The 142264-nt window shown below is 52.3% G+C and overlaps 1 protein-coding gene across 1 annotated transcript; it reads left to right on the forward strand.

The window, feature by feature from the left end:
* The first annotated feature begins 34188 nt into the window (after positions 1-34188).
* Positions 34189-99156, forward strand: Mgat5b (alpha-1,6-mannosylglycoprotein 6-beta-N-acetylglucosaminyltransferase B). The gene is made up of 17 exons (XM_075990201.1): positions 34189-34324; positions 37646-37758; positions 46036-46183; positions 59432-59547; positions 60099-60172; positions 61080-61250; positions 61814-61978; positions 62676-62845; positions 76805-76936; positions 78164-78297; positions 82677-82807; positions 88492-88647; positions 89975-90121; positions 90256-90372; positions 96080-96154; positions 97126-97382; positions 97705-99156. The coding sequence occupies exons 1-17, from the start codon at positions 34257-34259 to the stop codon at positions 97901-97903; spliced, it is 2373 nt and encodes a 790-aa protein (XP_075846316.1). The 5' UTR covers positions 34189-34256; the 3' UTR covers positions 97904-99156.
* Positions 99157-142264: the final 43108 nt, after the last annotated feature.

Genomic DNA, 142264 nt, shown 5'->3' on the forward strand with positions numbered 1-142264 from the left:
GGGACCCTGATCCTACTGCTCCCAATGCCTTTCCATTCCCGGAAGCTCAGGGGCAGGCTGGAAGGGGGGTAGGTGAGGGGAGGCAGGTGATGGGTCCTCTGGAAAGGGTGCACCAAGATCTTGGCTGGCCTCAGCAGGTGGTGCTTGTTGCTAAGGAACGGGAGGGGAAGGCCTCAGAGGTGCTTTGCAGGTGGGTGGGATCCCTTGCCAGCTGTCTGGCTTTACAGTTTCTGTTCCCCTTGGAGCACACGGTGGGAAGTGCAAGTGAGAGGTGGGTACCCAGACTCACCTATCTCTGTAACACACTGAGCACCCGCTCCAGGCTGGCAAGTGAGGGGTGGGTACCCAGACTCACCTATCTCTATAACACACTGAACACCCACTCCAGGCTGGCAAGTAAGAGGTGGGTACCCAGACTCACCTATCTCCGTAACACACTGAGCACCCACTCCAGGCTGGCAAGTGAGGGGTGGGTACCCATACTCACCTGTCTCTGAAACACACTGAGCACCAGCTCCAGGCTGGCAAGGGTCAGCCTAGTTCTCCCAAAGTCTAAGATTCTTTCTCCCTGTGAGAGGCTCTGCCCAGCCTCTGTGTGTGGGCTGGGATTTGGGTTTGTGAAGTAGTAGGGTGCTGGGGGTTGAATCCAGGGCCTTGTGTAGGCTAAATGGGCACTCTGCCACTGAGCCACACTCCCCAGTCATCACCTTCTTCTCCCCCTTCTCCTTCCATTCTTCTTCGTTTGGTATTGTTGGGCGTGGTGGCACACGCCTTTAATTCCATCCAGCACTTGGAAGTCAGAGGATGGCAGATCTCTGAGTTCATGGTTGGTCTGGTATGAATAAGAAATTTCAAGTTAGCCAGAAATGCATAGTGAGACCCTTCCTCAAAAAAAAAAATTCTTTGAGAGTTTCATATGTGTATATAATGTATTATCTATGTATTCTGGTCACTCTCCTCCATTATACTCTCGTCTTTCTCCTGCTTGCTGAGCTGCCTCTTCCCAACAAAGCCCCTCTTCACTTCCTCCGTGTGCTTGCGTATTTCTCTGTGTGTGCATACGTGCACATGTGTGTGTGTGCATGTGTGAGTGTGTGGTATGTGTGTGTGTCTGTATGAGAGAGAGAGAGAGAGAGAGAGAGAGAGAGAGAGAGAGAGAGAGAGACCCGAGTTTAGAGTCGCCTGCGTGAGCATGAGTTATGAGTCATTTACTGGAGCCGGAGCAACTTTCCATTGAAGAAACGCGCTCCCCCTCCCTGACCCTTCCCATTCTCCACAACCATTAACTCCTGAGGAGGGTGGGGCCCTGTGAGCTTCTCCACCCATAATGGAACACTGACAACTAGCCATGCACAGGTCAGCAGAGCTGCCCCTGAGCTCATGAGTGCAGCCACATCCTGTCCAGTAGACAGCATCTCACAGCGCTCCTGCCCAGCCACCCGCTCTTAGGTCCTCTTCTGCAGAGCCATTAGGATCCAAACGGGAGGGAGATGATGCCCTGGGTCAGTGCTCTCTCACTTTCCGTCTGAAGCCCGTTCTAGAGCGGTTTGAAACCATTCGCTCTTCACCCTAAGGTGCTCTGAGCAGCCACTCACCACTCCTGGGTGTCGGCTGCCGTTGGGAGCTGAGGTCTTGGCCTCTTATCCAGAAGCAAAGGCGGCGGCACACACTCAGAACTACAGATACGATGATGCTCTTCCCGGTCCCTCTGGCAGGAGAAGGGACTTGAGGACGGACAAACTCAACTTCACGGTATAGCCTGCCACTCCTCAGCTGTCATCCTGCATGACAGTTCCCACTGTCCAGGGTCCTCGGTCCCTCATCCAGGGCGCTCAAATCACCTTTTCATGGGGCCCTGAAGAGCTGGGCAGAGAGGAAAACTGTCAGTGTACTCAGCGAGGGCTCATCTTCTCAGCTCCTGTGGGGAGGAGCATGTTGGCCAATACTCATCTCGATGGAAGTGCTGTCGGACTGTCTCTTCAGCAGTGGGTCCCAGGAGAGTGTTGGGAGAGGCCAGAGGTCAATACATGGAGGGGGTGTCAGCTGGTCAATGCAGGAATGGAGGGAGGGGTATCAGCTGGCCTATGGCATCTACTCCAAACCTCTGCATCAGCACGCCTGATCCTTCAAGCATTTCTGTAGGGCCCGACCAAGCAACAAGATGAAATTGTCTGCTTTATCTTTCCGCAGGAAAGTTCTGGGTACAAGCTCTTGCAGGGGCTATAGATGGCTCTCTGAGGTAGGGAGAGGAGGGTGGGACCACAGCCTTGCTTCCCTGGGGTGTGGGTCCACAGGTCAGAATGAGGCAAAGGCAGCGGAAGTGGGGGACTCAGGAAGCTCTCTGCAAGGCCTCCCTGGGACTGGAGCATTTCTGGTCTCATGATCTCAACCACCACTTTCCCCGGTGGCGTCCAGGGCAAAGAAAAGTGAATTTGCACAAAGTGTGTGGGGAGAGGGAAGAGGCTTCTCTGAGGGGACCCAGGACTGTTGTCAATTCCAGGTCCAAATCACTATGTTGTTGGCTTTGGTGGATTCTTACTGTTCATAGATACTACTTTTATAGATGTAAAGAAAGTACAGTCAGTTTTCAAAATTCACCTGCAACAAAACCCCATTATGCATGTGTAGCTGCCACTGAACGTGAGTGTCCTAGAGACTCTTGAGAGGGCGTGGTCAGCTCACCTGCTTCTTGTTCCTGCCTGACTCAGGCCCTCCCCATGCTCCCTGCCCCCTTGAGTGGCCAACACAGCCCCGCCCTGTCCTGGGCCCACCAGCCTCTGACTTCCCACAGCTTCAGATTCTTCTGCACATGCTTCTTTCTCTGCAGGGCGGGCCAGAAACCCCTCTTCTTACCATTTGGCATCAGGTATGGGTGGGGCCTGGCCTTTCAGGACTGAGCAAAGAACACAGGCACTGATGGACCACACACACACACACACATACACACACACGCACACCACGCACACACACACACACGCACACACACGTACACACACACACACGTACACACACACGTACACACACACACGTACACACACACACACACGCACACACAGGCACGCACTCTCTGGAGGGCAGACGTCCCACACAGGACATCCTTCAGATGGCTCCAGTAGAGTCAAGAGGCCCCTTGACTTATAGCTGCATCACTTGGGGCTCCGCTTGTGTCACGTGACCCTGTTGTCTCCCCCCCCCCCCCGTGTCCCTGCCCTTTCTCTAAGGTTCTTTGAGTTGGATTTAAGCTAACTGGAAGGGCCAGGCTGATTTGATAAGATGTGTAAAGATGGTTTATATGTGCAAAGAAATCTTTTCCCAAATGAGATCTCGTCCATTCACAGGTCCTGCAATGTGGGCGTGGTTTTGGGGGGTTGGGTGGGGAGAAGAGCAGGGCTGTACTAGGGTGCAGCTTGATTGTCTTTCTTAGTTGTGTCCACTTCTGGGGTCCTTTGTCCTTTGTGTGTCTGTCTTGTAAATGTATATGCGTCTCTCTGTAGGTGTGTGCGAGAGTGTGTGTATGTGTGTGTGTGGTACGTGCACGTGTACTCACGGGAATGTGCATGTGTTGGGGGGATGGAATGCAAGGCTTCATGAATACTAGGCAAGCAGTCTACCACTGAACTACACCTCATTTTTTAACTTAAAAATGACTTATTTTTAATGTGTGTGATGGGGTGGTGTGTCACAGTGCTCACATGGGAGGACGTGGTGGGGTGGTGTGCACAGTGCTCACGTGGGAGGACGTGGTGGGGTCATGTGCCCTAGTGCTCACATGGGAGGACATGGTGGGGTCATGTGCCCCAATGCACACATGGGAGGACGTGGGGGTCGTGTGCCCCAGTGCTCACGTGGGAGGACGTGGTGGGGTCATATGCCCTAGTGCTCACGTGGGAGGACGTGGTGGGGTCGTGTGCCTCAGTGCTCACATGGGAGGACGTGGTGGTGTGGTGTGCCCCAGTGCTCACGTGGGAGGACGTGGTGGGGTGGTGTGCACAGTGCTCACATGGGAGGACGTGGTGGGGTGGTGTGCACAGTGCTCACATGGGAGGACGTGGTGGGGTGGTGTGCCCCAGTGCTCACATGGGAGGACGTGGTGGGGTGGTGTGCCCCAGTGCTCACGTGGGAGGACGTGGTGGGGTGGTGTGCACAGTGCTCACATGGGAGGACGTGGTAGGGTGGTGTGCACAGTGCTCACGTGGGAGGACGTGGTGGGGTCGTGTGCCCCAGTGCTCACGTGGGAGGACGTGGTGGGGTGGTGTGCACAGTGCTCACGTGGGAGGACGTGGTGGGGTGGTGTGCACAGTGCTCACATGGGAGGACGTGGTGGGGTGGTGTGCACAGTGCTCACATGGGAGGACGTGGTGGGGTCGTGTGCCCTAGTGCTCACATGGGAGGACGTGGTGGGGTCATGTGCCCCAATGCACACATGGGAGGACGTGGTGGGGTCATGTGCCTCAGTGCTCACATGGGAGGACGTGGTGGGGTGGTGTGCACAGTGCTCACATGGGAGGACGTGATGGGATGGTGTGCCCCAGTGTTCACGTGGGAGGACGTGGTGGGGTGGTGTGCACAGTGCTCACATGGGAGGACGTGGTGGGGTGGTGTGCACAGTGCTCACGTGGGAGGACGTGGTGGGGTCGTGTGCCCCAGTGCTCATGTGGGAGGACGTGGTGGGGTGGTGTGCACAGTGCTCACGTGGGAGGACGTGGTGGGGTGGTGTACACAGTGCTCATGTGGGAGGACGTGGTGGGGTCGTGTGCCCCAGTGCTCACGTGGGAGGACGTGGTGGGGTGGTGTGCACAGTGCTCACGTGGGAGGACGTGGTGGGGTGGTGTGCACAGTGCTCACATGGGAGGACGTGGTGGGGTGGTGTGCACAGTGCTCACGTGGGAGGACGTGGTGGGGTCGTGTGCCCCAGTGCTCACGTGGGAGGACGTGGTGGGGTGGTGTGCACAGTGCTCACGTGGGAGGACGTGGTGGGGTGGTGTACACAGTGCTCACGTGGGAGGACGTGGTGGGGTGGTGTGCCCCAGTGCTCACGTGGGAGGACGTGGTGGGGTGGTGTGCACAGTGCTCACGTGGGAGGACGTGGTGGGGTCATGTGCCTCAGTGCTCACATGGGAGGACGTGGTGGGGTCGTGTGCCCCAGTGCTCACGTGGGAGGACGTGGTGGGGTGGTGTGCACAGTGCTCACATGGGAGGACGTGGTGGGGTGGTGTGCACAGTGCTCACGTGGGAGGACGTGGTGGGGTCGTGTGCCCCAGTGCTCACGTGGGAGGACGTGGTGGGGTGGTGTGCACAGTGCTCACATGGGAGGACGTGGTGAGGTGGTGTGCACAGTGCTCACGTGGGAGGACGTGGTGGGGTGGTGTGCACAGTGCTCACGTGGGAGGACGTGGTGGGGTCGTGTGCCCCAGTGCTCACGTGGGAGGACGTGGTGGGGTGGTGTGCACAGTGCTCATGTGGGAGGACGTGGTGGGGTGGTGTACACAGTGCTCACGTGGGAGGACGTGGTGGGGTGGTGTGCCCCAGTGCTCACGTGGGAGGACGTGGTGGCGTGGCCCAGAAGATAAAAGACAACTGTAGAGTTGGCTCTCTCCTCTCACCTTTAGGTGGGTTTGAGGGTCTAGACTCAGGTCACCAGGCTTGGAAACTGGCAAGCACCCTCAGTGCTATCTGCTAGACCCCTTGCCTGCTTTTAAATTTTGAGACGAGTTTTCACTAGTTGCCTAGGCTGGCATTGGACTCTGCATCCCCCTGTCTCAGCCTCCAGAGTAGGTGGTGATCTAGGCCTGTGCCACCAGGGGCATCTCTAAAGCATGTACTGACTGACTTTCTTTGACTTCAGCCCCCTCTCACATCTACATTCTCCGCCCACCCCCCAGGCCTTCCTCACTATGCAATTCCCTAAAACAGACTGAAAACTCTTCCCCAGGGCTCAGTCCTCCAACCCAGGCCCTTCCCCAGGCCTCAGTCCTCCCACCCCGTTAGTTCCTGGACTGCCTGATAGAGCAAGCCTGTCCCTTTATTCACCCCCCTGAGGCTCTCCCACCCACACTCTAGGCCACTGGAGACTGAGTATGTCTTCCTGAGGACAGCCTGGCCATTGGGTGCTGTGGAGCCTTACACTGGTCATCAGTAACTGTCCCCACTTCTGCCCCAGGACAGATGTCCGTCTGAGCACACAGGTACAGCTCCAGGGAGGTGTCTCTGACTGAGCCAGGTTCCCCTTCTCTGTGTCCTTTGCTGCACTTTGAGGGCATCCTATGAGCAGGGAGGATTCTGAGCACAGAGCCTCCCCTTGGGCTTATTTGAAGGGTGGAGGAGGCCATTTCTTCCTCCTTACCCCAGGCCTCAGGTACCTGCTTGTGTGGCTGTTTTTGTTTATTCGTTCTTAATTTTACTATGAATACAGGCCAGCATGTGTGTCTGGTGCCCACAAAAGCCAGAAGAGGGCATCAGATCCCCTGAATCTTGAGTTCCAGACAGTTGTGAGCCACCATGTGGGTGCTGGGAGTTGAACCTGTGGCCCTTTCAGGCATATGGTGAGCTGCGCCATCTTTTATCTGGCAGGCGATGGGGACATTCCTTCTCTCTGTGCCCTGCTCTGAGGAGGGGACGTTGAGCAGGGCCAGAGGTCTGAGCCTTTCTCAGCCCTGGTCTGGCTTGCTCAGCTCAGGCCTCATCTCTTTTAGGATTCTGGCCACTTCCTCTGAAATCTCTATTAGCAGGCAGTTCGCGCCGGGCCATGAGATACCAGTTAACGAGGTGCTCGTACCTGCTGAGGTCTGACTGGAGAGGCTGGACATCTCTGCCGCCGAAAATTCTATGTGGATTAATTAAAACCGCGGAGAGCGTTTTTCCTGAATTATTTACAGCTTCGAGGAGACCACGCAACTACCACGGAGTCTAGCTACAAATGCATGTACCTCTCCGTGGTGGGGGTGGGGGCGAGGCAGGCTCCCAGGCTAGGGCTGGGGAAGGGAGGGGAGCCTTCCTTCCAGGGTTTTGAATGGCTTCATTTCAGGAAGCCACAGGAGCCGGCGATGCCCGTCATGTGGAAAGCCAGCTGCAGAACACTTTAGAAAGTTCTACCCGCAGAGAAGCCAGAACCACATCTTTAATTTTTCTTCCCGATCCATGGCAGAGAAGGTCCCAGGAGAGACTTGTTTTCCATCCCAGCCTTGCTCCAGGCCGCGGCCTGTCTGGGCCCTGCTGTGGCAGAGCTGGGACGTAGGCTGGTCCCTGTGTGTCTCTGTGGTGTTTTTCTGCCGCAGATGAGGGAGCTGCTACTAAGACGGGATTTGACAAGCCCTTCTGGAGCCTCGTGCCCATCATGAATGCAATGAACAAGGATGCTGGTCCAAATTGTCAGGATAGCCTGCAGCCTCCCTACCGGTTCCCTAGACAAGGGGCTCTTCCTCCCACGTAGGGAGATCTATCCTGGGTCCATGCTTTTGTGCCACCTTGATTTGGACAAAGACCCCAAAGCCTGCTGTTCCCTATTTCTGGGCATAAAATCCAAAGCCACATGTGTCTGTATCACACCCTCTTTATTCCTCTTTTCAATGATAGGGCATCACTGTAGCCCAGGATACCCTTGAACTTGCTGCAAAGTCAAGGATGACCTTGAACTTCTGATGACTGGAATTACAGGCCTGCAACATCACACTCTTTTTACAGTGCTGGGGACACCCAGGGCTTTGTGTGTGCTAAGTAAACATTCTACTACTTCAGCCACGTCCGCGTGGATGCCCGTTTTTTTTCTTATCTATCTCAGGTCCAGACAACTTCCAAGTTGCCCCTGAGCTTCAGGCCCAGCCTAAGTGACAGTGTCACCAGCAGGCTCTCCCTATAGTGCCGGTGCCCTTCCCAAGGGCCATGGTCTGCCCGCCCTTCCCCCAGTCTTAGGACACAAATTAACCCCTTCTTTAAAAGCTAAGGATCTGTGAAATGGCAGTACTGAGCTGGGCTTGGGCTTGCCTTTACTGTCAGCACTCAGGAAGCAGAGGCAGGGGGATCTCTGCGAGTTCAAGGCCAGCCTTGTCTACAGGCAAGTCCCTTTAGCTGCCTGTGACAAGGGAGTGACGTTGCAGGTCCAGGGTTCACCAGCCCCTGTTTTTATGCAGGAAGCACAGTTGCCAGTAGCATATCTTTTCATCTAGGTTGGCCCAAGAAGGACTCAGTCTACTTAGTATGCTGGCTGACTTTCTTTATTTCCTGAATTTGCCGACATCCCAAACTTCTCGGTGCATTTAGTCAAGTTGCAAGGCCGAGTCAGAGATCATGCCTTCCTTTTTAAAAAGCGTTTTCAGGGTAATAAATATTCATTTGTTTCCTGCAGAGAGAAGACCAGCCAGCAGGTCTCACTCCGGGGAGGGGTTGGTTCTCAGGGCCAGCAGTAATCACTTCCCACCTGGGGAAGAGCAAATGTGACCAGGTTTCCCTGCTGACATTTGTGCCCTGAGACTGAGAAAGTAGGCACCGTGCTGGGTAATGTGGCTGGGAGTTGACTTTAATGTAACACCGTTCTGTGGCGTCCCTTCTGTGGATGGATTCTTTGCATGTGTTTAAGACATTCAAATTAAATGATTAATGCTATGTTTTGTTTATTTTTGACAGGGTCTCACTAAATAGCCCTGGCTGGCTTGGAACTCACAGAGATCCACCTGCCTCCACCTCTCAAGTGCTGGGATTAAAGGTGTGTGCCCCACACCCTGCTAAGGGGGCTTGGATGTAGCTCAGTCATGAGAGTGCCTGCCTAGCACGTATGAAGATTTACTCTGGTCCCCAGTCCCGAATAAATGAGGTGTGTTGATGCATATAATCCCAGCACTCCAAGGCAGGAGGATCAGAAATTTTGAGAACCTGTCTCAGAAAAACAAAAACTAAAAACCAAACCAATTTCTATGAGTTTGAGGCCAGCCGGATCTACAGAGCGAGTTCCAGGACAGATAGGGCTATACAGAGAAACCCTGTTTTGAAAAACAAAACATAACAGCAACAACAACAAAACAGACAAAAAAGAAAAGAAAAGAAAAACGAAAAAGAAAAGAAAGAAGACAAACCAAGATTCTTAAAAGCCTGACTGAGTAACGCAAGATTCAGGCATGGTGGCACATACCTGTAATCCCGGAACTTGGGCTCTAGAGGAAGGGAGAGTCCAAGGCCATGCTCAGCTATATAGTTCAAGCCAGCTTTTTGGGAATGAGCTGGTTGCCCAGCAGGATGGCTTAGTGGGTAAGGTGCCAAGACCTGTGCTGATGGTCTTATGTCAACTTAACACAAGCTAAAGTCATCTGCAAGGAGGAAACCTCAATTCAGAAGATGTCTCTGTAAGATCCGGCTGTAGGCATTTTCTTAGTGATTGACGGGAGAGGGCCCAGCCTATTGTGGGTGGTGCCATCCCCCTGCTGGTGGTTCTGGGTTCTGTGAGAAAGCAGGTTGAGCCATGGGAAGCAAACCAGTAAGCAGGGCCCCTCCACAGCCTCTGCATCAGCTCCTGCCCCCAGGTTCCTGCCCTGCTTGAGTTCCTGTCCTGACTTCCTTTGAGAATAGCAATGTGGAAGTGTAAGCCAAATTAGCTCTTTCCTCCCCAACTTGCTTTTCGGTCATGGTGGTTTCTACACAGCGATAGAAACCCTGACTAAGCCAAGACCCAAATCCGATTCCTGGGGACCCACATGACAGGAAGAATGAATGGACTCCCACAGGTTGTCCTCTGGCTTCCACACTCATGTGGTGGCGGAGATGTATGTGCACACTAAATAAATGTAAAAATAAAAATAAAGCCAACTGGGGCTGCATGCTGTCCAATTCAACCCAACCAGCACCTTAGGTAGAGACATTTGTGCCCCACAATAAGCAGAATGGAACCGTCCCCAGTTGTCACCTAATGTCTTCCAGACACGCTATTTTTATGGAAGAGAGGGTGTTTCATAGGAAAAAACTCAGTTTCCTGCTAGTACTTAGAGGCTGTGCCCACTCTCTCTTCAGTATGCCTCTTTATGGGCACCAGGCTGGCCCCAGCCTCCCAATTCCTGGAACTATGATATGAGCCAACAAGCCCAGCTTCCACACAGTTTTTAAGAAGCTTAATTCTGTGGGCAATAGCACTCCACTCCTGTAGTCTATGATCAGAAGCAAATCTCTAAGTCCAGCCTCACTAAGGGAGGGTGTGGACACCAGGAGGCCAGCGAGGCACTCTGGGTCATCTCAGAGGCTGCCGTCTTCTGTCTATGCAGGCACGTGTATGGGGTTTTGTGGGGGCTGTGAACGCATAGGTTTGTACATCAGGTGCGTTCTTTTGGCTATCTGGAAGGGAGAGCCCCCTTTAGTGGTCCATTAATTTTCATGACTTGTACGTTTTGCAAACGCTCGCTTCTGCGTCTGATGGAGCATCCTGTGGAAATCCACAAATTACAGGTTCCTTTAGCAGCAGGCGCGGCCTACAATGTGAAAACGCCAGCTATAAAATGCCAGCATGCGGAGACATTTTGCCAACGGTTGTGAGTTTGCATACGGGGACACTGCCTTCAAGGTGGCTGAGGCTGTCATCCCGGCAGCTGGGCCAGATGTGTACTAAGGAACGTGCACCTTCCTGCTCACCCTGCAGACACCCGTGTCCTTGGGTGGGAGGCACACCTCTGTTTGAGAATGACACGGCAGACTGATGTTCTGGCTAGAGCAACAACCCGGGGGGCAGAGCACAAGGGGAGGGTCAGCGGGGGTCAGGTCACTGTCCTTTCCTGAACAAGATCATACGTTGTATTGTGTAGGGTGCCTCACCTCTGCACCCCCACACTGGGGAAGCTGACGCAGGAAGGTTGCCGTGAGGTCAAGGCCAGTTTAGGCTACAGAGTAGGATCCTGTTTTGCTGTCATTTTTATTTTTTTAAGTGGGGTCAGGGTTGAGGATGTAGCCCAGGTGACAGAGTGCTGGACCCACACTCTTGAGGTCTGTGTTCTGCAGACCGTGATTGTGCAAACCTGCAATCCAGCACCAGGCGGAGCCTGGAGGGAAGAGACCAGAAGTTCAAGCTACATAGTGAGAATGGGGCTAGCCTGAGCTACATGAGGCCCTGTCTCAAACAAGTAAGAAACACATGAATAAAAGTGACACTTTGATCCCGGGGTTCTGAGCTCCAGGGTCTCCAGGGTCCCCAGGGCATGCTTTGGCCTGTTACTCCATCTGCCTGTGGACATCTTCACAATGATCACTTTTGGTCAGGTCTGTCGTCGGCCTGCTAGTACGTCTGTCTTTACCTCTTCCCCCCAGAAGTTTCTCCCTTGGGGAAAGCCCACTCGGCCTGGGAAAAGACCCCAGCCCTTCTGAGACTGTGATGTGGTCAAAAGAACACGGATGGTTGATTGCAGGTTAGGTATTCTTCCCCTCAGTTTCCCCCATCAACTGGGGATTGTGCTGCCTGCTCCTGAGGTTGTGTGAGGATGGCTAACTCCTGTGGAGCCTAGAATGGTAGCAGACAATGCATGGTATCTCCCTCTCTCCTTCCCGCCTCAGGCCTGAACCCAACTTTTCTTTCTTGTGAAGACAGTCTTTCCATGTGGGTCTTGCAGATGGGTGTTCTTGTCCAAGCGTGTGAAGAGGGAAGAGCATATGAGCCAAGGACTGAGATGCAGGCTCAGAGGAGAGCAGAAAGGCCTGCGGAAGTCACTCTGCTTGACTTCTCATTCTGGGAACAGCAACAACGGTGCTATGGATGGCCAGGGCATTCTGCTGCAGGGGAGCTGCCCATTGAGCCAACCCTTCCGCAGTGACAGCTCTGATCCATTCCCCTGCAGGGAGCTTCTCAGCCCAGCAGCTTCGTGTGTGTGTGTGTGTGTGTGTGTGTGTGTGTGTGTGTGTGTGTGTGTGTGATAGGGAAGGAGTCTTGGAGACCACCATAGACCATGTCCTTTTCAAATTCATATGTAGAAATCCAACCCCTGGGATGGTGGAGAGGGCTCAGTCTGTAAAAGGCATGCTGGGCAAACCTGAAGACCGGAGTTTACATCCCAGCAGCCAGGTACTAAGCCAAGCCTGGTGGTGTGCACCTGTAATCCCAATGCTGGGAGGCAGAGACAGACAGATTCCAGGACTCACTGACAGGTCTCGCCAGTTGGTGAGCTCCAGGTTAGAAGGACCCATGAAATGGCTCAGTGTGTAAAGGTATTTTCTGTCAAAGCTGATGACATGGGCTTCATTGCCAGGACCCACACGGTAGCTGGAGAGAAGCAACGTCTACTGGTTGTCTTCTGATCTTCACACATGCATTGTGGCATGCACACACACACACACACACACACTTACCAATATGATAGTGTCAGGAGAAAGGCACCTACACACATGCATTATGACATCCATGTGTGCACACACACACGTGCGCACACACACACACACACACACACACACACACACACACTGTCTCTGTCTCAGGAGACAGGCTCTTGGGATTAGAAGTCTTGAGGCTGGGCCACGTTCTGGGATTGGTGACTTTATTGCCACTCTTTCTACCACATGAGCAGCCAGGTGGCCATCTACAAACCAAGAGGCCTCACTATGAATCCGAATATTGGGCCTGCCAGCTTCCTGAACTGTGAGTCTGCTGTGTGAGCCCCAGGCTGTGGCATTTTGTGACAGCAGCTGGAGCCGACTCACTGGGACGCTTTCCCCGCTAAGGCTTCTGTCTTCTTGACAGCACCTGCTGCCCATCGTCTGTTGGAAGAACAGCCACCTCTCTCTGGCAGAAGAAGGGATGCTGCTGTCCTTGCCCCTGGTCCCTGCAGCTCTGGCAAGGCCTCCTGGAGAGCTGGGCCTCTGATTCCAATAGACCGCCTCCAAGTCTCCCTCTGTATCTCAAACTAGGGTCTGTGGCGCCCTTGTCCTTGCCAGCCAGGAGCCCTGTGGATCCACGGGCAAGGCACACGCGCAGGCTGCGCTCTGGGGTGTGTGGCCACAAGACTTTCTCTTTGTTGAATTTATTTTTCTCTTGTCTGTGTACAGAATTAGGCTCACTTACCTCTATTCCCTGTTGTAAAACAGGGGTGGAGAGGAGAGACGGGGTTGGGGGATGTTTTCATCTCATATCTATAAAGTGCACATTTTCTTTCTGAGCTTTGAAAGTGTGTCTTAAATGGCCCAATTGTCTGGTCTCAGCCCTGGCTTGGCGCCCTACATCTGGCTCTTCATGGATTTGAGTGGGGGCAGGGCACTGCCGGGAGAGCCTTCCCTAACTTGGGAGTTATTTTTGGCACATCATCGTTTGTTTTTCTGGGTCAAGTCTGCCTTCTATGGCCACTCAGATCTTGAGGCCTTTGTCTCTGGCTTTGGGGAGGAGTCCTGCCCTGGGCTGCTAAGTTACCACCAGGACCACCACAGCCTTCTGTCATACCCAGGGAGAGGGATCCGAGATGATGAGGGTTTGGGGGTGGCACCCACCCTAGTCTGTGGTATTCGCCACGCTGGTTTCATTCCGCTAGAGACCTATGATGAACACTGAGGCGAGCCTTTACGAGAGCGTTAAAGAGAAAGTGTGCTCCAGTCCAGTCCAGTGTTCTTACTGAGGCTGAGGAATTTAGATTGTTTGGAGTGTGGGGAATGCAACCCAGGGTTTCCCTGAGGTAAGTGTTAACGCTCTGAAGGGAAAGGCATCCTGGCATTCGGAAGCCAAGGATCCTTGCAGCTCAGGAGTGCCACAGCTCTGCCCTGGTGGGGGACAGTTTCCCCAGCACGCTGTTACCCTGTTACCATCCTTGCTCCAGGAAAGGTTTCCCTAATGCCAGTGTAATGACTCTGCTCCAGTTGGGGAGGGCTCCCTCAGCAAGGCTGTCACAGTCTGCTCAGTGTAAGGGCTCCACCTCAGCAAGGGAAAGTTTCTGCAGCCAGGGTGTTAGAGTTCTGCTCGGGTCCTGCTCTGCTCTGCTCCGGCGAAAGTTGTTACATCTCTGCTCCTTCCTTCCGCTCTGGCAAAAGACAGTCATTACAACAAACTTCCCTCAAGAGAGTTATTAGGAGGGCAGAACCAAGGAGAATGACTGCTTCTGCCAGCGTGGAAGGGGGCAGCCCCAAACTCAACAGGTGCAGGGCTTATATAGGGTTTCTTAAGGGTGGAGCTTTCTAAGGCGGAGATTTTCAGGGTAGGGATTGGTAAAATTTCGGTTCCTGAGCTTGGGACAAACTCATTTCTTGCTCTGGGACTGGTTGGGTCTTTTTGCTGGGATTGGCTGGTTTTTGTGCTCAGAGATTGGTTGGATTTCAATTCCTGAATTGGCTAGGGGCTCTGGTCTCAGGGCCAGGGTGTTCTCTCTTTCGCTGGCCCTTTTAATCCTACACCTGATGCTAGACAGGCGTTCTACCATTGAGCTGCATTCCCAGCTCTTGAAACACAATTTTGATTTTTGAGACAGGGTCTTGATGAGTTGACGATGGCCTTAAACTCCCCATCACTCTGGCTAGTCTTCCTAGTAGCTAGGACTACAGGTGTGCTGTCCCATGCCTGTCTCAGCAGAAGCATAGGTACAACAGGAGCTACGGGGGTGACTCAGTTGGTTGAACACTTGCCTAGCATCTAAGAAGCCCTGGGTTTGATCCCCAACACAACATAAACCAGGCATGGTGGTGCATGCTTATAATCCCAGAATTTGGGAGGAGTCAGGCGCTCCCAGACATTCATTTCAAGCTTGCTAAGTAGACCAGGTTGGCCCTGAACTCACAGACTTATTTTGGTGAGGTGTAGCAATATGCTCCTTTAATCCCAGCACTCAGGAGGCAGAGGCAGGAAGATCTCTGTGAGTTTCGGCAGCTCAGGGCTACAGAGTAAGCCCTTGTCTCAAACAACTCAAACAAGAAAACCTCCAAGATTTATTTTATTTTTAATTATGTGTGTTTGTCTGTGAGAGTAGATGCCCACAGAGGCCTGAGATCTCCCTGGAGCTGGAGTTACTCATAGTTCCAAGCTGCTGGATGTGTCTTCTGGGACCCAGAATCGGTTCCTCTGTAAGAGCGGTACTAGCTCTTAACTAGTACCCTAACTGAGCCATCCCACCAGCTTCTTGTTCACTGAGCTCCCCATGCAATGACCCCTCCAGTGCAGATTTCCAAGTTACCTAGACCGCTCCTGTGGGTTCCTCCCCATCTTTACATGGGGTCTCCTCCTCCCTCCTGCAGGGTGATTTTCTCCCACCCATCCCCAAGCCCACAGTGGTCGTCTCTCCTGATCCCGGTACAGGGGTCCTGTGCTCAAGCTAACCTCCAGCTCTGTTAGTGATGCTGATCTAAACCTCCCCATCCTCTTGCCTCCACCGCCTAAGAACTAAAATAGTGTTAAGTGTGCACACGGCACCTGGCTCTAGATTTTTCTTTAGGGGGGCCATGCAGTCTCCGAGATGGAGATCCCCCTCCCCATGTGGAAGATGAGCCCCTCCAGGACAGGGTCCTATCTTTCTCATTTGATTCTGTCTTTTGAGGCAGGGTCTTATTCAATAGCCCAGGATGACCTAGACCTCGCCATGGAGCACAGGCTGGCCCCAAACTCACGGCAATCCTACCTCAGCTTCCAGTATGCTGGGATCACAGGTGTGAGTTCCCACACCTGACTCTGCGCCCTGTCTTACACATCACCACTGTGTTCCCAGAGAATATCTGCTGGTGGCCCTGAGTCAAGTGCCTCCCCCATCCTCTCTCTCCGTTTTTTCTGTCCTTCTTCCAGTCCCTACCTTCCCACCCTACTGTTCTTCTGAGAAGGACATGACTCCTCCATCTTTGCCTCTACTCTCACGGCTCCCTTTTAATCTTCTGATTTTTATTTTGCAGAGGGTGAGGGAAGGGTAGAGGGAGGTGAAAGGCAGAATTCCTGAAGACAGAAGGTTGGCATCATGGCATGATGTGGCCACGTCCCCCAGCTGGCTGGCTGTTCCTGCTGTAGCCTGGCAGGGGCTCCTGCCCAGATCCCTTACCTGCCTGACCCACCCCCACCAGGAGTGCCCACAGGTCTATTCTTAGTCAACCACTGAGCACCTAGGCCAGAGTCCCCACTTCTGCTGCCCCGCCCCTCTACAGAGATCCTGGTAGTGTGAACCCAGACCTCCCTGAGGAGCGAGAAGCAGCGGGGTCCCTCTCTAATTGCCAGGCAGGGGAGCGGCTGCTCTTTTCAGTCCGACTGTAATTCCACTAATTATAGCTGAGGCCCGGAGCAGTGCTTCCCCATAATCAACTTAATTCAGACACTCCCCCAGTCCAGCCCCGCCCACCCTCCTGCTGCTGGGGGCGTGGGTTTCAGTGTGGGTACCTGCTTTGATTGATAGGCCCCTCTCATAGCGTTCATTGAAGCCTTACCTCCCAGGACCCGAGTGTGACCGTATTTGGAGACAAGGTCTTTAGAGAAGAGATTAAGTTAACCCCAGGTCTTTCAGGCAGGACCCCCCCCCCATGTAACTGTGACCTTAAAAGAAGGAGAGCAGCGAGGTGGTTGCAGGTGGCTGTCAACAAGCCCGATGACCTGAGTTCTATTCCCGGAACCCACAGGGTTCTCTGGCCTCCGCGTGTGTGCCGTGGCACGTACACACTCTCCTCCCCACAGACTACAAAATAAAAAGAAGGCTGGGCGTGGCGGTTCATGCTTTAAACCCCAGCACTCTGCAGGGTGAGAAAGGAGGACTGTAGTAAGTTAGAGGCCACTCTGGATCACAGAAGGAGACCTCATCTTAAAGAAAAGGGGAGGGGGAAGCAAAGAGGTTGCAAGAGGTCTTGGAAAGACAAGCTAATGTGGGTGTCCTCAGAGAAAATGCTTCTGCTTACAGCGTGACCTCAGACGCCCAGTCTTGGCAATCGTGATAAAAAAAAATTATTTCTGTCCTTCAAGACTCTTGGTATGCAGTCCTGTGATATGTCACTGCCATGAGCTGAGATGGCAACCTAGTCTTTGGGAGAAAAGCCTGCAACTCAGCAGGAGGCCTGCACCATGCACACCTGCTCCCAGAGGATTCTGCTCCAGCTCCAGCCAATGGGCGTTAGTTCTGTCCTGTGGCATGGTGCTGGAGCGAGTGGGAACCTTCTGGTATTCCATAGCTGGATCCCAGTACACGTTTTGGCAGGTGCTCATGAGCAGCTCAAGGTGTGTAGGAGAGTATGTTCACACATGTATCTGTGTGTCCCTGTGTGTTCAAACGGGAACTAGCTCAGACTTCCACTCCATGGAGCGCACAGTGTGCCCATTCCATAAGTGTGTCAGAAAACTGGCTGGAGTCAGCTTGTGTTCCTTGAATGTGACTGACCCACATGATCTGCTCTGTGGCCAGAGAAAGAGAAGTGGAACTTATACAGGACTTACGGTGATGCTCAGCCCCAGCCGGCCAGGCCTGAAGGACTCTGAATGACAGGGCTGCTACCTGCCTGTGCCACTCTCTGTGGAAGAACTTTTGAAGGACGCTGTCATAGGATGTAATCCTCTAAGCAAAACAGAGGCCACCACCATCAGGTCAGCTTGCCGTGGCCTGCTTGCCGTGGCCTGCTTGCCGTGGCCTGCTTGCCGTGGCCTGCTTGCACACTGGACCTGTTAACTGTTGCCTCAGAGAAGAAGCAGGTAGAGAGGGTCATTAGATTCCAGCCATTCCTCAGAGCCATTTCTATCCAATTCTGTACTAATTGCAGGTAGCCTTGGTTCTTAGGGCACGATATAGGCTAGGGATAGTTAACTAAGGGGAACACCACCATGAAGCTATGGGGACGTCATCATCCATGCTGAGTAAGATTTTCCCATTGCAGCAGCCACTTTGGGGTCGCCTGTGTCTGTACTGTCTGTGCTACTGTAGGAACCACCCATGATAAGCTAAATATGAACAGACCACTCAAAGGAAGTTCTTTACTTCCAACCATTATCACCAGCCAGCGTAGGACTCATCGATAAGTTTAATGGAGGCCTGCGTCTCAGTAGTTTACCCTGAAGCAATGCCTGGTTGCAGGAAGGACCATAAACTAAGATTATCTGGGCACCACCCAAGAACAGACCATCCAAAGGAAATGCCTAATGTTCTAACTGTTGTAGATAGGATTACCTTCCAGCACACATTCACCAGGACAACCCTAGACAAATGTCAGCCAATCAGGGGTTCTGAACCTCATAAAACCCCTCACCCCAACCTTTATTACTATAAAAACCCAACTCCAACTGAGCTCGGGGCTCTCCATTTATTCCAATATGTTGGACATGAGGAGAGGGCGAGTTTGCAGACTTGCATAAAATAAAGGCTCATTGTGTTTACATACGGGACTCAGTCTGCTTGTTGGTTTTTTGGGGACTTCGCAGATTTGGGCATAACACTACCATGCATACTACGGCACTACGCCTGCAGTGCGGCGCCTGCACTACAAGATGGTTCGTGAGCCTTGGGGACAGAGACACGGGTCATCCTTAAATTCGCCAAGAATGCCCCCTTTATTGAGTTCGGGGACAGCTTATCTAGTGCTCTGGCCACGCCCCAGCTCTCAGGATCTTTCAGCTGCAGGCCCACCAGAAACCACCCCCCTGTCATCAGGGTCTCGCACTCAGAGCAGCTGCAGGCTACTCAGAGCAGAGGAAAACAAGTTGTTTACGGGAAATTCAGGGTCTGGGGGTCTGCGGTACCCAACACGTGTCCTGTAAGCAACCCCTCACCCATGCACTAGATGTGAGCCCAATGAACCCATTCATCCCCAGGTTGAACTTCGGTGGAATTTTACTTTGGCTTGTTCCTGGGGCCTTAGGAGGGTGGGGTAGATGTTGTTTGTATCTTCCCAGGGGAGGGATTCTCCCAGTGGTCACTGTCAGATTGTGATGTTCTGAGTGCCCCTGGGTCCCAGCTGGAGACAGCCCATTGACAGTGCACGACAAAAGCCTGGCTCTTCAGAAGGGTGAGAGCCAGTGAGGTGGCCTGCAGACATCTCACTAGAAAGGCCTGGTGGGCAGGATGGGATCTGCGGCTTGGAAACAGGTCGGGTCACCAAGCCACAGGGGTCTGGAGAGGGACTTGGTTGGGTCCCACTCTCAGTCTAAGGGTGAAGTGCTGGGTGCCCCCCTCTGTGTCCCACACTTGCCTGCCTGCAGGTGGCATCACCAAGCCTGGCTCTCACTACCTGATGTGTTGAACAGATTGATGAAGATGTGGCCAGCAGTGCCCCTCTGGGCCACCTGTCACTGTCTCTGTGACCCTAGCAGTGCCCCTCTGGGCCTCCTGTCACTGTCTCTGTGACCCCAGCAGTGCCCCCCTGGGCCTCCTGTCACTGTCTCTGTGACCCCAGCAGTGCCCCCCTGGGCCTCCTGTCACTGTCTCTGTGACCCCAGCAGTGCCCCTCTGGGCCTCCTGTCACTGTCTCTGTGACCCCAGCAGTGCCCCCCTGGGCCTCCTGTCACTGTCTCTGTGACCCCAGCAGTGCCCCCCTGGGCCTCCTGTCACTGTCTCTGTGACCCCAGCAGTGCCCCCCTGGGCCTCCTGTCACTGTCTCTGTGACCCCAGCTGTGCCCCCCTGGGCCTCCTGTCACTGTCTCTTGGCAATTTTCCTGGGCTAGCACCTTCTAGTCTTTCAGGCTGTTCTTCTGGGCCCAGAGGTGCCCCAAGTTTTGGGACTGTTCCTACTCAAAGCGACTCCTACGTGAACGCGGCACCCATAGGTCTAAAGTCCCGCATCAGTGGTTACCTGGTCCCGTGTCAGTCGTTACCTGGTTGTTGTTTCCCTCACCTTTCCCCTGGTTTGGGAAGCTCTAGCATAGCCTGCACTTTTTTTGGTGGCTTGCTAATGTGGTCTGGATGAATTGATTGGTTCTGGCTGTCCCTTCCTTCTGTGAGTGGGGACAGTGTTCTTGGGCCACCAGAGATGGCATGCGGGACTGTGTGCAGTATGACTGCCCAGAACCACTCACCGGAGACTCGGTTTCCCAGGATCCCGCTGGAGATGTCATGGCAGCCATCTCCCCTGAGCAGCGGTCCAGGAGAACTCTCTCAGAGAAAAGCATTTTGGGTCGGGGATGCGCTGAGTTGGTGGCATGCTCATCTAACTGTGCACAAAGCCCTGGGTTTGATCCCCAGCACTGAAAACAGGTGGTGGGGGGTAGATGCATGACGAAGTCAGTGTTCAAAATCCCATAGAGCTGTGCATGTGAGCATGGCTGATTTCACCTCAGGAAGAGAGGAAACGAGAAGAGTGTCTGCCGGGGGTCAGCTCAGCAGAATGCACACAGGTACAGTGCGCTCCTCTAGAGGGACAGGGCTCTGCTTGTCCGGGCCACGCATGTGGACCTCTGCCTCCCTTCTACCCCACCAGCACCTAGGCTCCCAGGACTCCAGAGGGGGCCGTCAACAGCACACAGTGCCACTGTGCAGATTAAACGTGAGGGCACACACCTACCCGGCAATCATCCAAAACAGCTCTTGGGGCAAACTCCAGACAATGACTGACAAATAACTGTGTTCTCAGAACACAGCAGCGAGGTCTGCTGTTAACTCCTGGCGTTGGTGTCTCAAGGGTGTGAGGCTTTTCAGGTGGATGGTGTTGAGGGGAGAGCCAGGTCCCCCAGGGAGCCAGCGTCCAGCTTATCACTTTAGTTGTTTGTTTAGTGTGCAAGTATATGTGCGTGCTTGCATGTGCATGTGTGTGTGTGTGCGTGTGTGTATGCTCTCTTGGTCTTTGGTTTCGACCTCTGCTGCGGTGAGGAGCGCATACCGCTGAAGCCTGCAGGCCTTTGGTGGTCTGTCAGAGCGGCTGCAGCTGACCTACATTCTGAACAGTCTCTCACCCCCTTCAGACAGGCGTTCTGTGTGGTTTCCAGACACATGGGGAGTTGTCAGCGAGAGACAGACAGAAGCGAGAACAAAGTACAAGAGCAGCTTAGGGGATGGTAGCCCCCACGTGTCTGGGTAGCCCCCACGTGTCTGGGTAGCCCCCATGTGTCTGGGTAGCCCCTACCTACACAGACTTAACTCTCCCTTCAGGTCAGCAGCTGCCAAGACATAGTAAAAAAAACCAAGGTACCCATGGCCATTGCGGGCTGCCCATGGTGGAGTAGACGCACCTGAGAGTCAAGTGCCACCTGGGGGGCCCAAATGGAGGACTTCTTTTTTTTTAATATTTATTTATTATGTATACAATATTCTGTCTGTGTGTATGCCTGCAGGCCAGAAGAGGGCACCAGACCCCATTACAGATGGTTGTGAGCCACCATGTGGTTGCTGGGAATTGAACTCAGGACCTTTGGAAGAGCTGGCAATGCTCGTAACCGCTGAGCCATCTCTCCAGCCCCGGAGGACTTCTTAAAGTGACAAGTTATACAAAATCCCTTGTGCTCTGTGCATGAACAGTGGGCCAGGTCTAGGGGCTTTGCCCAGAGGAAGGAGAGACCAGATCCTGGAGGAAGCAGGAAGGAGTAGGTTGTTTGGGTGTGGGGGAGGGTTCTCAGTGGAGGTTGGAACAAAAGGAGGAAGATGGGCACCCTGGAGTTCTGTAAGTGAGGTCGGGGATATGTGTCCCACTGATACCCTTTCCTTAGGTCCCCAAAAGCACTATCTCGGGGTGTCATCTCACAAGGCTGACACTTTCTCTGCTATTCCAGAATAAGACCCAATTCATTATCAGCCTAAAAATTGATTTAGGAAGAAAAAAAAAAGGAAAGTCTGAGCTGAAAGAACCGTTGAGATTCCAGATGATGGATGGCTGCATTAGCATGCTTCAGTTTTTTACTTATCAAATTAAACCTGCAGCTGAGGGACACTTAATTAAGATTCGTTTTCATCAGCCAGAGGTGAGAAGAAAGGGAGAGAAAGGGCTCCTGCTTCACCTCCAGGGAGAAAGTGCTTAGTTCCTCAAAGGGCACCCCAGGGGCTCAGGCTGGTGTGAAGCTACTGCAGGGTGAGGGAGCCTGGGGCTTAGGCTGGTGTGAAGCCACTGCAGACTGAGGGAGCCTGGGGCTCAGGCTGGTGTGAAGCCACTGCAGACTGAGGGAGCCTGGGGCTCAGGCGGGTGTGAAGCCACTGCAGGATGAGGGAGCCTGGGGCTTAGGCTGGTGTGAAGCCACTGCAGGATGAGGGAGCCTGGGGCTCAGGCGGGTGTGAAGCCACTGCAGACTGAGGGAGCCTGGGGCTCAGGCGGGTGTGAAGCCACTGCAGACTGAGGGAGCCTGGGGCTCAGGCGGGTGTGAAGCCACTGCAGGTTGAGGGAGCCTGGTGTGGGGCAGGTGGCTGTTTCTCTCCTGTGAACTGTCAGAGATTTTATCCAATTTTAGTGCCTCAAGGATCCCTCTGCACATGTGTGCAAATACAAAAGAGCGGAGAAGCTCCTGGGACCCCAGGGTGCCTAGGGGCCAGGGGGTCTGGGAATATGGGGATCTGGGATCCTGGGGGCTGGGGAGCTGGGGGACCAACAGCCTGGGCTTGGGAGGTAATGTGACCTTTCTCTTTGTGCAACTGGGGACAAGTTACTATGTTTAAGGGGGTGGGAAAGAAAGAGGGAGCGCAAGCTGAGGCCCTGAGTTCCGTCCCCAGCACCACATAAACCAGATGTGGGGGTGCAGCCCTGGGAAGACAGAGGCTGGATGATCCACAGTTGAAGGTCAGGCTTGGCTCCTCACTGAGCTGGACGACAGCCTGAACTACGGGCTACATGAGAGCCCGTCTCTCAAAACAAAACAGAGAGATAGCACTCAGCCTTAGAGCCTATCATCTCTAGGATGCTCTCATTTTTAATTCATTTCTGATTATGTGCAGGGCACATCCCTTTCTAGTTTTAGAATGGTCTCAACAAACTAAAGAAACCCTAAGCTCTTTAGTTATCCCCTCCCCCAGCCCCTGGCAGCCATCCATCAGTCCACTTTCTGACTTTGGGCATGTGCCTTCTCTGGGCAGATCCTCCATCACCACACACACACACACACACACACACACACTCTTACCGCCCCCGCTGTGCTGGAGATGGCACTCAGGGCCTTGCCTCAGTGCTGGGTCATAGGCGTGTACGACACGCCCAGCAGAAATCCCTTCCTTTCTAAGGCATAGGCCACAGCAGAGCCTCCTGACATCCTGGGTGTCCACTCACTGGCTGTCCCTGTCCTGGTGGCCTGAGGTATCAGCTTCTCCAGCAGCTGTGGGAGACAAAGAACCTTTATCCTGGGGCCTGAGCTCCATGGGCATGCAGGACCATGCCTACCTATGTTTGAGCTCAGTGGTGGAGCAGATGGGCTCTGAGATCTGCGGGGCCCGAGTTTAGAGTTCTGCTTAACACTGCGCTCCTGGGAACCTCAGTCTCCTCGTCTGCGAGTGGGAATATGAGTCAACACAGGGTGCCTGGCAATGCTCACTCTCCCAGGATGCCGTGTGGACGCGGCTGTGGTTCTATAATGAAGACACTGAAGCTTGATGCTTGGGAGTGTGCGCTCTGACGGTCCAAAGGTTGCCAGGGGCTGCAGCAGGGAACCCCAGGACTGAGACCTTCATTAAGATTCCAGGAGCATCTGTCTTCTGTCCCCCAAATTTTCAAGAGTTCAGAGGTCACTTACTCTCCTGGGCTTTGGGTATCTCCATCAGCAAAGCCCACAATGGCTGATAGGGTCTTTCTCTGTTCCCTTTCCCTGCCTTTCATTCTTCTGCTTCCTCTTTCCATATGAGAACCCTTGAGGTTCCATCAGAACCCCAATAATCCACGATCATCTATGTGTTCATTTTTTGTTTTTGAGACGGGATCTTACTTTGTAGCCCTGATTTTCATAGAACTGACTGAATAGGCTCATCTGGGCGTTCAGTGGCCCCCTTGCCTTGCCTCCCAAATGCCGGATTATAATACCATGCCCTATTTTTATTTCCTTATTTTTATTCTTGGAGTTAGGATGGGGTTGGCATTGAACCCCTGATCCTTTTACTTTTACCTCTGTCTTTTACATTTATTTGTGTGTATTCATATGCTACATGTATGTATGTGTGTCACAATACGTGTGTGGAGGTCAGAAGACAACTTTCTGGAGTCAGATTTCTTCTTCCACTTGTGGGTTTAGGGATCAGATTCAGGTCATCAGGCTTCTTGGCGCGTTTATCTGCTGAGCCGTCTTCAGCATCGTCTGTATTAAAATTAAAAAAAACTTGTTTATGGGTGTTTGCTTGCATGTATGTCTGTGCACCACTTGTGTGCATGGTGCCTACAGAGGCCAGAAGAGGGTGTCAGATCCTCTGGAACTAGGGTTACAGATGGTTGTGAGCTGCCATGGAGGAGCTGGGAATTGAACCTGGGTCCTCTGGAAGAGCAGCTGATGGATGCTCTTAACTGCTGAACTATCTCTCCAGCCTCAAGGCCTCTGTATTTTAAGTAAAGTTGATTAGCAACTGATATCCCATGGGCAACCTTGCTCTGATCGTGTCATGTGTGGTAACATGCTCACGGGAGCTGGGGATTGCTGCCTAAACCTCCCACTGCTGACAGCACCCCACCCCTGCTCTGGTACTGTCCTATGAGGCAACTGGGGGTCTGCTCAGAAGTAAATGACTGCTTTTTTTTTCCTTTTCAAAGTTGTCGTGGTGATGTGTATGTAACTACCACAGCAAAAATAGAAGTCTGGTAACAATTTAGAGTCCCTGGTCATTTCCTGGCATGCAGCAGGTGGGAAAAAAACGCGACCTCAGATTACAGTAAATGAAGTGCTTGCCGTGTTTGCAGTGTCCACTTGGGGTTCAACTGGGAAAGGCTGTCTGTCTGGTTGGTCCCCTAGCTCCCTGGTTTCCCCTCATCCATCACACACACACACACACACACACACACACACACACACACACACACACAGCTGCTACCTTCTTCCCCTCCCTATCACACACACATACACACACACTCATTCATGGATGCATTCATGTAAGTACACACACACACACACACACACACACACACACACACACAGCTGCTACCTTCTCTCCCTAGCCTCCCCCTCTCTCTGTCACACACACACACACAGTTTCTACCTTCTCTCTCCAGCCTTCCCCCTCTCTCTTACACACATACACATGCACACACACTCATGTAAGCACATACACCCAGCTGCTACTTTCTCTCCCCTGTCCCCCCCCCACACTCATGTAAGCACACACACACAGCTGCTACCCTCTCTCCCCCATCCCCCCCTCTCACACACACACACACTCATGTAACCACACACACACAGCTGCTACCTTCTCTCCCCTTCCTCCCCCCTCTCTCACACACACACATACACACACACACTCATGTAACCACACACACACAGCTGCTACCCTCTCTCCCCCATCCCCCCTTTCTCTCTCTCTCTCTCTCCCTCCCTCCCCCCCCCTCTCTCACACACACACACTCATGTAAACACACACACACACACACACACACACACACACACACAGCTGCTACCTTTCCAACAGAACGACCGAGGTACAGCAGCTCTGTTCTCAGCTCCCACAAGCTGTGCAGCAGAATGGCTCTCTGGCATAAATAAAAATAAACCCCAGACGCTGCTTTTCAATCGGAGGATTAGCCTAAATGTTGTGAAACAGAAAGCATGAAATATGCATTGGAGAAGCGGCCCTCCCCGATTGGTGGCCTCCTGTGTAGCTCTGGGCTCAGGGTGTGGGGCTGGTTTTCCCGCCTGGCACGGCTGATGATTTGTGTGTGGTGTCGGTAAATGCTGTTATGACATTATTAATGTTCTGCACTCCAGCAAAGGACAATGGCCTATTGCCTCGTAATGTGCTGTCTGCTGCTGCATCGTGAGCACACGAAATGGGGATTTCAAACACGGTGAAGCGCTTGTTTCTTCCTGCCCCAGGTCTACGAGAGCAGAGGCTTCTTGAAGCCTGGGGCAGGCGGGAGAAGAGTCAAGGCTAATGGCCAGAGAGGCCCTGAAGGAGCCCTTGGGGGAGGGGGCAGAAAGCTCCAGGGAACAGTTTACCCTTCTGCTCCCAGATCAAAACCAGTGCTCCCCTTCCTTCCTGGGCAAGTCGGGGGTCCGCATTTCTGGGCTTGATCCCAGGAAGCTGGGCTTGCTGAGCGGGTGGGACACAGACCCCATTCTGCCCCTGGAGAAGACACAGAGAGCGGGCAGGCCATCAAGTGGATTTTACTGGCCTTGCATGGCATTCTAAAAATATTGAGCCTACATTTTTAAATTATGCAACTTCACAGTAGAAGCCCAGATTTTTGGCTTCATTTGAAGTCAGTAGCTGGGCCTGTGGCTGTGCAAAGTAGTGATTGCCTGTATAGTCCTCAGGACACGCAGGTCCTTGGCCACCTCTAGCCACTCTGTCCTGTTCGGTGAGGTCCCTGTGAAGGGCCAAACAGTGTCTGTTTGAGTAGCATGTACTTACAGAAAAACAAATCACAACCTGGTTTAGGAAGAGCGTCTCTGCAGATGTCCTCAGATAAATGATGTCATCCCGGATCAGAGCGGGTACCACACACTAGGACACACAAAGGGAACTTCGGTCATAGAAAGACATTATTCAGGCCTCACGAAGACAGAGGAGAGTGGTGTAAGGCAGCCGCGGGCCCAGACACAGCACACACCTTAGCAGCCACTAGCATCTGTGCAAGGGCTGGGACAGTGTCTCTATCAGAGCTCCCACAAGGACCCAGGCCCTCTGATACTTCCAGTTCAGACTTCAGGCTTCCAAAGTCCAGAGGGTATGTGGAAACTGTTCTTCCCATGGTGGTAGGCTATGGTAACCTAGGAAACAACTCAGTGGTTTTACTAAGTTTTACCCATTGAGTTCAAGACCCTGAGCAGGGGTGCCTCCCTCACGCCCTAACCTTTTCCAGGGCTCCTCCTTCCCCTTCTTCAGCCCAGGAGCTCGCAGCCACTCAGGCCAGCTGCAGGCTCTGGGTTTTCTCCGGCAGCTCCAGCAGAGGACACTAGAGAGAGGGAGGGGCTGCAGTAAGGCCAACACTCCCACAAACTCAGGCCTAGCGGGAATCCTCGGAATCCTCGCAGGCCTGACAGGCATCTAAGGATAGGCCCTCCAGCAGGCCTGCCTCAGTTTCTCATACATGCTCCAAAATGACTTATACTACCTAGTGACATTACTAAAAAGAAGGCAGCATGGTGGTGCAACCTTTAATCCCCAGCACTTGGGAGGCAGACACAGGCAGATCTCTGTGTGTTCGAGGTCAGCCTGGCCTACCTGGTGAGTTTCAGGACAGCTAAAACTATAGAGAGACCTGTCTCAAAAAAAAAATGATGGGTGTGGTATTTTAGGGCTGTAATCCCAGTACCCAGGGGAGATAGAGGCAGGAGGATCGGGAATTTAGAGTCAGCCCCAATTATATTACAAGTTTGAGGCTGGCCTGGGTGTGGTGGTTTATATGAGAATGACCTCCATGGGCTCACATGCTTAGTCTCCAGGTAGAGAACTGTTTGGAAAGGAGTAGGAAGTGTGGGCTCTTTGGAGGTGTGTCACTCACTGGGGGGTGAGCTCTGAGGATTCAAGAGTACTGGCCAGGTCCGGTGTCTCCCTCTCTCTGCCTGCTGCCTGCTTGTGGATCAGGAAGTAAAGCTCCTAGCTACTTCTCCAGCATCACGCCTGCCTGTGTGTCACCATGCTCCCCGCCGTGATGATAATGGGCTAAACCTCTGAAACTGTAAGCCAGCCCACAATTAAATCTTACAAGTTGCCTGGGTCATGGTTTCTCTTCATAGAAGCAGGACGGTAACAAACGTTGGGCTATATGAAAGCCTGCCTCATAACAAAACACAGTAATAAAAACCCCAAATGAGGCTGGGCGTTGGTGGCGCACACCTTCAATTCCAGCACTTGGGGGGGCAGAGACAAGCAGATCTCTGAGTTTGAGGCCAACCTGGTCTACAAGAGCAAATTCCAAGACAGCCAGGGCTGTTACATAGAGAAAGCCTGTCTCAAAAAACAAAAATAAAAACAAACAAACAAAACCCAAAACTTCAGATGAACCCCCAGTGTGACGTCAAGGACTTAATTAGAATAAGGTTTCTGTTTTGCTAAACCCCACAGTTGAGTCTGCTGTGGCCCAGGGGTGTTGACTCTGGTCCGCATGGCAAGGTTCTAGTTTAAACATTGAGAGACAGGGACCCAAGTGCAGTAGTTTATCCGGAGCTGACCCAAGAACACTGACTGGAGAGTGACAGATGACACAGGACAGAGAAGACAGCCATTCCCCAGGCACAGGGTACCACGGAACAATGTCCCCTCAGCGACCAGAGCAGTCTCATCAGGAGCTTGTGGGATATGTGGCTCAGAATCACACCTCCTGCTGCAGGGTGCTTCTGGGGGCAGGCAGTCTTTTCCCAGCACATCTTCCTGTCTCCACCATTAGACAGAGTAGCAGGGTGCATGGGTAGCCTGCATTTTAGTGTGTAGACAGGAACAACGGCATGCCATGCGTATCTACAGGCTCCATTCTCACAGCAACCTTGTGAGACCAGCACTATAAATGGCCTGATTCACAGTGGGGGAACTGAGGCACAGGGCTGCTGCATTTAAGTCTGAATAACACAAGATAGATAATTTCTCTCCTAACGTGTCCAGCAAAGGGGACATGCGCACTGAACTGGAATGGCTAGGCTGACCATAGGGAGCAAGCTTGCAAAGGAGCAGGCAGCCGGGCAGCCTGTCACATCAAATATCCCTTGCTCTTCTTCCTCTGCCTCTCCGCTGCCTCTGAGCCTGCTGCTCAACGGCAGAGGGGGAAATCCCTCTGCTACCTGTAGGGACAGATCCAACAGAGCCAGGTCCAGAGGAAGTGGGGAGCTACCTCTTTTTGAGAGGGTCTCATATAGCTTAGGCTGGACTCAAATTCACCATGTAGCCAAGGCTACATTTGAATTCCGGATCCTTCTGCATCGGGAATGCCAGATGTACATCGTCACACCTAGCTTGGCGTGTTCTTTTCCACCTTGTCAGTCCTGGTTGAGGGAAGGCCACCTCCCCAGATGGTACACTGCAGTCATTCCTACTAGGTAGGTATGAACAAGCAGTAAACAAACCCCTTGAGCTTGGTGGGAGGGAAGCAGGGTGCCCGGTCAGAAAAGACATTCTTTTTGTTTTTGTTATTATTACATTATTTATTTATTTGGTATTTTTCCAGAGTTTCCCTGTGTAACAGTCCTGGCTGTCCTGGAACTTTCTCTATAGTCTAGTGGAACTTATGGAGAGCCACCTGTTGTGAACTATTACTTTAACTAGGCCAAAATGTGTTACATTTGTTTCTGCTGCCTTTGTTAACGAAGTGAAGATGGGTGACACTTACCTTAATTAAAGAAAACTAACCTGGGCTCATCAGTTTCCCCCAGAGCCTGGGGGGGCCAGAATTCCTCCCCCCAGGCTATGGCGTTAGTGGCCAGGCCCCTAGTAGTGTAAAAGACAGCTTCTGTAAGGAAGGTAAAACAGCAAACGCCTAAGACCCTTAAGGAAACGCTCAACATCCTTAGTCATCAGAGAAATGCAAATCAAAACAACTCTGAGATTCCATCTTACACCTGTAAGAATGGCCAAGCTCTGAGCAGCTAGGCTGTCGATTCCAGCAAGTCTGTCCACTGTCTGGAGATCTTCAGTTGAGAGGAAAGGCAGTTTCGCTCAGTGGTCAGCGCTTGGCAATTGAAGCGAATTGCAGATGGATATTGTTCTGTGTCCATCTGTCTTCTTTGGAGGAAGGAGAGTGCTGTTGCTAGGAACCAACCTGTCTCTTGTTATGAAAAGTTTTTTTAATAATTAATCATTTAAATGCCACATTCCCCCAGATCTCTGAGCAGTTGAGGGCTGTTTATCAGGTGTAACTACAGTATAGAATCTGCCTGGAGAGCTGGGTCTGAGCTTGACTGTAGTGGCTCTCAACAGGTAAGATTTACACTCGTAAAGAGACAGAAAGAAGGAAAAAACTGCTTGCAATAGAAGGTTAACGGCAGAACTGACAATAGAGAACCTCTCAGGTCAAGGTAGGCTTGTCTTCCTACAGATTTCTTAGCCCACAGAATCTTCTGGAGCCTGGTAGGCCCTGTGCTAAAAAGCAAAAAGCAAATCGATCTTCAGCACCTATGGAGGACCCTGAGGAGTAGTTGGAGTGCCAACCAAGTAAGTTCTCTGTTGCTTTTTAATCAAAAACTCCTCAAGTAAAATTTTATCCTTCTCAAAGATCTCTGATGCAGTTTGACAACTGAGAGGTTTTGTCAGTTTAAAAGGACAACCTAACCAAACAAATTTCAACAAAATACAAATACAAATTATGAAGGTGTGTACCTACAAGTTATAAAGGTGTGAGGACAAATACGCACTATAAAATTTCTCATGCTGCTTTCCATAGTCTTAAAAATACTTTTAATTGTGCAAAAATATATCACAGTCATTCTGACATAAATATGCTACTGTTTATACAACAATGCATATGTCTAAAACTTATGTTTTCACAAACCCAAAGAACTCCTGTGAATTCCAGGGTAGTGAATGGAAGAATCCACCTTAAACAGGTCAGATACATGCTTCTCAATTTCCTGGTCCTAAAAATTTTTTTTCCCTAAACTTATCTTCATCCTCTGTTCTGTCAATACCTTAAACAGGCGTAAGAGACACCAGGCATTTCCATACCACAAACACCGGACAGGAGCAAAGAGACCAGCTACCCCAGGATGTGATCAGCACCCATCTTTCTCGGGTTCCCCCCCAAGGCAATGCCCACAATAAGTCTTGAGAGTCTGCTGTCCCAATTCCTTTAACCTGTTGTGCCTAACCTCCCACCTTTTTATAATAAAAAGATGTGAATGTAAAAACATGGCCAAGATCAAAAACACTGATGACAACCTTTGTTGGAGAGGAGGTGGGGTAAAGGGAACACTCCTGCATTGCTGGTGGGAATGCAAGCTGGTACAGCCCCTTTGAATGTCTGTGTGGCAATTTCTCAGAAAATTAGGAAACAACATACCTCAAGACCCAGTAATATCACTCTTGGGTATATATCCAAAGGATGCTCAATTGTGCCACAAGGACATGTGCTCAACTATGTTCATAGCAGCATTGTTTGTCATAGCCAGTACCTGGAAACAACCTAAATGCCCCTCAAATTAAGAACGGATAAGTAGGGCTGGAGAGATGGCTCAGTGGTTAAGAGCATTGCCTGCTCTTCCAAAGGTCCTGAGTTCAATTCCCGGCAACCACATGGTGGCTCACAACCATCTGTAATGAGGTCTGGTGCCCTCTTCTGGCATACATGGAGGCTGAACACTGTGTACATAAATAAATAAATAAATCAAAAAAAAAAAGAACGGATAAGTAAAATGTGGTACATTTACACAATGGAGTACTACTCAGCAGAAAAAATAATGACCTCTTGAATTTTGCAGGCAAATGGATGGAACTAGAAAACATCATTCTGAGTGAGGTAACCCAGACCCAGAAAGACAATTATCACATGTACTCACTCATAAGTGGTTTTTAAACATAAAGCAAAGAAAACCAGCCTACAAATCACAATCCCAGAGAACCTAGACAACAATGAGGACCCTAAAAGAGACTTACACAGATCTAATCTACATGGGTAGTAGAAAAAGATAAGATCTCCTGAGTAAACTGGGAGCATGGGGACCTTGGAAGAGGGTTAAAGGGGAAGGGAGAGGCAGGGAGGGGAGCAGAGAAAAATGTAGAGCTCAATAAAAATCAATAAAATAAAAAAAAAACAGTATCCTCCTGCCTCGGCCTCCCGAGTGCTGGGATTGAAGGCGTGCACCACCATGGCCCGGCACGTCTTGTTTGTGTATGCATGTGTACGGGCACAAGCATGCCATGATGCAGGAAGGTCAGAGTAGAACTTGAGAGCCAGTTCTTTCCTTCTACCCTGTGGGTTCCGAGGATGAAACTCAGGTCATCAGGCTCGGTGGCAGATGCCCTCACCTGCGGAGCCACCTCCCGCGACCCCATTCAGATTTCTTGACTTTGAAGAGCGAGTGGAGCCTGCATGGCTTCTAGAGTGGACTCAACCTGGATCGGCACTACCCAAGACCAGACCTCTACCGTGTGCAGACATGACACGCTTGGGCACTGAGTACAATGATGGTCTGTGAAGGGCACCTCCTCCCGAGCTCAGGAGAAAGCCCTGTGCCCTGGTTAGTTTTTTTTAATTTTATTTTTTATTTTTATTTATTTATTTTTTGAGACAAGCTAGAATTTTCTGGGTGAGGAAATGCCTATTGGCAAGCCTGTGGCATTTTCTTGATTAATAATATAGGTGGGCCCAATCCACTGTGATGGGGTCACCCCTGGGCAGGTCCTGGGTGGTATAGAAAGCAGACTGAGCAAGCCTTGGAGAGCAAGCCAGTGAGCAAGGCTCCCCCAAGGCCTCGGCTTCAGTTCCTGCCTCCAGGTTCCTGTTTTGAGGTTCTGCCCTGAATTCCTTTTGTGGGAGACTGTGATGTGAAAGTGTCAATCAAATAAAACCTTTACTCCCAACGTGGTATCTATCACAACGACAGGAACCTAGTTAGGGAACGCTTGCTCTCTTCCGTCTCAATTTGGTTCCATCCAACCGTGTGTCATCCCCAGCCCCGCTGCAGCCTGCCCTGCCCCTTTGGGAGCCTTTTCTCACCAGTGGTGACTCATGCTGCCCGCACCTGTCCCGAGTCCCATTATCTCATTGCCTCACTCCCCACCAATGTGAAAACGAGTGATAAATTGGTGTTGGTGGGTTGATGTGTTACCTCAGCTAGGTAACACATTTGCATCGAACAAGGGCAAGCTGACCGCATCTCGCATCTCGGTGAAAAAGAGGGATGGTGGGGGGAAGTTTGGGCATGTCAGCAAGCTGGCTAAGGAAATGTTTGAGGGCAGTGGGTCTCTGCTAGGCCTCTAAATCATGCCTTGTCTGGGTGCCTCCAGCTGCCACAAGCTTGGGTGTCATTCCTGGCTGTCAAGGCCAAAGCCACATCAACGCTAAGGAATAAAGTGACGGACCAGGAGGTTAGAGGGTAAATGGACCTGTCGTTAAGTCCGATAACCTGAGTTTGAGCCCTAGAATCCATCTCAGATAAATTCAGGGAGGGTGTACACAGGGCTCAACAATGCTAAAATCCAAGTCTGTGGGTTTGGGAGTTGAAAGGGCCTTGGTGAGCTTTTCGGTCACTAGTTGTACAGTTAGTAGAAAGCCCCGTTAATGCCAGCCCTTCACTACTCAGTTGATAAAGAGGGTCCGAGGCTAGACCCCAAGCACACAGCTGACGATCCGATCTGGCTCCCGACATGAATGCCCCAGACCCAGCTTATTATAGACCAGTGAGAAGTGGGAGGACTCGGGGAGTTTCCCAGGGTGGATGGGTGTTACTGAGAGAATCAGCGGTACAGAAGCTCTTGGGGGTGGCTCGTGTCCCGCAGGACCAACAATGGTCCCTTCTTCGCGTCCATCTCCCCTACGCTTTGCAGTTACCGGAGCTGCCTTGGCTCTCGGAGCTGCTGGATTCCCTAGGAAGTTGGATAGCCTCGGGAGAGGCGCAGGGCCACGCACCGCCGGCAGCTCCCCCCACTCATATCCCCCCCTCCTCCGCGCACAGCCCCGGGAGGGTGCGCGGTAGGACCGCGGCCACGAGGTGGCACCCACGCGCCGAGGAAGCACGAGGCCGCTCCCGGGCCGCCTCCTCATTGGGAACAATGCGGCGCCTCGGGCTGTAGCGCCGCGCGGGACCCCGGAGCCCGGAGCCCGGAGCGCCAGTGGCTGAGAGAGGGAACGAGCGGGCGAGCGGACGAGGGCAGACGTGAGCGCAGCCGTCCCTCCCCCGGAGCCATGGGCGCGGCGGGGCGCGCGGCTGCAGAGCGGCGCGGCCGGGAGGTGCGGGGGGCGGGGGCGCGGGCCTGGGGCAGCCTCTAGCCCGCTCCGAGGGCGCGGGCCCCGGGGATGAGGGCGCTCGCCGCGGGAAGCCCGTCTGCGCGCCGCGGCTCCGTCCCGCCCAGCCAGCGAGCCTGAGCAAGGCAGACGCGCGGCCGGCGATCTGGGGGCGCGCCGCTTCGCCGTCCCCAAAATGTGAAGCTAGGAGGGCGGAGACGCAGAGACCGCCCTACCGGGAGCCCTCGCCGAACCCCCCTGCCCTACGCGCCCAGGCCGCGCCGTCATCCCCCCCTCCCCCGACCCCGCCGCGGCTGCAGAGCCGCGAAGCCACCGCGCCCCGCGCGCCCTCGGCGCTGCGACCCCCTGGCTTCGGCCCGCAGCGGCTTAGCGTTTCCCGAGGCGGCCGGAACCGGGCCCAGGACGGTGCGTCTGGCCTCGCCCGCGGCTTCTCGCCCAGACAAGTTTGAACAATGATCACAGTCAACCCCGATGGGAAGATAATGGTCAGAAGATGCCTGGTCACCCTGAGACCCTTTCGGTAAAGTTCTCGACTGGTTGGTCAAGACCTCCCCAATGGGGTGGATGGTGGAGCTGGGCGAGGTCCGTCCCTGCTGGGGTTGCAAGTCCAGGTGGCCGAGGAGGTTCACGAGTCGATTCTCGATGAGGACCATGGGAATGGGGAAAGAGATGGAGATGGGGTTTGGGGTATGTGTGTGTGGGGGGGGGAGGGACGAAGGATGCAAGTCTGGACCTGTCTTGAGTTGATCAAGATTGGGGCGATATAGGCATGGAGAGGTCAAAATGGAGTCAGAAAACACAAAAATCAAGGAGGTCCTAGGTTCCAAAGTGGTCCTAGCCAGCAACTCTATTTCCTGCCCCAACATCGGTCCTACCTGAGCTGCGAAGTTAGTGTGGGGTGCCTCCTAGGCACCCCTGGTGTCCCGCCTGTCGCCTTCTAGGTCGACCCGCCCATCCTTTCTGCCTAGTCCATCCCCCTTTTCCCGCCCTTGTTGCTTTCCCATCCTTCTGGTTGGGTACGAGCCTGTGTCTGACAGGAGGATCCCCAAGATTGTGGCGAGGGCCTCTTCTGCTGGGGACTCCGCTCCCAAATTCGGACTCCAACAGGCTAGACAGGCGCGGCAGGAACATGGAGCAATGACCGAGTTAGATACGCCTCCCTTTCCCCTACCATGGACAGTCCTAGCCGGATACGGGAGCAGTTTGTGAGGGACTCACTAGGACCTGTTGGTCCTCTGAAGGGACCCTGCTTTCTTCTCCCAGACTCCAGCAGAGCTAGGCCCGCAGGCCAGGCTGGGCAGAGGGTGGTGTGTGTGTGTGTGTGTGTTGGGTGGGGGGAGAGTGCTGGAGGGAGAGGTGGACACAGTAGTGAGATGGGGTTAGGCCACAGGTGGAGTCTGGTCATAAACCTTGAGACATGCACAGGCTTTCTCCCCGGGCTCTGGACTGGTCCCCGGTGCCTCCACACAGCCTTCTGTGCCCAGCTGGATTGGAGGTGGGGAGACATGGCCCACCTGGCCGTTCTGTCAGCATGCTGGGCTGGCTTGGGGCTGAGATGGTAACCACTGGGGACAGTTGTCTATGTGTCTATGTAAATGCAAAGGCCTGTGGAATTAGAGAGCTGCCGAGGCTGGCTTTCAGAGGTTATTTGGAGAGTGTCTCAGAAATCCCTGGCCTAAGGTGCGCTGGGGGAACCAGGTCACTAAGCAGGCTTCTCTGGAAAGACTCTGTCTCCTCCAGGGAGATCTTGGACTCTGCCCTGCTGGGCATCTTGAGAGGGTTCTTGCCGGTCTCAAATCCCAAGTCAGCTTTGTAGCTGGCAGGAAGCCCAGCTTCTGAAGGTTCCTGGTGTGATTCTGGCGTGAAGGTGGCAGGCGGCGGTTTCCAGCACCACGGACAGCGCCCTCGCCCCCTAAGCTGGGTTTCCCTCCTCTATGTGCCCTTAACTGAAGGCAGGATTCCTGGTGCAGTCGCAACCCCCTTCCAGCCCTGCAACTTCACCTCCTGGTCTGCCTAGGATGGTAGGGACCCACAGCTAACCAGTCTCCTCCAGGTCTCCTGAGATCTTTAGATTGGAGACCAGGGGCAACCCGCTGATTAAATCACCCTAACTTGATTTATCCTTAAAGGATGTCTGGGGATGCTGTTAGTGCAGAGGTCTGGGGAAGGAATGCCCCTGAGATGTCACTTGGATGGACATATGAATGGATGAGACCATTGAGCACACTGTAAATGACCACCAACTACTTTTGGGGGACCCTGGGCCCCAGCTGTGGTAACTGGTACAGAAAGAAAGGCTAAGGCTGTAGATTGAGGCTCCAAAGCCCAGGCAGAAGGTGTAGACAGCTTTCTCATGGCAAGCATCCATATCTCCAGCCCTAAATACAATCCCATGATTGAGAGACTGGAGGTAGGAAAGCCCTGTTTGTTCTCAGGATGGGAAGAGAGTAGCGGGAACCCCACGAGATATTCCCGGGTGTGCTCTGAACACCATTCCGGCTTTAGAGGGACTCAGGGAGGTCCCCCTGAAGTAAGAGAAGTGCGCCCTGTGCCACCTCTCCTATTACAGCTCACCATGCTCTCCCCACAAAGTTAGGAACATGGCTGTCCCTGTGGAAGCTACTGGGACCTCCAAGTATTGGTCCTCCCCGCCTCACTGACGCCAACTCTAACTGCTTCCTTTAAATACGGGCTCAGAATTTGTTGTTTCTTCTTTTCTTTTACAATTATGTGTTTCCTTTAATGGGCCAAATTTTAATTAAAGACTCCACTGACAGTTTAAAATAATGGGGATTAAAATGTATAAAGTAAGCCTTACAGAGAGACACGCACAGACACCAGGGTCGGAGACAGAGTGGAGGTGGGGCAGGTGGAAGCATCTGGCATGACTTTTGGTCTTCTTGGTCATCCTGGCTCTGTATCAGCCGGGGACAGAGAGCCCCTCCCTCTGACCTGGGGGAAGGGAGGGTCTCCTTTCAGCTCTGCCAGCTCTTTGAGTCCTCCAATGAATTTGGGGTCTCAAGCCTCCTCTGCCTCTGCCATCCCCCAGCTCAGCCCTGTTTGTGCCCAGCCTGAGCTTGAGGCAAGGACTCTGAGCCTGGACTCCTGCTGTCTTTTGGGTTACTCCAGTGTCTGGCACCTCTTAGACAATGAGTATGGATTGAAGGAATGAATGATGTCATGCTTTGGCCTGCTCTCCCTCCCTGCATGCCTGGGTGAGAAGATGGCCTGACTCTCGGTGCTGCAGGTTGACAAGCCAGGTTGGGCATGACTGATAGAGAAGTATGTGTGGAGAGTGGGCACAGGGGGGCGGAGGGGACGTGCCTGCCGTGAGATATTACCACCCAAGAGTGATGGGGACGTGTGGCACCCTATGAGGACACAGATAAGTGAGCTCGTGACAGATGGCGGGGGCCGTGTACACAGTGCCGAGTGTGGCCCAGGTGATTGAGACTGGCCCCCTTTCAGATCCCTTCCTGTGTGCACATTCTTCTTGTTTATGGTTTTTTTTTCTTCTCCATGTGCTCAGTTTTTTTTGTCCCATTGAAGATGGAGCCTCCTGGGCCTGGGATCCCCACCCCCAGCTCTGGTTCTTCCTTGAGTGCCCCAGCTCCCTTTTCTCAGTTACTGCTTCTTTGTTGGCTTGAGAGCTCATTTAGCTGAAGGTGGACTGGAACTTGCCGAGTAGCTGAGGATGACCTTGAACTCCTGAGCCTATTGCAACTATTTCACCCAGCCCACCCACTCATGCTTCTGGCATTTCTATGCCTTTCCTAGTGGGAGTTGGGTACTGGATTGCTGGTGTGCTCTGCTGACCCACCTTGTTCCACTCTCCCTGCAGGCTCTTTGTCCTGGGCATCGGCTTCTTCACTCTCTGCTTCCTGATGACGTCTTTGGGGGGCCAGTTCTCTGCCCGGCGCCTGGGGGACTCACCCTTCACCATCCGCACAGAAGGTATCTGGAGGGCAAGGAGAACCAACAAGATGTCGGGGGAGATACCTCTGAGCTCAGCCCCTGTAGCAGGCTTTTTGGGACCTTGGTCTCTGAATATGTAAATGTGTAAGGGGAGGGACTGAGCCTGCAGTGTGACAGGCATGCGTCTTGGGCCCTGTCCCTGTCAGTGCTACCGGGATTCTCAGGCCTAGAAGGGGGGTCTCCCAGGTGTCAGAAGGGACCCTGTGTTGCTTCTTTTCTTGGAGTGTCCCGGATGGTGTCTTTGAATACACCTGTCTCTTTGAGAGTCATGTTAGTAGGTGTGGTTTTCTGGCCTGCTAGCCTACTCCCAAATAACCGCACAGAGACTTCTTAATTATAAATGCTACTAACTAGCTCTTACAACTTAAATTAACCCATATTTCTTTCTACGCTCTGCCACCTGGCAGTACATTTTTTCAGTGCGGCCTGATCATCTGCTTCCTCTGTATTTGGCTCAAGACTCCCCGTGACTCTGCCTTTCTTCTTACCCCACATTCACAAGTCCCGCCTAACCTTCATCTGTCTAACTATTGGCCGTTTATTCCCTTATTAAACCAATGAGAACAAATACTCATAGTATACCAAAAGGTCGGTCCACAGCGCATGTTCTGTGCCTTTGACCCTAGCAGAGCTGCGGTGGGGACAGGCCTGCAAAGGGCTCACATGGTTCCTGTCTGAGCACTTGTGATGTTGGTCTCACCTGGTCCTTCTCTGTCCCTGACCTGCATGATGCTGGCGAGGTGTGGAATGGAGATGCAGCGTGTGGGCTTCTGGGACCAGACAGCTGGAGTCTGCATCCCTAGTTACTAGCTGTGTGGTGTTGCTGAGGTCTTAAGTCACAGGGAAGAGGAGAGAGTGGTTGAGGGAGTAAAGACCCTCTCAGGTGCCGGATTGATCAGGCTGGTGAGCAGAAAGCCCCTGGCACTGTACTGCCTTCACACAGCTTGAAGGTGACTAGTCCTTGGCCCTGCCCCTCCTCCTTACACCACTCACAGGGCTGCTGGGAGCGAGATAAATGCTTGGGTTCTGCACAGAGCGCCACAGGGCCTCCTTGGGTCAGTAGTAGGAAGGAGGAGCATGGCGTGGTGGGGGGACGGAGGCAAGTAGGGCTCCTGGGGCTGTCGGTATTGTGAGGAGCTTTCCGCCTGTCTAGAGAGTCTCTTGGAAATCACCTCCTCAAGCTCCTGGTTCCCAGCGATGAGTACTGCAGGCATCCTGAGTGGCGCGTGTTGTCAGCTCAAGTGGGCTCTGAGTGGCGCTTATTGTGCCATCTGGTAGCCATCCTCCAGCTCATTCCTTGGCTTAGCACGAGTCTTTAAACTCGCAAACGCTCTCAGAAGGCCGCTCACACTTATCACTGTCAGCCGTTACAGTCAAGCGTGGCACCCTGTCTCCGGTTTCCAGAGACCCCTCAATATGTGAGCCTCGCCCCCCTTCTGGCAGGCAGGGTAGGTCACTGCCTCCCCATGGTGGCCATGAGCCTGTGTTATAAGATGCTTGGGGAGGAGATCCCGTGCAGTGATTGTGGGGTGATGTTTCCACGCACACATAGTGTTCATGCTGTGTATGGAAGGGGGTGCTCCAGGGGAGCAAGGGAACCAAGAAGGTGTGTGGGTCTCTACACAGGAGATGCTCAAGGGTTGAGGTTGGAGAAGGGGTGGCAGTGTGGAGGCTGGCTGGGAAGGAGATATAGAAGATAGATGGTTGGGGGCTCAGCCCTGAGAAGGAGGCTTTGGTTCCCTGGGGATGTCCTTAGAAGTTGGTATGTCTGTCTGGACTTCAAGAACCTAGACCTCCAGCAAATTCAGGAATCTGATAGGTGAGAATAAAGACATTTCAGGAATGGGCTTTGTGCCTGGGCTCTGGTTCTGCTGCACAGCCTGAAGGGCTGGAACCCAAGACAACACCACCATCTCATGGCCCCTGCCCTGCCCTGCCCTTTCCCAGCAGGGCTTTGAGAGGGGTCTGTCTCAAGCCCTAGATGTCGTACCAGGGAAGGGAGAGACCCTGCAGGTTACATATGAGGTTACATTTGTTTGCGCGTGTGCATGTGCACGTATGTGTGCACCTGCAGGTGCTTCACGTTTCTGAAGTCTCGTAGACACAGCACATCCACAGTTTGTGCAGTCGGACCCAGGAGCGGCACGTTCAGCTTCTGGAACACTTATCATTGCTCCTTCTAGTTTTTATAGTCCCTGGTGCGGCTGTGGGAGGCCCCTCCTCTGGGCCAGTTTACACTTCAGGACAATAAATTGATCTAGTTTGGGGGTGCAGTGTGACATGTCTCCTTTTGAGATTTGGACAAAAGTCGCTTGAATGGGGATCACTTGGAGAAGGTGGGACTTCTGGTTTGGGGAAGGAAGCACCTTTGGTGCCTCGCATGTAGCAAGGCCCAGCCTAGTTCCTCCTCTACCTCCTCCTAAGAGGGTCCTTGCTTTCTCCCCCTGGAGTCAGACCTGAGCAGGTTGCCTTGCAGATATGAGCATGAGCTTCTCTAGGGTACGTACAGGCTGGAAGTCCCGGCTCAGCTGCTTGTGTCAGACGATCCCTCGTGTCCTGGTTCTGCTGTACCACGCAGGTCCCAGGATAGAGTGAATGGAGGGTGCTCCACATTCTGGGGGTGCTTCTTGGAGACTGGCCATGGATTTGGGGAGGGAGGGGTGACAGGTGGAAGTAGAGCCCCATTCGGCCTCCTGGGGCCTGCCCTGGTCTCTGCATCCCAGAGCCTTACATACACCATGGCTGCAGCAGCTGTCCTATACAGGAACCAACATACGCTCATTTTCCCAGCTGTCCAGACACCTAGTGTCAGTGTCTGCAAGTACCAGGGAGGGCTCTATTCTCTGGCAGGTGGGGGCTCGATCCAGGTAAAAGAGAGGGATGATGACACTAGAGAATGGGAGAAACAGCCACAGAGAGGGTGTCTGGGGAAGAGATAGAGTGGCTGGCCTCAGGGGGTAATAAAAACACACGTCTCTCTGTGTGGGGTCTATTCATATCTGCAGTATCCCAGCCTTTCTTATTTATATGGAAATCAGAGGGGAGCGTGTATTAGCTCCCAGACTTACTGCTGGGGCCTCAGTAAGTTCATTTCGATTCAGTCAGTGCCAAGAGTGGGAACGGACTCGGGGGAAGATGTGTCAGCTTGCTTAGCTGATAGTCCTGGGGCCAGTGGTGGCATCTGAGAGTGTGTCACTTGGGGAGGGCCTGCTTCCTGGCCCGCTCCCCTCTTGGGCACCCATGTCTGGCTTTAGCCTTAGGTATCTCTTCAGCAAAAATATAAGCTTCTCAGGCAGGGTGAAGCCATACCTTAGGGCTTTTGCAAGAAGAGAGGGCAACTCCTGAGCCTTGGGAACAGGGGAGCAATCTTACTGTCTTGGTTTAAGAACAGGAGAATGCCACAAGAGCCATCCAAACTGGGTCTGTCTCCTCAGCCAAAGCCATCATGAAACCTGGGCAGTGGCCTCTTACGTGTCCCTTCATCCTCTGGTTTTGGGGTCACACCTGCTGACCCCTTATTAATTCCTGCAGTGAGGCATAGACTCTGACCCCCAAATGCCTTCAGGGATTCTTGTGTGGGGGTGACCTACATTTCCCTGTTCATCTCTTCCTCTGATTTCTTGCTTCAGCAAAGGAACCAGCTCACGTCTCCTCTCCTCACTCCTCCAGCTTTCTGATCCTGTCTTGCTGGGAAGGGCACCCCATTCCACCCCGTTCTTCTTAAGTCCCTTGTCCAAAAACCTGTGTGTGTGGCCAGTCCCATGGGGGCAAGGAGGGTGGGTGCCGTGGGACAGGGGCTTCAAACCACTGCCACTCACAGCAGACAGATTCAGACTCTTCCAATGGTGGCAGGGAGGCTCCCCTCCACCCCCCACCCCAGACACCAGACACTCACACACACACACACACACACCACACACACACACACACACACACACACACACACACACACACACACAAACACCATGATTTTCCCTGCCACGGGTTTTCCCTGTGTCCTTCTTCAGCCCTCGACCCTGTCTCTAGACCCCCTCTCTCCAGTCTTCCAGGCTGTTCCAGGAGACTGTCTTCCTGTGTGAGTGCAGAGTCATTTATCTCTGTCTGCTCAGAGTCCCTGCTGTGCCCAGGCCCACCTAGGGGCCAGGAGGAACAATGTGAAATACTCTTTGTGCGGTTCCAATGCCAGCTTTTATGGGATGCATTCCATCCCCCATTTCTGCTTTCATGAGACCCATCTCTCCCTTCCCTCTCTATTTCCTCTCTCTTCCTCCTCCCCGCTTCCTTTCCTGGGACCCTGATTTCTGTCAGTACCAAGGAGGAGACAAGAGGTTAGAACTATAAAACTCACCAACTTCAGATTCCCCCCTCTCATTTTACCCAAGAGGAAACTGAGGCCAAGAGAAAGAAGTGACCTGTTCCCGTTAGGCCAGAGTAGGGTTGGAGTCAAGGCTTTGATTCTTCCTGCACCCTGCCCCAGGCCCGCGTGTTACTCCCTGACTCTGTTAAAGTCTTGGTTTTTCCTCATGGTCTCCCGGTGGACCCTTGGCAGTTCTGCAGCCTGGATAGGAGAGCTGGAGCATAGAAGGGGCCTGTAATGGTGAAGGCAATGAGGAGGGGCAAGAAAGCCTGGGAAGGGCTAGGGGAGGGGCAGGGGGACTGGAGGGTCTCTCCAGGAAGTCAAGGCATGGACCTGTTCCTGCTGTACTGCTAACCAGGCTGTGGGGGCCCTTCAGGCTTGAGTGCTCTGTCCAGTACATGGCTAAGCAGTCCCCAATTCTAGGGTGATTAGCTGTAGTTGGTTTCTTCTTCTTCTTCTTCTTCTTCTTCTTCTTCTTCTTCTTCTTCTTCTTCTTCTTCTTCTTCTTCTTCTTCTTCTTCTTCTTCTCCTTCTCCTCCTCCTCCTCCTCCTCCTCCTCCTCGTCCTCCTCCTCCTCCTCCTCCTCCTCGTCCTCCTCCTCCTCGTCCTCCTCCTCCTTCCTCTCCTTTTTCTCCTCTTCCTTTTCTCTTTTATTTTTTTCTTTTTTGGTTTTTCGAGACAGGGCTTCTCTGTAGCTTTGGATCCTGTCTTGGAACTAGCTCTTGTGTACCAGGCTGACCTTGAACTCACAGAGATCCGCCTGCCTCTGCCTCCCGAGTGCTGGGCTTAAAGGCGTGCGCCACCAGCACTCGGCTTGTGCTCAGTCTCTTAACACTACAAGAAAAAAACCCAAAACAATGGTCACCTTCTTGGCACGGGAAGACCTTTTGCTTTTTCTCCTACTGAGGGGCAGGAGAAACCATATCCTCCCTCCCAACCCACTCCTTCTCTTCCTCCTTTTCTTTGCCCTGCCCCCATCCCACGTGACTCCTGGACCATCTCCATTTCCTTCCTCTTCCTCTCCTTTGTCCCTTCTCTTTCCACTGGTATCTCTTCAGACCCAGGGGCATGTCTCAAAAGGACACAGGTCCTCTGGCTCTGATGCTTCCTGAGTGACTGTCCTCTGAGCCACACAACTGTGGTCTTGTGGAGTTCAGCTGTGTCCCCTTGCAAAAGGATGGCCCCAGCTGGCCTTGTGGACTGTATTCTTCCTTATAGAGGGCTGGGGGGGGGAGTGGTCATGAGCATCCAGCTGCTCCCTGCCATCTGTTGTGTAGCTCTGCCTGGGGGACGCTAGGGTAGGTAGGGGGAGAAAAGGGGGGGCCTCTATGCAGCTCCTGGGAAGTCCTCACCCCTGTTGGGTAAAGGCTTTCCAGGGGTGGCCTACTGGGGAAGAACACCCACACGCTTGTAGGTAACCTCACCTGTGCTCTGTAAGGAAGCCCAATAAACTTCTTGGTTCCCCCAAACCAGAGTAAACTTTGGTAGAGCTGTGCCCCAGTTTGTGATTGGGGACCTCCAGAGAAAGGGTAGCTATTGTTGTAGTCTCCCTCTGGGAAGGGATTTGAGTCCAGAGATGCCTGGCTGCTAATTCCCAGGTGAGGCTGTGAGAGATGCCTCCTGACTCCCGTGCCTCTCTCTGACTGCAAGCAGGGGAGCCCAGTGTGGGGAATCAGGCAGTGCCTGAGCCTGGGAGAAAAAATGAGCAGGGGTGGGGGGATGAGTCCCGAATAGCCTGGACAGCCCTGAACAGTGGCAGAGGCGCTGCCGTGCCCCTCCTCCGCTGGCTCATCACCATCTGGCTGCCTCGCTTCCCCCTCCCTCCTCTGCCTCTAGTTCTCAGTGGCTCTTGTTGCCTGTGCACGATGCTGGGCTGCAGTGGGCCATAGCATCCTTCCCCTGAGTCAGGGATGTTGAGACCAAGAATGAAAGGTTGACTTCCCCTCAGCCCACAAAGAGGGCTGGTCAGACTCCATGTGTCTCTTCCACAGTACTGCTTGTCCCGCAGAGGCCACTGGGGCATTCTGGTACCTTCTTCCTGAGAGACAATTGCTGTTGGCTCCCCTACTCCTCAGCTCTTTGTATTCTCATACGTGGGGTCAAACTTGCAACTGTCAGCACCTGGGGCAGATGGAAAGTACCAGAATACGACCAGAACCCAGTAACTGACGGTGCATAGATGCCATAGCTCTGTTACCGAAGGTGGAATGATCCAGGACTGTTCCACGCCTCTCTCTGGCTTCCCCAGTAGGGGAAGCAGTAGGCTTAGCAGTGGGTTCTTTTCTGTCTTTTCTTCACTTCCATACTGGGCTCGCCTTCTCCTCTCAAATCAGTTACCCTAACCTTCACGTTAGCGTCTGCTTTTGGAGAGTCCAGCAGTTGGCACCCCTTGCCCAGGTAGCCTGGAAGCATGTGGTTAGCATCTTACTGGGTTCTGCTTGTTTGCTGAGAACTTGACCCTGGATCTTTGACGCCGAGCGCCTTGTGGCCTGTGTGGCTGTCTAGAACGTGTAGAGACGCAGATTGCAAAGGCATGTGTTAATCCCAAAGATGGGAAGAGAAAGACCACAGACCCAAACCATCATGGTCAAATTCATCAAAGCAAGTAATTAAATAATTAAGCTTATTTTTACTTGTGTACACGGACTGCCTCCCCGTAAGGTGGGGTTTGAGAGGGAGACAAGGCGTTTATATCCGAGGGGTAAGGGGTTTCTAAGTAGGGAATTTGATGGGCAAAACAGACAGGCTTACTGAAGCAGAAAGTAAGTTATAACCTCCTGAAACAGACATGGTTGCAAGGTGGGCATAACAGGGTAGTCATAACAACAGGTGTCATAACAGGGTAGTCATGACAACAGGGTAGTCATAGTTGGTCAAAGTATCATTTTGAAACAAAGGGTTGCCAGATGGTTATTATACTTTTTGAAACAAAGACACGGTTGCTCTTTCCTGGACCAGGCAGCACAGAACCATTTGTAGTTAAAGTTACAGATGGGGCATAGCCTGATCCCTGAGCAAGAGATTTAATCATAAACAGGGATGAGTCTAGTTCGTCTTTACTGTAAGGTGGCTGTTAAGCCTGAGGTGGAGACAGGAGGTTCGTCACTAGGCAGGGAGAGTCTCACACGGGGCAGGCACAGCTGATGGTGGAAGGATAAGAAAGGAGACATTGGGGAAATTGAGGAGTTGTGGGGATCTTAGTGGGTGTACCCCACTTTCTCTCAGTTGATTCTTCACAGGGTCTGCCTGGCAGGGGATGAAGGACTCACCCTGGAGGAGCCTGAGGCTCAGGATAAGAGCACTGCCATTTTCTAGACAGGTTCAGGAAAGGGAATGGGAAGGGGGAAGTAGGGCTTCAAAGCTGGGCATGGGTGGAACAAGGAATCTCACACTGGATCCCAAAGCACAGGATGACCCACTATCAGAATCATACAGGAAGCAAGCCCAGAGAAGGTTCCAGAACCTCAGGTGTAGGCGGAGGTTGACACCTAAGCCCAGAGCCTCAATCATTGGGCAATGCCATACTTACAGAAACCTGACCGGGGAGTCCTTGTTCATGCAAGGCATGAGGAGGGGTCCAGGCCTTCCCTCCTACTGGGGCCTTCCTGGCTCTCACAGACCCCTGGTCCCCAGAGCACCCCACAGGCCACACCTCGAGTTTCATTGAACAGTCACAAACCAGAAGCCAGAGAAATGGCAGAAGTCCCTCGGGTTACCCAGCGGGGAGGGGCAGGTTAGCCCGATAGATGGATCGTCTTCACGAGTAAGGTAAAGGGGTTCCTCCAGGGTGAATGGACAGGAGACACACTCTGCTGACCCCTCCTCTGAGGTGGCCCAGGAAGATGGAGCTAGAACTGGGAGTGTGACTACCCCTGACCGTGCCCACATTCTGCCCACAGTGCCAGGTGGCTCCGAATCCCGTGGCGCCCTCCGCAAGATGAGTGACCTGCTGGAGCTGATGGTGAAGCGGATGGACATGCTGGCCAGGCTGGAGAACAGCAGCGAGCTGCACCGTACTGCTAGTGTGGCACACTTAGCTGCAGACAGGTGAGGGGACGCGGCAGGACGCAGGGTGAGGGGACGGGGCAGGACGCAGGGTGAGGGGACGCGGCAGGACGCAGGATGAGGGGACGCGGCAGGACGCAGGGTGAGAGGACACGGCAGGACGCAGGGTGAGGGGACGGGGCAGGACGGGGCAGGACGCAGGGTGAGAGGACGGGGCAGGACGCAGGGTGAGAGGACGGGGCAGGACGCAGGGTGAGGGGACGGGGCAGGACGCAGGGTGAGGGGACGGGGCAGGACGCAGGGTGAGGGGACGCGGCAGGACGCAGGGTGAGAGGACACGGCAGGACGCAGGGTGAGGGGACGGGGCAGGACGGGGCAGGACGCAGGGTGAGGGGACGCGGCAGGACGCAGGGTGAGGGGACGCGGCAGGACGCAGGGTGAGGGGACAGGGCAGGACGCAGGGTGAGGGGACGGGGCAGGACGCAGGGTGAGGGGACGGGGCAGGACGCAGGGTGAGGGGACGGGGCAGGACGCAGGGTGAGGGGACGGGGCAGGACGGGGCAGGACGCAGGGTGAGGGGACGGGGCAGGACGGGGCAGGACGGGGCAGGACGCAGGGTGAGGGGACGCGGCAGGACGCAGGGTGAGGGGACGGGGCAGGACGCAGGGTGAGGGGACGGGGCAGGACGGGGCAGGACGCAGGGTGAGGGGACGGGGCAGGACGGGGCAGGACGGGGCAGGACGCAGGGTGAGGGGACGCGGCAGGACGCAGGGTGAGGGGACGGGGCAGGACGCAGGGCGAGGGGACGGGGCAGGACGCAGGGTGAGGGGACGGGGCAGGACGCAGGGTGAGGGGACGGGGCAGGACGCAGGGTGAGGGGACGGGGCAGGACGCAGGGTGAGGGGACGGGGCAGGACGCAGGGTGAGGGGACGGGGCAGGACGGGGCAGGACGGGGCAGGACGGGGCAGGACGCAGGGTGAGAGGACCAGGCAGGACGCAGGGTGAGGGGACGGGGCAGGACGCAGGGTGAGGGGACGGGGCAGGACGCAGGGTGAGGGGACGCCGCAGGATGCAGGGCGAGCGGTAGGTGCCCCTGGGCTCCTGCGGGTCCAGCATAGCCTCAAATGTATCTTTCGAGTTCAGGCTAGGTGTCCTTTCTAGTAAACTAGATAAACTTTAAGATTGCAAGACACAGGGCTGGGGAGATTGCTCTGTGTGTAAAAACGCTTGCTGCTCAAGCATGAGGGCTTGAGTTCAAATCCCAGCACCGACGTAAAACCTGGGCATAGGTGTGCACTATGGGAGGCCAGGAGGACCACTGGGATTCCAGCCTAGCTCCAGGTTCAGCGGGAGAGCCTGTCTCCTGGGAATAAGGTAGAGCATGGTAGGACAGGGTGCGGGGCTTCTGGCTCTGCCTATGACAGTATGCTGTCTAGCATACTGGCCTTTGAGTCCTCACCCTCTCCCGCCACCCCACAAAAATGTGAGAAAAAAACACATCCAGAACGCAGCCTCCTCCTCTTACACTCAACAACCATTAACATTTTGTCACATCTGAGGATCGTCTTTTGTCCTCGTTAAATAAAATACCGCAGGTGAAAACTGAAGGGCTCTATTGCTTCTCCCTGGAGACAAGCAGGTGACACTTAGCGTTAAGCTTTCCCCATTCTATCTTTTACACACACTTACCATGTTCATTAGGAATGCATAGTGCGTGTGTGTGTGTGTGTGTGTGTGTATTGATGAACTCTCTCTCTATCTGTGTGTGTGTGTGTATTGATGAACTCTATCTGTGTGTGTGTGTGAGAGAGAGAGAGAGAGATGAGCTCTCTGGCCCAGGGTGGCCTTGAACCTACAATCTTTATTCTTCAGCCTACTGAGGGCTGAGGCAAGGGAGTTGTTAGTGGATCACTCATGATTGACGTATGAGCAGAGGTTTTTCTGTCTTGCCCGGTCCCATGGCCACTTTTAAATAATCATTCAGAGGCTTACTATTAATTACAAAATATGCTTGGCCAAACAGCTCAGGCTTATTACTAACTAGCTCTTACATTCAGATTAGCCTATTTCTATTAATTTATATTCTGCCACATGGCTTTCTCTGTGCTCTAATCTTGTTCCTCTAGCGACTGGCTGGCATCTTCCTGACTCTGTCTTTCTCCTCTCTGTGTCTCCATTTGTTTTTCCCGCCTAGCTGTATTCTGCCTGGCTATAGGCCAATTCAGCTTTTATTATCAACCAACGAGAGCAACATATAGTCACAGTATACAGAGGGGTTATCCCACGACAGTGAAATGGGACAGTGTGCTTCTCTGGATTGGTGTGGCGTTCCCTGCCATTTCGCTTTCCTGTTCTAGATTGCTGGTCATGGGCCACGCCTCAACTGGCCTGGCCGGTTGAGTAAATGCCCTGGGCATCCAGGTGCATCGGGGTGCCCATGATAAGGGGACATTTAACTATGCAACATTGAACATATGGTATATGGTGTCCTTCTCATGGAATCACCTCTAGCACAATCACACCTCAACCCAACAAATACTGCACAGGGTGTGTTAGTCTCTGCAGGGGGGAAACGGGACACAAACATCCAGAAGCAGTCAAAGTGGTACAACTAGGAGGCACTAGGCCTGACCCCACGGCTCACCCTCAGAACCATGATGTTCACGTCTGCATTCACCCCTATGTGGTCCGCCACGTGTGACTCAGGTTTGGTCTGCTGGTGGCATTGGAGGTTCAACATTTTACTTATTTATTGCGCGAGTGTGCATGAATGCAGGCCATGGCACACATGTGGAGGTCACAGGGCAACTTGTCTGAGTTAGTCAGTTCCCTTCTACCGTGTGGGGCTTGGGATCCAACTCTGGTCATTAAATGTGTCAGCAGGTGGCTCTACCCGTTGAGCTGTCTTTCCCCCTTTGAGGGACTTTCCATATTTGTGGATTTACAAACTAGGAAAGAAAATCTTTTGTTAGTTTGTGCTCTGTTTTGAGAGAGTTCTCTCTCTCTTTTTCTCTCTTTCCCTCTCTCCCTCCTTCCTTATCCTTCCCTCCCTCCTTCCCTCTCCTCCTCTTCCCCCCTTCACGATCTCATGTAGCCCAGGCAAGCTTTAAACTCATTCTGTAGTTAAGGGTGACCCTGAACTTCTACGATCCTTCTGCCTCTGCCTCCCGAGTGCTGGGATTAGAGACCCGCACCCTGACACCTGGTTTATATGGAGCTGGGGGTGGAACCCAGGGCTGTGTGCGTGTACCAGCGGAGCCGCTCCCTGGCCCCTGTGCTCTGGCTCAGAAATGTCTATGCTAACATTACAGGGCTGGGACCAGGGCTTCAGGCAGGCATCCCGTGCAGTGCCTGTCGCGGAGCTGTGCTCCCAGAGGGAGCTCTTCCCTCCTCCCCCACTGCAGGGAGCTCTGCACCCTTGGTACTGGTTCCCCACTTAGAGCATCAAATGAAAAAAGGAGAGAGCTGGGTATTGGTACTACCAAGAGCCAAAGTAATGAGCGACATAAAGCCCTGTGTGGGGAGCTTGGCAATATCCCTTAAAGAGCACGCGAGATCATCTCAGACACTGGCACAGGCTCCAAAGGATCGGTGGGTGGGTGAGTCAGAGGGGTGCTCTTCACACAGGTGATGAGGGAGGAGAGGAGAGGTGCTGAGAGCAGGGGTGCAAAGGCCCTGGGGTTGGTGTATTGAAGGAGACAGGCCATATGGACGCTGATACGGTAGAGTGCTGAGCAGGGGAAGGGCTAAAGGGGAGGTCCTGTGGGGCCACGTCAGCCGCAGGACACTGTTCTCAGAGACACGTAGCTGCTCGGTTTATTTGCTTACTTACTTATGTATTTTGCTTTGGTTTTTGCTTGTATGTGTGGTATGCACACATGTGTACATGCGTGTACGGGTGCATGAGTGTGTGGCACATGTGGAGGCCTGAATGTGCCTCTGTGGTTGCTTTCTGCCTTATTCACGGAGGCAGGGTCTCTCACTGAACCTGGAGTTTACCAGTTCCTCTAGTCTACCTAGCCAGCTTGCCTCAGAGACCCCTTTCTACCTCCCCTGTGCTGGGATTGCAGGTGGTTGCCACCCCTGCCTTCTGGGGATACAGCCCTGGGACCCACGGCTGTGCAGCAGGTGTGTTAGTTTGGGTGTTTGAGAAAGGGTCTCGCATAGTCCAGTGTAGTCTTGAATTTGCCATGGAACTGAGGCTCCCCTTGAACTTCTGATCACCCTGTCTCTGCCTCCTGAGTCCCTGGACTATGGGGATGTACCACCACACCTGACTGGATTTACTCATTTTTCCTTTTTTAAATTTATTTTTATTTTTAATTTATTTGTGTGTGTGTGTGTGTATGTGTGTGCTGAGATGCAGGGTTGAATGGATATATTTAAAAATATATCTCTGGCTGCTGTGTAAAAAATGGATTATTCATTGGCAAGAGCAGAAGCAGAGAGGTTTCTGGGAAAGAGAAGATGAGGGGGCTAAGGTGTCCAACTTCACTTAGACCTCTGTGTGGACTGCCATCACCCTGTGTCCCCGCGGGCCTAATCCCTGTCCCTGCTTGGTGACTCAACTCCACTTTCCATCCAGGCCTAAGGCCACAGGTGTGTTTTTCAGGGAGCAGAGCATCCCTCCTCCCCATGGCCCCTGCTCAGTGAACTGCACTGTTAAGAGTCCAGGGACCCAGCCTGGTAGAAGACCGCAACTTCACTGACTCCCGCTTCTCCCACGGCTGGCCTGCCCCTCCCTCCACGCCTTGCCCTTCATGTGCTCCCGAAGAAGGAGGGAGCCCTGCGGGTGGGGGAGCACGCGCCACCTCCAGGCTCTATCTCGGGGAAATAGCAGCCATCCATCATGACCAGCGGAGCCCATCAAACTCCACAGGCAGAGCTATAAATTGCAGGGACACTGTGGCTCTGGGACACAGGAAGAGAGGTGGGGGTGTGCCAGGGCTCATGGGAGTCTGGGCGCACACTCAGACCAGCCCCATCCTGCCCCAGCCACCCTGGGGTTAACCGTGATTAACCAGCCAGAGTCACAGGAAGCCCTCCCACCTAGGCTATCCCCCCACTTCAGAATTATCTGGGGCTGTCCTCCTCCTGCCCTTCTGGAAGCTTCTGAGCTGCCTTGCTTTCCACTGTGGCTGGTGTGTCCTTGGGGGAAAGCAAATTTGCTATTTTAGCCTAGGAAAACATAATTAGGCAGACGGCTTTGAGGCAAACACCACTGTATTATACATCCTAGAGCCAAACAGCTATGATCTTTGAATTTCCCGTCAGGCTCCTTTGCAGCGGCAACAGCTCTGAAGCTGGCGGCCAGCCGTCCGCCGTCAAGTACATCTGTCTGTTGTTAGGGTCTGCAGAGTCTGGGCTGGGGGCTCCAGGTGGGGGAAGGGGACACGAGAAGCTGGGAGTCGGTACAGACAGACCATCTCAGCAGCCACACACTGCCTGGCCCGTGAGCATTGGGGGTGCGGTGCCTGAGCCGAAGCCAGCGGCTCACCTGAGATGATTTTGTGGGAAGGAGCTACTTGGTTGGTCTCGGAAAGGACGGTTTCGAGGGTTGTGGGTATGTGCCAGCATGTCCACCTCTAAATGCTGGGCTCTGAGTGTTAAGTGGGGAAGCAGGTTCTGAGTGTATAAATAGAGCCATAGCGTAAGTGTGGTGTGCACACTATAAAGGGCAGGGAGTAGGTACGTTGGCTTTTCTTTCTTTCTTTCTTTCCTTTTTTTTTTTTTTTTTGGAGGCGTGGTTTGTCTGTGTAATAGCCTTGGCTGTCCTAGATAAGATAAGGCCAGCCTTGTGGTCACAGATCTACCTGGGGTTAAAGGCAGGAGCCACCTTGCCTAGCTACATAAACATCACTTTTTTAAATTTGATTTAATTTTTTTTTTGAGACAGGGTTTCTCTGTGTAGCCCTGGCTAGCCTTGAACTCAAAGATCTGCCTGCCTCTCCCTCCTGAGTACTGGGATTAAAGGCGTGCGCCATCATCGCCTGCGTGGCTTACACCATCATTCTTGTTTGGAGAAAACGAAGCTTATTTTTACACCTCTGTGTTGGCTGCTGTGCTGGGGCTGTGGTTCAGGGGCCACAGCCACAGGGAGGTCAGCTTCCGGGGGTCTTTGGGTGATTGCAAGGTGGGGAATGATTCTCTCTGAGGATGACATCATTCTCAACTTTACAAAATGGGTTCCTTTTTTCTCAAGTCCCGTCCTGGGCCTAGCTCTGGGTTTGATGCAAGGCTGGCTGACAGGGAGACGTTTTTGGTAAATTGCCCAAAGTTGGTCTTCCTTAGGGCCTGGAGAGGGGCCAGGCTGTCAGGGAGGGATTACGGGAGAGCAGTGATGTCAGTAGCCAGCTTGATCGGGCCCTCAGTGGGTCAGGGAGAGGAGAGGGCAAGTTCCAAGATAGTCTGCAAGGAGCCAAAGTCAGGGGAGGCCCGGGTGTGAGAGCAGGGCTATAACCAAGGCCCTGGGGCCAGTGGGCAGCTGAGGAGGGGTTGGGGCAGGAGGCCCAGCCAGCCCTGGGTCCGTCCTGCTGTGTGCCTCGGGCCTCTCGGGAAGCGTGCAGAGCAGAATGGCCCTGACAGAGGTCAGCCATCATCTAGTAGATCAGTGTCTCATCTCTGTGACAGATCTCACCACAAAGGTCACTTCAGGAACGGAGGGCGTATTTTGGCCCACAGTTTGAGGAAACTGCATGGTCTCAGCAGGGTAAGGCCGCTGGTCACGTTGAGTCCACCATCGAGAGGGAGAGAGATGGATGCTGGCGCTTGGCTTGCGATCTCCCTTTTACTCAGTGAGGACCTCAGCCCGCGCAGCGGTGCCACCTGCGTAAGGGTGGGTCTTTCACCTCAGCTAACCCAGTCTAAAAACTCCCTCTGGGGCGCGCCTAGAAGTTCGTCTCCTAGGCGACTCTGGAGCCTGCCAAACTGATGAGCTGAGGCATCCGGGTGAACCGTCCTTTCTCTGCCCACTGAGGAAGGGGCAGGTCAACCTCATCCTGTCTGTTTACAACCTCCAGACCCCCTTCATCAAAGGATGAGGCTGGGGGGAGTGGAGACAGAAGAGGCCAGGAGGAAAGGTCACACTACACAGGTGTGTCCCATGTCCCGCTTAGCGTGTGAGATGCCGGGAGGCACAGCATACATCTGTCTCCGATGTGTTTGTATGTGTGTGTGTTTGCTGTATAGTTTTGCAGGCACCCAGATACGTGGGTTTCTGTGTTTTAAAAGCACGTTGTTTCGTGATACAACTGTTCCCAGTGAGCTTGCTGGCCAGCTGCAGGGAAATCAATGTTCCTCTTAATTGACTGTAACCCTCGTCAATCACAGAAGAACTCAGAATTTAGCCTCCTTCTCTAGGCAGCTTAGACAGCCACTGCTGGGGCAAGGGAGTTAGTAGCGGCCTTGTGGAACTGAGCCTTTGGGGACTTTCTTGGGGACAGGCCTGGAAGGAGCTGAGGTCTGGTAGGAAGCAGGTGTCAGAATTCCCTGCTGGGTCCTGTCCTGCCCCTAAGTCTGGAAGTTGTAGAGAATGGTACACCCTGGGCTGGGGTATCCCCAGAGCACCTCGAGGTAACGGGCTTTTGATGTTGCCTGCTTCTCTGTTGGGGTACCCAAGAACTGTTCACAGCATCAACTTTGGTGATCAGGGAGACTGGTATCTGAGGCCTACCTCCCTTTTTTCTACTTCCTGAACCAGGACTGTTTGGTGTGGGGACCAGCATGTAGGGTAGGAGCTGAGGAAAGTGTTGCAGGCCTTGATCTCCACTACATCTGACAGATGCAGAGGGGTGCAGCCAGCACATGCCCAGGGCGTCAATCCTCCTGACTCCCCCATCCCTAGCCTGCTGTGTGAACCCAGGAAAGTCCCTTTATCAGCTCTGGACCATTCCCCAGTTCAAACTATAAAATAAAGGGACAGTAGGGAGATTTGGGAGGTCCTTCCTAAGGTTTTGGACCCTGAGCAGTCTCTTGAGGTCCCTCTGCCCACAGAGGAACTCTGCAACAGGTTTGGGCACCCTTATCACTATGGGAATCTGTGGTCCTCTCTCTCCACAGCCTCTCAGAGCTGTTTTCTCAGGTCCACCACCAGGCACCATCACTAGAAGAGAAATCTGGGGGTGGCTGGCATTTTCCAGCCAGGACCACGTGCAAGGTGGCCCTGGGTCCTGGTAGCACGTTGTGGACTCAGTGGACTTTGGTTTAGAGCCAATAAAAGTGAGGGGTAATGATTATGTATGTGCCTGTGGGCAAGGTCACCCCTCCCAGAACCCGACAACAACGACGATGTCCAGGCTACAGATGAGGACCTGGGCTCATAAAGAGCAAGGACCACTCCTGATCACAGGGCTGAAGAGGCCCAGCGGCCGGCTTTGCCTGCACAGGAGAGCCAGTGAGGTCCTCTAACTGCCACATTTGTTGGGGATTCGGGTGAAGAAGGACCTATGATCCCACCAGGGTGACTTTGGAGGTCTCCGGCCCCTCCCTCTCATACCTGTCCAGGCTGGTGAGGGCTCACACTTTGATCTCTTCCCATGCAAACACCTAAAGAGGGAAAGAGAGAAGAAAATGAAATACACCACCATTAGGATCAAAGGACTCCCGGTCACTGATCCAGCTGGAGGAAGCCCTGCTGATGGCCCTGTGGGGACAGCATGGTTGTTGCCAAGGAAACCCTTCAGAACAGTTTTGGCTTTTGCTGCCTGCCTTGGGGGTGGTCGCATCTCAAGGGCTTCAGTCTGTACCAGCCTGACCTTTTCTTCAGTCTTGGCCTTAGCGAATGTGGTCCCTCCTGAGTGACAGGGGACACGCCTGCCTGTCTCAGATCTACTTTGTGGCACCTTCTCCTTGGAGGTGTGAGAACCCTCACTGTCTCTCTTTCTCTCTGTCTCATTTCTCCCAGGCCTTCAACTATCTGTATAGTTGAACTTCTGATCCTCCTGCCTCCACCTCCCAAGCGTTAGAGTTACAGGCTTGTCCCTGTGCCCAGTTTATGTGGTCCTGTGGGTCAAACCCTGGGCTTTGTGTATATGAGGTGAGCACTCCATTGATTATGCCTCAGCCCCCCCCCCCTTTTCTTTTCTACCTGGGCATTTCCCAAGTCCCGGGTCTGGGCTCTGAGGCCTGAGACTCTGCTTTTACTGCCGTTTGAGGAAAAGTGCCTCAGCGTGAGACGCCTAATCGCCTATTACTTGGAAACAGAAAGCGCTGTGTGAAGGGCAAGTCCGGTGTAATAATAGTGACGCCGATGGTTTTGTTTTGAACGGCTTGAACTTGTTAAGTCCAGCAGATGCCACGGCACTATTTAAAGCCCATGCTGGCGATCTGTTTTATGCAGAAACGACTTATTGTAGGAGAATTGCTGAATCCTTCGAAAAGTACAGCTTTTCTCAGCTGAGCCTTCGCTGTTTCCTCTTAGGGGTAGCGTTAAATAGGGGGGACAAGCGGGCCAGCAGAACTGGGGAGGTAGCACAGTGGTAGAGCACTCGCCTGGGATGTGCGAGGCCACAGGTTCAATCCTTGCTAAGTTCCTACTCCATGCCAGCTTGAATCCTTGAGGTAACTTTGCTTTGATACCCGAGTTCCGAGAGGCTGTGCAACCCTCCCAAGGTCACACCGCAGTGGGAAGCCAGCCTTTCTGTCTAGGTCCCCTGGCTCTCGGCTTCACTGCTCCAATGATCTAAATAATGTGTCTAGTCACTGGCTAGGCTGGGAGGTCAGCCGATGCCTCTGTCCCCCAGTGAGAGCCACCATAATGACACTTGAGATCAGTCAGAGAATCGGCCGGAAAAGAACTTCCTAACCGATGGAACCTGACAGGCTGAAGGAATGAAAACGACTTTCCTTGTCCAGTGAATGGTGGTTGGTTTGTGTCACGGGGTCACTAGATGAAGTGGCTCTAAGCCATATGGCAGGAAATAACCAACATTTCATTTACTTCCTCCCAGTTCTCGGGGCTGACATCTGAAGCTGGGGTGCACTCCCTGGGCTCTGGCTAGGTCCTAGCCAACCAGGAAAGTGCTGGCCTTGGCCTGCATCACTTTAGGCCCACCTGTCTCTTGGCTTTTGCTGGGAGACACACAGAAGCACCCATTTCACCCAGAGAGAGCACCCACAGACCAAATAAGTCCATCCAAGTCCAGCATATAAGAGAAACAAGGGTGACTCCGGCAGCTGTCACTGAAAAGGCCCATGTGAGCTGGGTGACAGCTCACAAAAACTATATCCCTGGAGTCCCCATCCAAGTCAACCTTCCCCTCCTCTACACTTTTGCACCCCTAAAGCCATGTCTGTTTGACGGGGTCAGGAGCAAGTGAATGGCTGGAGTCTCGGGTGAGGGTCTGATGATACCTCTCTTACAAGCAAATGTTAAAACGATGGCTGTGTGAGGGTCTTGTGCTGTTGGTCACATGACTCTCAAGATGGCAGAATTTCACTGGACCTTGTCCATGCTCTTGTGGTTCTCGCCCCCCCCCCCCACTTTCACATTACCTCTTTTTTTTTTTTTTTTTTGGTTTTTCAAGACAGGGTTTCTCTGTAGCTTTGGAGCCTGTCCTGGAACTAGCTCTTGTAGACCAGGCTGGTCTCAAACTCACAGAGATCTGCCTGCCTCTGCCTCCCGAGTGCTGGAATTAAAGGCGTTTGCCACTACCACCCGGCATGTCACATGACCTCTTGACAAGGACCCCAGTTGGATTTAGTGTTACCCCTAATCCAGCATGACCTCCTCTTCCCTAATCTCAAAGACCCCTCTCCTAAGTGGGGTACATTCCAAGTTTGTAGGAGGACATGAGTTTGGGGCGATGCTACTCAGCGTACAGTGGGGGTCCCTGGGCACGTGCCCATGCTGGCAGGATTAGGCTCTGTGTAGGAAAGCCATCCTGCTCTGGGGACTCAGGACTATGCTGGGGATCCCAGGCAGGCCCTGAAGCCTGGGAAATGATGGGGTTCTGTGGGGGGCGGAGGCAGGCAGATGGAGAGATGCCTACAGGAAGGTGGCTCTGTGGGGGTGAGGTGGGGCCAGTTTCACACCTGCCAGAATTCCTGGCTGGCTCCAGTGTGAGCTGTTTGGCCCTTTCCAATCTCCGTTAACTCCCATTCCTGACAGGAGTCAGAAGCATAGACTTAGCGGCCCTGTGGGTCAGCAACCTGACCTGGCAGCCATGGGGGCGCGGCAACCTTGTGTGCTGGGACACCTCTTCCGGTCACTTCAGTCCTGGGTTAAATCCCCCAGCATCCTATAAACCAGACATGGCGACCCATGCCTGCCATCCCAGCATTTGGGAGGGGAATGCAAGACAGCATCCATCTGGCAGAGGTACTGGCCTGTCCCTTGTCTGTGCAGAGGACAGGCCCGGTTTGCCTGTGGAACTTCCTTAGTGTTTGTCACTCTCAAAGGCAGGTGGTCGGACATGCAGTTTGCTACCTAGGTCCGCTATGGTTCCTTCTTCTCTGGTAGGCAGGTCACCCAGCCTGTGAGAGGTGAGGTTTGCATGCCCAGGTTGGAAAGACCCTTCAGACCAAGTACCTGAATAGGAATAAACAGAGCTTAAGGAGCAGCGTGTGTGTGTGTGTGTGTGTGTGTGTGTGTGTGTGTAGCCAGAAAGTGAAGTGAGAATCGAAGCAAGTGAATTGAAAGTATTGAGAGCAAGTGGCTTCCTGGAGAAGGCCCCGGGCCTGTGCTTGACAGGCAGATAAGGCCAGCAGAGTGGGATCTATCTCAATAGCAGCTTGTGCAATGAGATAAATGCTGCACAGAACAACTAATACAATTCCCGGAGCCCTGGCCAGCAATCAACGAGGAAATAAATCCTCCGAAAATCAAAGTGGCCCCATACTGATGGAGGAAAATAGAAGGCTTAACATCCGCGGCTAAAACTCTTTGAAGATTGGGGGAGGTGGGCTGGAGATGTGGCTCAGTGGGTAGAATGCCTGCCAAGCCACAGCTCCAACCCCAACATCACAAGGACCTGACTTGGTGGTGCATGTCTGTAATCCCAGCGTTTGGGAGGGGAAGGCAGGAGGATCAGAAGTACGAGGTCATCCTCTACAACTTAGTAAGTTTGAGTCTAACCTGGACTACATGAGACTGTCTCAGAAGAAGGGAAGGGAGCTGGGGGAAGGAGACTGAAGAGATGGCACCGTGGTAAAGATCACTCGCTGCTCCACCATGAGTTCTAGAGGTCTGACCTTTGCACTCCAGTTCCAGGGAGCTCATGCCTCTGGTCTCTGCAGGTACCTGCACACACTTGTGTGCATACACTCACACAGACATGTATACACATGGTCTCACTCTGTAGCCCTGGCTAACCTGGAATGCACTGTAGTAGACCAGGCTGGACTCTGCCTTCTGAGTGTTGCGATCAAAGGCATGTGCCACCACACCAACAAATAAAACAAACCTTAAAAAAATCAGTAAAGGGGGTGGGGCTAGAAGAATGGCCCAGCCGTGAAGAGCACTTGCTGTTCTTGCACCTATATGAAAAGCTCAATATAATGTCAAGTGCCTATTATACCAGCCCTGGGGATGCAGAGACAAGAGGATCCCTGGACCTTGCTTCCCAGTTCGTCTAGCCAATCAGGAAGCTGCAGATTCAATGAGCAACACTTCCTCAAATTATAAGCTGGAAAGAAGTAGAGGAAGGGGGCTGGAGAGATGGCTCAGAGGTTAAGAGTACTGGCTGCTCTTCCAGAGGTCCTGAGTTCAATTCCCAGCAACCACATGGTGGCTCACAACCATCTGTACTGAGATCTGGTGCCCTGCTCTGGCATACATGGAGGCAGAATGTTGTATACATAATAAATAAATAAATATTAAAAAAAAAAAGAAGTAGAGGAAGACACCAACCAACTATGCCCCGCCCCCTGCCACCTGCCGCCCCACCCCCTGCCCCCTGCCCCACCCCCCAGAATGTGTCCTTAGGAAGCGTTAGTTCACTGGCGGGTCCCCAGGTTGCTGGGAGTGGAATGTGTCTTGACGTGATGAACAGACTCGGGGGAGCTGGCTGTGCCTAGGAAGAGGCCTCTGTCACCTGGAGGGTCCTGGGCTCACCTGCTCATGGCAGGAAGACAGAAGCCTCTTTGTCTTCTTCAGTCCCAGGTGCAGTGTCTTACATACTCAGCACTCTGTAAACCCGCCGGGCCCCTGCAGAGGTGGGCTTCCCTGCTGTGTGCAAGGTGTGCAGTGATGTAGGCAAGCTCTGCTCCACCTCAGCTGATTTCCGCTGTGGCCTCTGCCGATTGTCCTAGGCCACTCATGAGCTCACCTCCGGCTCTCCCCTCCCCTCTAGGCTCACCCCTGGGGCTGGCCTCATTGAGAGGATCCAGGCCATTGCCCAGAATGTGTCTGACATTGCAGTGAAGGTGGACCAGATCCTGCGCCACAGCCTGATTCTGCACAGCAAGGGTGCGTCATGGCCGGGACACTGCCCTGTGTCCCCAGAGGCCGGTGCCCTGCTGGATAGGGCGAGCCTCCAGGAGGTCCCGTTCCTCTGGTAATGCTTGCCTGGTTCTTGGGGGCCCTACTTGAGGCTCTCATCAGGGGGACCTGGTCGAGCCCACCTTGGCCTGCCTGAGGGTGTGGAGGACCAAGTGGGTCCCTGCAGTTCCAAGAATAAGGGCCACCATTCCTTTGGGTTTGGGGAAAGCTGGAGGCTTCTGCTCAACCCCTGTCATTGGGAAAAGCAAAGGTTTATTTGGTGGGGAGCCTGGGGTGGGGCTGTCCAGGGAACTGCCCTGTAGCTGTTTGAGAGAACTCACCATACAGAGCCTGGAGGAGGCTGAGTATGTGGAGGATGGTAGCTCAGACCCCAGGATTGTGGGGTAGGAGACACCTCAGGTGGAGGGGGCAGGGGCAGCTACTACTCTGTCCCACCACAGACCACACCCTGCTCTGTCTGTGTGGCCGCTTTCAGGCCGCAGTGCCTTAGTAAGCTGCCCTCTTCTTTTTTTTTGCAGTATCTGAAGGTCGGAGGGACCAGTGTGAAGCACCCAGTGACCCCAAGTTTCCTGACTGCTCAGGGAAAGTGGAGGTGAGTCCTAGAGCTCCCCCGAAGCAGGGTGCAGACAGGTGGAGGCTCCTCCTCAGGGCTCTTCCCAGTCCAGCTCAGCTCTGGATTTCTACCCCAGCTGGGCCTTTTGTTGACAAGCTGGTGGCACCTGGACTCAGAAAAATTCTTTCTGCACTAAGCCTACAATCTGATCACCAACCTGAAGCCCTTTGGGGCCAGTCCCTCAGGGGCTTTGGCACTTTCTTACTGCCACCTAGAGCCTCATTCTGACATCCTTCGGTCACTCTTTCCTTCGTCCTCCTTGCCCGACTCGTGGCTGTTGTACCGAGGGCCACCTCCTCCCTCCTCCCTCCTCCCTCCTCCCTCCTCCCTCCTCCAGGGGCCACTTCTGACTGCACAATGTCCCTGTATACAGAGAGCCAATCCATAGCCTTAAAGCCAACGCCCCTCTAGCTCTGAACCTGTAGGGGGTGCTGTGGAGCAACAAACTCCATCCTTAGGGAGCTCGTGGGACCCCTGTGGAAAGAACTTCCCTGGCCCTGGTCTCCATGGAGGATGCTTTATGGTCCTGGTCTCTAAGGTGACAAAGACAAGGGGACGTGGGCTGTGGCTGCTGAACCTCCTGGATCTTTGCACTGGTGTTTGGCCCCTTGATGTCCAAGAGTTGGGTCTCAGGCCCTCTTCTGCAAGACCTTGGAGAAGGTGACCCACCTCTTTTTCTGGTCCTCAGTAGCAAAGGGCTGATCTCGGACCAGGTTCCCTGATCCAGTTGCAGGTTTCTACTCTGCTGCAGCATCTATAGGTTGGGGCACACCTCACAGCTCCTGCACAGCCTGGAAGATCTTGGGGTGCCTGCAGCTGTGGGAGTCTATGGGGTGATCTGTGGGTGAGTTGCTGGCTGCCTGCTCAGGCCTGACTCTCTTCACAGTGGATGCGTGCCCGCTGGACCTCGGACCCCTGCTATGCCTTCTTTGGAGTGGATGGCACCGAGTGCTCCTTCCTCATCTACCTCAGTGAGGTTGAGTGGTTCTGCCCCCCGCTGCCCTGGAGGAACCAGACAGCTTCCCGGAGAGCCCCCAAGGCCCTTCCCAAAGTCCAGGTAGGTCTTGGAAGTGGATGTCCTCAGGGACAGTGGGAGGGAACCTCAGTCTTGCCACCTCCTCCGTCCCCATGGAATGGGGTTCCCAGCTCCATCAGCTGAGAGTGCCCAGGCCACCTTCTATAGAATCCTCTCTGGGGAACTTACCGGAGTCCTGGAGTTGTCCCTTAATGGGTTAGAATAACAGTAATCCAAGCTGTCATGTACTGAGTGCTTCCTGCCTTAGGGCCACTTTATTTGGCCTTCTGTGGATCTGGTTAATGGGAGAAGACTCGCAGGCCTGGAGAGTTAACAGGTTCAAGGCATCACTGACTGGTACCATTGACAGGCAGCGCAGTCCCTGGTGACTCAGAGCTGACCAGCTCCCCAGAAGGACACAGGGAATGTGGTCGATGGGAGCTGGGCTGGGGTGTGAGCGCTGGAAGGAGAGCGCAGATCTGCCCTGATGCTGGAGCAGGCACCAACCTTATGGTCGGTACCAGTCTCCACTCTAGGAGAGCAAGGGACAGGATGGCGAAGGTATGTTTGGGGATTGAGAGGGCTGGCATGTGGCTCCATCCCAGGCAGTGTTCCGGAGCAATCTGTCACACCTCCTGGAGCTGATGGGCAGTGGGAAGGAGTCCCTCATCTTCATGAAGAAGCGAACCAGGCGGTTCACTGCCCAGTGGACCAAGGCTGCCAAGCACCTGGCGCAGAAGCTGGGGGACGCCCGGAGGGACCAGAAACAGGTATGTCATCCTCTCGGGGAGTGCTTGGATGAAGTGCTCACAACCCTGGGGTGCCAGGTGGCTATAGGCATGAGGTTCCAAGTAGATACAGAATTCTGAGTGGGAATGAGTGTGTGGCACAGGGTTCAAGGGGATCACAGGTCGACCAGGGTTCTGACTGGGCATGGTGGATGTTCTTAGACCAGTGCCATTAGATCCAGATAGAGGACTTGATTTAGACAGGGAGCCTCTGGCCCTTCTCCAGGCTGGGGAAGGATGATCAGTCCCTGGAGGTCCTGCATCCTTAGGACATTTTTATCAGGTCAGGCCGAAAGGTTATAGGAGTCTAGGAATAAGAGACTGAGGAGGGCTTGTTGGCCCATCTGTCCATCCGTCTGTCCATCTGCCCGCCCATCTATCTATGCATGTAGTAGGGAATTGCATGCTTGTCACCTCTGTCTCTGTTTCCTTCAGAGTTCTTGCCAATTCATAAAACTCTGTCTTGCCTGTTATACCACTGTCCACCTCTTCCATCTGCAGAGTGAGCTCTGAGGCAATTGCATAGCCGCCTCATTGACTACAGCCCCAGTGTTCTGTGTCTTAAAGCGGCCAACCAGGCCTGGCCTGGAGACCCTGTGTGCTGGGGTGTTCCTGGGGGTGGGGTGGGCAGACCTAAGAGCTGCTGCAGCTGCTGCTGACCTATGTCCTGCTCCCCTAGATCCTTGTCCACATCGGCTTCCTGACAGAGGAATCTGGGGACGTGTTCAGCCCACGGGTGCTGAAGGGCGGGCCTCTGGGGGAGATGGTGCAGTGGGCCGACATTCTGGCCGCTCTCTATGTGCTGGGCCACAGTCTGCGGATCACAGTGTCCCTGAAGGAGCTGCAGAGGTGAGTGCCCAGAGAGCCATTCACGTCCCGGTGGGGTGGGGGTGGGGAAAGAAGGAGAGCCCAGCCCACCAGCTGATGCTCCATCTGCAGGACTCACAGCCTGGCTGTGGCCTTCTGTGGGATGCTGACCTTCCCTGGTTTCCTCCTCCACCTGCTTGTCTACTTCCTACTCCCTGCACCCCGCAGACACCTGCGTGTATTTAGAATGCATAGAGGAAGTATGCTTGTTTAACACTGGTCCTTGGGCTCCTGACCTCTGCTGGGACTGATACTAGGGTCTGGTTTGTGCTCAGAGGCCAATGTGTAGTGTCTTGCTTTTGAGAGAGGAGCTTCACACGCACATGGGATCTCCTCCACCTGCCTTCCTTGTGGGTTGGGCATAGTCTTCAGGGCATCTTTTCTGGAGCTGGGCTCATTGGCGGGTCTATGAGGGTGCTATGATTGAGCGGTAATGCTGACTTTCCCAGTGCTGGGCTGGTCAGGGTCCTTCTAGCACAGTGACACATAGATGCACCCCACCCTGAGCTTGTTGGGGAAGAGGGTCTAAAAGATTGTTTGACTGTGAAAATTTGGGGGTTACAGGGAGTAGGGATATGTGAGATACCAAGGGATTGGAGAGAGAGAGAAAATCAGATAGACAGGCAGACAGGGATACTGGAGGGTAGGAGCTGATGTGTGTGTCTTTGTTGTTTGTGTGTGTCTTGTTTGATATCTTGTTGGGATCATTTTTTTTGCCACTCATATGTTGGATGCATATATATATACATATACATATATACATATATATGTATATGTATATATATACACACATACTTGCTTATGCTTTTTCTGGCTTTATTTTTTGTATTTCTGTGTGGCATTGGATACATACATAGGTACCTCTAAAATGTGTACTAACGAAGTTATGATACACAGGAATCAAATGACTCACAGTATTATGCCCATCTACACAGAGAATAATACCAAGGACTTATTCCAACTAGATCTCCCTCCGCCACCCTCTGCCTGTCCCACAGGAAACCTGTAGCTTGAATTCTGTCTCACATATGAATCAGTGGTGTGAGGAGGTGGGGACTTGACTGTACTGTTGAGAGGGGCGCTAAGATGAGCCAGTGGTTTGGGGGTGTTCATCCCCATAGCCTGAAAGTCATTCTTTTTGGCAATGCTCTTATCTCCAGTGGACACAGTAAACGTGAAAAAGTGTCTCCAGAGTGAGTGACAGGGACAAGGGAGAGATGACAAGTAGACCATGTGTAGGGTAGAAAGGTGTTGGGGACCAGGGTGGGGCCCGTATACGTATGGCAGTGCTAGGAAACACCAGTGTGTGGGCTGCAGCCAGCTGAGAAATAGCCCTTCTGCCTCCAATAGCCAAAGAGCCGCAGGAACTAAGAGGGCCCAGTGGGTAGCTGTCCCGGAGTCCTGGTGCTGAACTTACAGACAATTCCCGGCCGTGGGGTGTCAGCCCGCAGTCTTTGGTCATCTGTGGGCAGCTCTGTGCGTTCAGTAGCACAGCCGCCTCCGTTGCTGAGACATGCCTGCTCACCAGCACCTTCTGCCTGCACCACGCCCACTTTGCTCATCCAGGCAGAGCTCGTGGGCTGACAGGATGCCTCGATGACAGCTTTTGCAGATAATGAGGTGACTTTCTCTGGCTAGGAGGCTTCCAACAGAAAAGTCACATGGTTCATGGAAATAGGAAGAGGACCAGTGAGTGACCCAGGGCCAGAGTTTTAGGTGAAGTGGCATCAACAATCTGGTGGAAATTCACACACCCAGGATTGCAATGGAACAAATACCGAGGGTGCCCAGGGACTCTTATCCCAAGATCTGACCTTCAAAGACCCTTGGGAGCAGGGACAGCCTGTCAGGTTCACCCACACTTCACCCTGCTCAGATGGAACCACCCTTACCACACAGGGCACTTAGCCTGAGTCTTCTTTTCTGGGTCACCTGGATCTGTGCCAGACAAGTGAGCTGACCTAACCCTACTCCCTGAGGGATGGGAGCGCTTCTTCCACACACCCAGCACAGAACCAGTGTTCTGCTGGAGAGGAGCAGAGACCCCCGCAGGTCTTCCTGGGAGGCAGGGATTTAGTTCAGTGGCTCTGTTCCAGCCCATGCCAGGGCTCTCTTCCCCCAGCCCCACTCTGAGTCCTTCCCCACCCAGAGCACTGCCACCTCTCCTGTCCACTTCAGGAATGGGTGCTGAGCCTGAGGCTGCTGTCCATCGCCCATCCGTGGCCAGAGCAATGACTGTGGGGTTCCTGGACTTGGGAGGCACTGGTAAAAAGTAACATGGCTGAGCGATGCTCACCTGTAGCCATTCCTTTGCTACTTACACGTACTTGTCCGTAGACATACACACACAGCGCCCTTACATGAATATATATATATATATATATATATATATATATATATATATATATATATTACTCACATGCAGGCATATCATGAATGTATGCATGTAATCCCCACAGACACACACATGAATTTATGCATGTAACACACACTCATACATATGAACTTATGTAACACTTATATACATATATGTACATGAACAGGCATATAACACACATGCACACACATGAATCCATACATGTGAGTGTGTGAATGTGTAGCATCCACATTTATGCACATGTGTGAATATGTGTATGTAACATCCACATTTACACACATGAACTTATATAATACCCATATGCATAAACATGACCATTCCTGCACACACAGTTAACATTATTCACATGTGCTACCACTGCATGAAGACACGTGCATATCCATTTATAAGCGGATATATATGCTCACACCTACTCACACACGTGTGCACATATATAGCCTCTGCTCTCATATATACGTGTATGTTATATACCTATGTAAACATGCATGCTCACATGTGCACTTGTATGCTCTTGCATGTGCAACACACACATGTACCCTCCTAACACCTCACCAGAAACTCAGTCTTTTCCCCAGGCTTCACTTCCTGCCAGGCATCTGTGGCTCTCAACTGTAGCAGGGGCCTTAGCGGTCACCCCATCTCAGAATTGCTGCCCAGAAAATTGGTAGGCTTGGCTGTGCCTGAATGCCCTGGCCTTGGTCCCCTGAGGGATGTAAGTGTGAACGAGCATCTTGCTCTGACAGGGTAGCTGGGTGTAAACAGCCCATCCCTCCTGGGATATCCTCAGAAAGATGCTTTCAAAACCTGTTACCAGATACGATTGAAAAACAAAACTGCCTTCCCTGGGGGATTTCCACTACAAGGTTAGCAGCCATGCTGGGCTAGTGCTCAGGGCAGGGGCTCCAGCTTTGGCTGCAGCAGATGCCTGCTTGATTGAGCACATACCAGCACAAGGTCTCCACTCTTGGCATCCCGGTTCCGTGGCTCTTAGCCACACCCGTGAATGTCAAGGTAGAGACACTGCAAAGCTCAGAGCTGTGGCTTTTCCAAGTGGCCTTCCTCGGTGCAGTCTCAGGGCTGGGAGGCTAGGAAACTATAGAATGGGGCTGGCTTTGCCAGGTTTATGCCAAAGGGACAGGGCCAGAGGATGGCTTAGGGCCTGGGGTAGAGCTTAGCCTTGATGGATTTGTAGGAGTGTGAGGGTTCCTCATTAGGCCCACTTCATGCCTGGAAGCTCTGAGAATGCCCTTGGCTGTAAGGGCTGAGACGTTGGGGTGAGGGGCTGAGACATTAAGGATAAGGCCAGGGACGGGAGATGAGAATGAAGAGGAACCCATTGAGCTGGTTAGTTTTGTCAGTTTGATACAACCTATAGTCAATCACCTGGGAAGAAGGAACCTCAACTGAGGAGTTACCCAGATTGGCTTCCCTCAGGGATGGAGGGTGACCTGAAAGAATAAGATGAAATAAACCCTTTTCTCTCCCAAGTTGCTTTTGGCCATGGTGTAAATCACAGAAAAAGTAACTAGAAACTAGACCCCGCTGGAGGTGACCCGGGTAAGGAGGCCTCTGGTATCCTTCCCAGAATACCAAGGAGAGGCCTGCTGGCTCAAAACTTGTGGCCCCACACTTTGTTAGATATATAGATGGTCTTTTTTTTCTTTTCTATTGTAATTTGAGGGAAGATTGACAGGTGTAAGAACCAGACAGATGCTGAGTGTGGTCCACAGTACTCGCTCCGTCCCTCTGACACCATGGAAACACAGGCCTTTCTCGGTCAAGGACAGTTGAGTGCAGTGTGGGGTGCGCTGGGTTTCTCTAGAGTTGTAGTAGCAGAGTCATGATGGCTTGGTGGCTTCAACAAGAGGGCCTTCCTCATGGCTCTGTAGACTAGAAGTCTGAGCTCTGCTGTTGCAGGCTGTCCTTCAGAGCCCTCAAGGAAGGGTTTATTACAGGGCTACTTCTGGAACCAGGCTGCTTGGCTCAGCATTGGCGTGTGTACACGTTACCCCTGTCTTCTTCTACTGGGCCTCTTCCATGTGTGGGTGTCACTATCCAAACTTCCCCCTTTACAAGGACTCAGTCCTAGCTGTGTGCGGGGGTTCACCTCTGTAATCCTGGCACTCAGGAGCCTGAAGCAGGGAATCGTCCGGAGTTTGAGGCCAGCCTAGGCCACAGACTACGACCCTGTGATAGTTTTAATTATCAACTGATATAACCTAGACTCTCAATGAGGGGTTGTCCAAATAAGCTTGGCCTGTAGGGATGTCTGTGGGAGGTTGCCTTAACTGACGTGAGAAGACCCAGCCCACTGTAGGCGACACCGGTCCCTAGCAAGGAGTCCCGGACTGGGTGAGACTGGAGAGAGCAAGCTGAGGACGGAGCACCTGTACACTCGTTCTTTCTGCTCTTGACTGTGTGGACAGCTGCTTCAGGTTCCTGCCTCGACTTCCCCACAATGATGGACTAACGCTGAAATTGCAGGCGAATGGACCCTTTCTTCCCTGAGCTGATTTCTGTCAGGGTATTTTTATCAGAGCAACAGACTTGGACAGACCCTGACTCAGAATTTAGAAACATGTCACAGTCGCATGAGGGAAGACCCAGCCTACTGGTCTAAGTTTCAAAAAAAAAAAAAAGAAAGAAAGAAAGAGGAAAGCCTTTTTGTTTTTTTTTTCAAATGTGTATTTTGCCAGCATGTCTGTCGGTACACCGTATGTGTTCCTGGTTGTGAGCTGCCATGTAGGTGCTGGGAATTGGGCGTGGGCTCTCTGCAAGAACAACCAGTGCTCATAACCACAGGGCCATCTCTCCAGCCCTCATTTTGTCTGCTTTGTAAAGACACTGTCTCCAAATAAGACTGCACACTGAGAAACTGCAGGGAGGGGGAGGGGGCGTTCAGTATGCAACACGTGAACTTTGTGGGGGGCACAAGCAGCCTGTAACAGTACAGCCAGCCTGGACTGGCCCAGGGCAGAAACCACAGGAGGATGGGGTAGGAGGCGTGGTCGCCCTTGTTAGCTGGCGGCTGCAGCTGGTGATGGGGAGGCGGCCATTGCGTTCTGAAAGCTCCCTTGGCTGCCCCAGGCCCTGTGTGAGGCCAGCATCGGGACAAAGACATGGCTTGTACACTGGTCGTAGCTCATTCACAGATGTTCCTGCCAGGTGTCTCATCTGCTGACTACCCAGAAGTCTGGATGGATGAGCCAGCTTTTCCCCTTTTTCCGTGTTTTGGCGTTTTAATTAACCGGCTCATTGGAGGGGTGTCTCGGGCAGTGTGCAGAATCCGCATTTGGCTCTGGTGCACCAAGATATTTCTCAATGAGGGAGGTGGTGTGTGAGGACAATGGTCTGTGATAAGTATGCGGTGAGGTGGCGTCAGACACCCGCCCCTTGCTCCTGGGGAGCGTGCACAGGGAAGGAGCTGTGGAGCAGGGGACTCTCTCCTGACGCATCCTGAGCCTTCGTCTTGAAGGCCCGTCTCCACAGTGCATGTTTGAAAGGGAAGCCTTGCCCTTCCTCCCTGTGGCGAACTGGCAGTGCTCATCAATTTTATTTGCATAATTTCAAGCATTAATAGTACGTGGCATGAGGAAAAACGATGGGGCTCTTCCTCCATCCATGAGTGAAATTGGGTTTAGGAGAAAATTAGTTGACTTAACTGGCAAATGATGGGAACTTGAGAGGGGCACATTTAAACAAGGAGGCTGAGGAGGGAGGGCTCGTGGCTGTCAGCGTGCAGCCAGGCAGGGAGTCGGACTCCAATCCAGGGTGTTTGTGCACAGGGCCCTGGGAACGTCAGAAGCGGGGACCACATCTTGTTCGTCTTGGGCAGCCTGGCTTGGCCAGCTGTGCCTGTCAGACTTCTCTTTACCGTGACAAATAATTGAGAGCGGCACTTTAAAAGGGAGGATGATTTATTTTTAGCCTATGATGTATGAGAATTCAGTCCAGGGTCCACTGGATCCATTGATTTGGAGGTGAGGTGAGGCAGAGAGAATGGCGTGGTGGCAGTGCATAGCCGAGGCTGGGGCATGAGGTGAGGCAGAGATGAGAGCACATAGACAGGCTGCTTACATCAAGGCTCCTGGGGAGCAGAAAGCAAGACAGGAAGGGGTTGGGAAGACAGCTTGGTGGGTGAAGACAACTCTGTGAGGACCAGAATTGGAGCCTGAGAGCCTTGTATTGGGAGTGATGTGTGCACACAGGTCCAGGGAGGGGACCAGAGAACTGAGCATCAGCTGTGGTGACTCCAGCTTTGCTTCGAGACAGGATGGGAGAGGGTGTGTGGAAGGAGGTGGAGGGCTGGGAGACACAAGGAGGACAGAGGAGACTACCCTGGCAGCCCATAGCCGCACTCATAGTACGTTATTCTGTGAAACAAAATAATTAAGCCAAATACAGTCGATATGAGGTGGGAGCCAGGCTGGGTAGTGGAGGTGCAGTATTCATGATGGGTGGGGCCTGCCAGGTGCCTGGCTGGTACTGCCCACTCTCTCTGCCTGGGGACTGTGATGGGGCATTCCCCTGTGGCACCTAGCCAAAAATTTTGCATCAACAAGTGAACACTGGATCTCACCCACTAGACCTACTCAGTCTCTCCCTAGGAGCTGGGATTGGGCTGTGGTCTCAACTCTTCATCTTCTCCTCACCTAGGACAGAAGCATTTTTGTAAAGTTATCTACCTTCCCCTCCTTGATGTTCAGAGCCTTGAGGCTCTCATTTAGAGGTCCATGCTTTGTGGGTCCCACAACACACAGGGCGGGCAGGGGAGTTCTGTCTGGTGGTGGCTGGAAGGAGGAGGAAGGGAATGGACTAAGAGCCCCTAGGAAGACAGAAGAGTGCCACCCACAGAAAAGGCCCAAGTCGCTTCTTTGGCCTCCCAGGAAAGCCAGGGCCAGCCTGGTGGGGCTGGTGGAAGTACTGGATATCCCTAGCATCCCCTTCAACTTCTCAACTTAGAAGATGATAGCAACATTGTTTCCCGGGAGCCAGGGCCGTGTTTTCCCCTACTCTTCAGGGGAAGATTCCAAGCCCCTTGGTTGGTCTCACAGGGAATGCTCTCCGGCCACTGCTTTCAGCCCAGATCTCATGTAGAAAGTCTTGTTCTGGCGTTGGAACAAGAGCCCCGCCATCTTTGTGTGTCCCAAGACCTACAAACAGACTGATCCTCACAGAGGCTTTGTGGGGCAGCGCAGGCTCCTCAGAACCCCTGGAATGTGATGCTCACCTGAGAGAGGGCCCCAGGGGCCAACCTGGGCGTCAAGAGCTGAAATGGGTCATCCTTGGGGGAATGACCACTGAGGGCCCTGAGACAGACCGTCCTGGTTCTTGGCAACAGGGTGTGGGTGAGAGTCTGATTGTGCCTGACATCAGCACCGCTAGGTTATATAAACCTGCCACTCCTCACTCCTTCTTTCCAGAGCAGTAGCAGCTCGCTAGCTGGAGGGGTGAGCATTGGTTTCCTGCACTCTCCTGGGAGAGCCACAGCCCTATTATTAGCCATAAGCTTGCTTACCAGCAAAGAACACGGGGGTGGGGGGGAGGTGTTAGCCTTATAAAACCCACTCGCCCTGTCTGCCCAGCACAGAAGGATGTTGTTCCTCAGTTTCCCTTTTGTATCCCTTGGCCCATGGTCAGTAGCAATGGGGCAGCCGGATATCCCTGAACCCGACTCTGCTTCATTTCCTCTGAGCCACTCCTTCTGTGTGAACCTGGTCATTCTCCTTGACTGTAGTCTGGGACTCTCTGAGAGCACCTGTGCGTGCTGGATGGTATCCAAGGACACCTGCCTTTCCAGGAGGCAGGAACTGAGGGTAAGCTCATCGGGGTAGCATCAGGAGCCTGTATTGGACAAAGGATGGTCAGCCCTGCTGGCAGGAGATTATAATTCTCCATTAGCAATCTCCCTGCTTCCTAAGAAGCTCGATAGGTGCCCAGTTAGGTCTCTGTGTTCCTTCTGTATGCCCCCTGATGCTCTGGGATGGAGACAGTGACCTGCAGTAGCGATGGATCATATAAGAGTGAAGGGCAACGCCAATGATGCTAAAGTGATGGGCACAGCCCGCAGGAAAGACAGAATGTTCAAGGCTGCCAGGTCCAATGTTCCCAGCAGTGTAGCACATCTGGGGAAGCCGAGGATCACTGGAGTCAAAGGTATTGTAGGAAATTGTTTTAATTAGGTCCCTCCTACACACATGCACGCACACACACACACACACACACACACACACACACACACACACACAGAGAGAGAGAGAGAGAGGGAGAGAGAGAGAGAGAGAGAGAGAGAATGAGAATAGTTTCTCCCCAAATGTGAGCAGTACCTGGAGAGATTATTGGAGAGAAATTAGAGTGGAGGATTTTATCTTAGGAGAGGCAGCAGAGAGTCGTCTGAGCAACACAGTACAGCAGCCGAGGCAGACAGCAAGGGGATGTGGGGTCTTGTGTGTGCATGGTCGCCCAGCAGCCTTGTGTGAGGAGCTCGTGTCCACAGAGGTTTTTCATTGTGCCAGAATCCAGCATATTGCTTCCTACTCTGTCCCATCCTACTCTGATCTTTGGCAGAAAGTGAGGGAGCTGATTTTTTGCCCTAGACTATCTGCAACCAGCTGGGACTCCCAGGCAGGATGACACCCCAGTGCTTCTGGGAGGCAGAATGCTGGGAACCAAGCATATGGAGGAGGCGGTTGTTTTAATTATTGTAAAATGCACATCACATAAAATGTGCTGTCTTAACCATTTTACAGGGTACAGTCTGATAGCTTCAGTTCTTGCAAAATTAAGACTGTCCCTAGTATACTGTAGGTCTGTTCCTCCTTTTCCCAGAAGCCAGCATTGTATGTGCATGTGCACTTGTGTGTGTGTGTGTGATTACCTGCATGCATGTGTGTGTGTGTGATTACCTGCATGCATGTGTGTATGCATGCTAGTCCACGTGTGTATGTTCAGTGTTTGCCTCTATCATCGTGACACTTTATTCTATAAAGATATTTATTTTTATTATGTTTAGTTATATGTATGTGTCTCTGTGTGGACGTGAACTTGGGTGCTTACAGAGGCCAGAGACATGGGATGCCCTGGAGCTGGAGTTACAGGCTGTTGGGAGCCATCCACTGTGGGTGCTGGGAGCCAGACTGGTTCTCTACAAATGTAGGACATGCCCTTAACTGCTGAGCCATCTCTCTAGCCCCCACCACCACCTTACTTTTTGAGACAAGGTCTCTTGATTTACCTAGCGCTCCTGAAATCCCTCTGCCTCCACCCTCAAGAGCTGGGGTTTCAGGCTTGGGTTGTCATGTTCAACTTTCCAAAAAAGATTTAATTTTTTTATTTTACATTTATGAGTGCTTTGCACATATGTCTGAGCACCACATGCGTGCCTGGTACCCATAGAAACCAGAACAAAGCATTCTATTTCCTAGAGCTGGAGTTACAGACAGTTGTGAGCCACCTGGTGGGTGCTGGGGACTGACCATGAGTTCTCTGGAAGAGCAACAAGTGCTCTTAACCACTGAGTCATTTCCCCAGGCCCCATGTGAAGCTTTTTTCTAGGTTCTGGGGTTACATGTTCAGGTCCTCATGTTTGCTCACCAAGCACATTAGCCACTGAGCTACCTCTCAATCCTGTACCTTGTTTTTTGAGAAAGCATCTCTCACTGGGCCCTGGAGCTAGCTGGCTAGGCTGGGCTGTCTGGCTAGAGAGCTTAAGAGATCAACCTCTCTCATCTCACCAACACTGAGATTATGTATGTGCACCGCCATATCCAGGTTTTTACATGGCGGCTGGGGAACAGACTCAGTTCCTCATGCTAGCTAGGCTTCCGGTAGCCATCTCTGTAGCCCGGGATGCTGCTCTTCTGGGTGCATTGATTTGTATTGAGCAAAGAGGTGGAGCGATCCAGGTGACTTATGAGAGTGTTCCATGCCCTTGGGCAACCACCCTATCCACTCCCTACCCCTCTGTTAAATTGTGTGTGTGTGTGTGTGTGAAGTCAGAGGACAACTTGCTCAAGTCAGCATTCTACCACAATAAATTCAAGCCGTCAGCCTTGGCACCAGGTGCTTTTACCTGCGGAGCCCTCTCACCGGCCCTTCTGCATGTGTAGATTTCACCCAGGTGGTCTATCCAAGGGACATCTCTCCCGCCACCAGGTTCGGCAGTTCTAAAAACTTCCAGTGGAGTGACCCTTCCTCGGCAAGCTCCAACATCTTATTCTGTGACTCTAGGTCCGTGGAACAAGAGCTGGTGGTACTAGTGATGCTGAGGCATGAGGCAAGTCCCCTGACTGGGACTGTTCAGCCTCCTGAGCCACCACTATGCAGTCTGGCTGGAGACTGTCAGGCTGGCGTTTTCTCAATTCAAGCAGCAGCTCTAGCCAACCACTTAGTGTAAAATCGCCCATAAAAGTGTACTTGAATTACAGGCCATAAACCTACAACCCCGTGAGTAGCTGACCTTTCTGCTCCCTGGAACTCAGGTGCCTTTGGGATCCATGAAGCTCACTGCCTGCCTGCCCTCGGGGAATCAGCAGAAGGTGGAAAGCAGTCCCTTCTTCAGGCAAGGAGGCTGCAGCTTCTCGTTCCCTCCTCCCTGAAAAAGGCACACAGGGCCCAGCCTGCTCCTTCTCCCAGTCCCTCTGCAGCGCTGCTCCTGCTGTATACAGGGCCCTGGTGTCCAAGGACTAAGGGGCTTCCAGTTGCCTGCGGAAGCTTGGGCAAATCTTACTGAATGGTATTTAGAATTGCCATTGTCACGGTGCTTACTTTACATAGAGCATGCACAAGGACCTGCATTCGGATCCCAGCGCCCTTGTAAAAAGCAATACTCGGCATACTACCAGAGATGTGTTTCCATGGTGGCTGTAAATCCAGTCAAGGTGACAAGCAAGGCTAACCAGGGAAGTCAGGTGTGGTGTCACGTGACTTTTAAACACAGCACGGGGAAGGCGGAGGCAGGTGGATCTCCCTGGGTTCAAGTCTAGTCTGGTTTACATAGAGAATTCCAGGCCGGCCAGAGCTACATGGTGAGATCCTGTCTCAGATGAAACAAAATCACGGAAATCCAGGAATAGGGTGGCATGTGTTGCCCGGAAGCAACCAGAAAGATGCGAGGAGACCTGTCATTTCCTAGGTGTAGGTACCAGTGCCCAGACCCGCCATGATCCATATTTTACCCAGATTCCCACTGGGAGGAGAAGAGCCACCTCCTTCCTCGCATCTGCAAGGAGAGGACCAGAGCGAGGGTCCCTGGGTTCTTTAGTTTGTAGCTCTCAGTCAGGTGAGGTCAAGAGAAAGGCCGGTGCTGCCTCCCACTAACCAGGTACTCTGGGGAGCTGCAGCTGTGAGGCTCCTTTGTGGGTGCTGGCTTTGCTACAGGAGTTTGGGAGCGAAGAGAAGGGCACAGCAGAGACGCCCCACACAGTAGAGATGGTGGTTCAGCATTGATAACCACCAAATATTTCATGGAGTCTCCAACTGGGAACTGCTTTAGGGTGCTATAGCTCATGAGTTCTCTGCCCATTCCACATCACTGATTGGCTCAGGAGATCCTTGCCTTAGAAGCCTGTGTTCTGTGACACCTGGGGATCGTGGGAAAGTAGCCCCCACAGGAGAAGACAGGGCAGAGGCTGTGTAGCCAGGTTAAAGGTTTTATATATAAGGAATGAGGTTGCTAGGGTCTTGCTTTCCTGCCTCCATGGCACAGTCTCTGGCATTAGGTAACACGTGATTGGGGAACAGCTCAGCAAGGCAAGCTGTTCTCCCTGCCCCTTCTGCTGTCATGCCCTGTAGGGACAGACCCAGCCCTGATGCCACCATATCCATCAGTACCCCGACCCTGGAATCTTGTCTTTGCAGTCTTGCAGGCAGGTGCCATCTACATCACCAGAAAGGGGCCCCTGTGCGTGGTTTGTTCAGAGGGTGGTGTGCACCAGCCCCTCCCCCAGCCTGGGCTGGGAATGTGCTGAGCGTGCACAGACAGCGCTGTGCGTTCTGGGCTGGTACTTTTCCACCTGAGTTACTCTAGAGAGCCCGAGACATAACCAGGCAATGGATCAGTCATGGTCCCTTGTCTTTAATGAGTCTGTCCTTGTCAGACCCCATCACCTCCCTGGCCCAAGGTTGCTTATGGCTTGGGCTCCCAGGAGGCCTTGGGGCTTCTTCCAGCACCCTAGCATTCTGTTCCTGCAGGCAGTCAATGGCCTGGCAGAGGCAAAGGGTGGGGCACCCACCTTGTTAAACGGCCGCTTTGCACCCCTAGGAGCTGAGATGGGAAGATGCTCTTAGCATCCTTGGCCTATTTAGACGTGGTCTTCCTTGCTCTCAACACCCAATCAGCTCCCAGCAGCTGGACCTGATTGATGCCTGCTCTGTCTGCTCACATCCCCATCCCTCCCCAGGCCACTCACTCTTCCTGGGACTCTTATTATCCAAGGACCAAAAGTTTCATGGTGCACAGGGCTTGGCACCTTGTAATATCCTACAAGATGCGTGTTAAATGGGAGGGCCTGAGGGGGGTGATGCATGTGTCAAACAGAAACAGCACTAAGTGTGGTGCTATTTCAGCCCAGGGCTCTACTCTGGCCCAGTATAAGGCGAAGGTGGAGGGGGCCATGGGCAGCAGTCTCTCACTGGGGCTCAGTGCATGCTCACTGAGTGCTAGAGCAGGCCCACAGGGGAGAAACCAGGGGCTTCCCAGTCAGTTCCATAGGGGTCTGAGTGGGAGGTGAAAGTTCTACAGAGAGAGAGCTGAGAGCTTAACCGTGCTGAAATCGGCAGTTGTGGTGGCTGTGCCAAGGCTTAGAGCCTTTTCCAGGGGGACCACTGGGCAGATGGTTGCTCTGGAAGAAGCCACAAGGTCATAGCCACGTCCTTCAGGCTTCAGTGAGATGAAATGACTGACACCTAGCTCCTGCCAGACAACAGAGGGTCACCATTCCTTTCTGAGCCAGCCATAGCTTCTGGGTCATTGGAAGCAGCCCTGTCCCAGGCAAACACTGTTGTGTTTGTAAAGTGCCGTGCACAGGCAGGCCCCTGGTCCCGGGGGACTCGGTGCTATGGCTGGCTGGAGCAGGGAGAGTCCCCGAGGCCTACGGGAGCTGTGTCAGCCATGACAGCTGGAATCATTGGCACTGAGTGAGCACGGAAGGGACCCTGAGGACTCTGGCTCACGTTCATGGCACTCTGGAACAATAGAGCTGTTCTCTGAGCAAAGTCAGCCCCCTGGATTTACAGAAACCCCCTTCCTCCTGGCAGGTAAATGAGGCCAGGCCCACTGCTTGGCAAAGTAGCCTGGGAGGATTTCCGTGTGTGTGTGTGTGTGTGTGTGTGTGTGTGTGTGTGTGTGTGTCCCGCTCCTAGGTAGAGGCCCATGTGCACTGAAAACTTCATACCGCTGTATGGGGCCACCCGTCTGATGCATCTCTGAGTGTGTGCTCTTGCCTTCCCCGCCCTTGGGCCATCTCCCTTCGCTTCCCATCCTGGGCTGTAGGAACGGGATGGGCGCAGGGCTGGCGAGAAGGTGGGTTTCTCTGGGTTCAGGCTCTAATGGGCTCTTTTCTCAGTAACTTAGGGGTGCCGCCAGGCCGGGGGAACTGCCCGCTCACCGTGCCTCTGCCCTTTGACCTCATCTACACGGACTATCATGGCCTTCAGCAGATGAAACAGCACATGGGCTTGTCCTTCAAGAAGTACCGGTGAGAGGCCAGGGACCCTTGGGACCACAGCCCATGCCTTCCCTCCTGCAAGGGTGGAGCACTACATGACCCCCTTCCTTCCTGTCTCAGCCTTTGCCTTCCCACTCCAACCAGATCACTGACAGCCCTCTAGAGCCTTCCATCCCTCTGCGGGCTGGGGCTGGAGCCTGGTAGGATGGGAGGTGACCTGGATGGAGGGCCCGAGGCATCCCAGGGGGTGAGGGTGAGGAGGGTGGGAAAGAGAGGAGCCCCTGACAAAAGAGAGGCGGCCAATGCCCTTCGGTGGCCCCAGGAGCTAAGGCAAGTGTGCCGCAGCAAGCAGAAGTGGGTACATTTAGCACCGAGAGCCCCACTGTTCACTCCCTTGCTCTAATGCCATCAATACCCGGTGTGATTTTTATTAGAGGAAGGTGACGGCCAGCGATATTGCTTTTATTATTAATGTGGGCTGTCTGTGCATTGCCATCCTGCCCGCCTCGCCAGCTCTCCCCGGGAATCAGGAATCCTGCCGACCTCAGCAGTCTGCAAGATTCTGGGTCGCCCGGAAGAACACTGATCGCTGGCAGCTTTGTGTGGGGGTGTCTGAATGTCAGCGCCTTTGTTGAGTAGCCACTCGGGGTAGGATGGGCGGGTGGGGTTTCTGGAGCCTCAGAGGTGACCTGGTCTTAGGTTAGCTGATCCTATAGGAGTTCTGGGCTTTAAACTGGAAGAAGCATTGGGTCTGGGGGATAACAGTGGAGGAGGGAGGCCAGGGTCAGAACCCCTTTGAAACCTAGGAGGGGCCACCCTTGCTGAGGAAGCTTGGGGCAGTCTCCCAAGCCCAGGTCCCCAGGACCCAACTCATGGGCACTGTTCTTCCCAATAAGACATAACTTATAAATGACCAGAAGCAATGAGGGGATGCCCCACCCCCTTCAGATACCACCTTATTTCCTAGCCTTCCTCCAGTGGAGGTGATGGTTTGGCTTCTGGGTACCAACCAGGGACGAGACATTAAGAGTGACCAAGCGACCCTGAGGCAGCTGGACTGCTATTCCTGTCAGGGAAACTGGCACAGAGAGGGTGAAGCTCTTGCTGTGGTCACATGGTGAGGCAGCCCCTACGTGAAGCTCCCGCCGAGCACTGTACTCCCGTGACCTAGACACAACATTGCCACAGAGACGCCCCTAGTTCAGGGACATGCAGAAAGGTATGATCTCAATCCTTGTTCCCTCTGGGGGAGGACAGGTGCAGGATTCGAGTCATCGACACTTTTGGGACAGAGCCAGCATACAACCACGAGGAGTATGCCACACTACACGGCTACCGGACCAACTGGGGTTACTGGAACCTTAACCCCAAGCAGTTCATGACCATGTTCCGTGAGTGATACCGGGAGAGAAGGGGTCTCCCCAAGTGTACAGGTTGGGTCTCCCCATATGTGCAGGGGCTGGTCTTCCCCCACCCTGTGTGTGCAGGGGTGGGTGCCCCTTCTTCCTGGGCCAGTGGGATGGACTCAGCAAGCACCTGCCATCCCTGTGGGTAAAGAGAAGCAGAAATCAGAGACTGCATGAGGTATGCCCAAGGCTGGTGGCTGACCCAAGGTTGGGAGTTCTGAGAAGCACATAGCTCAGAGCAGGGGACCCAGTGGCCTTCCAGAAGCTCCTTAAACCAATAGAGAAGCTGGGAGGGATGGTAATGAAGCAGGTGGATGAGCTGGAAGGCTGTGAAGAACATGGAAACTCCTTCAGGCTCCGGATGGTGAGCCTGGAGGGAGGGAGTGAAGGCGGCTAAGGAAGGTCAGACTTAGGAGCCCAGCAACAGCCATTTGCTTCCTTTGTTTAGTTGGCTGATTTTTGGTTTTTCGAGACAGGGTTACTCTGTGTAGTCCTGGCTGTCCTGGTGTTCGCTCTGTAGACCAGGCTGGCCTCAAACTCAGAGATCTGCTCTGCCTGCCTCTGCCTCCCGAGTGCTAGGTGTGTGCCCGTCACTGCCCGGCTGAGTGCTGGCCATTTTTATCTTGTCGTCCCCGCCCCCCCCCCCCCCCCCCCCGCCTCCCGCCTCTGCCTCCGGTGCTGAGGATCACACATAGGGCCTTGTGCATGTTAGACCAGCTGCACCACCAGTCTCCCCACTTTTAAAACTTTGAGATACGATCTCAGTATGGTCTCAATATGTACTCCTGTCTGCCTTTGAACTTGTGCCTCAGCCTCCCAAGTGCTGGGATTTTATTCCTGTGTGGTTTTTGATTAAGAGTCTATCTGGTGTCACTTAAAATATCTTTTATTTATTAATTTATGCACATGGGGGCAGTGGCAGTGGAGCCATGGCAAGAGTGTGGAGGTCAGGACAACCTGCAGGGATCTGTCGATCTGGTATCGAACTCAGGTTGTCAGGCTTGGCAACAGGCTCCTCCTCCATCCCGAGCCATCTTTCTGGCCCTCCTCCGCTGCCGCTGGCAGAGTGGCATCGTAAGCATCTAATTTGTGACACTTCAGCGGCTCTGGGCCAGAAAGCCAGATCAGCCGCCTCGTTAGGAAGGTGTCTAAATCAAGAGCAGAGTGGGTTCCATGCAGTTCCCGGGGACGTGAAGAGGATGTGATCTTTATTCAAAGTGGCAAACTTGTGGCATTTCTGTCAGCAGCTTAGGTTCAGGCTGCACTGGGCAGACGTGAGAGACCATGGGCAGTGAGTAATGACTGCATTAGTTCTCAGAAAGGGAGCACAATTCCTGCAGCCCCTGCAGTCTCTAGATGAGGAGACTGAGGCCCAGAGAGGTATTGCGACCTATCTGGGGACACAGCGCTCTGTGGAGACCCCTCTTTGCTGGGAGCGCATTTGGAAGTTCTGTGGGTCCCAGAGGAGAGTGTGATTCTGGTATAACGCGGAATGAAGTCCGGAGGGAAAAGATATGAAGTGGAGGGCAGAGGCCCCTGAGTAGGGAAAGATGTGGGATTTGAGTGTCAGGTGGTGATCCACTCAGAAGTTATAAAGGTGATGCAGGAGCCTGGGGGACCTGGCAAGTGCCACTGTGTTCTGCAGGCACAGTGTGCTGACTGACCGCAGACAGACAAAGGGGCAGAGGTCAGTCTGGGGGCAGAAGACAGCTAAGAGTCTTCTGCAAGAACCTAAGAAGGAGCCAGAGGGATGGCTCACCAAGTAAAGGTGCTGGCCACCAAGTGAGATGAGCTGAGTTCAATCCCTGGGACCCACACTGTGGAAGGAGAGAACAGACTCCCGCAAACTGTCCTCTGACCTCCACACAGGCACCATAGTACACAAGGGCACACACATATACATACATGCAGTTAATCAATTGATAATGCTGTAAAATATTTTAAAAGAACCTGCATGAGAAAATGAAGACTTGTCCCAGGGAAAAGCTCTTTGAATTTGGAGTTCCAGACTTGCAGACTCCTATTGATTTTCCTGAACCCCAAGTCAAATGTTTCTAATTTTTCCCATTGTTTATGATCCCCTCGGCTTCTGTTCCAAACATTGTATGCTTGCTCACTTTATAATTATTCTGTTCTTAGAATTTTGAGACAGGGTTTTGAATAGCCCAGGCTGGCTCTTTCCCTCTCTCGGCCTAACCTTTACCTGCCCTTAGAGTTCTTTGTTTAATTGTTCCTGCTATTTTTATGGTTGCCACGCTTCCTTGTCCATTCACACTGACGGATTCAGCTAATTATATTCTAAATCTGTCCCTTCTGCTGGAGTTGGTCGAGTGCAGGGCAGTCCTGATGTGTCCTCAACTGCTCAGCTGAGGGAGGCCACCAGAACAGGGAGGCCACCAGTCCAGCTGGAGGCAGAGAGAAGGGAGGCATCCAGGGATCCATCCATCCATCCATCCATCCATCCATCCATCCATCCATCCATGAGGGTCTGAGAGGGTCTGGCTGCCTGTCTGGGGAGGGGGTACTGCTAACATTGAGAAGAACCTAGGTGATAACAGACTGGTTACCCACACAGAGAGCTCTGGGCCTCCGGGCAGGGCTCCTCCTCACGTCCTAAAGCCAAGAAGAGGCCTGGGTCTAGTCTGTAACCAGCTAAGGGGCGTGAGCATTCCCAGGCCTTGTGGTGGGAAGCACCAGGGGCTGGGCATGTGGCTCAGTTGGCAGAGGGCTCGCCTAGCATGCGCAGGACCCTGGGTTCTCTCTCCAGTGCCATATAAGCAGGGCATACAGCATACACCTATAACCCCAAAAGTTAGGAGGCGGAAGCAGGAGACTCAAAGGGTCAGGGTCATCCCAGTTACACAGGGGAGGTAAAAGACAACCTAAGATCACCTGTGGGACTCCCCCTGGCCACACTGTCTGATTAGCACATCTCCCCCTGCCGAGGAAGGCTAGGGTACGGATCTCAAGCATCTGGAGTAGGAAGTGGGGTGACAGGAGTTTGGGGTGTCCCGGGAAGCTGAGCATGCCTTGCTGACAGCCGGCACTCACCAGAGTTCCACCCATGTGGGAAGGCAGTGGGCTCTAGAGACACGGGATTCCAGGTCCTAGCACCTCCCAGGATGGCTACCAGAGCTGGCCAGACCCGTGGGAGGGAACAAGAGAGAAGACCTGGTGACTGGTTCTTAAGACGGGCAGGTTGACCCACATCTGATCTTAGAACCTCGGCTGTACCGCGGACTGTTGCAGGAGAAAGAATTTCTTCATTAAGTTAAGTATTACTTAAATAAGGAGAGAACCCTTTTGATTATATAATCTGTTGGTCAAATTGTATGTATTGGGTAATCTTTGAACAATAATGCAATAATGATGTTTTTTCTGAAAAATCTAAGCAAATAATGAATACATTATTTAAAAGAGATAAAACTCACTTGGCCCCTGAGGGACAGTGAGGAAGCCAGACCCTGCCTGGGGCTCTGGTTCTGGAAGAGAATTAGGATATCTTTGTCTTAATTCTCTGTTGTGTTCTCAACAGGAAACCAGCCAGGGGCCCCCAGGGGAGGCTGGTGGACCCTAGAGAGGCTCATGGGGGCAGGAGGTGAAGGGGGTGTGTGGAGCAGTGGGGGGGGGGGATCCTGTCAGAAAAGGGAGGGGCTTAGGCCAGGCAGAACAAAGGCTGGAGGTGTGACCGAGGCAGTGCTTTGGCTGGGAACACTGAGGTGAGCTGGGAACACTGAGGTGAGCTGGGGACACAGATGAGCTGACACTGCGGTATCCTGACCTTATTCTGGCAAGAATAACTGAGTGGTGTGTAGTAGAACTTCCGGTCAGGGAGTGTCGGGTCAAAGACTAGGCCCCCAGGGCAGAGTTGGTAGAGCCTGGAGATTGTGAGAGGGAGCATGGCCTGAGGGATCTTGGGCAAGTCTAGGAACCTGATGGGACCTGAGTCAGAAAGGATTGTTCTAGAGAAAAGAACTTTGGAGACAGGTGGACAGCTGTCAGTGTGCCTGGGGATAAGGGGAGGGGATAAGTGGAGGAGAAAGCCCTGCGGCGATGTGTGTGTGGTGGGAGAAAGAAGCCAAGATGGAGATAGTGCCCCAGACAAGGGACTGAGCAGAGACGGTAGTCCTGGCTACGCTACCCAGAGTCAAGTCAGTCATCCTAAAACAAGTTGGGAGCCAGGTGGCCCTGTAGGTTCTCTGCTCTGAGCTTTGTGACGGTCTCTAGTCCAGGCCAGTTCACCCACGGGTGCTGTCCCCACATGCTCAGTAGGAACTCCTGGGACAGGCCATCCAGGGAGGCCGGGGCTGCTGCTTGGAAGTCTGTTTGATAACCCCGACTTTCCCTCTATGGCCGGCCTGTAGCTCACACCCCAGATAACTCCTTCATGGGCTTCGTGTCCGAGGAGCTCAATGAGACGGAGAAGCAGCTCATCAAAGACAGCAAGGCCAGCAACATGGCGGTGGTGTACGGCAAGGAGGCGAGTATCTGGAAGGTGAGCCCCGGCAGGTCCACTGCCCGGCCGACCGTACCATGTCTGCTGCAGAACAGCGCTTGCCTTAGTGCAGGTCACACCCGTGCCCGAGTGCAGGTCACACCCGTGCCTGTGCTGGACGCACCCACTGAATGTGCCGTGCCTTTACAAGTGCAGACCACACCCATTCTGGCACAAGCCACGTGTCCACTGCGCTAAGTGCCTGCCACACAGGTCATGTCCATGACAGTGCTGGCCACCTCACTACACCTGGTTCTAGCGCAGATCACATCCACATTGTGACGGCTCCGGCCACACAATTCCAGGATTTGCCCAGACCTGTCTCTGCAAAGCCCATGTGATTGCAGTCCTCATCTGAAGCCTCAGGCATGGCTGCAGAGAATCCAGAATGCTGCAGCTCCGTCTACTGCTCTGCACCCCGGAGGACAAACTATATGTCTTCCTAATGGTTCAGGATAGTCCCCAATGAGATGGTGACAGTCCCCCTCACCCCCTGGACTGCTTCCAGAGACCTGCATGGCTGCTTTGCAGAGGAAACCCTCTACCCCCACCTTAGGAACTGATGAATGCCACAAATCCCACAGGAAGACTTAGGCGAGAGTGGAACTTGGTGGGGTGAGTGGTGGGGGTGGGACTTAGAAATTAGAATCCTACCTTCCAGCTTAGGTCCCCCATCCCGGGATACTTGTGAGGGTTGATGGCTGCTTCTGGTCACTAACCTGTTCTCTCTGTCCCCTGTGCTCCATGGTGATGAGGCAGCTCCAGGTATGGAACGGAAGCCCCTGTGTGCATGCCTTTGCCTGACTCCCGTAGTGACTGCACTGTGGGGTCCCTGAGGGTGCCCTGGACTCTAGGGTGGGGAGGAGTGAGTGGGGACAGCGGGGTCTAAGGAGCAGTCTTCCCTGGGTCCCGGTGAGGACAGGCAAGTTCCTGGGCACAGCTGCAGACAAGGCTGAGGGTGGGAGGGACAGAAGACAGGCAGGAGGCAGACTGAAGTCAGGGTTGGGCCGGGAAATGTGGCTCCGTTGGTAGAGTGCTCGCCTAGAGCGTACAAACCCCAAGGTTCGGGCCCTAGGACCCATAAGCAGCATGGTTGGAACAAACCTGTAATCTCAAGATTTGGGTGGTAGAGACAGGAAAGATGACAGGGTCAAGGTCATCCCAGGGTGTGTAACTAGTGTCCTGCACCAAGCCATGACACAGTTGTCTCGTTTGAGAATCCTCTGGCCCGATTGGATAGGTAGCATTAGGTCAGCTGTCACAGGTTGATAGTGGTCCAACCTGTCTCTCACAATTTCAGGGGGTGGCCAGGCAGAGCCACATGGCTCCTTGGTAACACATGGTGTTTAGTCTTCACCCTGAGTCTGTCACAGGCTCGGGATCAAACATCTCGTCCTCAAAGACAAACCCCAGTCAATGAGAGGAGGGATGAGCGGGGCTGTCTCCTGTATCACCCAGAGACTGGGTCTCCATCACATGGCTCCACCCAGTTTGAAGGAACACCACAGAGTGGTTTCATTCCAAGCCACCGTGTGTCCACCTCATGTCTGGGTTCTTGTTGAGGAAGGTGCTGGGTGGTGTCTCATCGAGCACACTGACATCATAACAGAGGCTGACATTTGTGTCAACGCCAAGCAATGCAGGGGGCTGGCAAGTGCCTTCTTCCTTGCTCTTCTCCCGGGTGGTGATTATGGCATTGTGCCCATTTTACAGATGGGGAAAGTGGGGCTCAGCAGGCTATAGCGTGAGTCAGTGGCCGAGAGGGTGTTACAACCACATCTAGCTGAGCTCAGAGCTGCCCTGCTGAACTCCGGCTCTGCACAGCCTTCCCAGAACAATGGCGGCTTGTGGTGTGGCTGGGGATACCGGAGGTCCAAGATCCTGCTGAGATGTCTAGGGACAGAGAGAAAGCCTTGGAGCAGAACTTGCTGAGGCCACCAGGGAAGGGGCACAAGTGGGGAGAACGCCTGGCCAACAGAGAGTGGGGGAAGGAAGTGTGGGCAGATGAAAATCCAGCTTTGGAGACAGCCCAGATCAGATCAGCCCTATTCAATCAGAAACCTCAAAGAAACTGCATCTACCCAGTATCTATAACTAGAAAGTGTCAGAGACGGCCGGAGGAGAGCTGAAGGCCCTGTCCTGGACAGGTGCCATGGAGAGCCTGTGGAAAGAGGGAGGATGGAGGCCCTGTATCTCCTGTGTCTTGTACAGAGGTATCTGGGGTTTCGTGCGTGCGTGCGTGCGTGCGTGTGTGTGTGTGTGTGTGTGTGTGTGTGTGTGTGTGTGTGTGTGTGTTAAGCAGGTCTTCCTGTCTCGGTTTGCAGAAAACAGCTGGGGGCTATGGCTTTGCGACTGTTGATTGTAGAGCTTAGGAGGGGCTGGGGGTCAGAGTTCACGGTGCAGGGGGCTAAGGACAGGTATCCTGCAGGCCCCAGGGGAAGTGTGCCTTACAGCAGACAACCCAGTCACCGAGAGAAGACAAATGGTGACCTGAACCTAGAGCCATCACAGCCGTTGAGAGCAGAGAATAACTGTAACCTCTGACAGACAGGTGGAGGAGCGTGAATTCGCTACAGATATCTATTTCTGGAGTCTTTGTGTGATCATGCCCCTGTGTGTGTGTGTGCGTGTGCATGCGTACATGCAGAGGTCAGAGGGCAGCTTTCAGGAATCAGGTCTCTCCTTCCGCTCTGTGGGTCCCAGGAATTGAACTCACGTCACTGTCTCGATGGCAAGCGCCTTTACCCATTAAGCCATCTTGCTGGCCTAGCGTTGATCTGTATTTAAACGCCTCCCTCCGGTTAGCCACTGGTCTTCTCTGTCCTTCACCCGTGGCCCCAGAGAGAGCAGCCAGCATCCTACCTTACTGAGGACCACATAAGCAAATACTTTCCCTTTGTGCTGGGTACTACGAGACCCTAATCCTGCTTTAATTTCGCCTGGCTCCTGTCTGCTGTTTTATGCCCGCCATACACCAGCTGTTAGGATTGTTTTACACAGAGGTGAGTTCACGGAAATGTACCACACATCTCTCCTTACCTCATCCCAGGCCCTTTGTCTCTGATTTTTTTTCTGGAATACCCGACCCCCTTTTAATTTTTTTCTTTTTACATTGACTTCCTTATTTTGTTTGAGCCAGAGAGCTCTCCGGGAGGCCAGAGGACAATTTGTTGGAGCGGGTTCTCTCCGTCCACCATATGGTCTCTGAACTTGAACTCAGATCGTCAGGCTTGGCGGCAAGTGCCTCTGCCTGCTGGGCCAAGTTGCCAGCCCCTCACCTGTGTTCCTGAAGGGTATTTTTGGCAGTGCACAGAATCCCATTTTTGCTATGTTGGCTTTTCTGAAGACAGCGTCTTACCGTGTAACCCAAGAGCCCTTGAATTTACTATGTATTCAGGCCATTCTGTGGCAATTCTCCTGCCTCAGCCTCCCAAGTATTGGGGTTACAGGTATGCACCACGCCTGGCTAAACCTTGACTTTAAGAGAAATCAAATGCTGTCTTTTATGGATGGTGCGATGGCCAACCAGCCTTTGTGTATCCCTGTTGTGGTTTTGTTGATGCCGCCTGTTTCCTGGGAGGCTGGGGGTGTGGAGAGATGTCAACATAAAGGCTCTTTACTGTAAGAGGGTCGGGGTGGGGGCCTTTATTGGGTTAGGGAAATGAAGCTGCCGCAGCAACGTTTTTTGGTTGGTTCTTTTGAAACTGGTGGTCGCTGCCGGCGTGTTGTGATTGGCTAGGAGTGCGCGTCATTGCTGTGCTTTTGGTCTGCAGACAGGTTGTTTTGGCCAATTTTGCTTATTCACTAAATTTGCATGCTCTTGCTTGTGCTTGCGGTATTCCCCTGCCTCACGTCCCAAAGACACAGCTCTTCTCGTCCTCCCTCAGTAAGTTTCATGGCTTCAGTTTTTTGCCTTTGAGTCCATGATCCATTTTGAGGTAACTTTGCCATGTGGTGGGATATACAGATTCAAATTCTTCCAATTCTGAGTTAACCACACTGGGTGCCGGGCTTGGACCCCTTCTCTCTTTCTTCGCGTGTGAATGGCAAATGCCTGGGATCCCTTGTTCACAGTGCGTTCCCCCTCCTCCGAGACACCCTCCCTAATCAGCAGTGAGGCGGTTGTGGGTGTGAGCTCTCTGTCTGGACTCAGATGTCCCATCCTCTTCACCTTTGTGTCATCGTGATGCTGGTACCATACTGTCCCCACTCCTGCTGCACATAGACCTGGGGTCAGCTGCTCTGTGTAACGAGTCTTTCTTTGGGCCGCCAAGTCCCAAATAATGACACGGTGACTTCTTACTAAGTATAAAAGCTTGGTCTTAACTTAGGCTTGTTCTCAACTAGCTCTTATAATTTAAATTAACCCATTTATATTAATCTATATTCTGCCAAGTGGCTCATTATGTTTTCTCAGAACTGTGGGTCTCATTTCCTCTGTCTGGTGAATCCACCTCTCCCCAGATTTTCTCTCTCTTCCTGCCTATCCTTTCCTGCCTAGCTATTGGTTGTTCAGCTCTTTATTGAACCAATCAGAAGGTGCCTTGACAGAGATGTCTTTACAGTGCACAAGGAGACCCCACAATAGCTCCTTCTGCTCATATTCTTTTCCAAAGTTATTCCACCCATTTTTAGTGCCCAGAATTTCCAAGTGGGGTTTAGCTCACCCTGTTCATTTCTGTTGCAAAGCCTTCTGGGCTTTCCGTAAGGTTTTGGTTTTTTTTTTTTTTTGGTTGCCTTGAATTTTTTATATGTTCTAGAAATGAATATGAAAAAAAGTCGTAAGAATAATTTGAAGTCAAAGCTGATGCCGTCTTCTTCCAGAGAGAAAGCTTTGATTCCTATCTTGTAGCTGGGGCCCTAACAGTCCCAGGTCATTTCAATAATTTATATCAATTGAAACAATTCAAGTCAGAATGTGGCGCCTGTGAGGGCTGCTCTAGTTCACTTCTTTCAGCTAATAAGTCTCCAATCTAGAACTTCCACTTCCTTCCTCCTTCCCAGATGAAAGGAGGGATACACGTATGAACGAATGGAAGGACAGGTGGACAGGGAATGGATGGATGGATAGATGGACGGATGGAGACATGGATGGATGAGTGGGTGGATGTAGGGGTGAAAAGGTGGATGGATGGATGGATGGATGGATGTAGGGGTGAAAAGGTGGATGGATGGATGGATGGATGGATGGATGGATGGATGGATGGATGGATGGATGGGTGGGTGGATGTAGGGGTGAAAAGGTGGATGGATGGATGGATGGATGGATGGATGGATGGATGGATGGATGAACAAGGTGTGTGTGTAGAAAGGTTAATGGTTGAATTGACGGATGGGTGGATAGGTGAGTGTGTGAGGAAGTTCCAGAGAGCTCTACAGGTACTCAGGGCATTTAGACTCGCAGATACATTTAAGTATTGGGTCTCCATGGGCGTCTTTGGAAACCAGTCAGTTCCATGGCCAGAACCAACCCTAATGCCTCTGGTTTAGCTCAAGCCCTGCACTTCACAGATGAAAAACTGGAGGGCCAGAGAGGAGAGGGACCTTGCCCGTGTCTCCACAGCAAGTTAACAATCACCCCACAATGAGCCCCTGTCTTCTGACCCTGGAGCCGGGGTGCCTGATGTACCGGCTCTGCCTTCTGAGTGTGAGAGAGTCTCCATTGTCTCCCCCTCCTTGTGCAGGGCAAGGAGAAGTTTCTGGCCATCCTGAACAAGTACATGGAGATCCATGGCACCGTGTACTATGAGAGCCAGCGGCCCCCCGAGGTCCCTGCCTTTGTGAAGAACCATGGCCTCCTGCCACAGCCTGAGTTCCAGCAGCTGCTGCGTAAGGCCAAGGTGAGGCTCTAGGACCTCAGGCCACTGTCCCACCCCTGCAGGCCACAGCCACGGATGACGGGCATCCGCTAAGCTGGACATTTCCATGTGTTCTGCCGCCCAGAATCCTGGCAGACACGCAGGTATCAGCAGCCTGGGCCCTCCATTGGGAGGGACTTGGGGAGTGGGAGCTGTACTGTCCGGCTCTCCCCTCTCCATCCCAGAGCTGGGCAAACTGTAAAAGCTGCGGAGGGGCAGTCACACAGGCTGAGGAGACCCTGTCTAGTCTCCATGGGGCCATTGGTTCTGGAGGGCTGCTTCTACGAGCTCCCAGAGTTGGATCTCTGCAGCTACAACTGGTTCACTGGGGATGAGCCTGTGGCTGGCCCTGGAGTATCGTCTGAGGCCAGAAAATCTCCCACTAGCGTCCAGTACCTCCTGGTCTTTCCTTAGATCTCTCCGATATGTATGTGTCGGGAGAGGAAGGATGAGGTAACCTTACACAGCGACTCGGGTCTCAGAATTACTTATCAAGCTCCTTCCTGGAGCCGGTGTAGTCAGTTACAGGATGAATATTTCAACACCTTCTTTCAAAGGTCCTTTCAGAGCCTGGATAGCCCGGGTGGGGGTGGGGGTGGGGACACTGCCTCCTCCTTCCCCACCAAAAGCATTGCTTGATGGAGCAAGGAGACACCATTTATAAAGCCAGACTGCTCGTTCCATAATGGGGAAACTGAGGCCCATGGAGAGGAAAGGCGTGTTTATAGCCCACAGTGACTCATCTATACTGCCCCCTGCAGTTTCCTATGAATGCTGAGACCATCTCTGTCTCTCTGGTTTCTGGAGTCCTGGCCTGAGGTGGCCCAATCTCCCTGATCATTGGTTCACCCCACCCCACCCAGTTTTTGTTTTAACATTTATTTGTTTTGCTGGGGAATTGGGGTCAGGCGTGTACTACAAGGTCAGAGAACAGCTTCTGGGAGTCGGTTCTCTCCTTCCACCATCATGGCTGGTATGAGTGGGTCTGGGGTCCCAGGAAAATGACCGCACAGTGCAGAGTATTTCATGGAAGGCAAGAAGTTTTACTTCTGCAGAGGGAGCACCGCCATGTAAGGGAGAGGGAGCACAGCCATGTAAGGAGCACGCTGGGTTTGTATTTTGAGTGCAGAGGGGTCCCTGCGCCTCAGTCGAGCCGGTCAGAGCGCAGCTGCAGCGTCACGCTCTTACAACCTTGGAGAGCAGGATGCAATCCTCCACACATGCTTTTATCGAGTTTGAGCCCAGGTCCTCAGGTTTGGCGGCACGTGCCTTTACCCTTGGAGCCATTTTGCCTGCCCTCTGCTTCCAGCTCTTTATAGGGTTCGGATTTCCCTATGAGGGCCCAGCACCCCTGGAGGCCATCGCCAACGGCTGCATCTTCCTTCAATCTCGCTTCAGCCCACCCCACAGCTCCCTCAACCACGAGTTTTTCCGGGGCAAGCCCACCTCCAGGGAGGTGAGCAGAAGGGCCAGATCTGGGAACCTGAGAAGGGGATGGAGCGTTGGGGTGCGTAGAGGGAAGGGATCAGGGTGGGTGCGTGAGCCAAGGCCAGCTGCAGGCTGAAGCAGCCGCCTGTTGGTCCCGGGCAGGTGTTCTCCCAGCATCCCTACGCAGAGAATTTCATCGGCAAGCCTCACGTGTGGACTGTCGACTATAACAATTCCGAGGAGTTTGAAGCAGCCATCAAGGCCATCATGAACACCCAGGTGAGACTCTGTGACCTCGGCTCTTCCCTGTAAGTGGAAAAAGGAACTTCCTAGGGAACTTGCCTAGTCTTGCAGGGCTGACCTTGGAAAGGCATCCAGCCCGGACCTGCTTAGCACAATCCTGAATCCAACCGCGTGAACTAGAAAAGGAGGCATGGGTCCCCACTCCCAAACTTGGTGTGTGGGTAAGGGGAGAGAGTGACTCCCTGCCGTGAGCAGCCTGCACACCCTTATCTGGCAGCTGTGGGTCAGATATCATTTCCTCTTGGCATAAGTTAGCAGGTGTTCTCCGAGTGTGGGGAGGGCTGTGCCCTTCAGGCAGCTGTCCTGGAGACGCTGGCTCTCTTGCAAGTTCAGCTCAGCAAACCTGGTGGGGGCTAGGCCATGTGTCATACAGGTATGTCCACGGAACTGGCTCAGGGACTGGCTATTGCATACCAAGAGCGGAGCACTAGGGCCCCTTTAGTGAGTGTGGGAGGCCTGGTGTGTGCGCATATGAGAAATGAGGGGAGAGGGGGCCGTACATACGTATTACAGCTTCCAGTCTTGTTATGCCCAGATCCCTGAAGTCCCCCAAAAACCAACAAGGAGACCAAGTCCCGTATATACAAGCAAAGAGCCTTTATTTTATGCAAGTTTGCAAACTCGGGCTCTCCACATGTCCAACGTATTGGAATAAACGGAGAGCCCGGAGCTCAGCTGGAGTTGAGTTTTTATAGTAGTAAAGGTGAGGGTGAGGGGTTTCTAAGGTTCAGGACCCCTGATTGGCTGACATTTGTCTCGGGGTGTCCTGGTGAGTGTGTGCTGGCAGGTGATCCTATCTTCAATGGTTGAAATGTTAGGCATTTCCTTTGGATGGTCTGTTCTTGGGTGGTGCCCAGATAATCTTAGTTTATGGTCCTTCCTGCAACCAGGTATTGCTTCTGGGTAAACTACTGAGGCTCAGGTCTCCTTTAAGCTTATGGCTAGGCCCAACATTGGCAGGTGATAATGATTGGAAGAACTTCCTTTGGGTGGTCTGTTTCTGTTTAGCTTCTCATGGCTGGCTCCTACAGGCTCAGCACTTTATTTCGAGAAAACTTGTTTCTTTTTTAAAAAACGTATTTATTTTATTATTTCTATTTATAGGTGTGTGTGTGTGTGCACCCATATGCACGTGTACATGAGTGTGAGCGCTCTCAGAGGCCAAGAGAGGGTGTCAGATCCTGTGGAGCTGGATTATAGGCTGTTGTCAGCCATTGTTGTGGGTGCTGGGAACCAAACTCAGGTTCTCTGTAAGAGCCTCAAACACTTTTTATTTTGTTTTTTTTTGTTTTGTTTTGTTTTTTTTTTTTTTTGTGGTTTTTCGAGACAGGGTTTCTCTGTGGTTTTAGAGCCTGTCCTGGAACTAGCTCTTGTAGACCAGGCTGGTCTCGAACTCAGAGATCCGCCTGCCTCTGCCTCCCGAGTGCTGGGATTAAAGGCGTGCGCCACCACCGCCCGGCTCTCAAACACTTTTTAAAAAGGTGTATTTCTTTTTATTTGTATGTGTACCAATGTTTTGCCTGCGTGTATGGCTGTGTACCAGGTGTGTGTCTGGTGCCCACAGGGGTCCATCCCCTGGAACTAAAGTTACAGACAGTTGTGAACATCTTGCAAGAATAGCCAGTACTCTTAACCGCTGAGCCATCTCTCCAGCTTCCCCAAGAAAACTTATTTTAAAATGTTTTGGGCTGAGTGTTTCAGAGGTTTCCATCCATCTCAGTGGGGAGGGCGTGGCAGATCACACGATGGACAGAAAGCCGTGAGAATATCCGCCGGTGCTGGCTGGTGTCTCCCTTTCTTTCCATCTGGGCCCCACCCATCTGGTGACTCTGCCCCGTAACTGTCTCTGGAAGCCTCTCAGATACACTCAGATGTGTTGCCTTGGCTTAGGAGCAGGCGATTGTGGGAGGACACAACCCCCCCAACACAGGGAGTCCCTTACACTGGGATTTCTAAGCCCTGAGCGGTGTCAGTGGCAGAGAATGTCGCCTTATTTACCCTTTGAGTCTTGTTTTGTCTTAGAAAAAGGAAACAAAACCCTGAGCATCTCTTCAATTTTGTTAGTTAATCTAAAAATTAGAATAAAATAAGAACAAAAGACGAAGGAATTCAATAGGTATTATCCATGTCAGCGGGACCCCAAATCAGCCCCCTGCAGCCCAGAGGGGCTCAAATATTACAAAGATCCACTCCCTTGGGAAGCTAAGACAGGAAGGTTGGGGGTTCCAGGGCACCCTGGGCTGCATAGCCTCAATAGGCTGGGAACTTACAGCTCAGAGCCTGTGCTAGCCACCTAGGCTGATTTCTTAGTGGCCTTGAAGTCTGTGTGTCAAACAGGCACTCTGGTTAACTGACTGTCGATAAGTTTCTGAACAGCTGGCTGGGTCTCTGGGGAATGTAGCCACCATAAGCAAATGGCCAGACTTGTTCTACAAGTCTTCACTTCTTCAGGGAGGGAGGAAGGAGGAACCAGGGGGCTGGCAAAGGAGACCAAAGCCTCCCAGGCCAGCACTCCCCACCCTGAAGAAAACGCAGGACTTGGGCTGTGGCTCCTGCCTGTGAACACACGGTCCAGATGGGGATGTTCCAGGTGGGAGGACGGGAGGTGACGTGCCGCCTCTGCGTGACCCTCCACATCACCCATTTTGCGCAGGACTAGTCCTTGTCACTGTCAGAAGATGACAGCCATTCCTGCAGTTTGACCCAGTGGGGTCATCTTCAGCTGCTGCTCCTGGCAGGAGCTTCAAGCTGGCTGGTCTGGCTGGAAATGCCCCTCACAAAGGGGACCTTTGAGTTGCTTGTGACAAGAGCTACTTGCTGTCACTCTGGAGCCCAGGAGCCTCCTGTGGAGGGGAATCCCCCTCCCTAGGTTGGTTGTTTATAGTTGTTTCTAAACCTTCCCCAACAAGCCCTAAGAGGGATCCCAGACCAGAGCTCAGTGGCTCCTTGAACTCTGTTCTGAGTGTGGGGGTTCTGGCTTGGGCAGCAGCTGGCTGCAGGTCGTCCCAAGCTGTCAGCTCAGAAACCAGACAGGGTGTGACAGGGCTGAGTCTGGGAAGGCAGCACAGGTGACTGGAGTAACGTGGCCGCTGGATGTGGGCCCTGGAGGATCTCTGAGCCTCAGCCTCAGGAGGAGGAAGTCTACCCATAATGCCTGGTAGTCATCCCTGGTGCAGTCAGAACAGCAGCATACTGCTTTGAGGGTCAGAGGCAGCAGGACCTGAATCAGAACGAGCAGTGGCTGTCCCCTCTTGGGGGACGCTGGCTATTGTTGACATAAAACGTGACTCTTACCTCAAAGAGATTGCTTATTCTGATGTGTGATCTTGACAAAAGAACACAGATTCAGGTTACCCCCAAGACCATGTTCCAAGGTGGTAATAGTTTCATAGAGTTTTGTTTAAGTACACAGAAAATTATGCCTCAACATACTTCAGATGCATTGGTGGAACTCTAAGCTGGGCAGGTCTTGGAAAACAGGGACCTGTGGACCGTCTCGGATGCTAGCAGATACTATCCTTAGCTTTGGGGCTGGTGAGAATTAGGGGTCTGTTTGGAGGTCTGCACCCCAAAAGCAGTCATGTCATAGTCACAAGGACTGACAGTGGCTTTTAAGGGGACAAGATAGCTCAAGGTGATTTGACCACACCTGCGCCATTCCAGATCTCCGTAACTGTGGAGGTTTGAATTACTCAGCCCGGTAGGGATCCTGAAGGTACTTGTGGCTCCCCATCCCTCACCCCCAGGAATGTCACAGTGTCCAGGGTAGACCCTTGGCTACTGGCACAATGAAAGACTCTCCCCCTAGGAGGTAGGGTCTCCAGGGAGCAGAGCCTGCTAGGCGTTCCAATGCCACTCACTCATCCTGCTGTCCAGTTTCACCGCCACTTGTTGATGTGGTCTGCAGGAAATGACATCCCTAGAAGCCAGGCTGGGTGGAGCACTGTGATATAATGGGTCCAGACTGCTGTATCTTTCCTGAGTCCCAGCTGTGGCCGGACACCGCTGTTCTTGCCATCTGCCCTCTGGGCCAGTGGCCTCCTCTAACGTGGCTCTGCGCTGGGCTCATGAAGGCTGAGGTAGCAGCAAGGGCTGAGCAGTAAAGCAAGGAGGAGGCAGGAGGCTGACCTCAATTCTGTTTTCTTAGATTCTTTGTCACTTGTGTGTGTGTGTGTGTGTGTGTGCGCGCGCGTGCACGCAGTGTTTAATTTGTATGCTGTGTGTTTATTATGTGCATTGAGTATGTTGTGTTGTTGTGTGCATGTTGTATGTATTGTGCATGTTGTTGTATATTTTGTAGGGCTTTCTTTTTTTCTTTTTTTTTTAAGACAGGGTTTCTCTATGTAGTCTTGGCTGTCCTGGAACTCACTGTGCAGACCAGGCTGGCCTCAAACTCAGAGATCCATCTTCCTCTGCCTCCTGAGTGCTGGGATTAAAGGTGTGCGCCACCACTGCCAGGATGTTTTGTGTGTTTTGTGTATATATTTTGTGGGTTGTATTGTGAGTTGCATGGTATGTGTACATGTATGTATATGTACGTGCACATGTGTGCAGGTACATGTGAGGTCCAGATTCAATGTCAGGCGTCTTTCCTCTCTTAATCTCCACCTTTTTTTTAAAATAAAATTACCTTTCTGTTTATTTTATGTGCATGAGTATGCTACCTGCATTTGTACATGTGTGTCACATGCATGCCTGGTTCCTGCAGACGTCAGAAGGGTTGTTGGCTCCCTTAGAACTATAATTAGGGATGGTCACGAGTGACCATGTGGGTACTGGGAATCTAACCCAGGCCCTGTGCAGGAGCCTTCATTTTTTGAGTCAGGGTCTCTCACTAAACCTGAAGCTCATCCATTTGGCCAGGCTGTCTGGCCAGTGAGTTCCAGGGATCCCCTTTCTCCTGGTCCACACCGAAGCTGGGTTTACAGGAACCTGCCACCTTGCCTGACTTTTCTGCAATCTTTCTGGGCCCTGCCTACTCCTCCGATCTGCTTAGACTAGGTTGCCGTACCACTTCCAGGCGTTTGTACAGATGCCACAGGGCCTTTCTTTGGGGTGTGCATCTCATGTAGCCATGTACCTAGGCGGGGGGTATGACAAGATTCATCTTGTTCCTTCTAACTGGGATGTGTGAGTGCCCTGTGCTCCTTGGTGGGATGCAAGATGAGGGCGGTTGCTTCATCATCTGTGACCGTCTGCTGACAGACCAGCGGTGCTCGGTGCTCAAGCCACAGTCCCCACCTTCAGTGGCTTTGCAGGCTCGTGCAGGAGATGGGGAATGAATAGGAAACGGTGACTCAGGAGCTAGCCTGTGCTAGGAGAGGACCGCTAGGGTGCTGACAGCCACTGAGAACACATTCCTCATCCAAGGACAACGGGCAGGCTCAGGATGGCTCACGGGTAGGTGATGCCTGAGAGGGGATGAAGTGCTGGGCTTTGCAAAGAGGAGAGGAGTGGTACAAAGGGAAGGATGAGGCCTGGAGAAGGTGGAGCCGGAGGGCTGGACTGTACGAATCCTGAACTGACACCCTGAGCGTATCCCTGGGAACAGGCAGTGTGAGCTAGTAGAGGGGCCAGGTGGATGGTTGGCTGGCTTTCCGAGCTGAGAGTGTCAACCTGGTCTCTGCTGCCGCCCACGGGTATGGCCCCAGCATCCAGGTCCCTCTGCCCATCTCTTCCACAGGTAGACCCTTACCTGCCCTATGAATATACATGTACAGGGATGCTGGAAAGGATCCATGCCTACATCCAACACCAGGTGGGTCACCCTGCATCCTCTGCCCCAGGGACTTGAGGCTGTTACTCCAAAGCCTATGAATTCCAAGTTTGGGCCATGCTGATGCTGGGGTCTATGTAGACTTCAGTCATAGGCAAGCCATTCATCCAGCTCCTCATTCCACCGCGGGGACTCAAGATGAGATCCAACCATCGTGGCTACCAATCCCCACCTGACCCCACCTGAAGTGATGGGATGCAATAGTCACGGATATCAGTCCCCACCCACCCTGCCCCACAGGCCGGGTTTTCAAAAAATAATTTCTCAGTTTGATAACTGAGTGAATGGAACAGACAAGAGCCCCTGCTTGCCACCTTCACGGGAATCAGTGAGATGGGGCCTGGAGTAGGGGCCTGCCCCGAGAAATCGGGGATGGCCTGCTCTTATGTCCCCTGATCCGATGATCTGAGCTGTCATAGGCTGCAGGTGGCCTGAGAGAAAACCAGGAGATGCAGAACTGTGGGGCTTGGGACCCTGGGGACAGTGGCTGTGGCTGTTAGATTTAGGCAGATGCTGTGTATGTCTGCACTTTGACCAGCCACGGTGTGAGCGTCAGGACCTGGAGACCGGTTCTGAACTGTCCCTCTACAGATAAGAATCTGAGATCCCCGAGAAGAGCCTCAGAGGCCAGCACAAGGCTCTGTCCCCGTGCTGAGCAGGGCTTATGGACTTCTGGGGTCTCTGACCCCAGAAGTGAGGTCATGCAGGGTAGACAGCTCCCAAGCAGGTGAGAGTTCAGAGCCCGCTTCTGCCATCCAGTCCCTGGCGTACGTCCTCTAGGCTTCGTGCAATAATTAGCATCCATTCTCTGGGCTACTTGGTATTATGGGAATAACACTTGAGGCTGCTTAGCATTCAGTAAGTGCCCAGTAGTGGCCCTTACTGAAACTGTAGTGCTGAGCACTCTAGAGAAAAATCCATTCCCTTCCCTAATACCTCTCTCTTCCTGACAGGACTTCTGTGTGGGCCCAAGCCCGGTTCCCCCAGGAGCCCACACCTCCCAGAGTCCCTTTGTCTTAGCTCCTAACGCCACTCATCTCGAATGGGCCCAGAATATCAGCTCAGTTGCGGGAGCCTGGCCCCCTACCCACTCTCTCCGGGCCTGGCTGGCGGCCCCTGGGAGGGCCTGCACGGACGCCTGCCTGGACCATGGGCTGGTCTGTGAGCCTTCGTTCTTCCCCTATCTCAACAGCCAAGATGCATTCCTCAAGTGAGTCTGAGGCCCCGCCTGTGTTCCCACCTTCCCACCTTCCTGCCTTCCCTGTAGATGGGGGTTTAATGCTTTTGAATCAGCCAAATCCACAGAGGACGTCCCTTCTGGTCTTGCTCTTTTCCACCTCCTTTGGCCCTGCCCAACCATCTCTCCGCTGGTCACCAAGACTCCAGGCCCATAGGTTCTCTGAGCTCTGACAGTTGGATTTCAAATTGTGACTTGTGTTTCCTTTGGTCCAGGGAGGGGGTGGATCATGCTAAGCTGGGGCCAGCTGTCACCCACTCACCCAAGAGTAATGCTGGTGGTGGTGCTTTTACAGGCTGCAGGTGCCCTGTGACAGCACAGAGTGGGAGATGCATCACTTGTACCCCGCCTTTGCCCAACCCGGCCAAGAGTGCTACCTACAGAAAGAGCCGCTGCTCTTCAGCTGCGCCGGTGCCAGCACCAAGTACCAGAGGCTCTGCCCGTGCCGTGACTTCCTCAAGGGCCAGGTGGCCTTGTGCCAGGGCTGCCTGTGAGGTCGGAGGCCACCCTGCCCAGCATCTGCCCACCCCCGGTTGGCAAGCACCAGCACTTTCTGAGCTGCAGCCATGCTCACGGCGTGTCTCCTGGCTGCAGCCTTGTTCCCTGGCCAAGAGCAGGAAGAGGGGGCTGAGGAGGCAGCAGCTCCATCTTAGGAGGCTCCTTGCCCTCATCACAGGACTCGTGGCTAAGCAGATGGGCTGACCTACCTGTCTGGTGGGCCCAGGAGCACGTGAATGGAGACCCCTTGCTTTCTGAGGTCTGGATCAGCTGGAGACATGACCCTGACCACTCTTGGGCCCAGGATAGGCTTTCTGATCCCTAAGAACATGGCCGTGTTGCCCCCTCGTTCACCAGAAATATCAAGAAATGGAGAACAGGCCTCAGCCACGCTTGCGGTGAGGACCACATCCTCCTCTTCTGATGCAGCAATTCATGCAGGGCCGGTGTGGACAAAGGGCAGAGAACTCGGGGAGCCTGGGGGAGGGACACTGCCCTCCTCCTGGTCCTTCCTCCCTGTCCCTCACTTCTGTTTCCTCCAGTGGGCTTCACTTTGGGCCTCTTCTGAGACCCTGTTCTGGCATGATCTGTGACTGGTCCACAGCCTCCATCTCTGCCCCTCCGGGAGCCATCTCCATTACAGTCTCTGACAACAAACAGGCCCAGACCCCACCAAGGCGTCCTCTGCAGGCTCTGACGCCACTCCCAGCCTCCTGGTATCTCCTGCCGGCCAGGCTGGGATGAAGTTTCACCCTGGTACCCTTGGCTGGTTCTGGTTGCACAGGTCTAGCCGACTTCATGGCTCCCGCCCATCCAGGCCCCACCTTCGTCATTCCCTTCTGCTTCCCGCAGCCTCAGGCCACTTCCAGACTTCAGTACCCATCTCTAAGTGGCATGCCCACCTCCAGTCCAGGGTCGCCCTTCTCTCTCTACCCCCAGGGCCTGCCAAGTCCAGCCAGGCCTCCAGGAACACTGCCATTGTTCACGTATGGCCCGCCCCCCAGCCTCGTGAAGGCAGGCTCCCTGGGCCCAGACAGTTGTAGGGAGGACCAGCCTGTGTGGGACTTGTGGGTGCCCCCTTGGCCTGGTTAACCCCTGTGGCAGCAGAACCTAGGGCAGCAAGAGACCTGTGATTTTGAGGATTTGACCGTCAGAGGAAAGCAATAGAGACATTCTTCTCTTTTTTTTTAAAGATTTATTTCTTGAAATAAATATTTTATTGGGATGTGAGATGATAAAGAAGAAACATGCGGATGCTGGTTTTTTGTTTGTTTGTTTGTCTTTTCCCGGAACCTCCAGGGCTCGCCCAGCATAGGGGGACTGGCTAGGGTCCCCCAATGCTGCTCTGTGTTGATGGAACATGGCACTAGGGGCTTGGCTGGAAAATGAGGTGCTGCCTGCACCCAGAAGTCCTTCCAGCACTGTGGCCACAGGACCCTCCTGTCCATGTTCCCTCCGTACCCACCCACCTCAGCTGGCCTCTCAGCAGAACGTGGGGGTGTGAGGCCAAAGAGCATCAGCCCACTGTGGAAGAGTTTGAGGTCACCCAAACCTTTTGGGGTTCACTGTGTAGGACTCTGGGCTGGGACTGTGATATCCGAGTTTAGCCACCCTATCAGATGTACGCCGCCCCACTCCTGTTACAGGGACCGTGTCTGAGTTCTCACTGCCAGCTCAGGTGTCCTGTCAGATGATGTCATCCTAGCAGGTCTGTGCCCCCAGCTCCTGTGTTGCAGGTAAGCAAACAGGCACGGAGAGTCGAATAACTCCCCCGGCCACGCGGCTTGTGACATCAGGACCCTTTCAGAGCTGCCGTAGGGACCTGGGTCTGGGTGTTTGCATGTGGCTTAAATACATGGAGACATCTAAAGTCAGGGAACCTCCTTCCAGCCAGGGATTCTCCACGGGTGGGGGCTGGGGGCAGTTTTAGTCCCTGAGGGTGGGGTGTCCAGGCATGCTATGTCCTGAGTTGGGAGATGGCCAGTTACCTGGCAGCCGGTCAGTGTAATTGGGTGATACAGGGTTGGTCAGCATCCTGCAACTCACAAGACCCACGTCACCATTTATCCCCACCCCCACACAGAGAACACTCTGGCCCCCAGTACCAACAGCACCTGGTGAACCGGCCCTTCTCTATCTAGGGCAAGGTTCTCAGATGGGGCGTTTCTCGGTCAGCATCCCTAAGCTCTTTTGACAGGTCTGAGTGGTGGGAGGAGCTTCTGTCTTTGATGAGCTCCCAGAAGCTGCTGCTGCTGCCCAGCCATGGCTTGAGTCTTGAGAATCACTGGTCTAGACCTAGTGGGCATTGGAGATCTTTCCAACCTTTTTCCAAGATGCTAATGATTATCCTGCTTGTTTATTTATTATATATATTTTTCAGATGGGGTCTTTTTTTAAAAAAATATTTATTTATTATGTATACAATATTCTTTCTGTATGCCTGAAGGCCAGAAGAGGGTGCCAGACCTCTTTACAGATGGTTGTGAGCCACCATGTGGTTGCTGGGAATTGAACTCAGGATCTTTGGAAGAGCAGACAGTGCTCTTAACCACTGAGCCATCTCTCCAGCCCTCAGGTGGGGTCTTATGTAGCCCACACTAACTTCAGACTCCCTATGTAGCAAAGGAAGAACGTGAAGTTCTGGTCCTCCTGCCTCTGCGTCCTGACGGGATGCCGGGTGTGTAGCACCGCCCTCACTTTTGTTCAGTGCTTGGGCTCAAACCCTGGTAGGCAGGCTTCACACATGCCAGGCAAGCATCCCACTGGGCATAGCCACATCCCCAGCCTGGTCAGAGTCTCCCATGGGCTCAGGGGGGTGGGATGTGAGATTTGGAGGAATTTTGCAAGCCATTTGTTAGACAGCCAGCATCTTCACAGTGGCCACGATGGACAGTGTATAGCACGCAAGCTGCAGACTTCCTCGCTCCTGTTGCCTGGGCCCCGCCTAGTCCAGGCCCATGGCCAGCCTCACGGGAACCTACATGGGTAGCAACTCGAGCGTCAGAGTCCCATGTTTGTCCCTTGACAGCATTGTGAGGGCTCAGGCCTGAGCAGGGCCCTGCCTCCTGCTTGCTTTGACTCAGGGAAATAATTAATAATAATGAATGAAGAACTGAATTTATTGAGAACCGTTTACTACAAAAGGCTTCGGGGCACATTGCACTCTGGTGTAATTAGAAGTGGCATCTTTTAAGCTTTGGTTTGGAGTGGAAGCCGACGGAAGCCAGCTCTGCTCCCCTGCAGCCCCTCTGACCTCTCTGCCTCCAGCTTTGTGGAGGAACCTGGGATTGGGGGAGGGGCCTGCCCTGGAGTGTCAGGAAGGGTCTGGTGGAGAAGCCCAAGGTCAGAATAGGCCTCTGAGTCTGAGATGCCATAGCTGAGCCCACAGCAGGAAACTGGAAAGGCCAGAGGCAGGGACCAAAGCCAACGTGCCAAACTCAGACCCTGACCTTGACCGACCCTTGAGGAATGGGAGGCAGCTATTGCTGGGCCTATCCTCAGCTTGTGAGAGCCCTGTGTTAATCCAAGTGGAAAGGTGTGTAGGTGACTGATGGGCACAGTAGAGGGTCCACAGAGCTCCTGCACTCTGAGACCCACTCTCCAGGGGAGGGATGAGGTGGGCAGGTCACATGTTGGCGAGAGGGGTCCAGATGGTGTGGGCACCTGCTTGAAGCTGCGGATCCTGCTGCTGATTCCTGGGTCTCTTTGAAAAGACTGAGGAAAGGAAGGCTCATTGGGGTGATGTGGAGGACTCGTGACTGGGACTAGTTGGGTACCCACACCTTCGAGAGCAAGCCCTGGCTGCCTGCACGGGGGCCAGGCCGATTGCTACAACCCTAGCTTCTGCTTCCCTCTCCAGATCCACCAACCCCTACAGGGCTCAGAGGGTTCTGATGACCCACTTTTGGGACCTGGAGGGATGGCTCAGTGGTTAGGAGCACTGGCTGCTCTTCCAGAGGACCCAGGTTCAATTCTCAGCACCCATCGGTAACTCCAGTTCCAGGGGGTCCATCTGATGTCCTCTTCTGGCCTCAGTGGACACACAGACACTCAGACATACACATATATTAAATAAACAAACAAACAAATAAATAACTAAATACAAATTAATTAAAAACACTTAGGTACTGGAGCAATGGCTGGTTAAGAACACTGCTCTTAAAATGGCCCAAGTTCATTGCTGGGCAATGGTGGTGCATGCTTCTAATCCCAGCACTCGGGAGACAGAGGCAGGTGGATAGCTGAGTTCGAGGCCAGCCTGGTCTACAGAGTGAGTTTCAGGACAGCCAGAGCTGTAACAGAGAAACCCTGTCTCAAAAAGAAAACAAACAAAAAAAAAACAGCCGGGCAGTGGTGGCTCACGCCTTTAATCCCAGCACTTGGGAGACAGAGGCAGGCGGATCTCTGTGAGTTCGAGGCCAGCCTGGTCTACAAGAGCTAGTTCTAGGACAAGAACCAAAAGCTACAGAGAAACCCTGTCTCGGAAAAAAAAAAAAAAACAGCAACAAAAAAAGTTCCATTCCCAGCACCCACATCTGGCTGCTCATCATGCCTGTCACTCCAGGTCCAGGGGCTCGATACGACACCCTCTTCTAGTCTCAGCAGGTGTCCCCACTCTCACACACGTGGCCACACAGATGCATAATTTAAAATAAAATATATACCTTTAAAAAAGGGAGGTGGGGGCTGGAGAGATGGCTCAGCGGTTAAGAGCATTGCCTGCTCTTCCAAAGGTCCTGAGTTCAATTCCCAGCAACCACATGGTGGCTCACAACCATCTGTAATGAGATCTGGTGCCCTCTTCTGGCATGCAGACAGAATACTGACAATACTGTACACATAATAAATAAATAGAAAAAAAAAAGGGAGGTGGATATCTGTGAGTTCGAGGCCAGCCTGGTCTACACAGGATGGCACAGTGAGAACCTGTCTCAGAAGGATCCATCTTTTGGATAAAGCTGGAAGACAGCAAGTACCCTCTGGTGGCAGGTGGCCTGGAGGGGCGGGAAATAAGAGATCGCGTGCTCAAGGCTGTTATCTAAGCTTCTAGAGTCCCAGCAGATCCTATTTCATTTTAATAAAAGGCACACACTGAACCCATGGTAGGGTGTGGTGGCCCTTGGCCGTAATCCCAGCAATCAGCAAGTAGAGGCTGGAGGGTTAGGAGTTCAAGGTTATCCTTGGCTACAGAGCAAATTTGAAGCCTGCCTGTACTACGTGAGGATCTGCTTCCAAAACCAAAAGGCCGACGTCGTTGCAGCCCAGAGGAAAATGGAGTCAGCTCTAATTCTGGAAACTTCCAAACAGCTGTCTTGGCCTTTGAAAGTGCTGTTTCTGTCTGCCCATTCATTCATCCGTTCATCAATTAAAAAGCAATTTCCGAGCACGTAAGCCCAGCTGGCCCTGTGTTGAAGCTGGAGATGAGCTCTCAGCCCCTCCACCCCTGGAGCGGAGGCCTTACTCCGGTACTCAGTGCTCTGGTGAGGTCAGCTGTGGAAGAAAAAAATGCATACAGTAATGATGAAAATATTAATTTCCTGTTTTAATTATTCAGTAGAAATTAATGAGACTATAAGAGGAATCTTTGAGGTGGGGTGAATAGTCAAAGAAGGGGACAGGAAGGAGCAGAATGCCGGGCCCAGCCCCTCCCTAGGTGTGGCGGGTTTCCAGGGCAGGAGGTAGAAACAGCCAGTCTGTACCAGGAGCCATGCTGATGCTGGGGAGGGGCAGGACCCAGTGCTGCTCTTAGAGAACTCACAGCCCCCAGGAGACAGACCACCCACTGAAGGATAAAGCCACGGGGGGCAGGGTGGGAGGGGATGCTCTGGATCTGCAGCTTGGTGGCGGTTTGGGCAAAGGAGAAAGCAAGGCTTCCCCAAAGTGTTCAAGTCTCATCCAGTTGCTATGACAAATACAACAGGTGGTGGCGCACGCCTTTAATCTCAGCACTCAGGAAGCAGATCCCCGTGAGTTTGAGGCCAGCCTGGTCTTCAGAGCGAGTTCCAGGACAGCTAGGGCTACATAGAGAAAGCCTGTCTCAGAATAAAACAAATACCACAAGCAAAAGCAGTTTAGGAGAGAAAGGGTTTATGAGGACTTCCAGGTCACAGCCCACCACTGAGGGGAGTCGGCAGGACTGGGCAGGAACGGGAAGGCAGGTCTGTCCGCACAGCGCCGCCACTGGCCAACCAAGAGGATGGATGTGAGCATGCTAGCACCCAGCAGCTGGGCCCACAGCTGTCTGCAGATTCTTCTCAGCACGTTTGCAAATCCCTTTGACATCCCCAGCTGACGACATGTGTGTTTCCAGAACTCTCCTTTGAGTGCTGGGCTCCAACATCTTGTAGGTTCTCTCAAGTGTTACCGAGTCTCATAAAACCTCTGACGCATGTTCACTTTCTGTTGGATGGAACCATGATTTCACCTTTATAAAAACGACCCTTCGGTAGTGTCTTCCGGTCCCCAGGATGGGAACTCACAAGACCCGCTTGTGTTGCAGAGCAAGAACACAGAAAGGTTGAGGAGTTGGCACCAAATCACCCAGCCAGGCGTGGCAGGGCCGGGGTTTGAAGTCTGGGACCTTAAGTGTGCTGACCTTGCCCGGCCTCTGCGAAGGAGATGTGTGACCCCTGTCATCTCAGTCAGGCACAAGCCCACCCTGTAAATTAGACACATTAGTGACAGGTGAGACGGGAAGGGTCAGAGAAAAGGATAGCGGCTCAGAGGAAGGAGCTGGCATGAGCTAACCCTTCAAATGGAGCTTTCTTAGGACAGAGAGTCACATGACCTCAGACAGTCCCAATCGGGCCAAGAGGTGGAAGAGATTGGAAGAAATGACCATCGTATCTACATAGCAGAGACCCTGAAGGAAGAGGCAGGCTTTTTAGTTCCAGAGAACAAAGAGATTTGGATTCTTTCTCAGGGAGGTGGGCAAGTTTCATAGCAGGTGTCCTGGTTAGTTTCTTTCTCAGCCTGACAGAAGCTAGAGCCATCTGGGAAGAGGAAACTCAATTGGGAAAATCCCTCCATAAGGCTGGCCTGTAGGCAAGTCTGTAGGACATTTTCTTGTATGATTGAAGTGGGATGGGACCAGCCCTTGTGGACGGTACCACCCCTGGGCAGGTGGTTCTGTGTTAGAGAACAAACTGAGCAAGTCTTGGGCGGGTGAGCAAGCCAGTAAGCCACACTCCTCCATGGCCTCTGCATCAGTTCCTGCCTTGAATTCCTGCCCTGACTTCCCTCAGTGAAGGACTGTGGTTTGTGAGATGAAATAAGCCCTTTCCTCCACAACTTGCTTTGGTCACCGTGTTTATTACAGCAATAGAAAGTGAAGTAAAACGCCATGTGACCTTGCCTGGCCTAACCTGGCCTAGCCTGGCCTAACCTACAGAGGCAGATACTAAATCGGAACCATAATCCTATCTGGTAGCCCCTAAAGGGAGGGACTGCAGGGCTACAGAGGGGCTTCCCCTCCCCCTCTCTCTGCAGGGGGTGGGAGTGCCGTGGTCTGATTTCTGGGAGACAGAAGGGCAGCTAGAAGCTCTGAGCCTAACAGGAGACCCAGCAAGGTCGAACAGCTGACCCAAGCTCACAGCCTGAACTAGCGGCTGTTTGTACAACAGCTTGACTGTATAGGGAGATGGTGGCACTGTGGGCATCAGAGCTGGGGGAGGTGCTGAGAAAAAGTCAGCAGGTCTGGTCAGGGGCTTTCTTTTCAAACATTTTACTGTATTTATTTATTCAGTGCGCATGTCTGCTGTGCTGTGCATGTGGAGGTCAGGGAACAACTTTCGGGAGTCAGTTTTTGTCAGGCGCACCGTGCCCCCCGTGTCTGTGCTCTGTGCGCTGGCACCCAGTTCACGAGCTTCGGGCAAGGGGGCTGGAGGTTAAAATACACAGACACACACGGACTGAGAGACAGTGACACGGGTCATCCTTGAATTCCCCAAGAATGCCCCCTTTGTTATGTTCAGGGGTAGATTATATAGAGACTACAGAGTCTCACGTATCTTAGGCTGGCCTTGAACTCACTCTGTATCTGAAGAAGTCCTTGAACTTCCAATCCTCCTGGTTTCATCTTCCAAGTGTTAAGACAGCAGGCAGGTGCCACCATGCCGGGGGATTCAGTGTGGCTGATGGAGCCCAGCCACATCGGCCGCCCAGACTGAGCCCTGTCTAGGTGTCGTACAGGGAGGCAAGTGTGTAACCATCCTTCACCCCTCCCCACAGCCCTCCAAGGTCAATGCTGTCACTGTCCCCTATCACACGGGAGACTGGACAGGCAGAGGCTTCACGGGAACTTTCTTCCTCTGTCTTATTTGGAGTCTGGCTCGATAGGCCCATGTAGCACAAATTCTAGTTGGTCTTAATAATAAAAACCCGGAGTCAGATTTTAGGGGTGAAAGCTGAGGGATCAGAGAAGCAGAACAGACAGCCACTAGTCCTCACCTCTACAGAACCCTCAGACTGAACGGGTGTCCTGTCTCTACAAGTCTTCAGACTGAATGCCATCTCTCTGAAGCCTCGGATGTCTCCTCCCGCCTCATATTCCTCTCTCCGCCCAGCCACATCACTCCTGTCTCCACCTCCCTAGTGCTGGGAGTAAAGGCGCGAGAGCCAACACTGCTTGGCTTTGTTTCTCTTTTAGACAGATTCAGTCAGGGTGGCCTTGAACTCACAGAGCCGCGTCTCTGCCTCCAAGTGCTGGGATGGGTGTGTGCCACCACTGCCTGGCCTCTAATCTTCAGGCAAACTTTCTTTCTTTTTTTTTTTTTTTTTTTTTTTGGATTTTCGAGACAGGGTTTCTCTGTAGTTTTTGGTTCCTGTCCTGGAACTAGCTCTTGTAGACCAGGCTGGCCTCGAACTCACAGAGATCCGCCTGCCTCTGCCTCCAGAGTGCTGGGATAGGCAAACTTTCTTAAAGCACAAACAAAACATCACCTCAGGCCCAGACACCTTCACCAGGCCCTGCTGGGAGGTTCCTTAAAGCCAGGGCTGGGTGTGACCCTGGGTGTCCCAACACCAGCTGCTGCCTCCGTCCTCCCCTGACTTGGGAAGGCTGCAGTAGTAGGCACAGCTCGACCTGCAGGCCTCCCCGTTCTCCGACATGGACTCTGGGGCATCAGAGTGGAAAATCTGCTCCTGACCAGTGGGAATGGGGTCCTGTCTCTCCAGGTTTCAGCAGGACTCTGTGTGGGGTTGGGGAACCAGGGCTCAGAGGGGCCCACCCGGTCACATCTGCTTCTGGGTACCCTCTGGGTACCCATCAGGCTAATTGAAATGTGCCCAGCGGCTGCTGGGGGCTGCCAGCCTACCACTGTGCTGATGAGGAGTTAGCCGAGAGCTGCGGGGTGGCCGCCTCATTTGCAAGGGAAATCACTCAAAGGCTTCATTTGCAATCTCTGGGCCGGAGGTTTTGATTAGCTGTGGAGGAAAAGGTCTCTCTGTTTTATGCATGAGGCTTGGAGCCTGGGAACCTCCTTCCAAACAACATCCCCCATCCCCCATCCCTGCTAGCTCTTCTCTCAGGTAGGATGACGGTGGAGAGGGGTCGAGGGGAGGGTCCCCAGAGGGCTGCTTGATCTTGAAGCTCAAAGTCACCCCCTTGTGGTGAGGATAGAAAATCCTTTTCTGGGGTGGAGGGGATGGAACCCACGACCTCATGCATGCTGGGTGAGCATTCTACCACTGAGCTACGTTCCTGACCTGAGAACATTAATCTTTGCAAGATCGTCCCCTTCTTAGCCATATAGTGGGGCCCCCGAGTCCCTTCTGAAGATCGTGAGAATCTGAAGAAGCTCAGCGTGCAGGGCATCCTTAGCAGGGAGCTTTTCTGGCTCCAGCCTCTGCCCAGGGCTCCACGCACACCCGGAGACCTACTGGGCACTGCCCCTCCCCATGGGCACTCTAACCCGAACACTACTATCCTTCTTCTTCAGCGCAGACTTCTACCTGGAAGAAGACCCAGAGTTAGAAGCCTTTGTCATGCTCCTGCCCCCCGAGAGGTGCCCCATCCGTGAAGGAGGTCCTCCTGTGGCTTCCACAGCTGGAGACATAGCTCACTTGGTACACCTTAACCTTAAGCGAGGCTCAATAACCAATACGGCAAGAAGGATGGAGGACTGGGGAGACAGCGCCATTGAAAAAGCGCTTGCCTCGCAAGCTGAAGAACCGGCTTTTGATCCAGTTTAAAAGGGGGGTTGGGAAGGTGCTGGAGAGATGGTTTGTAGACCGCCTTGGTGGGTCAGTTAGTCTAGGGGTTGTAATCTGCCTGGCTGGTCAGTTATTCCAGGGTCCCCGAGAGGCGCTATCTGAAAAGACATGGGCAGGAGAAAGGAAGAAGGCCAAGCTAGGTTTGTCAAAGCCTCCGTTTATTAGCGTCATGGTTGCAGCTTGTATAGCTCCTGGATAAGGAATTTGGGTTGGGATGGGGGGCAGGGGCATGGGCAGGAAGGAATCTTTCTTTTTTTAATTTTTTTTTTTTTTTTTTTTTGGTTTTTCAAGACAGGGTTTCTCTGCGGCTTTGGAGCCTGTCCTGGAACTAGCTCTTGTAGACCAGGCTGGTCTCGAACTCACAGAGATCTGCCTGCCTCTGCCTCCCAAGTGCTGGGATTAAAGGCATGCGCCACCACTGCCTTTAGGAAGACAGGAAGGAATCTTGCAGAGATTGGTTCAAGCCGGTAGCGAGGTCGTTGGCCAGGAGGTTATGATTGGTCAAGTCACGATTCCTCGGTCAGGAAGTCGCAAGTTGACACACCTAGTTCTCTAGATAGTTGGAGTGTGGGGCGGGTTCCGCTAACAGATAGCTCTCAAGATAATTGGGTGTGGGGTAGGCTCTGCCAACAAAACAGTTCTAAATACCGTTGAGGTGTGGGGCTCTCTGCAAACTCCCCAGGACAATGGTCCCTGCAATATTTTTGGGGGGAAATGGCTCCTGACAATGGTTTAGCAGTTAAAAACACTGACTGCTCTCCCAGAAGGCCAGGGTTCAGTTCTTAACACCCACAAGGCTGCTCACAACTGTCTATAATTCCAGTTCCAGGTGATCTGGCACCCTCACACAGACATACATACAGGCAAAATACCAATGTACATAAAATGAAATAAAATTTTTTTTAAAATCCCAGTGCTGGAGAGGAGGCGGACAGGTTTCTAGTTGATCCTAGGACAACAAGAGATTCTGTCTTAGAAGAGAAAGTGGAACACTCTCCACTCTCGGGGATAGAGCCTAAGCTGGCCTCTGGCAAGTAAGCACATGTGTGTGAGTCCACCCTGTCCCCTGTAGGGACTGGGCCCACACAGATGGCACCCTAGTCGCCCTTCAGGGAGGCCTGGGGTCCCCTGAACGAAACCTATTGTCTGCAAGGTTCCTGTGTCACAAATGAGGTGAGACTCGGAAAGCCAGGCCAGGGCAAGCAGGGACAACTTTGGCTGTGGACCTTGGTGACTTCTGAGAGCTGAGGCTATTGATGGAGGAAGGTCATTGGTAATAAACAAACTGCCTTGGCCCATTTTGATAGGCCATCCCTTAGGTGGGTGGAGTAGGCAGAACAGAATGCTGGGAGGAAGAGGAAGTGAGCTCAGACTAGATAGCTCTCCTGTCTGGGGCAGACGCCTCAGACAGAGGCCATGCTCCCCTCTCCCGGGCAGTCGCATGCGATGAAGCAAGCCGCCAAGTCAGACATGCTGAATCTTTCCCGGTAAAACCGGTGCTACACAGTTTATTAGAGATGGGTTGATTGGGATATGAGAATTAGCCTGTAAGGGCTAGAGCTAATGGGCCAAGCAGTGTTTAAAAGAATACAGTGTCCATGTAATTATTTCGGGGAATAAGCTAGCAGGCAGCCGGGGTGCTGGGGACGCAGCCCCGCCGCTCCTATTACTACAGGCTATGGTGGCTTTGGAGGCCACTGAACATCGCTGGGTGGATTTCATGTCAGATAAGTGGGACCTGAATTTAACTAGCTATGTGGCATGGAGCAAGTTTCTTATAAAAATGGGTGCAATAAATGCTGAGAAGCAGATGAAGTCAAGCAAGCGGCAGACAGGTCCTGTCTTGGTCTGAGCATCAGTAAATGTCCAGTCTTATCTGTCACCAGAGCCTCCATGCCTGCCAAGTTCACTTTACTCTTGGGGCAATACTTCCTTCTGAGGTCTGTGCAGAGGAGGCGGGCTGGAGAGCTGGCTCAGTGGTTATAAGCACCGGCTGCTTTTACGGAAGACCCAGGCTCAGTTCCCAGCACCCACGAGGTCTCAGAACTGTCTGTAACCCCAGTCCAGGGTACTACACATACATTCAGGCAAACACTCATCACACACACATTTTAATTTTTTTTTAAAAAAAAGAATATATCATCCAGGCGGTGGTAGCGCAAACCTTTAATCCCAGCACTTGGGAGGCAGAGAGAGGCAGGCGGATCTCTGTGAATTCGAGACCAGAACCAGGGCTGTTACACAAAAGAAACCCTGTCTCAAAAAACAAAACAAACAAACAAAAAGGAGTAAACTGTGGGTTTGGCACCTCTGTTCAGATGCTTGCCAATCTAATTTCTAGGGGAACGATATGGAGAGGAGGGGCCTTTAGGTCAGGAAGATTCTGCACTGTAAATGAATTAAGGTTCTTATCAGGGGAATGGGTTAGTGACCATGGGAATGGGTTACTGGTAAAAGGGTAAGTTCAGCCACACCTCCATCCGTCTAGTGTGTGTGTGTGTGTGTGTGTGTGTGTGTGTGTGTGTCTCTTCTATCTCTCCTCTCTCTCCTCTTGCTCTCTCTGTGTGTGTATGTCTTGTCTGTGTATGTCCCTGTGTGTGTCTGTCTGTCTCTCCTCCCCGTGGTGCAGACCTTGACTTCCCTGCTTCCAGACTGAGCACTGAATAATCATCCATTGTTTATGATTTATCTGTGCTGTTCCATTATAGAAGCCCAAACCAGATGAAGAGGGTAGCTTCCAAGTTCCCGCTAAAGCAAACAGCTTTGCACATAGGAGGAATACTCCTAGGGCGTGAAAATGGAGCTGGGGAGGTGAATTCACTCATGCCTAGAAGAGAGGCCAGGATGCAGGGTGCTGGGCTGCACAGTGGGGAGCCCTCCATGGGACTGTTGAACGAGAGACTGGTGAGCAGCCAGCCAGAACCCCCAGAGCTCTGGGCGCAGGAAGGGAGACCCTGCAGAGCACATGGGATTGGCAATCACAGGGGGGCTCGTGGAAGGTCTGTTTCTGAAGATCTGTGCAAGGAGTGGTGTGCCTTTGTGGTATGCCTCCCCATCCCCAGCTGCACCCCTGGGACTTCTTAGAAAAGAGAACCTCCGTTATTTCTAGGTCTGTGAGCTACAATACACGTGTCTGGCATGGCGGGTACCTGAGGAGCTTTGCTGGAAACCGCTGTTGGTGGAGCCAAGGCCTACAAACTGCAGCATACCTGTCTGGCATGACGGACACCTGAGGAGCTCTGGTGGTCCTGTTCTGGGGAGACTGGGGGAGGGGGGCTCCCTGATGGAGGTGGGTCACTGGCACGGATCCTTGATGGTGAACCATGCCTGCTTTCGACCCAAGTTTTGTATGTCTTCATCCATCAAGACGTGAAGGCGTTTTCCTGCCTCCACAAATAAGGCTGCAGTGCAGTGTGTGTCCTCTGCACTGTGAGCCCAGCGACTCCCTTCTCCCTGAAATGGCTTCTGTTAGGGATTGGGTCACCGAGGAAGCCTTTAGAAATTTGGCAGTGCCAGAGAGAGTGACGGTTTTGCCAAGGAAAGAGTGGGCAGGCACACATCCTGGAATTAGAGAAGCCCTGTCAGAAGTTGGTGCCGCTTGAAATGAAGGGTTTCATGGGTGAGAGTGAAATGAGGATACGAACAACAACCTGGCAGCAATGGGAACTTATGGAGCTGAGGAAGAGGCAGAACAGGGTGGGAGGGAGGCCGAGGGAGGTCAACTCTCACGGTTCCCAGTGTGAGGCCAATAGCTTTCAGCTACAATTGAAAAAGTAAGGATACAGGGCATTATCTGGAATTCCAGGATAACCACCAGAGAGACAAAATTCAGAAGTGGTTGAAAGGGGTTCCCTGCAGGGGGTGAGCGGGGCACAGGGAGGGTGAGTCAGGAGATGCTGCTCTTCTGTCGCCTAAGTGCTCCGTCCAGTTTCATTTGCACCGCGGCGTGCGTTATCTCCACAAAGGCAGAGATTCAAAGCCAACAGGAGGAAGACAACCCACCCTCCCGTGGCCTTCTCAGAGGAGCCCTGCTGTGGTAATGGCTGCACTTAGACCTGCTTTTAGGGAAAGGAAAAGCAACTCAGCTGCCCTGCCAGCTGGGTTCAGCAGCCCTGTCCTGCAGTGTGAAGATCTCTTGGGAAGGGAGCAAGAACCATATATATAACAATATATGAGAGACACTCCCTGGGGGCTGAGGGGCCTGAACAGCCTTACTCACATTCTGGTCTTATTGCCATTTGGATGTGGGTGAGTGAAATCTCTCACAGAAGATGGACATTCTGTTCCCCTTTGTTTTCTTATTGTCTTGTAGATTTGTCATGTGAACCACCTGAGTACCCAGTTGACATATTCTTGCTGGTGTCTTTACACACACACACAATTAAAAATTTTAAACACTACATAGATCCCATCTCAAAAAAATTAAGCAAAATCTGCATAAAGATGACAAAAACCAGGTCTGTTCCGCCTTATTCTATACCCATACTAAGGTCTGTCTCTCCCTCCTCTGGTCCCCTCTACCCATGATTCATCTTTAAGCAGCCCCAGGATTTGAGCAAACACAGCATCTTCCGGAGCCAGAGCACATAAACATTAAATCCCACTCTTCCCTGTATCTGACTGCTCTCTTTTATTGAAACGAATAAAATCTCATGAGCAGAAATAGAAAATTCTGCAAAAATATATGCCCATTAATATAATAGTCGAAATCCCTAGGGCTTTATAAATAGGAGGAGGATGTCTGTCTTGGGGACACTGCCTCAGGGTGGCTGGCTGGGAAAATGGAAGCAGCCTCTACCTACTAAGAGGACTCTCTAAGAGTGGGTGCGAGCAGCCAGCACGGGGAGAGGGGCCTCAGAAACCTGAGGGGGGTCTCTAAGCTGAAATCCCTCTCCAGTTACTCCTAGTTCTGTGCTTTCAAGGGAAGCTTCAGGTGTGGCAGGAAGTCATTATAATACAAATAAGCCCCCCCCCCTCTTTTGATGATCAGTTTCCCTTTCCCCCACTCTGGGAAGCCTGTGGAGGTCCCTCACTGGGAACTGCCACCTTCAAACCCAGCTGTGGCTCCAGCTTACTGTTGGATCCACAGGGACCTGTAGAGACTGAAGTCTCCTTTGCATTCGTGCAAAAGTGCTGCAAGGGCTTTGAGACCTCCTGACCCCTCCCACTTGGGGACTAGCTGGTTACAGAACTGACCTCACTAGGTCGAGCAGAGTCTGCTTTCTCTGTCCCCACCTAGTCCCTTCCCTTCTTCTACCATCCAAGAGTGCCCCTCCCCCAACACAACCACCCTGTAAAACTCAGGCCTACCTTAGATCAGCAGAAGGATGTCTGGGTCCCACTGAGTGAGGACCAAAGCCTGCTCTCAAGATACTAGCTGTGAAGTACATGTCTGCAGGGGGATTTTCCGGACCACCCTCCTTTCTGATCAACCAGCTACAAATTTGGGATTACTTTCTTGTTAGGTCCAAAGTGGGCCCTCCAAAATGGCGGTGCTGGTGACAATGTCCTAACACTAGGACTCTGACCAGGAAATCCAAAGGATTGTTAGTGGGTAAACTGAAGCCTAAATTCAGGATCCCTCAAGCTGGAAACCCCCTTTAATCCACCCCTCCCAAAAGTTAACGACCTCTGGCAAGAGCATCTGGTTCTCAGTCAATCAGAAAGGCTCGTGTCAACTCAAAGACCTCCCTCTTGCTGATGGTCAGAAAGCTTGGTGGCTTTTCTGCTTTTTCCCCACCCTCCATAGCCTTGGTGGTCTGAGCCCCAGCAAACCTTTCTTTCTACCCATGTAGCGGTCCGGTTCTGTAGTTTCACTGTGCCCTCGTTTACACTCCTAATGTCCAGCCATCATCCAGAAGGCCTTACAGAACCAGCTTCCATGGGAGGCCAGATGCAAATGGCCCCCCCATGCCTTTGGGCATGGCAGCATATCCTCTTTCCTGTCCCCGCCCCCCCAGAATCCTGTGGTTAGATGGGGTGAGGTCCTAAATGGTGTCATGTGTACAACATCCCTCTGTAGTCAAAGGCAGTGTGTTCACAGGGACTAAAGTGTGGGTTTCTTCAGGGTTGATATCCCCACTCCCACTACCCACTCCACATCCCCACCCACTCACCTCCACCATGCCCTAGGCCTGGTACCCAGTGACTTTCCTGACTCCGGAGAGAATTTAATTCAGGATTTGTTGGTTCTGGAGAAGACGACTGTGCCCCCCTGGTATGCTGGCACACTGAGCCCCAAGCAGCTGGCATGGCTGGAGGGGTATTATTAAACTGTGAAGCAAGAAGTTAAGGTCACAGTTCTCAGTGACACACAGGATCAGTGAAGAGGCAGGCTGCCTAAGATGACAGGAAGGGGCTGGAGAGATGGCTCAGCGGTTAAGAGCACTGGCTGCTCTTCCAGAGGTCCTGAGTTCAATTCCCAGCAACCACATGGTGGCTCACAACCATCCGTAATGAGATCTGGCACCCTCCTCTGGCATGTGGGCATACATGGAGGCAGAATGTTGTATATATAATAAATAAATAAATCTTAAAAAAAAAAAAAAGATGAGCCGGGCGGTGGTGGCGCACGCCTTTAATCCCAGCACTCGGGAGGCAGAGGCAGGCGGATTTCTGGGAGTTTGAGGCCAGCCTGGTCTACAAGAGCTAGTTCCAGGACAGGCACTAAAGCTACAGAGAAACCCTGCCTCGAAAAAAAAAAAAAAATGATGGGAGGTTGTCGCTGGCTCGACTCTGGGGTGTCTGGACAAGGACTCCATCCTGACTTTCTCTCCCCTTCTCCCCCAAGTCTTGTCCAGAAAAGAGGCCCTGCCTGAATTAACGTGGGGAATACAGATGCTGGCCATCCTTCCCACCAGGATGCTGGTGAGGCAGACCAGACCCTCACCTTTGATCTCAATTTCCTGCTCTGTTCTGGGTGACTTCCTGAACTGCCACCTACGGTTGTGCATGGTTCTGCTGCACCAAAGCCAAGGTCAGAAGGCTTAGTGCTGAACCAATCCAGGCCAGGCTCTGTTCTCCCATCGGGAGCCCGCTCACAGGGCCGTGACTGCCCAGAGAGGGTGCCCTAGATACCCCAGAGCTGAAGGCTACCCTGACACCCTCAATATGAGAAACAAGGAAGCCAGAAAGATTAAGTGACAAATTCAAGATTATACAGCTGTTCAGCAAGAACCAGGATACATTAGGACTTTCCAGCTCACACCACTGCGAGAGAAAAAAATCCTCTTTACTAAACACCCAGACAAGGGACGTGTGTCTGGCTGCCGGTGGTCTCATCTGATTGAACCTTTGGCGATATGAACCAGGACTCCACAGAAAACCACACATTGAAATCCAAGGCCAGTGTCTGGATCGTTGTGGGTCACTCCCCTGGGCTGTCTAGCACTGGCGGATAGTCCACACCTCCCAGCCTCAGTTTCCCCCCATGTCAGAGACAGGCGGGGTAGCCCTGAGTGTGTAGGCTGCTGCAGAAATGAGAAGTGGGTGGAGCCTGCGCGACACTCAGCCGAGGAAGGGTCAGTTTGGAAGGCACTGAGGGTTGAGTGCTGGGTTCAGCCACCCAAGAAAACCAGGAGAGCAAAAGAAGTGTGCCAGAGTCGGGTGCAGGAGAGGGCTCTGCCTGGGTCTTCTGCTCGGAGGCCCAGCCTGCTCCCAGGCCTGTTGGCCTCAGTTTTGCAGGTCAGCAGAACAGTGGATCTGGGGCTCTGCCGGCTTTCACCTGCCTCGGTGCCTCGTGCCGCGGGAGAGGATCCCCGCAGTGCTCACCCCCCCCAGTCCACCTGGAGTTGTTTCCTTCACCTGAAGACTTTTGATTTGTTGATAGTATTCCATTATGATTAAATTTTTCTTTGAGAGTCTCACGTACCCCGGCTAAGTTGGCCTCAAACTAGAGGTGAAGTCCAAGAATGACCATGAACACCTGGTCCTCCTGCCTGTCTTCCAAGTGCTGGGATTGCAGGCTCAAGCCGCCTTACATGGCTTATGTGATGCTGAGGGTTGAGCCCTGGGCTCCGTGAACACTAGACCAGCACTCTACAACTGAGCGATTGGTTTAAGTGTATTCTCACGCTGGGCGATGGTGGCGCACGCCTTTAATCCCACCACTCAGGAGGCAGAGGTAGGCGGATCTCTGTGAGTTCAAGACCAGCCTGGTCTACAGAGCTAGTTCCAGGACAGGCTCCAAAGCCACAGAGAAACCCTGTCTCGAAAAACCAAAAAAAAAAAAAAAAAAAAAAAGTGTATTCTCACAGGGCACACCCTCAAGAGAGCATGGGACCTAGACTCTTCTTGCAAACTATTTCGAGAGGAGACTGAGCAGGGGCTTGGAGGGGGATAGGGTCTGGGTAACACTTATTCTGCGTTTGCACTGACTACAGAAGCTCTCTCGTCTTCCAGTTAAATGTGAAGACAATGGTTACTGCAGCCTCGGACTTCCTGTCGGGGGTCAATGACATTCGTCATTGTTCTTGTACAGATTAATAGCTTGGGCCATCCCTGGTCGCTATGACAACGGCCCTCCCCCTTCCCTGTGCTTTTGTGAGCATGAAATGGAATTGATCGGAAACGCTTCCTCGTGAACTCCAGATAAGCGGACCAGAGAGAGAAATTACCAGAATCCCAGCGCCTCCAAGCGGGTTTTTGTTTTTAGAAGGGTTCAGTAGGTCCCACGAGGGACCCAGAAGCCACCACGGAAAAAGACAGAGCTAATTAAGGAACCCTGGCACAACGGATCCCACACGCAGCCCCTGACACTGTGATCAACCCAGAGCTTTCCAGAAACGTCAAAAACAATGAGGTTTTCTTTCCCCTGCTCTCCCACTGTCTCCTACTTCCCACTCAAACTACCTTTCTGCAGCCTCTGTCTCCGAGGAGAGCAGAACAGGTTCAGCCCCAAAGCAGCAGACCCAGGACTCCCCAAACCGGAGGCTGCTGTCAAGAGGCTCAGGAGGGTTCAGGGCGGACAGGGACATGGAGAGCCAGGTGTCCCCAGCTCAGAGCAGGGTGAGTGGATTCCGCTATGTAGGAAAGCTTGCTTTGTGTTCCAGTCAGCATCATTCCTGCCAAAACAGAACAGAACAAAATAAAAATAAAAATAACGTACTCTTCCCCCAATTACATAAGTAACTCAGATTTAGAAACTGTACAAAGTTTGTCGTGGCTGTTGTACTAAAAACCTCACGGCAGCTGACCTCCGTGGGGGAGAGGAGCTGCAAGAGGTCCCACCCTCCCCGAGGACTATTGGAAGTTGAGTTGTTGGGAGGTGGTCACTTTCTTCGGTGGTGTAGCATTGAGTCGTTGCCCTTGCTATACTGAGCCACCTCCCACCCACTCGCTGGCAAGAAAAATTCTGGGTCTCACATAGAAGACAAGGTGTGAGGGTTGGGTGTCGAGAATAAAGGTTCTAATGGGAGGGGGGGTGGGGGATGACAAAATTCATTATATAAACCTATAAAAAACCGTCAAACAATTTAGAAAAAATAAAAAATAAAAGCCCAAGGAACACAATAAAGCCAATTACGATCCTGTGCTCACTCCAAATTGCTGCTACTTTGGGGGCACATTAGTCCATTTTGTGTTGCTAAAACGAACCGCCTACTGCCGTATAAAACACATTTTGGAGGCTTTAAGTAAACAGCATGGCAGGCAGGAATGGCTGGCAAGGGCGAGTGCCCTGTGGGACAGATTTGAAGAGTAGACCTTGGAAGTGGTCTCAGGCTGGAATGCCCACCATCATCCCAAGCCAGCAGGACAAGACCCCGAGGACCCCGTTAGGCTCCGGCTTTCAGAGGCTCTAGGCTACCTCCTCATATTGCTCTGGGTCAAGCTTCAAACAAAAGAAACTGAGATGCACACACAGAAAGCAAAGCCCAGCTGCCGTGGGCACGGGCTCTCCACCCTGCTCCTTCGTGGAACTTGCCCTGGTGGCTCCTGCCCTGTCTGCAACACCCCACTGCCTTGATTTTTGACTTGGAATCTCATGTCCGGGAATTTGAGCAGATGTGGATCCCCACCTGAAGAGGGTTCAGGTGTAATTTTACAGCAAGAGATGAGAAAGAAGCCACTTGGGTCTTTTCTGGGGCTGGCAAAACTTAGTTTGAGGTCTCTCTGGGTGCCATAGCAACCATGGACCCCCAGCTCCCAGCCAGCCATGCCAACCAAGTGACCACAAGAGGAAACAACAGTATCCCAGCCCTGTTCTGCTCTGAGTGTTCCACTCACGATCCACAAGGGCGAACATTAACTGTAACTTAACAGAACCTAGATCACTCAGGGGGCACCTGGGCATCCCCGTGGGGGATTATTCCAATTCCATCACCTGGCCTGGGAAGATCCATCTTAACTGTAGGCGTGACCATTCCCTGGGATCCCGGACTGCCGGCATGGCAGTGAGCTGAGCAGCAGCGTCCATTGCTCTCTGCTTCCTAATTGTCATGTGACGTGACCACCCGCCTCGAGCTCTGTAGCCCTGATCTCCCACCATGACGGGCTGTACCTTGATCTGTGAGCTGGAGCGAACTCTTTCCCCCTCACGTTTCTTCTGTCAGAGCATTTTTATCGTGGCGACAAGGGAAGAAACTTAGCTGGTATTTTCGGTTTACAATGGTTCACTGGGACTCAACTCCATCGTGAGTGAAGGAATACTACACAGGGAAGGATCTGAGGTCTGTATTAATTACTCTTCTCATTGCTATGACATAATACCATCAGTTGCTCACGGTCCATCATGGTGGAGAAGGTGAGAAAACAGGAAGTGAGCTGGCCGCTGGTCACATCACAGCCTCAGACAGGAAGCAGAGTTGGATGCTGGTGCTCTTCTCCTCTCTCCTTTTCTCTCTCTCTCTTTTTTTGGGGGGATTGTTTGTCTGTTTGTTTGTTTGTTTGAGACAGGGTTTCTCTGTAGCTTTCGAGCCTGTCCTGGAACTCATTCTGTAGACCAGGCTGTCGGTCCCCGGGGCGGGCTGGTGGAGCCGCCACGCAATAAGCGGCTACAGTTTCCCACCAGCGGGAGGGCACGCACCATGCGAGTGGTGGCGGAGGGTAACAGGCACATACACACAAAAGATAGGCATAGCCGGGCGGTGGTGGCTCACGCCTTTAATCCCAGCACTTGGGAGGCAGAGGCAGGAGGATCTCTGTGAGTTCGAGGCCAGCCTGGTCTACAAGAGCTAGTTCCAGGACAGGAACCAAAAGCTACGGAGAAACCCTGTCTCGAAAAATAAAAAAAAAAAAAGATAGGCATAAAGGTAACATATTTATTACAAAAAAAGAGAAAGAGAGAGAAAGAGAGAGAGAGAGAGAGAGAGAGAGAGAGAGAGAGAGAAAAGGGAGGAGGGAAAGCCCGTGTACACCGAGAGAGAAAACAGGGAGAGAGAGCAGGTCAGAGATTAAAAAGGAGTGGGCGTGGCTAGGGCAGGGACCGAAAGAATAACACAGAGTCACCCTGATTTCTTGGGACATGTCCCTAGGGGTAAGAGGACAGTTGTGACTTCATATGGGGCTCCCCTTTCTTTTTTCCCATGGGATTGTGAGTACGGAGAGAACATGACCCAGGGAGCCTAGGAGCCCTGGTTTCTAGAAACATGAGTGTGAACCAGCATAGTGAGAATCAGTGTGTGAGAATGGGTGTGCACATGTGTGTAGTTGCATGTGTGGTGTGTGTGTGTGTGTGTGTGTGTGTGTATGTATGTGTGTAGGACAGGGGTTGGCTTTGAGTCAATCATTCCCCATTTTTTTTTTTTTTTTGGTTTTTCGAGACAGGGTTTCTCTGTGGCTTTGGTGCCTGTCCTGGAACTAGCTCTGTAGACCAGGCTGGCCTTGAACTCACAGAGATCCTCCTGCCTCTGCCTCCCGAGTGCTGGGATTAAAGGCATAATCATTCCCCATCTTATTGTTTGAGATAAGGTCTCTCTCTAGATAAGGTTTGCTGTTATGTCTGAGCTGGCTAGCTCCCCCAGTGCTGAAGTAACAACCACACACCTCTGTACCTGACTGAAGATCCAAACTCAGGTCCTAACTTAACCATCTCCCCAACCCCAAAAAGCTTTCCTTTACAAAAATTAATTGTATTTATGTGTATGAGTGTTTTGCCTGCATGTAGGTCTCTGTACCCTGTATGCACTTAGTGCCTTTGGTGACCAGAAGAAGGGGTCAGGTCCCATGAAACTGAAGTTACAAATGGTTATGAGCCACATCATGTGGATGCTGGGAGTAGAACCTGGGTCCTCTGGAAGAGCACAGACTGTTCTTAACCACTGAGCCATCTCTCCAGCCCCAAGCTTTGCTTTTTGACATTCTCAAATGATTTGATTTTCCCAACCAGTAGACTCCACCCTCATCCACTCCAAGTGTGTCAATCACAACATGAAGAATTAAAATAAGAGTCATAGGCTAGGCTGGGCTCCTAGAACACGACAACCACCTGATAGATTGTGACTGTGGGAAGCAGCCTGGATCCCCTTCTTTTGCCCCCCCCCCCAGCAGAACCCCCTCATCATGCAGTTCCCAGCTGGGAGCCGGAATCCCATCTGGGTTCGATGGCTGGAGACCACAATAATGGGATGGTGGGATGCTGGGCAGGCTGGGGAGCTGCAATCACCCAAATTTACATATAGATTTCCCAGGGCGGAGCTGCCTGCTCTCCCTGCTGGGGTGAAACCATTCTTGATTTTTTTCTGATTACCCAGTCATTGCCTTGAAGAGGCAGTGGTGCTCACTAGCTTTCTGAGTTGGGGGCGGGGTGGGGCGGGGTAGGGACTTAGCAGCAGAAGGCGCTGCATTTATGGGGATCCCTTCCAAAAGCCAGGCTGTAGTCAACACAAACCTTCCAGAATGGGAAGAGAGCAGCGGTCCATTTCCTTCCAGCCGCTGGCTCAGAGTCTCCAGTTTCTGTCCGCTCATCCTCCTCGCTTTCATTTCTCTCCTATTTCTGCCCTTCTGGCTAATTTTGCATTTCTTGTGGAGGCCGGGCTGGGCTGGCCAGCTTAATGAGCCTCCTCGACTTGCTGGCAGATAAATGGTGTGCCATTAGCCGCCTGTTTAACAGCCATATTTCTTCTTCGGGATGAGGGCTCAATATCTCTCGCATGAAATACGGCCTGAGGAGCCCCTAGTCCCCAACGTGAAGTACTGAGCGATTACTCAGCGGTGGTTCCAGAGCTTGGCAGCTCGTGACAGCTGCGTCTTCCAGCTCATCTCTTTGGGTTGGATGGAAATAGGGACCAGGCAGGCTTCCGTTTCCCCAAGACTGATGTCTTCTCCCTAGCTCCCTTCCCCCACTCCCCGCACTTCGTTTTTAACTCAGCATCCTCACTCTGTCCTTGTCTGTAGTCCTTGGTCCTTCACCTCTGAGAGAGGCAAGGAAGGTCCGCAGGCTGGTTACCTCCCTAGGTCAACCAGGCTGTGACCGGTGCTTCTTAGGGCTGGAAGAGATAAGTGGGTTGTATCCAGGGTGTGGCTCTCCGGGCCACCTCCTAAATCACACCCCACTTCAAGCTACCAACAAAAGCAGGTTATTCTCTGATCTCACACCGGATCTCCATGAGGACCGCTCAGCAGAGATTCTCCCAGCCACCAAGAGGACCGCTCAGCAGAGATCCCCCCTTCATCGTCCAGCCAGCCTCTCTGCCATGAGTCCTGCTTCATTCCCGGCCTGCTCTTCACGGGGTTCTGTATTTGTGTTGCACAGTTGAGCACCAGGGAAGGAGAAGGAGCCCACCCAGATGGTGACCGAAGGAACCAGCAACTCAGTACAGTGGGTTCGAATCTTACAGTACACACAGCCAAGCAAGCAGCGGAGAGGTGGGGAAATGGAGACTTGTTACTAGCAGTAGGGAGAACACCGGGGTTAACTTCAGAGCTGTGCCGTCGTTGAGAAAAGGGAGTGTAGGGATTTATCTAGGGATCCCACACACACCCACATAGGAAAGCCGTTTAGGAAGCGGCATATTCCCGAGCATGCTCAATTTAAGATGTGTATCACTGAGCATGCTCAGTTCCCGGAAGGAAGATGGCGGAAACGTGTGTGTGTGTGTGTGTGTGTGTGTGTGTGTGTGTGTGTGTGTGAAGCTTAGCTGGGAGTCAAAGAGGCCGTGTCTAAAGGTTAAAATGGAGAAGAACACTTCCTGACACGCTTCTCTTGTAAAGATGAAAGAAGAATGCTTCTAGAAATATTTAGTCTCATTTGCCAAAAAATGGTTTTAATTGCAGCCAAAGGAAAGGACACCTGGAAATTGCCTTAATACAACAGTTTGCTCTGGGGGCTGGAGAGATGGCTCAGAGGTTAAGAGCATTGCCTGCTCTTCCAAAGGTCCTGAGTTCAATTCCCAGCAACCACATGGTGGCTCACAACCATCTGCAATGGGGTTGGGTGCCCTCTTCTGGCCTGCAGGCATATACACAGACAGAATATTGTATACATAATAAATAAATAAATAAATAAATAAATAAATAAATAAATAAATAAATATGAAAAAAACCCCAGTTTGTTCTGTAAGGGCCTCCGACAGACCTAGGCTTTCTTCATTTCTCTTCAAAGATGAACAAATCAAAGCACAACATTCAGACAGAATAGTCACACTCCAAAGAAAGAGAAGAGTCAAGTACGGTGGTATATGCTGAGGCAGGAGGATTGCCCTTCTTCACTGGCACTCAACTGTCTTAACAAAAATACAGAGAATTTTCAAAGAAGCCTTCTGAAGAGCAGGCCAAGAGTGATTCAGGACTCACAGGGGAGAGCTGGCTGGATGATAAGGAATCCTCAAGACCAGCCTGGGCTATGCAGAGAGAACATATCTCAAAAAGGAAGGGAGAGAAAGAGGGGGAAGAGGAAGAAGAGGAGGAGGAGGAGAAAGAGAAGGAGGAAGAGAAGGAGAAAGAGGAGGAGGAGGAAGAAAAAGAGAAAAAAGAGGAGGAGAGAAACATCAAAACCTTGGTCCTGTGCCAAAATAGAGCCAGGGCACAGTGTGATTTTCCACGCCTGGAGAGGTTAAGAAGGCGAACCATGAAGGCAACATGAAACTGGTCCAGAGCCATTTATCCTCCTGAGCCTTGGCAGGAGCAGATATGAAATTGCTCTACAGAGACAGTTTTACAAACATAGACATGCTGCACTCTTGCAGGGCAGGGGCAAACGCTTTTAATATAGACTCCCAACCAGAAGTACAACAGATGTGCCCATCCATAAACCACAGTGAAAGACGAGGCGGGAGAAACAACGAAAGGAAAACCAGGCTCCTAGTAATTGAAACAAACAATATCCAAGCATGAATTTACATTCGTGTATTTGTGTGTGCATTCCCAATCATGACAAGCTTGCTGATGGGGCTCAGAGGACAACTTGTGGGAGTTGGTTCTCTTCCTTCCGCTCTGGCTTGTCAAACTTGGTGGCAAGCACCTTTACAGGCTGAGACATCACACCAGCCTCCGAGCATGGCTTGTGGGAGTCAAGGAAGGACCTGGAGCCATGAAGAAAGAACAGAACGCTTTGAAAAGAGAAAAGCGAACTGAAAAACAAACAGAAAACCCAATGACAACCTCATAGCCTCTGTGATGGTGAGTTTTGTCAATTTGACACAATCTAGGATCTCAAAGCCGATTGTCCAATCAGGTTGGCTGTGGGTGTGTCTGTGACACTGTCTTGATTCTAGAAGTGGGAGGGCATAGCCTAAATGTGGGCTGGGGCATTTATGAGCCTAGAATGAAGAAAGGAGAACTCAAGAAGAGCAACAAATATTCTCAGTGTATAAAAAGATTGTTCCATGGCATACACCTGTAATTCCTTGGGAGGTGGAGGCAGGAGGATTAGAAATTCAAGGTTATCCTTGGCCACTAAGTGAGTTTGAATTGATGAAATCCCATAAAAAACTACTGAAATGGTAAATTAAGTTTATGGGACATCAGAAGATTAGAGAAATGGGAGAAATCATCCAAAATGTAGCATAGAGATGAAAAGATGACCAATGTGAGGCTGGAGAGAGATGGCTCAGTGGTTAAGAGCACTGGCTCTTTAGAGGACCTGGGTTCAGTTCCTGGCACCCACGCGGTGGCTCACAACTGTCTGTACCTTCAGTTCCAAGGGATCTAGCGACTTCTTCTGGCCTCTGTGGGAACCAGGCATGAATGCGGTGCACAGACATACATGCATCCAACACATTGTACACATAAGCATTTTTAATGGAATAGTAAGTATGATAAAGAAATCTAGAAGACTGGTTAAGTAGTTTGAACATACATAGATTTAGAAAAGAATAAAGACAGTGAGGCTGGTGAGGTGCTGCCAAGTCTGATGGTTTAAGCCTGGGGACCACATGATAAGGGAAGAACTGACTCTGGCAAGTTGTCCTCCACCCTCCACATGTGTGCTCTGGCATGTGTATGTGCAACCATAGTTAGTTAATTAAAAACAAGAAAGGCAACGAAGGAGGGGAAAATTCAACCAGCAAATATGACCCGAGCTTTCTATAACTGAAGAAACGAGTCATCAGAGTGAAGACACTATATTATCCAAACATGAGAAATAAAAGAATAAATGCACATCTGGACACTGGAGAAACCTCCAAAGTCACCGAGATCTTAAATGCAACTGAAGAGCTCAGGGTCCCTAAAGAAATGACACATTGATTGGCAGAATTCCTAGCATCACCAATGGCTGCCAAGAGGCTATGCTTTGAATTACTGAGGGAGTGTCTCTGTTAGCCCAGAGTTTTATACCTAGCTAAACTATTATCCAGAATCAAGTGTTGTGGTAGGGACACTTCAGATAGAGACTGAAGGTTTCCTGCTCATGAATCTTCACTGGGAGGACATAAGAGATTTCCTAGTGTTGTAGTAGAAATCAAACCTGGGAGTCCATAAATAACTATAATAAAATATTTATTATGGTAATTATAAATATTGATAATGATGATGAATCAGAGCAGTTAAAATAATGAGAATTCTAGCCAACAATAACCTGCAATATGAGAGAAAGAAATTATGAAAAACCAATAAGAATGCATCAGATACAATTCTAAATATGGCAGTTAAGTCCAAATGTATCAGTAATTCTTGTCATTGTAAATGTCCTAAGCTTATCTATTAATTGTCAGAGTCTGAGTAGTTTGTTGTTGTTTTGTTTTGTTTTGTTTTGTTTTTGAGACAGGGTTTCTCTGTATAGCCCCGGCTGTCCTAGAACTCGCTCTACAGACCAGACTAGCCTTGAACTCAGAGATCTGCCTGCCTCTGCCTCCCAAGTGCTGGGATTAAATGTCTGTGCCCCCACTGCCCTGTGCCTAGTTTGGTTTCTATTAATGTGATAAATACCATGACCAAAAGCACCCCAGGAAGAAAAGGGTTTAATTGGTTTACAGGTTATAGTCCATTAAAGAAGGGAGCCAGGGTAGGAGCTCAAGGCAGGAACCTGGGGGTAGAGACTGAAGAAGAGACCATGATGGAACACTACTTACTGGCTTGTTTCCAGCGACCTTCTTATACAGCCCAGGCCCTCTGGCCTCGGGATGTTATCACCCTGGGGTTTGGCCCTCCTATATCAGTCAATAATTGAGAAAATGCTCCACAGATAAGTTCATAGTCCAGTCTGGTGGGGGGTTCCTCCAGGAGGTTCCTCTTCTCAGGGGTGTCAAGTTGACAGCTGAAGTTGAGTCAACCACACAGAAAAGCTGTGTTGGATGCCGGGCGGTGGTGGCGCACGCCTTTAATCCCAGCACTCGGGAGGCAGAGGCAGGCGGATCACTGGGAGTTCGAGGCCAGTGTGGTCTACAAGAGCTAGCTCCAGGGCAGGCACCAAAGCTACAGAGAAACCCTGTCTCGAAAAACCAAAAAAAAAAAAGAAAGAAAGAAAGAAAAGCTGTGTTGGAAAGATATGCCGCAGGCCAGATGCCACAGGATATCAAGACCAGACAAAGGGGTTATTGAGGTAAAGGTAGGCCTGGCAAGATGGTTTAGTGACCCCCTAAAGTTGTGAACTAAATCAACTGTTTCTCCTCATAGTCGGGTGTTTGCTCTGATGACTCACAGCCTACAGAAGGAGTCTCAATAAACACCAGAGAATTCTCCTGGTGAAGACTCCCTCCTCCAGCCTGAATAATAAAGCAAGAAATCCACACACTTGGAAGCCTAAACAAGTACTTCTAAGCAATTCAGAAGATGAATCATAATCTTAAAAACATCAAATATTTTGAAGTAAGTGACAGTGAGCAAAAATGCATATCAAACACGGGCTAAAAACTAACAAAGCGAGCCGGGCGGTGGTGGCTCACGCCTTTAATCCCAGCACTTGGGAGGCAGAGGCAGGTGGAACTCTGTGAGTTCAAGACCAGCCTGGTCTACAGAGCTAGTTCCAGGACAGGCTCCAAAACCACAGAGAAACCCTGTCTCGAAAAAAAAAAAACAAAAAACAAACAAAAAAAAACTAACAAAGCGATCTTGAAATTTAAAACTCCTGCTGGTCAGGCATGGTGGCACGTGACTTTAGTCCTAGCCCTCAGGAAACCATCTCTATGACAGTAAGGACAGCCTCGTCTACATAGAGAGTCCCAGGCCAGCCAAGGTTAGAAAGTTAGACCCTGTCTCAAAAATAAAATAAATTGAAAAACAAAAGCAAAAACTCACTCACTGTCCTGGCTGGTTTTGTGTGTGAACTTGACACAAGACAGAGTCCTCAGAGAGGAGGGAACCTCTATTGAGAAAACATATCCATGAGATCCAGCTCTAAAGTATCTTCTCAATGGCAGAGGGCCTAGCCCATGGTGGATGGTGTCATCCCTGGGCTGGTGGTCCTGAGTTCTATAAGAAAGCAGGCTGAGGGGACTGGAGAGATGGCTCAGAGTTTAAGAGCTCTGGCTGCTCGTCCAGAGGTCCTGAGTTCAATTCCCAGCAACCACATGGTGGCTCACAGGCACCTATAATGAGATCTGGTGCCCTCTTCTGGCATGCAGGCATACATGGAGGCAGAATGTTGTATGCAAAATAAATTTTTTAAAAAATTAAAAAAAAGAAAGAAAGAAAGCAGGCTGAGCAAGCCAGGGGAAGCAAATCAGTAAGCAGCACCCAACATGGGCTCTGCATCAACTCCAGGATCCTGCCCTGTTTAAGTTGTTGTCCTAACTTCCTCCAGTGATGAACAGCAACGTGGAAGGGGGAGCCAAGTAAACCCTTTCGTCTCCAGTTTGCCTTTTTGGTCATGGTGTTTTGTCATAGTAATAGAAATCTTAGCTAAGACAAATTAGTACCAGGAGTGGGGTATTGCTGTGACAGACCTGACAACGTTTGGGAAGGATTGTGGAAAGACTTTGGAACTTTGGGCTAGAAGAGCCAGTGAGTGTTATGAACTCAGCGGGATGTTCTATGGGAACTTGGAAGATAAGACCACTGAGAGCAGTGCGGAGGAGGGAGGCCTGGATTGACGGAGTTTCAGAGGGAAGTTTAAAGACTCGGTTGGGGTCATTTGTCATTTTGTGTTAAGATTCTGTGGTTTTGGTTATCCGGGACTAAAGAATCAGCTGTGATTAACAAGACCCAGAACTACTGAAGCCAAACTTTCCTCTGCTGTGATACTCCACGCTGGTCGGCTGGAGCTAAAAGAGCAGCAGTGATGAAGAAGAGGCCAGCATCGCTGAGGTGAAATCTGGGCAGTGCTTTCTGAGAGCACAGAGAAGCTGAGTTCCAGAGGGGCCACGGTTGTACCTAGTGCTGGCAGCCAGAGTTGGTATTGTGAGAGTCATCCAGGTGGTGCTGGTTTTGAAGGCATGAAGGGGTCATGGAGAGCAGCTGAGGCTTGGCACTGTGAGAGGCCAGGAAAGGCCACTGGTGAAGGTGCAGCCTTACCATAGAGCAAGAGTGAGAGATTCATTCCAGAAGCTCTGGACTCTAGAGAACCCGGACAACAGCCAGGTGTGGTGATGCACGATATTGATCCCAGCACTCAGGAGGCAGAGCCAGGCAGATCTCTGGGAGTTCAAGGCCAGCCTAGTCTACAAGAGCTAGTTCCAGGACAGGAACCAAAGCCACGGAGAAACCCTGTCTCGAAAAACAAACAAACAAACAAAAAGAATGAATGAAACAGAAAACAACCAAGAGTAGAGAGATGGCGGGGCAAGCCTTTAATCCCAGCACTCAGGGAAATAAAGATTATGAGGGGAGGGGACCATGAGTGAGAATTCTCAAGGAGCTATAACAGGATTTTCCCACAGTACTCGGGACTTACACACACCGAGCGAGCGCTGTGCCTCTGAGCTGCATCCCAGGCTTTCACAGTAGGATTCTTCTGAAGAACTTCAAAACTTTAAAACAGTAAGCACCATGACATAAAACATTTTAAAGTAGTTGAAATGGCCAAATGTATACAAAATGGAAATGACCAAAAATCTCAGCTGGAGAGTGAGCTCAGTGGGCAACCTGTTTACCTGAATCCAGTCCTAAAACCCAAGATTAAGAACAAAAAATGCCAACCTGTTGGTGTGTGTTTGTAATCCCAGGTCTGAGAAGGTGGAGATAGGTGGTTCACTTGGGAGTGTCTGGTCAGCCAGCCTGCTCGGTGAGCTCCAGGCCAGTGAGAGGCTCTGCCTCAACAAATAAGACGGGAAGCGTCTACAGAACGACAGGCAAGTTGTCCTCCGGTTCCCACATGCACAGGCATCCATGTTCACATGTCCTTGTGCACACATGCGAGCACACACAAAGAAGCTGACACAGGCTTTTCCACAGTCATAGAACATTGAAAGCATTCATGTGTTAACATAAATCAGTCAACTCTCAAGACATGGATGTTCCAAGCCGGGCAGTAATATCCAAAGACAATCTTACCCAGCCCCAAGAGCCCAGCATCTCACCGGGTGTTGAGCAAACAGCGCCATCAAAGTTTCCTGGGGAGTAGGGGGTTCCCCAACTCTAATATAAGGGTGGCATAACTTAAGTGCCAAAGGCAGGCAAGAGCAGTATGTACCCATGAGGGGAATATGAGAACAAAGGCATGGCTCCTGAATCAAAATGAACAAGCCGCACCCACCAAGTCTCTATGGAAACGCTTTATCACAAATCCAAAGATAACTCCGAAATATAAAATCAGTCAACACCAAAGTATCTGCTGCAGTATTCACCACAGGAAAGAGTCAAAGCAAGCCACATGTTGTGGCACAATCACCGGGGAGTGAGGAGGCTGAGGTAGGAGGATTTCAAGTTCCAGGACAAATTCTTACGTTTTGAAATTCTATTCCCCTCTGGCTCCCTGAGTGATAGTTTATTATCTCAACTGTCAACTGGATGAGTTCTAGAATCTCTTGGGAGATGGGCCCCCGGCATGCCTGTTGGGAATTATCTTGATTACGGTTAACTGAGGAAAGAACTCCACCCACTGCGGGCGGCACCATCCTCTGGGCTTGACGTCACCACTGTGGGCGGCACCAACCTCTGGGCTTGACGTCACCACTGTGGGCGGCACCAACCTCTGGGCTCGACATCACCACTGTGGACAGCGCCGTTCTTCGGGCTTGGATCCTGGACTGTATAAAAAGGAGGAAGAGAGCCCCTCACAAACTGCTGAATTCCTGACTGCCTCAAGCTCCTTCTGCCTTGCTTTCCCTGCTCTGAGGACTGAGAACTCAAACACACACTTCCTTCCATAAACTGACTTTGTCAGCGGGCTTTGTTTCCTGACTCTTTTAGAATCGGTAAAATCACTAAGAAGCTGCCAGTGCAATGGTCTGGGGCAGCTGGCCGTGGGAAATTATTTAGTAGGATGTAACATACAGGTGAACTTAAAGGTCTTGAGGCTGGGAAGTAGCTCAGTTGGTAGATTCCTCACGTAGCATGTATGAAGCCCTGGGATGGACCCCAGCATCCCACGAGGCAGACACGGTAGCCCACACCTATAATAACAGCACTTGGGAGGTAGAAGCAGGAGGGTCAGAAGTCCAAGGTCATCCTCAGCTACGTTGTCAAGTTCAAGGTCAGCCTGGGCTAAACAGGGTCCTGTCTTAGTCATAAGTAAACAGGGGCTAGAGAGATGGCTCAGAGGCAAAGGGCACTCAATATTCTCACAGAGGACCTGGGTTCAGTTCCCAGCATCCACAGAGCTGCTCACAAATGCCTCTAACTCCAGTTCCAGGGGGTCCAATACCCCTCTTCTTACTGCTGAGAGCGCCTACATTCATGTGGTACCGGGACAGATACACCCACAAAACAAAGCAAAATAAATACACAAGAAAAGGCAAAAATTTTAAAAAACATTTAAAAACTTTTCAGAAGATGTATGAGACTCAAGTCACATTAACATAGAGAATTAAGATTCAGAAACCACACATTATACAGAAATGAGATAAATCTAGCTTAACCACAGAAAAATAAAAACCCTTAAACCAAAGAGCAGCATAATGAAGAAAGCAGACAAACTGCACTTGGTGAGATCTTTCAAAACTGCCTCATGGTCCAACAAGACAGCTGAGCAAGGACAGCAAGTCGCACTTGCCACCAAGCCCAGCAATCGAGTTAGACTCATATGGCAGAAGGAGAGAACCAACCCTCACTTTTTTCCCCCCTAAATTTCAATCATTCAATTTTACCAATAAAGACTCGGGAGCCAGATGCTGGGGTGAAAGACTGCTAACTCAGAGAAACAGAGAGAGCTCCCAGCTGACCTCCTCTTCTGCCGATGTCCCAGCAAAAAATTCAAACAAAAACCTCAAACTGGATGTCCCTCCCTTCTACTCCCCCCCTCCCCCCCCCCCCGTACTTTTGACTCTTTCTATTTTACACAGTTCTGGTCAGCTAGTTACCTGCTCCGCCTCTTGGCCCGTGGTTGACTTTAATCCTGTTTACAGTCTTCAAGCAGAAAGTTCTTGAATTAAAGGTGTGGGCTAGGGTTGAGCCACAACCACAATTAGAAACAGGTTTTTCCAGTATGTAACACAATCCTGGGGTCCACACTGTCATCAAATGTTCTGCAGCTCTCACAAGCTGTCCTTTGACTGCAACAGTTAGACATCCTCTCCCACAACCAAGGATATTAAAAGTCGAGCTGTGTGTGGTGATGCACCCCTTTAACCCCAGTATGCGGGGTGGGGGGAGCAGAGGCAAGTTCAAGGCTGTCCTGGTCTACAGAGTGAGTGTCCTGGCTCCAGGACAGCCAGGACTACACAGAGACCCTGTCTCAATCAATCGATCAATCATCAATCAATCCCCAGCATATTGTTCAGTACCCATTGGGAGAGTGGGTAGTGATGGCTGAGAAGGAGAATAGTAGGTATGAGGATAAGAAAATAGGTGAAGGGTTGCATGAACGGGTGGATGAGAATCAATGGGAGACCGAGGGGTAGGTGGCATAGATGGATAGGTGGGTGCATAGATTGGTGGAAGGATGGGAGATTAGTGGGCTGGCGGAAGGTAGATGGATGGTAGGTGGGCAGGTGGATGTATGTCAGGATGGATGGATGGATAGGGGGATGAATGGATGATGAGTGGGTGGATGGATGGGAGGATGGATGGGAGGATGGATGGATGGATGGATGGGAGGATGGATGGATGATGAGTGGGTGGAAAGATGGGAGGATGGATGGATGGGAGGATGGATGGATGGGAGGATGGATGGATGGGAGGACGGATGGATGGATGGATGGATGGATGGATGGATGGATGGATGGGAGGATGGATGGATGGATGGATGGATGGATGGATGGATGGATGGATAGGAGGATGGATGGATGGATGGGAGGATGGATGGATGGATGGGAGGATGGATGGATGGATGGGAGGATGGATGGATGGATGGATGGGAGGATGGATGGATGGATGGATGGATGGGAGGATGGATGGATGATGAGTGGGTGGATGGATGGGAGGATGGATGGATGGGAGGATGGATGGATGATGAGTGGGTGGATAGATGGGAAGATGGATGGATGGGAGGATGGATGGATGGATGGATGGATGGATGGGAGGATGGATGGATGTATGGATAGAAACATGATAGATAGGTAGATAGATAGATAGATAGATAGATAGATAGATAGATAGATAGATGTTGAGTGGGTAGATGGATGGATGGATGGATGGATGGATACAGTGGATAAAAAGAAAGATACTAAGTTTACTTTTTGCCTATCCTGGAGATGGGGAAAGACTGAATGTTTGTCACTGCTATAAGAGATACATTAACATAAAACTTGAACTTAGGACCCACCTGACCCCAAGCTTGGCACTCAGTTTATAGAGAGGGAGCAAACACACCATAGGGTGGGAGTGGGGTCACCAGGCAGGTGTAGAAGAGAGAACTACAAACAAATGCCTCGATTGGGGTTTCTGAAGGGATGATGGATTAAAGCCAGGGGAAAGGAGGCTTAAACTAGTGATCTAAACCACTTCTCTGTGTGCTGGAGCACCCAGGAACCAGCGGGGGGACCCAGGGACACCAGGGGTGACCCAGGGGGACCCCAGGGAGGACCCAGGGGGGACCCAGGCACGACCCAGGGACCACCCAGGGATTGGTGGTCCCTGGGTCATCTTTGGGGTCCCTGGGTGGTCCCTGGGTCATCCCTGGGGGGGGTCCCTGTGTCCCCCCTGGGGTCCCTGGTTGGTCCCTGGGTCGTCCCTGGGGGGGTCCCTGGGTCCCCCCTGGGGTCCCTGGGTGGTCTCTGGGTCCCTCCTGGGGGGTCCCTGGGTCCCTTCTGGGGTCCCTAGGTGGTTCCTGTGTCGTCCCTGGGGGGTCCCTGGGTCCCCCCTGGGGTCCCTGAGTGGTCCCTGGGTCCCCCCTGGGGGTGTCCCTGGGTCCCCCTTGGGGTCCCTGGGTGGTCCCTGGGGCATCATGGTGACCCGGCCACCCCAGTTGTCCAGAGTAGATTGTGATCCAATCTGGGCTGTGAGTTCAGGGGAGGATGTGGGTGGGGCACAGGCTCGGCTTCAGTTGTTCACGGTTAGGAATTATGCCCTAGGAGAAGGGCTTCTTTCAGGTTGGGGGAGTGTGCGTGTGTGCGTGCACACGTGTGTGTGTGTGTGTGTGTGTGTGTGCGTGCGTGCGTGTGTACATGTGTGGAAAACAAGGGAGGCAGAAGGCCACTGTAAAGTGGGCTAAGCAATCACATGGTTCTCTATAACAAGGCTGGGTCTGGTATTTGCAGCCACAGGGCAGATGTTAAAGCATCCAGTTTACAGACCCCAGACATGTGCTTGATCCGGTTACACTGCGGTGTCCCCTCCCTTCCCCTTCTTGTTTTAATTACCCTTTCTTGGTGAACAGCTGCTCCTCCTGAAACCTTGGGAGACAGATGAAATTAAAGTGCCAGAAGCAAGAGTTTATTTTTTGAGCGTACCCTACTTTTAGTACCCAAGACCCATCAGAGTGCCTCTCTGAGCCCTGGGTTCTTAGCCATCACCTGCTTTGTCAGAAGGACAAGGCCGGAGGAGGGACCGATCATGCACGCACTTGGCAAGCATTCGCCCTCTGAGCTGAGCTGCAGCCTGCTCCTCCGAGAAGTCCCGAAGCCGTGGCTTCAGGCTATTCAAACACCAGCCCAGCTGTTTTATTCTCCACCAGGAGAGGAGCGCTGGGCTGGATGCTCACTAGATGCCCACAGCACACATCCCCGGAGCTGCAAACAAACAGACGTGGTCTCTCTGGCAGCTGCTGTGTGAGGAGCCGCCTCGAGCCAGCGGGTGCCTTCTCCAAACTTTGAATCAGGAAGAGCTCCACCCCCACCTAGGTTTCAATCTCCCCAGGACTGGGACCCAGCCTCCGTTGCTGGAGAAACACTCAGCTGGGTAGAGGAGCCTAGCTCTGGTACTCAGCAGGCACCTTTAGAGATCCCAGCTTTGACTGAATAGAGTCCCTGTTGCCTGGCTGTGTTGTTCTGTCCCCAGCAGATAAGGCTGTTTTGAAGGTGGTTGACATTTTTAGGAGGTGCGGCTAGGGACATTGAAGATTATGCGCTTGTGACATCTCTGGCTCCTGTCTCCCTTGAGACATGCAGCCTCTGTCACATGCTCCCAGGATGCTGTGTGGTTTCCCTGGGGAGATGCGAACAAGAGTCTATTCAACATCAACAGACCAACGCAATCATTCCCACGGGATTGAGGACATCCAGTCTTGGACCAGCCTGTTAGGTGATGTCACTGAGACCAAGAAGTCAGGCCGGTTGTCTTTGGGCCAGGGGACTGCTGGGTGACTCGACCGAGGGAAAGCTCTGGCCATGGGAGCTAGAGAGCTTGCTGGTGCTTTGGCCCCTTGGTGGGGGAAGCAGGGCTTTCTTTGAACCCCAAGACACAGGCTGCTCCTTTGAACTGGAATCAAACTGGCAGTCTGAGGATGGTCCACAGATGGGTACCTTTCTCTGAGAGGAGCATGGAAAGAGACTTTTTAAGCCAACTGACCACTGGGAGCCATTACAGAACATGATTGCTCCAAGGCCTTGGAGACGTTGATTCAGACCTGGGCTCACTCACACTGCACTGCTTACCTACAGGGCTCGCGTTTTCTCCAGTTCCACCCCCTCCCCGTTTCCTCCCCATGCTCCCTCCCTCCCTCTCACCTACCCTTCCCTGCCTGTATTTGCACTAGCTTGTGGTCCCTGTGTTTGGTGAAGGACGAGGTGCCCTCTAGTGGACGGTGTTCAGAGGCCCCAGGCTAGTCACTCATGTGCTGGCTAACCACGAATTGCGCATGGCTGCCTGGAGGCTTTCAGAGTTCAGATGCCAGCTCGTGGGTACGGACGAATCAAGGGCTCCTACTAGGAAGCCTCCACGTGCCCAGAAACCACGTTCTGTTTCTCAGAGGAGCTGCTGTCTGGGCACTAGCTGGTTAAGGTAGTCCTAGGCCAGTCCCTGCCTGGGGCACCACATGTCCTGATGTCATTGCGTATTCTCTTCTGGAATGAACGTTCTGGAAAACGTAGACGGAGCTCAGAAAAAAGAATTCAACCAAACCGGAACCCGAGCTAAGCAAATTCTGATAGTGTGGTAAAAGGAGTTAAAAAATTAAAATGGGGGGGGGGGGTTGGAGAGATGGCTCAGAGGTTAAGAGCACTGGCTGCTCTTCCAGAGGTCCTGAGTTCAATTCCCAGCAACCACATGGTGGCTCACAACCATCTGTAATGAGATCTGGCGCCCTCCTCTGGCACGTGGGCATACACTGAGGCAGAATGTTGTATACATAATAAATAAGTAAATCTTAAAAAAAAATTAAAATAGGAGCTGAGGGCACAGCTCAGCGGACATGAAGCTGCCTAGTGTGCACAAGGCCCTGGGTTCAATCCCGTGGCATACCCAGGTGGGATGGTATACACCTATAATTAATTCCTGTGCTCAGAGGTGGAGGCAGGAGGATCAGAAGTTGAGGCTAGCCTGGGCTACATGAGGATCTCTCTCTCTCACACACACACAACACACACACACAACACACACACACAATCTAAATGTGTAGACAATGAGTAAACACAGGGTTGTTTAGATAAAATAATTTCTATTAGACTCTTATTTTCATGCAGGCATTTGCAGCTGCCAGTGTGACTTATTTTTAAAGTATGTAAATGCGTATCATCCTGAATCACGGGAGTCTAAAAGGTACGGTAAAGGCACCGCGCAATCAATGCTAATTAGGTTCTTATCTTGGTTAATGAAAATAAATATCGAATTTGTGGGAGAAGCCTGGAGATGCGCGCTGCACGCAGGCAAGGCTGAGCCTGAGCTGTGTGACCTGCCCTGTGGATGACTTCCAAGTCGATTCTTGTTTCAGTATCCACGGTCTCACCTCCTGTGCCCTTTGAGGCCAGTTCCCTGTGCTTCAGCCCACTGATGTGCAGAGGAGACCAGACACCCGACCCGGGTCCAAGGCTGGCCCCATTCCACCTCCCCACAGGCCCTGCACTCTGGGCTGCGAGCCTGGTCTGCCCTGGATGAGCCACTCTTGAGCTCAGTGTCCTACACTAGAGAAGCAAGTTCCTCTCTTGCCACATGCCAGAGCCGCTGGCAGGGACAAGGGGCTGGAGTAGCCACGGCAGAGTCCCACAGACTAGGTAGTGAGACACACCAGACAGGTGTGTTCTCAGTCTGGAGGCCAGACATTCGAATCAGAGTCCTGGCAGCTTCGGTATGGTGAGAGCCAGACTCACAGACGGCCACTCCTTCCACGTCTTCATGGGACTAAAGGGACATCAGGGTCTCACTGGAGCCTCTTTTATGCGGATGCTCATTCCACTCACAGAGCTCTGCCCTTTGCCCTACTCACCCCCCAAGGTCTTGTATCCCAATTCCATCCCCTTGGATCTTGGTTCCACCATACTGAGGGCCTATCTCCTGCCTCCAGCAGCCCAGACCAGCACTGGAGACTAGGCCCTGCATAAGGCCGGGCCCCATTTGTCTCTCTGAGAATGACACCTTCAAACTGCTGCTTGACAAGACACTCAGACGTCCCTAGGAGGCCTGGGGAACTGATGCAGCGGGATGCCTCAGGCTCAGACTGTGGCTTTGCCCTTGGATCCGCTGGGAGGCCTGGTCCACTCACCCTGCACGAAGTGTCAGACACTTTCAGCATGAAGAGGCCAGAGTGACACCTCTCGACAGACAAAACAAACGGTCGGTGTGTGTCCCCAGCTAAAGCCTCTGGGCAGGAGCCACGCACTCATTCCCTGTGCACTCCCGTTATTGAAGTCCCTGCTGGGGCTCCGGTGGGCGCAGCGCCGCTGGTGGGGTGAAGGCAGGATAAGAAGCGAAGAAGGCAGCACGAGCGGATGGACAGGGCCGTGTTAATAAGTGATGAGGGGATGAATAATGAACGAGGCTAACGATCATCCAGGTACAGCTTTCCTGGGGCCAGGAATTGCGCCGAGACATCTACCATTTATTTATTATTATACATACATTTTAAAGATTTATTTTAGGATTTTTATTTATGTGTCTATGCTTGAAGTGCCAGTGGAGGTCAGAAGAGGGCATCGTATCTGTAGAGACAGAGTTAGGGGCGAACGAGCCATCTGACCGGAGTGCGGGGAACTGAACTTGGGTCTCGTAGAAGAGCAGCAAGTGCTCTTAACTGATAAGCCATCTCGACAGTCCACTGTTACCTATTTTATAGAGACAGGGTCGCACATAGCCCAGACTGGCCTTGAACTTACTCTGTGGCCAAGGATGACTTTCATATCTGGCTCTCCTGCCTCTGCTTCCTGAGATCACAGATGTGTGCCGCCAGGCCTGGTCTGTGCCGTGCTGGGTGTAGAGCCTAGAGCTCTGCATGCGAGGCAGGCAGTCCGCCAAATGAACCCCGCCGCCAGGCCTGAAATTCACCATATCGACCGCACAGATGTTTACAGTCACCGTGTGAAGCGAGCCCTGTGCGACACACACTTTGCAGATGGGGAAACTGAGGCCCTGGGCAGCTTTTCAAGGTTCCACAGCCCACGGGGAGCAGAAACCAGGACCTACCCCAAGCTGTCAGCTCAGGGCCATTAATTAGCATATTCTTTAACTCTTGAGCTTTTGGATCAAATCCCATCTCTTCACAGACCAAGGCGGGAAAGTGGGGACTGAGGTACAGGAGAGGAGGGCAGTCAGAGGGGGTCATCTACCAAGTACCGAAGGGACTCAGAGTCCTCTCACCTAGAAGTAAAGTGTAAGGGAGATGTCACTATGTTCCTGGCATCCGGAGTCCCCAGTTCACAGGGGACAGGGCGAAATGAAGACAGACAGCCAAGCTTGGGGACAATAATCATTAGCCATTAATCCGCTTTCCATTGAGTCTACACCTGGAGAGGGGACAGCACCCTCCTCTGGGCTCTCCAGGGGGTCTCCCAAGCGGGAACCAGGGCCAGCAGGTGGCCTCCATAATCGACTCTAAATTAGATTAATTGGGACCGAGCTCTATCTTCCTAAGGCAAAAGATTGAATTCCAGACTGTTGACTGGCTAAAAGAGCTTTAAAATGGCACACAGGCCCCAGACAATGAGGCAGGGTCTATCTAGTTTAGTGCCTTCCACTTCTAGAATGAATAGAAGGGGACCGTTTGCAATCGGACTTCCCATCATGTGTAGACAGAGACTGCCCATTTCGTTCCCGGCTACCCAGACCTGAATAATCACACAGAAACTATATTAATTACAACATGCTTGGCCTACTATTGCAGGCTTCTTACCAACTAACTCTTACATCTTAAATTAACTCATTTCTATTATTTTATATTTTACCACGAGGCTCGTGGTTTGTTACCTCTTGCTTCTTGGGCAACTACATGGCGTCTCTTCGAATCCGCCTTCTTTCTCTTTATATCTCTGTTCTGATTTCCTACCTAGCTTTGCTCTGCTAAGCCATTGGCCGAAACAGCTTTTTATTCATCAACCAATAAAAGCAACACATATACAGAAGGACATCCCACATCAATCATGCGTGAATGCAGCCCTTGGGGAGGTGACAGGGGAGACAACGCTTATTCTACACCAGCCTCAGCCCCTGCCTGCGAGTCACCTCCCAGGCACACCTTATATGCATCCCTGATTTCACGTCCCACTCCCCTGTGCAATTGCCTCTCCTTTGAAGCCGCAGAGTTCTTGACAGCAGCGGTCTCTACCTGGGAGCTCACACTGCCACACGGGAGGAGGAACTGCAGCTCCCTTCACTGAGCATGTCCCATTCCCAGCACCCGGGCACACGGCACGGGCACACCAGCTCTGTGCAGATAACAAATAAGCCTTTTAGGATTCAGGCTGGGGAGATGGTTCAGTGGGTGGAATGCCTGCAGCTTAAACTCAAGGGCCTGAGTTTGGGTCCTCAGCACCTAAGTGGAAATCGTGTACCTGTGACCTCACCCCTGAGTGATGGGCAGAGACAGGAGACTTCAGGCCTCACTGGCCAGCCAGGCTAGCTAAAATGAAGAGTTCCAGGTTTGATGAGAGACTCTGTCTCAAAAAAGATGGAGAAACAATTGGGGAAGGTACCGGATATCAACCTCTGGCCTCCATAGACACACATCCACACACTTTCAAACACATGTACCACAGGAACACTTCTTACTCCCCTACACACACACGCATATGCATACATACATACACACACAGAGAGCTGTGTACCTCAGTACTAGCTATAAACCAGTGAGAGCCAGGGATGCCCTCAGAATCACTGTGACTCTGGAACATGCCAAATGTCACACCAAGGTCTCTGCAGTCACTATGATGGCACAGGGAAACCTCATCACTGTTTTGGTGATGGCCGGTTCTACTGTGTTTGCAATCGAAGGGAACAATAGATGTCAGATAGAGACTGGTAAAGAAGCTACCTCCCCCGCCCCCACCCCATCTACATTCAGGGAATTCCTAAACTCTACCCCCCCAAAAAAGCCTCCGTGTGGATGCCACTTTTGATCTGTCAGACTGGGCAAGAGGGAAAGGGCACGGGCAAGGCTGCAGACCACATCCTCGGGCACATTGGTCCATGGTGGCACAGGAGCAGCTGGGTCACGGATACTGCCCATGCAGGGCCATTGGCTTGATTGAGGGGTTTTGCAGCGTATCTGCAGCCTGTAAGTACACAGCTCTCAGGAATAATGAATTATGGATAGTTGTTTTAGTGGTACAGGGAAAAACATAAAGATAAAATATTGGGAAGAACATACAGGGCTTGGAGAGATGGCTCGGTGGTGAAAGGCACTAGCTACTCTTGCAGAGGATCTGGGTCTAGTTCCCACACCCAAATGGCAGCTTACAACCATCTGTAACTCCAGTTCCAGGGGACCCAACCCCCTCATCTGGCTTCCGTGGGTACTGCACACACATGGTGCACATAAACTCACACAGATACACAGATAGAAAAACAATAAGTAATTTTATTTATTTATTTATTTATTTACTTATAAACAATTTACTTATTGTTTTTCTATCTGTGTATCTGTGTGAGTTTATGTGCACCATGTGTGTGCAGTACCCATGGAAGCCAGATGAGGGGGTTGGGTCCCCTGGAACTGGAGTTACAAAATCTGGGCATGGTGATATATGTTTTTCATCCCAGCATTTGGGAGGCAGAAGCAGGCAGATCTCTATGAGTCTGAGGCTAGTCTGATCTATATAGTGAGTCACAGGCCAGGCATAGCTACATAGTGAAATTCTGTCTCAAACAAAGCAAAAACATGTGGAGGACCAGTTAAATAAACAGCAGCTGTTCATACAGTGGAATTCTAAGAGGCTCTTTAGGGATGTGCTGGGGGAAACAGCAGGAGCGGGTGTGTTTGTAAACTTCATTTGTGTGTATTCAAGCAAGAAGGAACACACACACATGAGAAAGACACACACACACACACACACACACAGAGAGAGAGAGAGAGAGAGAGAGAGAGAGAGAGAGAGAGAGAGAGAGAGAGAGAGAGAATCCTAAAAAAGCATGCAGGAGATAGGGAGGTTGAGGCCCCCAGGAAACCCCAGTGAGCCTCCTCTTGGCATCTCATCCTGTGTGCTCCTTACCCTTGGGGTGGGATTGGTGGGCTTCCAGCAGCCCTAGCAACGAATGGAGGCCAAATCATAAAAACACTGTGTGTTCCTGTGAGCTCTCTCTCTCTCCCTCTCTCTCTGTTAGTGAAGCCAGTCATCTGCCATGGAACTCCTTCACGAAGCCTGCACACTAGAAGTCCGAGGCCCCTGCCGACAGCCCATCGAGGGAAGCACCACAGTGGATGGATACTCTAGCTCACTAACGTCCCCAGACCACTGATCCCTGAGGCCCAAGTAGCTAGAGGATTGCTGTGCCATGGAGGAAGGCTTCACTGTGGCTGACCGCGTTCCTCTAAACCTGGTTTGGTCATATTAGCAGTCATGAAGACAAATGCGCCTTGGTACACCTGTGCCTGTGTGCATCCATGCTAACAGCCAGGGGCCCAGAGCCCAAGGAACAAGTGAGCTGCTGCCTGCTACCCACAGTGGCCCAGCCCTCCTCAGCGGCCTCCCGAGGCAGCTTCAGCCCTGGTCAGCTGTGGTCCAAGGAAAGGCATGGGTGATTCACAAGACAGAGTAGGCTTTCAGGGATAGCGATGTACGCTCGCCTGCCCTCATTGCTGGTCTTGGAGGCTGACACGGGAACATTGCTAGGTGACCGTATTTTCAAAGCTCACATTGAGACAGATGGTCTGCCCGAAGATGTTTTCTCAATTTAGCCATTTGCTTATATAAAAAGCGCAGTAAGGAGGGTATGTCAGTTCCTGCTGGATTGCCCATTAACGAGCCCCCTTTAAGACTGGGAGTGAGCGCTGGGGAGGGTGGCTCAGTGCTCCCCTGGCATGTGTGAGGCCCTGGGATCAGTCCCAGCACCACAGAAACTGGATGTGGTGGAGGAGCATTCCTATAACCCCAGCACTAGAGAGGCAGAGGATGAGACGCCCACAGACAGCCATAGCTACACAGCAACTCGAAGGCCAACCTGCACTACAGGAGCTCTGCCTGGGTGGGGGAGCAGAGCTAAGCCTCTGGCCCCCTGGGGACGCCACCAGCTGGATGAAGGGATGGGTTGACAGGGAGTCCCCTCCAGAGCAGGACATCCTTGCAAGACTGATTCAGGCTACTCAAGAATTGATTAGCTCCAGCTAGCAAAGATGAAGTTCACCCTCGAAGAAACTGAAACTCAGCAGCTGGCTCTTTACCCCAAGCTATCGCCCTCTGAGGAAAGACCTGAGAGGAAATGGGGCTCACCCTAGAGTTCAAAGTGGGCACCCCCACATACGAGGCCCTGCTGCGGCTGGCACAGGGCCTCCCGTCTCTGCCGTGGTCCTGCACAGAGGCAGTGGTGGCAGCAGTGAGCTTTCCCACACAGCATCAGTAGGATGTGGCCATGGTGTCCTGGGTCATTAGTACAAGGTCATAGGTTTTCGACATTTTCTAGTTCTGCTGCCACAGACCTGAGAGCAATGCTCGCTTGCTCTCTCTCGTAAATTTTTAATTATCTTATGTGTATGTGTTTTTGCCTTCATGTACATATGTATACAGTGTGTTTATGTGCCAGTGCTCTTTTTTTTGTATTTATTTATTATGTATACAATATTCTGTCTGTGTGTAAACCTGAAGGCCAGAAGAGGGCACCAGACCCCATTACAGATGGTTGTGAGACACCATGTGGTTGCTGGGAATTGAACTCAGGACCTTTGGAAAAGCAGGCAATGCTCTTAACCTCTGAGCCATCTCTTCAGCCCCTGTGCC

Source organism: Microtus pennsylvanicus, chromosome 11 (assembly GCF_037038515.1).
Source record: "Microtus pennsylvanicus isolate mMicPen1 chromosome 11, mMicPen1.hap1, whole genome shotgun sequence".
Classification (NCBI taxonomy): domain Eukaryota; kingdom Metazoa; phylum Chordata; class Mammalia; order Rodentia; family Cricetidae; genus Microtus; species Microtus pennsylvanicus.

Coding starts and splice junctions, on each gene's coding strand:
- Mgat5b (XM_075990201.1), top strand. CDS start 34,257: ATGATCACAGTCAACCCCGATGGGAAGATAATGGTCAGAAGATGCCTG. Junction 34,325..37,645: donor GTCACCCTGAGACCCTTTCG/GTAAAGTTCTCG, acceptor CTCTCCCTGCAG/GCTCTTTGTCCTGGGCATCG. Junction 61,979..62,675: donor CCCGGAGGGACCAGAAACAG/GTATGTCATCCT, acceptor CTGCTCCCCTAG/ATCCTTGTCCACATCGGCTT.